General features: G+C 42.4%; 2 protein-coding genes across 3 annotated transcripts in view; both read right to left on the bottom strand.

The window, feature by feature from the left end:
• Positions 1-6,112: 6,112 nt before the first annotated feature.
• On the bottom strand, positions 6,113-74,300 carry gpc1b (glypican 1b). Its single transcript, XM_073491737.1, has 10 exons — positions 74,141-74,300; positions 34,944-35,102; positions 19,734-19,961; positions 18,817-18,980; positions 11,964-12,129; positions 11,665-11,795; positions 8,371-8,499; positions 7,901-8,034; positions 6,773-6,948; positions 6,113-6,349 (listed from the first exon to the last, which is right to left on the bottom strand). Exons 1-10 carry the CDS (start codon positions 74,298-74,300, stop codon positions 6,144-6,146), a joined length of 1,653 nt encoding a protein of 550 aa, XP_073347838.1. The 3' UTR covers positions 6,113-6,143.
• Positions 74,301-92,438: 18,138 nt separating this feature from the next.
• gpc5c (glypican 5c) overlaps positions 92,439-126,999 on the bottom strand; it is a 105,716-nt gene continuing 71,155 nt past the window's right edge. For both annotated transcript variants that reach the window (XM_073490549.1, XM_073490548.1), the window contains exons 6-8: positions 125,965-126,085; positions 111,379-111,520; positions 92,439-94,557 (exon numbers count right to left, since the gene is read on the bottom strand). In XM_073490549.1, the coding sequence (XP_073346650.1) occupies positions 94,370-94,557; positions 111,379-111,520; positions 125,965-126,085 (451 nt within the window). In that variant the 3' untranslated portion in view covers positions 92,439-94,369. The remainder of the gene's footprint in view (positions 94,558-111,378; positions 111,521-125,964; positions 126,086-126,999) is intronic.

Genomic DNA, 126,999 nt, shown 5'->3' with positions numbered 1-126,999 from the left:
TGAAACAGAGAGGGAGTGGGAGGCTTCGGCTCAATTACAAAGCAGATCAAAGGGGGGAGAAAAAAAAAGGTGAGAGAATGTGTCTAATAAGCCAAAAGGCAAAAGAGCAGAGCAGCATTTGAAGCCATGTAAGGTGATTTAGATGGTGAACAGGCTGAGCTCTGAGTGCTTTTGGCTGAGTTTCCAAGACATGACACTTATTTTAAAAGAACAAGGGATCTTTCTCTTTGAATCTTTGGCATTTTGATGTGAAAACCTGCGTGCATTCTTTGTGTGAGCCACAATCAAATAGACGGGATAAAGCAGCTAAGACAACAGGATAACTGCTCCAAATACAGTTTTTATTTTGATCAAACATTCCCTTGTTCAAACATAGAGTTAGAAGATTTGGTAGGTGTACAATGGCACCTGCTGCTGAAGAGAGAATATGACTAATTTCTTAGTGAGGATTTGATGTCTTTTAACTAATTCAGCTTCCCAATCGTCTCATACTGAACTGGAAAGGTGCTCAAAATACTTTTCAATCATTTGCTTGTAGATTTTAATATATTCCTTGAGATACTAATAGCACAATCCTGGAAGCATCTTGCCATATGTTGGAGCCTGAAGGCAAAGGCAGTTCATGGTGTATCGAGCAGAGAAGACTTTTACTGACAAGTGCCCTGGTGAGGCGATATTTCTAATACATAGGCTATCTAAGGTTGCAGGCAGTCACTCATAAAGTGCTGTGCACCAAAGGGCAAGCTAAAAGCCAAAAGCCTGAGAATAACTCATGGGCATTTTATATTGTGAGCGAGAGAAAAGGTGAAAGGCATCAGATACAATCAATAGCTGAGAATGTGAATGTGTTTCGCTGTATGTGAACAGATGCAGAGGGCTGCAGAAAAGGATGGCTAATGACTCTAGTGAAATTAAATTACATAATTGTCTCGCTGTAGGGAGACAAATGCACCCTATCGCTGATGATAATATATTAAGTATGAGATTGATTTGAAAAACAATTTGAGAGCTGGGATTGTTAAATTTATTTGGACACAGTTTGAGTTTGTCTACAGATCCTAATGTTATGAAATCAAATGGATGCTGATGTGAACAAGGTTGACCCACAAGGACAGGAGGGTGGCACTTGGATTTAACGTGACATGCCTTAAATATTGTCATAAAAAGTACCTGAATGTCATGCTCCAGTAAAAGTAAAGATAATGTTCCAAAATATAACTTTGGGAAAGTGAAAGTCACCCATTTATAGTAATTGACTAAAAGACTACAATCATGTCCGCCCACAGTGCCTCTCCTCGAGCACTGAATCAGCCAATAGCAGACATGTCAGGGCTGCATCAGTCGTCACAGCACCCAACATGACTTGTGTCTAACATTATATATGCTTCAATGTATTGTAGAATGCGAGAGAAAAGTTCATTACCAGTGTGAATTATAAAAGCTGATATATTTTACTTATTTTCATGTGGACTGTTTAATAAAACCTAAAATTAGTTGAAGGTTATAGTAAGCATATGACCTGATACCTGTGGAGCTCCTATATGATGTTTGTATGTTCTAATAATTGATGGTGATTTGATTCTGTTTGCCCGAAACCAAGAAATAAGTGAAACAAACCTAACAACACCAAATCATTCAAACAACCGGACTGTCGGCAGTAGTAGATAAACAAAAAGTGCCTATTATGGAAGTATAAAGAAGCAGAAAATGAAAATAAAAACAAAAAATACAAGTACCTCAAACTGTACAGTACTTGAGTGAATGTGCATTCTATCACTGATACTAATCTTGGTTTAATATTGCTGACCTGACCAAACTGCATGTTGCTTTTTCTGCTGGCGCTTTTCACTCCTATAAGAGAGTGACAGAGGTGGAAACACTGCAGCCCTGCACTACAACCACAAGCATCTATTCAGATATATGAAGCACTTTGTGTGCATCAGAGCAGTTTGCAAAGCGTTGCATCTCAATCTCCCATAGGATCGTGGTCAAGTACACCTTGTTAAAACCATCCTGAGGGGGACGATCATCCCATTGTCTACACGCAGAACAAGACAAAGCACTTAGTGTGCTCTGAACGTGTGGCAACAGCCGACAGCAGCTGTCACCTCTGACATCATCACTGGAGCGGAGTTGGCTCTTCTTTTAGGTGGCAGCGTGCCCCAGTGCGCTCTGGGAAACAACTTGGGCAGATGGGATGGAGAATTTGAAGAAGAGCAGACGTTTTCCCTTTTCTGAGAAACCCAGATAGGATGGATCTGCATGTTGTTTTCGTGTGAGTTAAGTGGTTTGTGAATACAAAACCATTTATAGATCTACCAGATGTTAGTATGAAACTTTTTACTGCCCATCATATAAGCATAAAGACACCCACCGTTAAAGACACAGGACACATAGACATTGCCACAATATGTGAGTGATAGATATGATGATATATATGATATATGAGGATGATGTTTGCACAATAAGGTTTTACCAATATATATAAAGGATGCTTATGTAAAGGGTAGCTGCAATTTGATATTTGCAGGGGCGCCCCCAGAAATTTTCTGTACGGGGGGCCAGAAGGGGCCACTGAAAATCTTGGGGTGGCCATCCAAAAATCAACAATTGTACCAGCGGAGGTGTGGTCCCCCCTGTGCCCCCTTCCTTTCTTTCTGTTGTTTTGCTGGTTTTGTTGTTGTTCTATTTCCTGTTCCTGATGCTGCGTCTTCCTAAAAGCAATACAACGTGAATAACAAAGAGACAGGACACAGGCATGTTGAAAATCTTACAATGTATATAATTGACACAAGATTTCAGGTACAACAGCAAATGAGACATTTGTATTTTTCATCCTCTTTCTGGCATCTATCTTCACCATAAGCACAAACTCTCCATAGATTTTCTGATAACAACAAATCCAAGTAAATAAAAACAAGAAAAATTAAAAGTACTTTTTATTTCCTCATAAATTGGCACCTTTAAGAGATTCCTCTCATATTCAACTCAGTGTAGAATAAAGCCGTCTTGTAACGGCAGGATAATCAGCTTTGCATTTTTGCCACCTAATGAATGAGGGCAGGATCGAGGCGCTCAAACTGATCTGAGATCAGCGCTCCGGACAAAACCTTTCTCCCGCCGCCTCTCTCTCACACACACACACACACAGGGGCTTTGTGTTTACACTGTTTCCCCATAGTTGAACAGGAGACGTCTTGCTGGGCCATGTCTATCTGCATACACACATCCCCAATCAATAGTCGCTTCTGGAAGGTGTTGACTCACGTATCGATCGACCATCTTGTGATGTCTTTGTGCAGACGACGCCATTTATTGGCCTCATAAAAGTGCAGGTTTTATAAAAGGGAGGGGTACTTTGAGCAACAAATTAATGAGATCAAAAGGTGAAGGAGGAGAGAAGGGGTGAGGGGTTGTGCAAATTTCAGCCGATGACATTGTGAGGCAGTCATTGAAACTGAAGTCATGAGTTACAAGTCGTCTTTGAATTGGAATGTCACCATCACAGTTGGAGTCATTTCTCTTTTGCTTTTTTCGCGGGGGCTTAATGTGCACTTTCACATTCATGTTCAGATTTTTCCAAGAGGGCCACAATAAGGAGAACCATGTGGCGCTCTTGCTAATTGTTCTTGGTTCAAAGTGTGTATTTAATTGGTTCAAAATGTGTATCGAATACTTTTTTTTTTTTTTAAATCTCACAATCGACCCCCATCACGAGACAAAGTGTCAAAGGCAGTCACAGGCAGATTTCTTAACCAGGGACTAACAGAAAAACACGGACGCACAGCAAACATTCGTACATTAATAAAGCATGTCAAAAAAAGTAGAGAAAGTACCATTAAAATAACCGGTCAGGTGACACCTATGACAAGCATTTTGAGAGCAGTAATTAAGTATCTAACAGATGTGCTTCTCAAACTTTGAAGGAGCCCCCCAACTACTTAATGGGATCTGCACTATTATCAACTGTCATGAAATGAAATTATAACAGATTGTCCCAGTGTGCAACTGTCCATTTCTGTCCTCCACATTAAGTTTCTCTGTCATATACAAGTTCAATACTGACAAGCACAGACACCATCAGTACAGACGGGGAGTTATTACAGCTGTAGGTTGAAATTCCGTTTCTTTTCTTCTTTTTTTTTTGAAAAACGAGCTATATTAATCTCCCATTGCTGTCAGTTGAGTAGCACTCCGTCATGCAATTACTTCCAATACATTTCAATACATATTTCATTGCGGTGCCATCCAAACAAGATTTATAAAGGCTCTGTCGTCCATCCCTCATTTGCTCTACCGACGAAAGACAAGTAAACACATTCACACGCATACACACACACACACACACACGCAAGCGTCGTCCCATCATCCTGCACGCAGCGTTCTTAAATGAGAGCTTTGACGTTTCTTTGAAATAATAAAAAAAAAAAATGCGGTTTGTGTTTCCTCCCCGGCAAGCTTCTCATCAGGTAAAAGCCTTTTTGCCGTGTTCCCACAACATTCCCAGTAAGGTTGACACGTAATGAAGCACTGTGTCATTGTCATATTGCCTTGCCATCATGTAGAAGCATGACGAACGCTTTAAAGGTCATTATAACTGATGAGCGAGGAGAAGGGTAGGGGTGGGGGTGGGGGGGTGGGAAGAAAAGAGGCACTGATATAGAAAAAGTTGCAGAAAAATGGAAGGCAGATATGGATACACTATGACAGACGAGTTAAAGCATACAATTATCAGGCCGTTCTAAAATTTTGATACCTAATTGGCTATTTTTTTTTTGTTTTAGAAAACAACAAAGAAGCAATCAAAAATATGTACACTGCTGTGTCTGCCATACAAATAGTAGTACAATTCAAAAGACGTGCACGGTGTGGCTTTTACTGTGATCATTGCTGCAATTAGACAAAATCGTATGACATTGGTAGTTGCAATTATGATGCTAATCACAGGAGCACTGATCCTTTGCAGGGAGCACACAAAATTATGCATATTACGCTTCCGCTGTGAGCATAAAAAAGAATACTGAGAAGAAAAAAAAAAAGCGCTACATGACAGCAGTGTTTCTGCCTCTGTGTACATTTCTGTTCTGCTACACGTTTCAAAAGTCATGAACTGTCAATCCTTTGCTGTGAGAGCGATCTTTAAAACCGACACCCCCGGTTCCACATACAGTGCTCTATAGTGGGAAGCTGCTGTCATCTGAGACCTGGACCCGGCCTAGCATGTGTTTTGCTTACACCAGACCTCTCGAGTTGATCCTACACAGCCAGCGGGGTCTGGAGAGAGAGGGAGATCTGCCTCAGCAGGGGGTGGGTGGGGGTTGTAGGGATGAGAGGATGGAGTGGCGGACGGGTCACGTTACTCCCACATTAGACGATCATGTCAGTGCGAATGTGATCTCGGTTATTATTACAGCTTACATGATGAAATGGCAAAAAAGTGCTGACGCGGAGCGCTCTCATCCTCGCTGTGTGTAGCGATATTGTGAGGCTTAATGTATTAAAGAGGCCCAGTGGGTCGTGGTGTCCAGATTATCCTCCTTTTTTAAAATCATCAATATTTTATGTCATTTAGGTTTGTGGTTCTATTTCTATAAATATCGGAGAGTTATTAAAACCACTCTGGGGTCTTTTTGTTTGAGTTATTAATAAATAAATAATTCTACTGAACACAAGTGCTTTTTTTTTTTTTTTTTTTTTTAAAGGAGTGGAATATCAAATATATGTATCTGAGCACCTCTTCAAAGCCCCACTCTCCCTCTCCCCGTGGTGTCAACACCAACATACTGTTAACAATATAGTCATACACATGTCTTAGGTACAGATATAATCTCAGAGAACCCAAACACCAGAAACAAAACATTAGAAGATGCGAAAAGACCAGCTCTAATGGTGTCATAATATAGCGAGAAACAAAAGAAAAGAGCAGAACTGAAACATTTATGAATACTCGAAATTCCATTTATGTTCTAATCCAAAACCAAAAGGAAGTCCATCCAAGTGAATCTTTTTTTTTGTTGTTTCCTTATACTTGTTAAGTTTTGGCAAAGTAACTAACCCCCAGCTTCTCCTTTCTCCCCCTTTTTCAGACTCTCCCCAACCCCTGTGTCCCAAACTCAGTCCCAGTTGGTGGATTCCCCCGTCAATTATCGCCGCAGCAGCAAAGTGAGCAGTGAAAGCATGTAAATGCTGATGCCTGGGAGGTTCTGGTTGGCCGAGGCTTTCACCTTCTCGTTTTCTGCAGGGTATTGGTAGAGTATGGGTGGCTGAGTGGCTGGGACAACGAGGCGCGGGCCCCGGGAACACATTTCGTCGGCGCAACTGCCACTCCCTGAACCGCTGACATCATCACCTATGGACAGAGAGGCAGGTTTTGAGCTTATTGGTATGACACACATAACATTTACAAAATGGTGTTGGCTATGTATTTTTAGAATTAACATATGAAGACCGCTGCCGCATACTCATACATATTAAACATACTGTGCACATGCAGTATTTGCTTGACTACCAGCAAGAAAAATGAGGTCGGCTGTCCAGGTGCAGGCTTCAGAAAAAAGGATGAAAATTTTACTTTTATTATGCCGTACAAAATATGACCTCAATTATTCAAAATGATAGTGTGCTGCCTCCACAGATGGAGAGAAATAGTCAGAGTTGTTTATTTCCCTTAATCTAGAACTTAAAAGCTTAAATCATCTGTTAGTCATCCGAAAGGGAGTTTCTTCTGAATGTTCTTTGGAAACTTGTGGGCTGCGATGGCGAAACTACTCACTGGTGTCCTGAAAGTCCACATCCTGGCCGTTGAGAGCGTTCTTCAAGCGGTGCGTCATGATCTTCAGCTGCATTATCTGTTGGCGTATTGTCATATCTGGCTTGGTGATGTCGATTTCCACCTCAGGGTTGTTGATCTGACTGGCTAGGCCGTCACCCATCACTTCTGGAAGGTACCTGCCACACATGAACACTCGTTTAACATGTGAAACACAGGCTGGACATTTTCAACAATTCAACACAGTTAATTAGAGATTATGTGACTTTTGATGAACAGTGGCCTGTTAAAGAAGAAGACCAGGAAGGAAGGAAACCAGACAGAGTGAATGGGATGGGACCACAAACGGGAAACAATTGATATGTGTGTTATATGTGACAAGCTAAAATGGTGTGTAGCCATAGCATACACTGTGAGTCATAGAGTCAGCAAACTACCTCAGTACTACAGAACAATATCTATTTAAAGTTTGCTAATGTTAGCTAACATAAGCCACCTGACGCCACTGGTCATGTCAGACCAAATAGGGCTAAAAAAAGTATATTGTATGTACTTAGTATAGTATGTAACAGCCAATAGCACTACCGAGAAAGAAATCTAAACTTGGATCAGTTTAGATTTGGGCCAATGTGTTGCTTTCATTCAGCTAGCATCATTTTAGCTTACCATCATCCTATCATGACTTACTTCATTTTTGTAATATAGCGTAGCTTTACCTCTGTCGGGTGCTTATCTTGACAAAGCCATTCGTCTTTTGCGTGTACTTTATACATTTGTGATGACGAACAACTGACAGATGACAAATGAGTGGTGACAGTAGCAATGACAGCTAGTATGTATCACCCCAGGATGCTCAGTAACTCCAATTCCCTATTATTGAAAGAATGTCGATGGCTGGAAACACCTGTGCAATAGTTTGTGATTACAATTGAGTATATTCTAAAAACAGAAAAAAAAAAAAAAAATAGTGAAAAATTAGATTTTGAGATGTCTGGTCACCTCAGCAGCAACTCACAGTTTGCAGTGTACTGTGCTTTAAAAAACATAATTTCCCAAGGTACCAGGTCAACTTTTTAGTACTTTGATATGTTATCTTGAAATTCATTTCTCTCCTGGTTTTTTATGCCCCACCTGGCTCGGCTCATGCCGTTCCAACACTTGTCCTCGGCTCCTGTTCCAGTGGCCACTCTGTCGCTGCACAGAACACTTGGGAGAGAAACCCAGTACGGCTGCAGCTCCCTCAGTTTCATGGTTACATCTGACACCTGAGGCAGAGTCGACAAGAGCAGATTCATGAGCTTTCACACTTTACCCAAAATCACTGCATGATGCTTGACTCAGGCAGGAGAGTAAGAAAAACACTTTCTCCCTCAATAACCAACCGCAGTGCTCAGTCATCTGACTCATTCATCCATTCAAGAATTCATTCTCATATAATCACCCCATAGTCGACTGTATAAAGGTTAAATGAACAGCAGAAGGGGTTTAATTGCCCGTGATGATCAATGGCTGCAGCATCATAAACCATCCATTTGAAAAGGCTGAACTAGGCCATCAGGGAGCAATAACAAGGGCACAGATCCAGTCGGGTAAATACTAACCAGTTTGTCCATTTTGCTGGAGCTGGATGCCAACTTGTCCTCCACTACAACCTTCCCTCTCTTCATGGAGTCATCGACCCCTGTGCTGCTGGTTTCTTTCTCTCTGAGGGAGCCACACGACTGGAACAACTGGGGCGAAGAGAAAGCGGAAAAGAAAAAGTTAAAATTTTCAGACACTGTACGGACCAAAACAGGTCAAACTGCCTTGTCGTCAAATTCATCTTCATTTTCAAGTGGTGACTAACTGCAGGCTCGCTCTATAAAGGTTATTTTCCTACCATATGTAGTTCGTACGGATCTTTATTGGTGTTGGTGTTAACAAGACTGACATCTAACACTTGAACTTGCTCTCTGAATAGAATCCCATAAACCCATACTGCATCAGCAAAGCGTTTCACATTTGTCGCACCATCTGCAAGGGCACAAAGAACATGAGCGTATTCGTACACACAAAGCTCCTCCTTTGAAAAGCAACAGTGAGGAGCGGTTACTGGTTATTTGCATGACCCCAAGAGTCAATCACACCATCGCTCCGGCAGAATGATTCGCAGCTCAGAAAGTACGTCTTGTCCCTACGGGGCTTACATTTCATAAACGGAGCCCAGGGAATAAAGTAAGACTGCAGTCAATCTGTCATCCAATCTGGCCTGCTTAGAGGAGCCCGGAGCCTTTGAACCTTCACACATAACTATAAAATAATCCTGTCGTAAGCTTCTAGTCGTGTCGTTCGGCATAACTTGCCGCCGTTGTGCGGCTCGCAGATGGAATAATGGACATTTAAAAATGTGGCTGTTGTCTGAGCGGTGGCAGATTCCTCAAGCACATTTACTCCCTGCACTCATTTATATCAGTATTTGGTGTTCTGATGGGAAAAGTACATAACACAGCATATGGTTTTTGATGTCAACAGATTATGTAAATAGGAGATAATCTGTCCTACACTGTGTCTACCGTAATACTAGAGCACAGTCACGAATCGACTGCTATGGGATCAACACAGCGCTTTCCTCCAGAGATGGAGATCAGAGGCTGAAGCTGTGTGTGATTACCATTCTGAACCAGGTCAGAGGCAGTCTGCCAGGCCGTGGCTCACCTCTAGCCAGCCAGGCTGTTTAACAGCACAACCAGCACAGTGGAAGCTTTGTCTTTCGTCTACCTTCACCAAACAACTCAGTCAGATTTCCATCGCTGCCCGTGCCTTTTAAGGGCTCGTATAAAAACTGTTGCTCAAACACCATTAAACAGTGAAGTAAACGCTTGGCCCGCAGGCTCTGTCATGACTCACATCCTTTTATTTTAAAATCAGGTACTTGGAGCTTTTCAACAGCATTAATTTAGTGGTAGGATAGGTGTTAATTGTACAAACAAATGAATGTCAGGGAAATGAGGCAGCAGGGTCACTGACTTGACGGTAATAGCTTGCCCAGTGGCATTTGCTGAGAAAGTTAAGATATTTTATTTCCTTACTACTATTTCTACTGCTTTAACAGGTGATATGAATATTTAAAAGCCCCTGAAAACTTGGTTCATATCTCAAGTATTTCTCCGCAACATTAAATATTCATTTAAAAAAAAAAGAGAGAGAAGCTAATCAGCTAATCTGCTTTAACGGGACTGTGTGGGTGTTCTTTCAACGGATTTGATTGACAGCCGCCTGGCTACAACTGTCATCTCATTTTAATTCCTACATTGCTAAATCTCTTTTGTTATATATAATAATATAGGACCCCCTCATTCAAAGCAAGAACCTGATTAAGACAGTAAGCTTTCAGGGCTTTTGAAAAAATAATGCAGTCAGTTTTATACATATATATTCGATATATGTTCACCAATTTGACTTTGACTTCCCTTGAGCGGGAAAAAACAATCTACATATATTTAACTCTAACTAGAGTTAAGGTGTCATTAAATGGTGGCTGATGGATGTTGTCATCTGCAACACTTTCTATGATTTGCAACAAACATCTGTTTAAAATACATTCTTAATATAATTGAACCTTTTTGTAGATTGCATAATCATTCTGTCTGTGTTTTCTGGGCAGGGAGGAAGAGGAACAAGGGAACAGAAAGTGAAAAGATGAATTGTTAACTTAATGGTAACGCTCTGACCAAAAGCAGACACCTATTTCATTGGATTATTAAGATTGCAAATTGGTATTTTGTATCCTTACTGACGTCAAAGGGTAAATATGCCCGGTGTTCTCAGACTGTGACAATGAATAAATACTAAATGAACCTACATATTTAATGAGTTTTTTACTCACAAAGACAAAACAACATCAAGGTACAATATGTAACAGTTAACAGCTAACTTCAGTAGATATGTCTTTGACATAATCCTTCTTATACCAACATTCTGTTAATAATTCTAGTTCATTTTTGAATGTTATTCTTACATATTGCACCTTTAAATATATGATTTTTTTCTAGAAACATCTGTTGGGCTGAGTTGAACTGCCCCACTTTGGGCAGTCCTGGTCTACATGTTCACAAAGACTTATTTTATTCATGATAATATACTGTATCTACTTACATAAGGTGATTTTAGGACCAGGGGGAAAGAACTGTTTACAGAAAACCAATTTAAGTAATGCTGTCAAAGTATTTATGGGGTTACTTACTAGCTGTTACAATACATTTGGCAATGATAGCATTGGTGTTGAACTTAGCGATGTATAATGTTTGGCAAGGGCATATTTTGAGTTCTTCATCGGGCTGCTTTTGTTACAGAGACCTACACTGCAGCATCCCAGCATGCTGCTATGACTAGAGCAACATGCAGACATATTCTTACCTACCTTACCTAACATTTTATACATTCTGAACAGCATACACCGGTACATTAGTTTCCTCTCAGAAGAAGCTTCTGCGATGGAACGAGAGTGTTCTGCTCCATTAATAATCGTCACAGTTGTGGCACAGAGTTACCTGCTCTAATAATCAAGGGAAATAGGTGATTATATGGTCACAACTGAAGTATGACCATCACACCTACTAATGCTGCGTATTCCGATGATATCGAGGGTCTGTTGTATGTTACAAGTCTGCAAAGCTCTCTACTTTGCGAGCCAAAATACAAACTCAATAGTGAGCTGCCATTTGCAGAAATCAGTGAGTATGGTGTGAATTTAGTTTGGGATCAGTACTTTTAAAAAAATTTGGGGTATTAAGTGGCTTTGGTGGTGAGTGCAACATTGTGTGTCATCTCACAATAAATTGCTGTCTGTGTATTCTCTGTTCATATGGTGTGGTCAGCTGTTTGCAGCTGTATGTGTGTACCGTGTGTGCTCTGACCTTGCTGTTGATGGTCTCTATATTATCCATCATGGTTAGCATGGCCTCTGATATGCGATATGGGAGTGAGGGGACCGCGCTGTCCACACCAGATGGTCCATCAAAGCGATCGGCCACCTGTATCATTGTTTCTGCAAAGACAGGAGACACAGTTAGCTTGAAGTATGCGTGAAACGTTTCATGTGTGGAACGTTGACCGAGCGATTCTGCTGCAAAGTAACATCATGTGTCGGGTGAACCTTTGAGCAAACATATGGCTGAATCGGATGCACGTGTCAGCGTGTGTGTGTGCTCCACACCTGCCAGATGCCTCCACTCGGTGTTGAGGTCAGCCTGGTTGGCCAGACAGCCCTTCATGACGTTGCTGCAGTAGTTGGCACAGGGTCTGGCAGAGGCCATGCCGCGGCAGTGGGGACAGTAAGTCAGCCTCATCATGGCCCTCGTGCACTCCTGGCTCAGCTGCACCTGAGGTAGGACACAGACAAAAATACACACACACCACCTGGATGAAAAATTACTGTTTAGTCAAGCATGTATGATCTAATAGCCTGAAGGATAAAAATGAAAGCGGCAGTTGGTCAAAGCGTGAATCCGACCACTTTAACTGTTGCTACTGTACAGGAGAGTTAAACAAGTGTTCAGATTTAACAGATGAAAAGATGGAAATTTCTGTGGCCAGACAATGACAGTCACAGAACCGTGGGAGGTCACCTCCTGTGGTGACCTTTTTTTAGTTTGCACCAGACTTTCATTCAGCACAGTTTCCTTGGAAACCACTTTGGGAGAATTCACTTTTTGTTTCACATGCGATGAAAAGGCCCTGACATTCATACAAGTATTCTCAGTCCCTCACTCCATCCTTCCTGCCTCTTCCATTTCTCTCTCTATCCCACGAGGCTGTTCCCCCAGGAAAGGGCCTTGGTGCGTGAAAAGTGAAACTGGGTTAATACCAGTAAGCTCTGTTCACAAGAGAGTACAGCTATGCATACAAAACCTCAGGAAGTGTGTGTGTGTGTGAGAGAGAGAGAGATGGGGGGGAGAGGGGGAGAGGGGGAGAAGGGGAGAGAGAGAGAGGTGGAACGAGCCCAGCTACGCATACAAAGCTCCTCTAAGCTGACATCTGGGCCAGCCTGATGCTTTTCCTGGAAACTGTTCCTCCAACAGCAAAGTCACAGTAAAACCAGCTTTTAAGCAAATATACAGTGGGAATAGGACAACAATAGGAATCAGGTGGGAAAACAAATCATAGACACTCAGGACCTGTCAGTAGTTTGGTTTGGTTGGTAGTCTGCTCAACGTTATTGGACATGAAAACAGACCACGGACAGTAGAACTGTCCCCTGCTGACAATACTCAGCATTAACAAAGCCAGTTCATCTGCAGCACTCGTCCTCCATGGTGTACTTATTGTGTGCGTCTTAGAATTGGCTGCACTCTTTTCATATTTTCTTCTGCATTATTTGCAGTGCTTTCCTTCATCAGCTCTAGTGTCAAACATGTTGGCTGTAAAGTTTCCAACGTCCTTCACTGTGCTCTGTTTTTAGTCTTGGCTGTATTCGGTGACTATTTATGGGTGCATCAGCTCAATTTCCCCACATGGATCATTAAAACTTAATCTAATCATATTTGATCCACATAAAGCAAAAGCTATTTATTTTGACACGGTTTCATCCCTATATTAAATCTAAAACTAAAAACATAATAAGCCTAAATTAAGCCTTAATGTATCTGTGATGTATTAAAGCGACCAACAGAATTTTGCTAATTATTGCCAGAAGAGGACAGAATAAAGTGAAGTAAGTGACACAGAAAAGCAATAACCACATTCCCAGGCTTAATCTCAAGTCATATGAGACATGAGTCAGATCCTCACTCCTGCCCTCCTTTTCTTCCCTCCTCCCGTCCTTACCCTACCACTCATTAGCCGGGGATGAGTCAGATGAATGCTTTTTTGGTGAGGCAGAAGAGGGAGTGTGCAGGGATGAGTGGAGAAAAAGAGTCAAAATGAAGGAGAAAGGGGAGTGTTAAAAAAGCAACGAGGTTCGCCGAGGAGCGGTGGCAGGGGAGTTAAAAAAAAAAACCCAAAAAAACCCAGGGTGATGTTAATGAAGTACTTATTAAGGACAGACAGTCATTAATCTAGTTTCTGTTACATCATCCATACAGTATTAATGCTGGGAATCCCAGGCCACACACAACAGACATGAAACAGCGTGTAACACCTCCATGGTGTTAATTGGACGTTGATGTTGACAACTTCCTCTGCAACCTTGGAGCTGTGGAGCACCAGGCACTGTGAAAGACGGGCTGTCACGGTAATGACTCATAGACCTAGGGCTGAAAACTCAGGATTATCTTTGTTGTGATAATTGTGATTTTCAGAAAACATTAAAGCAGCAACAAATAATCAATTAATAAATTAATTGTCTATTATTAACTATTACATTTTTTTGCCAATTATTTTGATAATCACTAAATAGGTTTGAGTAATCTTTTAGAAAATACAGTTAAGAAAATAGTGTTTTGTTTCTTTCTGATTCCACCTTCTTAAATGTGAATATTTTCTGGTTTCTTTTCTCCTTTGTGGCAGTAACAAGACATTGAAGACGCCATCTTGGGATTTTGGAAACATATTTCACCATTTTCTTTCATTGAATATGAAAAAAAAAATCCTATCTCGATAAGAGCCCGACTACAAACACTTTTTGCAGTGATGCGTCAGATGTGTTTGCCAGCGGAGGCAGGTTATTATTATTCTTTTACAGTTTAACAATAACCTTTATTGTATCAAATGGAATTAGCACTGAAACAACAAACTTATCATCTTAAAGGTACAATGTGTAGTTTATTAGTTTAAACCCTTCACAAATTAACTAAAATTATAAAAAAAAATGAAGAAATACCAGATTTTATATTATGTAAAAGACATCTATGTATTGTGTTGCGGGAATATCTATTACATTTAGCATGCTAACCAGCTAGCCCCGCCCAGTGATCTGGGCAGAGTCAGCTTAAACACCTGCTAGCAGCTAACAGCAGTTAGTGGTTACTCTAGTTACATGCTGCCCCCTGTTTGTTTGGAGTATGAATACAACAGGTGGCCAATTCTTACATATTGCACCTTTAAATAAATAACAAATGGTTTATTGCCAATCAAAACAGTTACTGATACATTTTCTGACAGTGAACTAAGAAACTGATCGTATATACTATACTCGCCTTTCAGGAGATGTCAAGAGATTGTTTTAGGTTTTAGGGTTATGAGATGACTGTGCTGCATTTTAACCCCCACAGCCTTACTTGTCCTTGCCTCACCTTCACAACATGCTCCCCATACCTGTCAGTACTTTCTATATTGCCCAGAGCAGTCGAGCCCGAGACTCTTCTGCCTGTCTCCCTCTCTCTGCTTGTCTTTCCTCTGTAATTAGTAACGATATATGAGCGACCTCTCCCCCCCCTTGTGTTATAGAGCGAGCTGATCCAGACTCCTTGCCTCCAGAGTGAGCTATGTGGCGCGTGGCCTACTTCCTCCACTCCCCTGCCCGAGGGAATAAAAGCAGTCCGTAAAAAGTTGAGGACACAGCAACTGGTGCAGCCCCGGAGCGAAAGCAGGGGAGGAATTAATTCTTAACCAGAAAGACAGAGTGCATCTGACTGCTCTCTTCTCTCTTTTTTTCCTCTTACAAAAAACATCCCTCAAATTATTCATTTTTTTCCCTTCTTCCACGCATCTCGATCTCTCTCTGCTCTGCTTTGCTGTGTTCTCTGCCTCCTTTTTTCACGAAACTCTTTCATCACCTTTCACTGCAGCTCTGATTTCTCATGACTAATCCACCTAAAAACATTGCACGGATTCATGTCGTGTTTCATGCTAGTTTCAAGTTGGTAGCGAACACAAAGGCGTTCAGAGCGCACACATGGAGACATTTTTCATTTTATTTCCTCCAGCTTTACTCTCTCAAGCAGTGTAATACTTCCCTGAGCAGCGTGTGGTAAACATCTTCAGTCACTGGGCCCTTTAAGTGGCAATACATAGCTATAAATAGAGCGGTTGTCTCATTAAGGCCCAATCAATTGAAGATAGAATTACAGGGGAAAAGGAGGGGAAAGCAAGGATCCAAATAAGCACACCGAGCTATTGACACTTAAAGGAGACAGAGGACAGCGCAGGGCACAGCTCTGGGAAATATCAGTACAGTTTACTGGGGGAAGAAGGATTGTGTAAGTAATAAAGGGACATGAAAGCAGTAGCTGGAGTTTGTCACTTTTTCTTCCTCTCACTTTCTCTCACTGTCTCATTTGTTCCCATCACAGTGCTCTTCCAATCTGCATTTAGTACAGCACAGTGCCGATTCTGCGCTGGGGAAGAACGACAGTAACGTACAGATTATGAATACGAAATTGAGCAGTTGGTTGAAGTCTACTCCTTTTTCAGTCAAATTGTACCGAGCTGGCCTCAACTCGGATGATTCAGGGAAAAAATTACACATTCCGTCTTCTCGCACAGTTCAGTGGACCGAGCTTGGTAATTCCCTTTTTACAGAGATCGTCCAAGTGTGTCCATAGTGACTATCCTTGCAATACAGACTTTTGATGAGTGTGTGTAAATAGGGCAGAAGGCACTCAGTGACCTCATTCAGAGTGGCAGCGGCTCCAGTGCCCTGGCATTAGCGCCGGGATGACATTTGGTAATTTCATAAAAGCCGTGCTAATTATTTACGCATTTTCCCTAGCCAGCTTAATGAACACATCGCTCACTGTCCTTCAGGACCGGCGAAATGGCATCAGACGGGAAAGGTGCATTATGAAGAAGCCGCATGGTGGAAATTAGCATCACTTGTTGGAGGGGAAAGATAGAATGCTGAGGTGTGCATGTGTTTCTTATGCACTAAGAGAGCGATTGGTAGTTTAGCATCTTGCAGGCAGACCTCTGAAGGGTAAACCCATGTGACGCAAATCATAAATAGCATTTTCACTGTATTGCCCATGCTAATTCTGATCCTTACACCCCTGTTTGCTTGCTTGAGTCTAACCCTCATTTCACACCTGGCGTTACCATGTCTCTCGACGTGCATCAGGACAGGATGATTTTACACAAAGAAAGAAAGAACTTAATGAATAGCGTTTGCCTAATTTATTAGTCATAGACTAATCAAAAAAAAGACCAACTTAAAAACACACAAAATGGAGCATTTTTTAAGGGAGTCCTGCAACTTTCTTCATGGGCAAAAAAGTTTCCTATATTGGTTAATGTTTGCTGCATTTCTAAAATTTGACATGCTTACCATCAATGAAATGTCTTTTTTCATACATTTAGTGTAAATGGTGAAATAAGTTGAAACGGTGTGTTCAAACAGCTGCTAAGAAGCATTTGACACAGAGGCAGACAGGCTGGTACAGCTCTGCTGCAACAAACTGACAAGACAATTTACAAGAGAATTCATATGAATTTGAATTTGTTGAAGCCATTTCGCAAAGCTTTTTAAGTTTCTCTTCATTCAACAAATCTCACAATTGTGTGATTTGTTTAGGGATTCAGGGGATGCTGCTGTTACTAGGTCGATAGTTAGATCGGTTGAAGCAGACAGTGTGCTCATAAACATCTGCTGCAACATTGGCAGGATAGGAGAGCCCAAACATGTAGGCTAGACAGCATGTCATCTACTCTGCCTGTCGTCGTGGCTTCTTCTTCTCGTTTCACGGAGGATGTCAGTTGAGTAGGTGGTCCATTAATGTGTCTGAAGACACATGTGCGTACACACGGCCCAGACCAGCTCCAAATGTGGTCTTAGTTGGGCAGGATCCAGGCATAGGCATTATTGACACATGCCTAGGCCTTAAGCTATATTTTTCTGTTGCTTATGAATACCAACATATGAATAGATAACCTAAAATATATACCTAACTAAATTAATGGGTATAATCAATGCGTCTTGGGGGCATTTACACTTGTACGAGCTGTCCACTTGTGTAACTGTCATGTCTCTAGCTCCGTTAGACGGGTTGCATGATTACCTGAGCCCCAGTTTCAGTTGTCACTGTCTGTGCCCTGTTATTCACCAGCTTCCTGCTACGCTAGAGTAGCTGTTTTCGTTGTTATTCCTGATTTTAGTCCCCTGTGGATGTGCATGTGCAATGCTTTGCTGCATCCAGGTCCCTAATTGAGACATCCTCAGGTCCCTCTGTGTGGGTGTGCAACGTGGCACCTACTTTCTGGGCCAAAGTGAGGCAGAGAGAGATGCTGCTTGGCTGTCTAGCTCTGATGCTAGCGCACAGTACAGTGTGTGCCGCCCACAGTGCCTCGCGGAACACATACATCAGACCGAAAGGGAAAAGGATCATATAGATTATTTTTTTGACACGCATCCAAATGTGTGGCCTTGCAGTCACGTACCAGCAACACAACCAATTTCGTCATGCCACTGTTTTTTTCCTCTTTTCATGCTTACACACACACACCCTGACCTTGTAATATTTCACCATAGGAAAAAAAAAATTGTAATATTCATCTCTGGTGCGGCATCGGTTTTCTTAAAGGATGTGTATATTTCTCACAGGGCCCCTGCTCTCCACACTCTCCTTGCCCAGCGTCTGACGGGAGATATTTTTCACTGGTGCGTCAATACCGGCCACCTCCCTCTCAGGAGCTGAAATGATTTCCTAGTCTTGCTCTGATCTTAACCTTACTCTTGTCTTATACACCGAGGGGACCATTTCTCTCGGGAGATATTAACCCTCCCCGCGGCCCAGGGAGACATTTTTCAGCGTGGAGCTGACATTAACTGTTGTTGCAGGGGCTGATTGTCTGAGCCGCAGGCCATACTTTATGGAGCCTTTCGTTTCCACCAACATTGATCTGCCACTGCTTTATACTATGCGCATGGACTGGTAAAAACAGGCCTGTGTGTATGTGTGTGTGTGTGTGTGTGTGTGTTAAGGTGTTCACATCAAGGAGAGATGAATACCAACCCTTTAACACATGAATACAGATGAGCATGTAGTGGGAGCAGAGAACATTAGCACATTAGACACCAGTGAAAAAGCAGGCAAATGGGACTATAACATTAAGGGGAAAGAGACTAATCAGTGATGAGATGCATGCAAAAGAAATAGACAGGAGAGGAAACAAATGAGGGGGAAGAGAGGTTTTACCTGGGACACCTTGCGCACCACCTCCCCGCTGACAACCAGCCCCTGGACAAAGGAACGTGCCGCAACAAACGTGCGTGTGACCATCATTTTCATCGTACGGGGTGTCTCTCCGAAGGGCCGTAGTGTCTCTATCTGCTTAGACACGCAATCCAAGTAGTCCTCACCTGTAACCGACACACACATCATTAAAATCTTCATCGAAAGAATAATAAAGAATCTGAAAAGCTTCAGCTGCAGTGCTTTTTATCAATCCAGATGGTTTTGGTGTGGTGTCCAGTTTTGGAGACATCAGCTGCAGAGATGTCTGCCTTCTCTGAAATATAATGGCACTCTCCTGCAGCCACTCAAAATAATCCACAGACCTTGCTGTGAGCAATTTCATGTAGGAACTATTTTCTTTCTGTTGAACTATAGCCTCCGGCCGTATCGCCCAGCAGAAGGAAGCGTGCATGTACTCAAAGACAAGAGGCTGGCAAACTAGGGTAGATAGCATTACAGCCTCTTGCAGCTTGCTTCTGTGCATTGATACGGTTGGCGGGAAATGGTCCCAACATGATACAGCTCACAACAAGGTCTGTGGATTATCTTGAGTAACTAGGTCATGATTTCTGGAAAGAGACTTTGCTTTTGAGTTTTTAAAATGTGTTTTTTTTTTTTTTTGGCAGCAGAAGGCAGATGGCCAATACCTCCAAAACTCTGCAGCTCAAATCAAAACAACCTAGATGGATAAATAACGCTATAGTAAGAGGAAACATATCATTCTTTAATTTTGGGGTGAACTGAAAATCACCTTTTTTGTATTTTGTTTTTTTATCTCATGCATTCCCTTCTCAGTTAATAAACCTGTGTTCGTAACGCAACATTAACCTCTTGGTTGTCATTTGGTGTTGTATAAAAAAAAAACGAGCTAGATGTACCTATGAAATATTGCTTGTTCGCCTGTTGGAAGAGCTTCTCCAGCAGCCTGGACCAGAAGTCGTTGAGCACCTCTTCCAGGTTGACATTGGAGCCTCGGTAGTAGTGCCTCAAATCCGTGTAAAGGTCAGAGAAGACCTGCCAGTTCTGGGAGTAGAGTAAGCCATACGTTTGAGTGAAAGTCTCCTGTAGACTGATCTCTGAGCGGTTGAGCAGCTCCAGGAAGTAACCTGCAAACAAAGAAAATAAATGGTTTTAAAAAGAGAAGAAGGAAGTGCCTCTGAGTCATACTTACAGTGTCACAGCAAGTACAAATATAAACTCAAATGCGGAGAAAGTGGATTATTTTTACAATTCCAAAAATTTTCCTCTCTTCTTCTCACAGCTTTGTGCTGCATACTAACACTGCCTCACCGTCGCTGAACCTTAAGTAGGAGTATGCAAGAGTGTCCCGAGGGAATGTCAGACAACTGACAGCGCTTCAGGGTGAAGTATATACTGCTCCAAGTGAGGATTTACAGATATAGGGTACAGGCAGAGGCAGTCAGGCTGTCAATCTTGGAGAAATAAAGTAGGAGACCGTTAAAGTTTGACTGAGACGAGCACAAACAAAAACAAGAGAAGCACACTGGAAAATCCAAGCCCTAAAATAATGCTCTAATGTTTCCTACTCTACATTTACATACATGATTGGGACATGATATTGCACAGACGGAATATCTAATACAACCCAATGCCACTCAACTTAAAGCTGCAACACCTTTTTCGTGTTTAGAAATGTTATTTAGTTTAAGGCTATGGCATTGGATTGTATTTGATTAGACTGGTGTAGCCTAAACTCCATATCGACCATAGTTTTTTGGGTCAGGGTTGAGTTTTGATCGAGGGGCATACATTCACACATGGAGTTTGTTTTTGTGGATTCCAGCTGGTAGCACAATGATTTTTACATCAATTTTGTGCTTAGACAACATTTATCAATCAGGCTCTGTTCTGGCAGCAGAAAATTCAGCAGCAACAACAACATAGCCAGACCATCCATCCATTCAGGCCAAGGTTTTCCCGGCATCTTCCCCTACACAATAGGTTCAAACCGGGTGTATGTGTGTGGCAGGGAGATGTGTTTACTTTGCTGGCGTCTTATCTCTGCCTGCCACCAGCCCAGATCGGGAGGAGACGAGAGAATGGAAGGTTGTGGCCTCCACAGGGGACACGGTGCCTGGAGCTAGCTCATCCCCCTAACGAAGCTGTTTTTAAAAACATCATAACACACGCAAAAAAAAAAATAAATCCACCGCACACCACGCTCCTGCATATTTAAACCAAAATTCAAACACACCCTGTCACCGTACAGTTTCCCTGACAACAATATATGGAAAAACCAAGGCAAAGTTATACAGTAGCAAAACTCCAACGCCCACATGCGCACGGCCTGAAGACAATCACAGCACTTGGAGTTACATAACTTGTTAATATGCTAAGCTCATCCTGACCCATCTGCGTGGCATTATCTAAGCGCTGGCCTTGTTGGATGGATACTGTATCTCTGTTCTGCTTTCCCACTCATTAATAAACACCAGCCGGCCCGCTTCACCGCTGCTGTTATTTGCTGCTTTCCTCTGGCATTTTTTGCAGACTCACAGCTAAAAGGTCTACTCTCATCGGAGCTGGGTGATTTGAAGAGATGTATTTAGCACTGAATGTGCTCCTGTGAAGAATCAATCTAAAATCCACTCTCAGACGACCACTCTGAGACATTCATCATTTCATATTCCTGCTTTTGCTACATTAAACGGCCATCCTGTGCTTGGTACTTTAAGAGCACCTTAAAAATGTACTACCTTTGTTTTGGTGATGAGAACTCCATACCCCGGTACATCAGCTGCACATTTCCCCCCCTTACAACATCAGCCTTGTTTGGTGCGTTGACATTTCCCTGAAGTGGCTTTCACTGTAGACTATTAAGTTATGTAATGTTGTCAGTCAGTCTCTGGTTTTTGATGCACACTTGTCTCTAGGCAGAAATATTTGCTTCTAATTGGGTTCACAAACACAGTAGGGGACTGACATCTATAAGAATCTAATTAAAAACGGCTTTATTTTAAAGCAGCCTCAAGGAGCTTTCATTTCTTGTTGACACTGGCGGCCCCTGTGGACAAAAGTGGTATGAGCATCACTGCCTCGTGTCCTCAGGTCTTGAGCTGTCTAACACGTGCATTTGTTTTGAAGACGAGTGAAAAGAAGATGATAGGATTAAGATATAGCAAGAAGTTCGCCGGAAAAGAAAAGAAGTGACTGAAAAAGAAGCAAAACCAGAGTTAACATTAGTGTTTCACTCTTAGATGAAGTTTGATGCTAAACTTATGGGTAACATTTATTCTAGACTGGTAGGTAAACAAAGGTTAATGCTAACATTGGGTATGTAGCGGTAGCTTAGCCAATTGAATAATATGTTAGCTAAGTTAGCTGTTAGATGAAAGAGGGAAAGAAAGATGTATGGGAATTTGATGGTGGCACATTCTTACATATTGCACCTTTAATTTTATGATTTTTCCAATCCAAATAAGGGTTAGGGTTAGAATCCAACCCCGTCCTTACAAATAGCCAATCTTTTTGCTTGTTTGCTCATGCAGGTCATAAAGAGGCATGAGTATTAAACTGAGACTGTTTCATAACCAGTTAAAAACTCCCTGTGGAATATTTAAATGTTGCCATATTCTGGTCTTTTGCTGTACTGTGCTCCTCCTCACTGGTGTTATATAATCAAATAATTTTTTTTTTAATTTTTCAACCTTAAAATAGGCAGGCTTATTGTTTTACTAAATGTGTACATTTTATTTAAATTAACTAAGCACCTAACTATTTGGTTTTAAGCCCTACTGTAAGATGACAAGAACTGGATGGACCATGTTCAATTTGTTTGATACATCCTTTATGAATAAATGAGGGTAAAGGAAATGAGTCCATTACGCAACGACAGAAAATGTTCTCAACAAGACGGAGAAACCTTTCTAGTCAGCTCCTCATTATAGCTGCAAACCTCAGCGCACAGAGCAAAATGGCAACATAATGAATGGTGTTGAGCCTTGTCTTCGGTGTGACGCAAGTCATTTCTTAGATTATAACCGTCTTTGAGATAACTGCTTCTGACATGCTGTGGCCGTACGTCCGGCACTTGCGAAGCAGCGAGAGTTCCTGGCTGGATGACACGTCATTCCCCTGTTCCTTGACCTCCTGTCACTCAAACTCTCTGGAAGCGAGGCTCTGGGCCAGCCTCAAAGCACCAGGAGAGCTGCATCTATGTCATTCACACAAGCACACGCATCCACAAAAAAATAATACTTCCAGGAGTCAGCAGAAAAACACGCGCACAGAGACACAAACTTCAAAGCAGCACCACATCCACACATAGAAACAAGAGCATCACTGGCCATCGCACAAACAAACACAAACACACACACTATCCAGAGTACACAGTGGCAGCCAGACAGACAGACAGGGAGCAGCTGTGACAGGTGCAGCTTTGCTTATAATCCCCATTAGGATTCACTCCTGCTGTGTACTGTCAGCCATACTGTAAAAATGCCATAACTCCGGCTAAACGAAGAGGATTTCAGCAGAAATAGTTTCATTTAGGTGCTGGAGTGAAGTTGTTGCCCCGGTAAATGAATTACCCACATTTCTGTTTACAGTCCTAATGTGTGTTTTTAAGTGCTCTGGGATCACCACATGTGGAGGGCAGATCTTGGTAAATGGTATCACGCTGTCCAGTTCTCCTCTGCCCTTCAGCTCAAGTGAATAATGATGATCATTAGTATTACTCATAGCCCCTGTGCATGTGTGTGCGCATGTGCTTTTTGTGTGTTTCAGATGACCTTTCTCATTCTTCATCTGTTTGTGTCTCCATGATATGTGGAGCCACAGGCTCATCCCTTTCTTCACCCCCTCTTGCCTTTAACTCTCTCTCTTTCTCTCCCTCAATCCTCCATCATCCCTCAAAGCCTAACCTCCACCCCCCTCACCCGTCCCCAATCCCCAGTGTCTGCTCTCCAAGGAAGGAGTGATGGGAGAGGGCTCTTAATTGCTTTATCCCAGCACATTGGGTGTGGGAGGGACAATGAGTGGACAAACAATAGTTGGGGTAGTTTTATTCATTTTTAGAGAAGTAGTCATGTGGGGGACTGTCTGTCACCATCATGAACTTTAAGTTGATGAATAATTGTTATTGTGTTAATTGCTTTTTCTCTTGATCTTATGCCACTAGCAAAAAAAATATGGTCTCATTTGAGCTGAAACAAAAGACTCGACAGCAGTACGGTCTGGACAGCCGATTTCTTTTTCCCCATTATTGTTTTTTTCTTTTTTCTTGAACTTTATGCTATTTGCCTCAACCAATTGCTGGAACCTTCACTTGATATCAGGTCATAATAAGTATGAATTGTGACAGGCCTACATTGTAAAATCTGACAAAGTGACTTTACTTAAAAAAAAACTGAGGAAACCAATTATCTCCAAATTACCAAGTAAAGTAGACTAATCATTTCCAGTTGTTAAAGCTTTTTAGGTGTACCAAGTTAAATTTAATAGTCTACTTCATTTGGTAATTCTGAGATAATCAGTTTCCTGACGGTTTTAAAAGTAAAGCCAACTTTTAAAGTGTACCGTGTAGACATGAGGAAGCTGTATCACCGAAAATTGCTGTTTTTCTACAGTTACTGTATGTAGCCCTGGAAATCTCAGTCATTTAGGATTGCATCAGGTTAAAATAAGTGTCAGCAGATCCAAATATTTGCTCAAATCATTCAAAAATAACTCTCTTGTGTCTGCTATACTGTAATTCACCGACAACTCATGTAAAGTTAGAGTTATTTCCAGTGTTCTGATTATATCTGAGACAAAAAGCGCAAATTAATAAAGACACCAGCAGTCAGCATAACAGTGAGCAAGGATTTTGTATCATTTTTGTTTTATAGTATAGCCCAGAACACTAATTTGCCTCCAAGGTCTTTACAATCTGTACAGCATATGGCACCCTTCATAACCATACCAGACTCATTATACCATATATTTCACAGAGTAGGACTGGGCTTTGATTCAACGGTTAATCATATTGTGCTCTATGATCTTATTATAACTTGAAATTACTGTCCAGATTTCAAGCAAATAAACAGGCAAATGAGCTACTGAGCATCGTTCATCAGTTTGACTGCCGTGTATGTGATTTGGCAAATATGGTGCAATATCGTCTTATCTCCACTGTTAGTCGAGCTGTGGTACAGAGACCAACCCCGCTGACTTCATACTGTCATTAACAGCAACAGTTTTTTTCTTTCCAAGGAAATCTCTGTCACCACACTCTATTCTGCCTTTCATTCTGCCACTCCCATCCGACTTATGCACACACACTTATTGCAAGTCAAGTCAAGCATGTGTGTCTTAATGACTTTCTTCCTGCAGTGAAAGGGGAGTTAATGATTTCATTTGTAATCACTCCGAGCTTCACATCCAGGCCACCTTGACATGTTAGAGGCTTATTTTAACTCTCTTCCCACCTTCTCTCATCCCACTGCTTAACCATAAACCTGATTAGACACACGCACACACCTTCAAGTGCACACAGATAACCCTCATATACCGTAAAACTATGTATTAAGTATTTCACCGTCTTCTACAGTTCACTCTCTTGGTCTTTTCTAAATCAATATAGTGCTTTAAAAGCAGACGAGTAGCCTCTACCTCCACATGCCCTCCTTCCCCTATCTGTCTCTCTGGTGTGTCTCTATCTTCAGTCCTCCTCCTCCGCACTGTCTCTTGTGTCAAGTTCTGTTATTGACCAGATATGCTGTGTAACACAGGGGTACCATTAATGTTCCTCCATGCTGCTGCCAATCACTCTCGCTGAGGGCATGGATTGATCCCGAGTTACTTTCTCACACAGAGGTATTAACTGACCGAGGCTTGCGCTGCTCATTCCACAGTAATCCAAGAATCAGTTTCCTCATACAGAGAGCTTAGCGGTAGTCTGGCAACGTGTGCCACTGTCTAATAAAGTGGTAACTCGCGGCAGTTGATTGCACGATCTGATCCAAAAGTGGCTGGTGATTAAGCAATCACAGGCCGACAAGAAATCACTGAATCTTTAATGACGTGTCTGTTCTCACCTAACTTCTCCCATCTCCTGCAAAAACTCACTTTGTTTCCTCCGACTGGCTTTTTACATTGTCTTGCATGTGCAGGAAATGTTTCAAGGCACTCGGGACCATGTTGGAGGACTAAAAAAATACAAAATTAAAAAATTAAAAAAACTTGTAAAATATACAATCCAAGTTCTGGAAAGGCTTGATTTTTTCGAATGAATAAGTTTCCCACTCAGTGAAATGGAATAGATGTTGACATAAATGCTTAAGAATACAATAGGTTCATAGGGTCCATAAATAGAAAACTAGCTGAGAAACATAACAGATCAACTGATTTTTGGCAGTGCACCCGATACTGACATGGGAGAATTAAATAGAAAATGAGGATCAGTGAAAGAATGAAAGAGAGTAAGAGGGAAAAAAGGGCTGCAAAAGCAGTAATTGTATATCTCTTTTCAAATCTGACAGCCTTAATTCAATTTGTCCATTTGACAAGTGCTGAATGATCATATTAGCTGGATGGTTCTTTGGCAAGGCAGGGAGAGGCAGGGAGACACAGAGCCAAGGATGAGGCTCATTCCAAGAGGAGAGGAGGAGAAAATCAGGTGGCACTGGTGCATTAAAAAGTTAAACTAGAGGGATCAGAGAGAGCACAGGCCATACCCCCGCCAGGGCTGCTCTAAATTTGTTTTTACAACAGCAGAACATTTTAAGCTGCATCTGGTTCTGATCTGCATCAAAATAAACAATCAGGCTGATTGGCTGACGGCTGCCATGAATTTTGGAAAAATATTCAAATCCTGTCTGGGAATACGAGGCGTCTGTGTGAGAACCAACTGTGCAACATTCATGTGACTCAAACTCAGGGATACTCAGTTATGGCAGTTAGACTATATCATGTTGGTGTAGCGCCGCCTGTGAGCTTAATGCCATTGCATTTTTCAGAATTGCTCACCTTGTCACCTGTTTCTGGTTTAAAGTGCATGATGCATTCAATGGATGTTTGGCCATGCATGAAATTTGGTACAACTGGCCTATGCAAACATCCTTAGAGTTACTACAACAAACTTCTAACTGGTCTCAACCTAACAGATGCCGCTATGTGACCTAATATGACCAATCAGCAAAAGGCTATTTCTGAATAGTTATAATAGTTATTGTTTATGCCTGTCACATTGTCGGAGTCCAACTTATCTTTGTTGGGTAAGTGATTACATTTTTTTCTTTTTCATACTGCCCAGAACTAACAAAAAAGTTTCTTGTATCAGTTTTAAGCAAGGTATCCTTCTATAGTATCCCTCCTGGTTTAAAAAACTATCTTTCAAAATGTAAAAAGGTTTCATAAATGGCAATATAATTAATTTACCTGTGTAAGTGTATTTGTTGCCTAAACCTATCCAAGTAGTATATAAAGACACAGAAAATAATAAGTGAATAATATATTCCAAGCACATTTCAATCCGCGATCACTCGATCAAGTGTCCGATAAATAGCCCACTCAACCACAGCAGCTTACTCCAGTTGAGGTCTCCATCGATATTTCACTTAGCAACATTAACTATGGTATTTCAGGGCCAACACCAACACGAGTTGCAAAGCTATGACATCACAACAGCGTGATTGGTCAATGTCAGTGTTGGCCAGGAACAACATTAATTATTCTAGGAACAGCACCAACCCTGCTTACTACTTTCCTCCTTATTTTACTGAAATATGTTAAATAGGTTCTGAGATATCCTGTGAAGGCTACTTGAGAGATCTTGAAGAAATGGACAGAAAGGACAGGGAAGTCAGACTGAGACATACTGACAGCCTCTTTAGCAGGCACCAGATGGTTGTGAGCTCTCTACTTTTTTCTACCTCTGCAGTACCCATGATCCTCGGCCTTCGTTATGTCCCCACCTGTGCAAGGACAATGAAAAAATAAGCACAACGGGCCATAAACAAACACGGCTGTCCTGGGCGCACCGAATGCGCGAATGATGATCTGGGAGCCATTAGACTGTTTATGTGTCAGTCTGACTTTCCATCAATAACAACACTTATCACACACATACTGTGCCCCGGGAGCACTGCAAGCCCCTTAGCCAGCATTTAGATGCTATTAAAAGGTCTCTTATATTAAACAAGCCGACACATCACATAATGCATGTCATTTATCAACAGGCTCTCTGTGGAAGTCTGTATTCCACTTCCTCTCTTCCTCTCTTGTGACTTTGCCTGGCTAGCATTATGCACAATTTACCCATGCCTGTTTCTCTCCTATCCATCTGGTTCTCTTTTTCAGCTTTTTCCCTCGCTTGCTTCCTCCCAAACTCCATACCATTCCTTACCCTCACTATCATTTTGTCCTCTTTCTCCCCCCCGTCTAATCTTACTTTCCACTGCTTGCCCCAATAGCATCCTTTCTAACACTGCATTCCTCTTTCTTCTCCTCTCTGTCTTGCTCTCTCCCTCTACTTCATCCTTCCAAGGCGCCACGGCTCCAAGTGAGTAATGTGTTTGGCATAATTAGGCCAGTGTACTCCTGGTCCCCACAGACGTGATTTGCATGCAGATAAATTGAGCCAATCAAGCACCACAATGGGAGCAGATGTCCTTGTCTTTCATGACATCATCAGAGGTGACCCTGAAAGCAGGAAATTAGAAGGTGGGCGGCAGGAGCGAATCAAATCATGTTGTCTAATTGTGGGAATCTTGCATCTCAGATGTAGAAAGTGTCACCAGTGAATAACCTCAGTGAGTGTGAGTTTAGTAATTTGGTGAAAGGTAAAGAAGACTGGGCTGAATCTGGTTGAAAAAATATGTTGGTACAGCTGCGAGCGAGCAGATTTCAGTCATGTTGGGTTAAATAATTACAATAATTTAGTGCCATTTATAGATTGATTAATTTTCCTACAATTTTCATTCAAAAGATTCAATGAATATGATGTTTTTGTACTACAAACAAGTTGTCCTCATTATAGTCTGTTTCCAACTACTTCTAACTTGTTTTTTCTTTTATTTCTGCTGTAAATTTGTGTGTTGGGGTGTGTTCCATTTTCATTTTGCTTTGTACTTTCCCTTTTTTAAAGTTTGTGTTTATGTATGTTCGTAAATATGCAGAGTATTGATAAGAAAGGTCTGTTTCTCATCAACTCTTTTCCTCAGTGACAAAAAAAAAATCAGATAAAATCATTTCTAAAGTGAAATCAGTTGCCAGATTTTAAGGCACACCCAGCTAAAACTAATGAGGTAACATACAAAAGCCCTTCCAGTGTCCTTTCTGTGTGCTGGTGCCCGTCAAACATCCTGAATCCGCCACTGGTCTTAATTAAACTTTAAGCAGTAGTTTGTGGCGCTGTTACGTTATATTAAAGTTCTTTTAGGCAGGTCACGCCACTCAGCAGCCATCTTGGCAACGACCCTGGGCGGTTATTTTGGGCTAACAAGACAAGGCCCCTATCTAAATGAATGAGGAGAGAGGTATAACTTCAATTTCAATGGCCAATGTGACATAAAAACTGCATGTATAGAATCACCAGTCAAATCTGATGAAATCCGCTAAAAACTGTGGTTACTTTGCCCCAAAATAAGCTTAAAACACTTTTCCCCCCACAGGTTGGACTTCTACTAGGCATGCACACGGTCTCACGGTTAATATCTTCCTCTTCCATGCTTATTCGAGGCTTTAATAAAGCAGCTTTTCGGGGAGAAGGGGTGGGACATGTGTCATATGTCATTTGTATAAGAGCAAGCTCTACAGACTTGTCTATTGAAATGCCTAGAGTGTTTTTTCTGCTCTATTACAAGATCTTATGCAGAGAAGTTTTTCTACCGTTTTGTGTAGACTTCGACGTACAGCAGTTAAACCTCCCACTGAAATACTGCCATATCCTCAGATCTTCAGTTTTAACCTCGAAAACCCATATCTTTTCACCTGAAAATCCACTCGAAGATCCGACACAGCCGCTCTTATCGTGATCACAGCACAGTGTTTTCACAGTATCAGAACTCCCAATGAGCCGCCACACTGTTTTCGCTGAAAAGAAATACAGCAGGGTGCCGCTTCCTATCAGCTGATGGCGATACAGACTTGTCCTTTGATTCAAGTTTATTGCCTGTTTCCTAAATCTGATAGTGTGCTTGATGTGATTCTCGAGTATCACTCTCCATGGAAGGAGGTGGCGTTACTTAACAGGCCAGCTGGGGCCAGCTGGGAGATGTTCAGAGTTCTACTTAAATGAATAAATAAGCGAGTCCTTGCTTGGTCATCTTGAAAAGAGTGTACCCATATAAGCCAGCCAGCCAGCCAGGCCTCTTCATCATCATATTAAGCTCTATGACCACTGATCTGCCTTGAACTGAAATGGGCTGGAACACACTGGCCGATGCACATTTGGCTGCTCATAAATACAGTGTGTCGGTGCGTGAATGTGTGTGTACTCTCTGATGATTCAAGACCTGGGTCTCTCCAACCCAAAACTCTCCTTATCTACTATATATAAACGACTCTGAAATAGGCCCGATAAATCATTTGAGCTCTTAGAGTCTTCTTGTTTTGTTCGACGATGTTCCAAAACCTGAAGAGATTCAATTTACTGTCACGTAAGAAAAAAGAAGCAACAAATCATCATATTTGAGAAGCTGGAACAAGAGAATGTCTGGCTTTTTTGCACTAAAAATGACTGAAACAAAGAATTAATGTCGGATAGTTTAAGTCATCTCATGAATCATTTCAGCCATACCTGAAGTCACGCGGTCAAAGCCAGATAACGCAATCAAAACAATATCAAACCTTCATAAACACGGCGCATACACACAAGCATGAGGTGTGAGAGGCAGCACAGTTGCCAGAATAAAAGGCAGGCACATTTTTAAGTGTGAAACCATTTTTAAAGGTTCATAATTGTATTTAAGATTGGCCCCTCCTCCTAAATACCCACTCTCTTCTGATTGATCAGCTTACACATGCCTGACCCTGCACCACTATTAACAACAGAGCAGCTGTGCTAAATCACTAGGCTTAGATACAAATGTGTGACTCTGTGTTGTAGTGTGATGTCACAAAGTCACAGAATTAAAGGTGGGACTGTTGATAAGTCTCCTGTTGATGAGGCATTTCAATAGCAGTGTTTTCTGTGGGCGAGAGGAGCTTATGTTGTTGTGGATCTATATAAAATACTGGAGGAAAGGGAAAAAAAACAACAAAAAAAAGCATAATAGGTTTCCTTTAATGAGACATGGGGATATTCAGCTGTGTTTGTGGCAGCAAAAGCTGGATATTTTTTATGAGATGTTGGGGCAATTTTCCGGTCTTTTTGCAACAACAGAACCGAGTAAGCTTAAACGTAATCTTCTCCTAACCAGAGTGGTTTTTGGGCCTAAACCTAAGCAGACTGTGAGCACAGCATTGTCACAACATTAGATTGGAAACTGAACCTCAGGAAATGGAAATTCTTTTTAATTTGACTCTCAAAAGTAGCAGGTATGAATTTTGGTTATATGGTCCATGCTTTTGAACGTTTTATTAGATAAACTATATAAAAAAAAGTCTAAACAAGAATCTTTTTTCCACAAGGTAAAAAGTCTGCTTTTGCTCCAAGCTATATGTGGTGGCAGTGCGAGTGAACACAACCCTGACACATACACACAGTGAATCCAGATGCCAGTGATGGCACCATTAGGCCACACACCACCTGCCAGGTTTAAGGCTTCCGTCTGTCTAACACACCTGGTAGCCATCTAACACACAGCTCCCTTTGGTGCCATCACTCTCTGTGTCCTTTCTGACCTTTTCCCTCTCACTTTCATATGTAACACCATCTCTCTTTCTCTTTCACACTCTCTGTTGCTACCACTCTCCATTCCCACCTGTTTATATCTCTTGCCCTCGTCCTTGCTCTGACTGTTCATCCCCTCTTTTCACACTATCTTATTATTCCATCTGTCTCATTCTCACTTGTCCTCTCCTTCAACCTCCTCAGCATTATATTCTGCATCTTTGTTTAACCTAATGTATTATTTAGTTTGTACCTCTGTACACAGTATGAATGACAGCAAAGAGATTGGGAGGACCAAGTGCAACCCGCCTGCAAACATAATGTATGCAACGAGCATTTTCGCTCACACACTCGCACAGTGAAACACACACTAAATTGCAAACTTACAAACACATGCATATAAACATCCATCTGCATGCTCACATACAGTGTACGCACTCGCAAGACCCAGAGCCAGCTGTATGTGAGCATGCCGGTCCTCTAATCTGTGGCTTGGTTGGGGCTTCTTTCAAAGTCCAAAAAGGCCTAGCCAGGCTGGGCTGGAACAGTAAAACCCTACACTTAGCCACATGGCGCTAGCTAGCCCACACCCTGCTAAACACAGCCAGATGTGCAGGGACTGGCAGCGTGGTACAATGTCACTGCACTCTCCTGCAACTGCATGAACACAAAAACTCTGGACGTGGTTAGGAATCAGAGAATCCTCGCCTACTTAAATTATTAATATCAACGTAATTAATATTTGCTGTCTAACCCGAAATACTCTTCCCGAATAGTAAACACGTTAGCTGTTTACCGAAGCCCGAAACAGGAGTAACTCGTCTTGCTTTGCACTTTTCAACAGCTAAGGATGACAACATGATGTCTTTAGTAAGAACGGCTGGATCCTGCCAAAGTGCCGTTATCATGTGGCAGCAAATGTAACGTGTTATGGTCCAATTAACCTCAGTATATCTGTCAGCGCTCATCTTCAGAGGACACAGTCAACAACAGATGGTCTTTAGACCTCAAGGTCCCAACGCACATATATTCCTCCCCTCCCTCTATCAGCGCTACTGTCCCCATTTGATGCTCAAAAGGGGTGAGATAAGGCGACATGAGACACATAGACGGCAGTTTAAAAAGGAGAGAACAGCATGTACAGGTGTGGCTAAACTTGGCATAACAGTCTGATTTTCTGTTTCAAAGCAAAAACAGCAGCTTTCTGAAATTTGTACGTGTAACACATCTGGCGAGCACACAGGGAAAAAAAAAAACACAAGCTCCAAATGACTTAATTGTGAGGCAACACAAGTTGCCACGTTCATGACGTGCGGCTCTGTGTGTATTTATCCACGATGTTTTTGGATGCACATCATTAGAATGTTTAGAGTTCGGAGCTGAGTGCTGCTTGAATGTGAGTGCCTGTAGTCCGTGTTGTTTACTGGCACACTGTGCTAAATGAGGTGTTTTCCTGAAGAATGGGAAAGTTCAAGAACTGCAGGATGACATAAACTAACTTACTAAGTAGGAGAATGTGTGTGTCTTGAACAAGTTTGTGTATTTATGTGTGTGTGTGTGTGTGTGTGAGCGTGTGTGTACACTTGGCAGGATGACCGTATTCCTTTGGCACGGCAACAACCTCCTGAGTGAAAAGGAGGTGGGACCGTGAGACAGAAGAACACAGAGCGATAGAAGAAGAGTAAAGAAATGTCAGTCAGCCACTAATCACTGTGATCTGAAAAGGTCAAGCTAACTAGCCAAGCTCAGAGCCCCAGCTGACAGATCCATTGTCACCGACTGGCCAAGGGGAACAAGTGGAGCACAGAGACACCCTTCTATTAACTGGAGCAGGTCATTAGACACAAATAATTGCCTCGGTGCGCCAGTGTTCTAAGATTGAAAATCCCTCTCTCTTTCTCTCTCTGTCTCTCTTACTTCTTCTCTCACACTCGCACTGCAATTAAGTCCTGACTTTATTTCTTATTTATATACAGATTATTATATCAAGAACAATATTTTTCTGCTGTCATGGAGCAGATTTCATGATTCAGACCCTATAATATATATACACTGATCAGGCATAACATTATGACCACCTGCCTAATATTGTGAAGGTTCCCTTTGTGCAGCCAAAACAGCTCTGACCTGTCGAGACATGGACTTAAGACCTCTGAGGGTGTCCTGTGGTGTCTGGCACCAGGGCGTTTTATAGCGGATCCTCTGGGTCCTGTATGTTGGGGGGCTCCATGGATCAGACCTGCTCCAGCACGTCTTACAGATGCTCGATCAGATTGGGATCTGGGGAACTTGGAGGCCCGGTCAATACCTTGGGCACTGTATTGTGTTCCTCGAGCTGTTCCTGAGCAGTGTTTGCGGTGTGTCAGGGCACACTGTCCTGCTGGGGGGCCACTGCCATCGGGTAGTGTTGTTATGATGAGGGGGTGTACTTGGTCCACAACAGTGTTTGGATGGGTGGTGCGTGTCAAGTGGCATTCACATGAATGCCAGCACCAAAGGTTTCCCAGCAGAACATCGCATTGTGATGAGATGATCAATCAGTCACCTGTCATTGGTTTTAATGTTGTGGCTGATCATGTATATAGTACAGTAAATATATATATATATATATATGGTTGTAACATGGCTAAAGAGCAGCTTTAAACAAAAAGTTTTCATGACAATCAACAGTCATACAGTCAAGGAACTATTTCACATTGATTTCCTAATTATAGTTCTTTTGTATAGGTACTATAGAGCAGACAGAGAGAGATGACGTGCAGGAAAGGTCCCTGACTTGAGACGTCGTCAATTAATATATATATGTGTATATATATATATATGTATATATATATATATATATATATATATATATATATACACACACATATGTGGATTTAGTAATGTTATTGTTTCATATTTTCTTTGGCCCTGACTTAGCAGACTTGGCACCAAAGTTCAAAAATTAAAAAAGAAAAAAAAAAAAACTGGCATTCTGACAACACCCCTGGAAGGCATTACACCCTTTCTGTTGAAGCATGACAGCAGATCAATGCTCTCCATCAATCCGCAGACTGTATGATAGAAAGGCCTTTAACATATCTCCTTCACTTATTGTCAGTTTGTGTGTGTCTGTGGGTGTGTGTTTGTGTGGAGGCAAAGCGCCACGACTGTCAAGACAATGTCCTATCAAAACTGAAACAAGAAACACTCAAAAACTCAAAAATGTTAGGACAGAGCTGATGACTGTTGAAGAACCGCAGTTCACACCGACAGATCTATTCATGGTTTTCTCTTCTCTCTCCTCTCACTCACTCATACACTTAAAACTCACCATCGAAAGCCTTGTACTGTCCAGTGAGGGAGATCTGTAAGGACCGGCCAGCATCTTTGAGTAGCCCCTCCATCTCCCTGCGGCTCAGCGTGGCCAGGTCGTCCTCCATGCCACTGGTGCAGCAGGTGTAACCCTGGGGACAGATGCGCAGGTGCTCCCCTAGCAGGAGAAAAGGTGGAGACGGAGGAGGAGAAAGGATGGGAGGCGGTGGAGGTAAAGGGCAGGGATAGAAAAGGAAAAGGGAACAAATGGGAGAGAAGGAGAAGATGGAGAAAAGCAGTTAATAATAAGGACAATGAATATGAATATCAGCATTAACAGGTTCCATCAATTCAGTCGGTGTTCGACAAAACTGAGATTAATAGTTCCTGTGTTGCTGCTGTAAAAAAATACTCAACAGTGAACATGAATGTGACAGGATGAATGAGCTGCTGCGGCTGTTTTTACGACCTCAGACCCAGCTTGTTGGCAGCGGCGGAGGCAGCACTGCTGTGTTCGCTCGCCTGATTACCTGGCAAGATGTGGAGAACTGTGTGGAAACGGGAGCAGTGGAGCAGGAGTACAGCATCAGCTCCCATACAATTTTAATGAGCGCTCCTGACACGCATGCCTGTGCATCGTTTGCAAATATGTGCGTGCGCACACACACATGCGGATACACAAACTTAGAAAAACCAGGGGAAGTGGGAAAGGATCTGTAATCTCGGGGTTTTATGTGCGACTAAACATACAAACAACCAAGTAACATGTGAGGATTTAAACCGGGGCTGTCAAAGTCGATTAAACCTGCCGTCAGACCTGGAGCTGAAATCATAACAAACTGTGTAAGATGGGAATAACATCACCCACATCGACGGAAGCCTAAGGCGAACAAAATTCATGTGGGCGATGCTCATTTGCACGTTTAGGGAGTAGATCATGTATGATGCAACGCTCTGACTGGCAATGAAAATGTTTTACTTTTGAAGATTCCTCCCCACTATTCATATTTCCAGACACAAGCCTACACAAACACACACACACACACACAAGCACACTATGTTTGAAACACAAAAAAACAAAAACAAGGATGCACCGGCAATGTGGAGCGGGGAACAACAAATCACATTGAGACATTTCTGCGAGGATAAAGAAAGAATGAAGGTTTTTAGATTAATCTGTCAGTTTTCTAAAGACAATAAAGACAAAGGGAGCTTTCTCCTTTCTTATCAAACATGAAAATATTTATTAAAGCTTCTGGTGCGCCCACGTAGACGACAGCAGAGAAATATCTAAAAGGACGAGGCAAGTATGCAGATAAGATGGCAATCCTTTCTGAGCTCAGTGCTCAAAGGTCTCGTCTTTTTTGCTGGGGGTAAAGGTTTTAATAAATATTTTCCTTTTTCGCAAACAAGGAGCTTCCAGGTATCTAAACCCCAGGTTGGCGGAAGGGTGCTTCTTCTTAATCTATGCCTGCGTATTCAATCAGGCTCAACTGGTAGTGCCAGATTTATAGGTTAAAATAAGTCTGTATTACAGCATCTCCATTATTATTCAATGTCAGTGTGCAGCGGGTTGCACTAGATAGACTGCAGGTTGTAGCATTTCCATTCTGATTGTATTACTTTCCCCATGGTGGAGACACCTAACTGAATCCCACCCCTCTCACCCAAAGGCCCTGCAGTGACAAGCATTCTGACTGCCTCTCTGTAACCTCACCTGACATTTCTTTCCCTTTCTTCTGTTTTCCTGCTTGATCAGCCTGTCACTTTACATTGGTTCACCTGAATTTACACAAAGGCATTCAGATGGACACACACACACAGGCACACACACACACACACCCTAAATGTAGCAGTTATGACTGTTTTTCTCTGTTGTAATTCAAATTAAATCAATAGCTACTGACTGTGTTTGATCAGCATCTAGCTGAGACTTTTCAATTATTCTTGGATGATAAATCTGATGCGTACACTCGTGTGGTTTCTGATATTGATTATTAGTAATCATGGTGACTGATGACCAGTATTTGGAAGTGATATAAATTTGCAGTAACAATAACAATCTCAAACAGTGATGGAGTGTAACTAACTCCAGTTTACAAATACTGTACTTAAGTATAGGAGTGTTTAACTGGTTATGAAACAGTCTCAATGTGATACTGATGCCTCAATATGACTTACATAAGCAAACAAGACCATCAGCAAGAAGATTGAATATTTCTATCTAGTTTTTCTTAAAGCCTGCCACCAGGCCCGTGTGCAGACTGGAAGCCTGAGTTGACATTTTCCCCAGCGAAGCTACAGTGAGTAGGTTGTTAGATTTTTCTTTAGATAATTGTATTTTTTACATTATATTGTGTGGTCTTGACAGTGGGAACACTGCCACTTTTGTCCACAGGGGCCTCCAAAATCAACAAAATATCAAAGTTCCTTTTAGTAGCTTTAAGATACTTGTGAGCGGGACATTGAGTGAGATAATGAAAGGATGCTGCATCAGAGCCACAGTAGTGCATTTTTAATGAATGTATGTTCTTTATCTGCAATCGGACACAAGGAACACAATACCAGTAATCAGAAAAATGCTGAATATCAGACCCCGATAGTCGACCAGACCGATGATCGGTCTATCCCCCAATACCTACTATATCTGCAACAGAAATATGCTTTTTGATGTACATTAAATATCCATCAAAGGAGCTTAATTCCTGATCCTTCTGGTCTATCCTTGCTAATAGACTTAAGTATATTAATAAGTCTGATACTAAGTCTTAGAATAGGTCTAAGCCTCAGTCTGATCATCCAAACTTTGTAGCTTACTTGTTTAATTACTGGAATACATCTACATCATCATCACATCACTGAGCTTACAGCCTCTGCACAAAGGCGTACACAAATGCAATAAACACACATAAGTACAGGATTAATGATCGGATGTCCCTCAGGCCGTCATTAGCATGCACATGGCGGCATTTCAGCCGTGGGCAAGTCTATAGGCACAGTGCCGCCATCGATAAGATTGATCCTGCCATCCTTCTCATCATTAAAGCCAGTGATTTCTGGCAACGATTACAAGCAGTCATTTCACCTTCATTTACTGTAGCCGCAGCCCAAGTTAATCACTGTGTATCCCCCGTCCCGTCGGTGATCCCAGCTATATTTTACAATCAGTGTGTGTAAGGCAAGATACCACTCGCTTCACTGATTATGTGTCAACCAAGTTTCTGTAACTGTCCTTTAAGTGCCTCATCCAGGCCAACTTTAAAGTGGAGCAATTAAAGGCAATTTCCCTCTTCGAACCTGAAAGTGGAGGACGGATCGGAGGAGGAGGTGACATTGAGCATCTCTCAGCATCCTCTCGCCAGTCATGGTGTGACTCAGGATCCACACACACAGCAAGAGGAAGGGAGTTTGGGCCTGGAGAAATGGCGCATGTACGCAAATCCGATGGATTTGTGCGTGTCAGTGAGGCGGGAAAAGAAATTGAAAGAGAAAGTAAAGAAATGGCGAAGTAAAAAAAGGAGTGAGGATGGGAAGAGTGATGGAGAGGCTTGATGACGGGATGGAATACAGTGCGATCAGGGGTCAGCTGCAATCTGTCAGCCCCTGGGACGGCCGTTTAAATGCCTGGGCTGGTGTTGGTGTGTATGTGTATGTGTATAACGGGCCTGTGGCCATTTCCTCCAATGCAATCTGCTTGCTGCTTGCCATTTGAAGGACATCTGTGCAAAGAACAAGAACACACACTTGGATAGTGGGAGGTGTGAGGCTTCCAGATGCAGCCAGCCAGAAACAACATCTTCAGCGGGGTCCATTTGCAGAATACGCTCACAACATCTGCACACTCGCATGCAGTTTTTAAACACACGCGCACGGTCCTGGACACACACCAGCAGGGAAAAGGTCACCTGTAAGGGAGCATTACATTTCCAGTTGGGTAACCTAACAGTCGGCTAATGTTACAAACAGAGCAGCCTCAGTAAGCCTCTGTGTGTGTGTGTGTGTGTGTGTGTGTGTGTGCATGTGTGTGTGCATCTATTTAGGTGGGAGACAGTAAGCCACTCTCGATCAAAGTGTAGAGGAAATGTATTCTTAACAACCAGACGTGACCCTCCTGCTTTTACACTTACACCCTCACTATCACGCTCTCTTGTGCACACACACACACTTTCAATCTCATAGCCGGGGGATACTAGAGTAATCAGCAGAGGAGGACAGCTCAATCTGGTGAGGAGCAGTGTTAGTGGGAGGCTTCAACAGAAGCATCTCAAAGGCTGCAACAGAGAGGGCAGCTAATGCTAATGCTCGAGACATCCAATTTTCTCTACTTATAATACAAGACACATCCCATTTTCTGCACTTAGAGATAGCGGGGGAAAAAAAACATGTTTTCATTACATATCAAAAGACCACTCCTCGTGCATTAGAGATTTGCTCTTGCATTAAGCAAATTCCAGCCTGTCCTCATCATTTCCTGCCTCTATTGTTCCCCAATTGTTGCCACAGTCTGAGTAAATTTCAAGGAATGTGTGATAAACTTGAAAAATACGGTTATTATAAGAACAATAATAATAGGGTTCCAAGTGACGATGAATACAGAGTTCAAGTTGATTGCACGCCAAGATGAAACAAACCACACATCAGCAAGTCCCACTCAAAATTAAATCATCTATTCAAATATATTTAAATTGACAGAGTAGGTGTTCTGCATTAATCAGCCCCCTTCTGCGAGGCCAATCAGCACAAGCCAATTATCTGGCCTCTCCTAAAAATCACACGCATGCATGCAGCAACCCACCCATCCACCTCAACATTAATCCATGCACAAGGGCAAAATTAGGGAGACTAAAACGAAAACTAAAAACCCCCGTCAGAGTCCTCCATCACCTTTTTCCCTTTTTCCTCTGACATACACAGCTCTTAAATGGTGAGCAATTCCTCAACTCACCATTAGCTTATCACTGTTCACCAGGGAGGAAGGCTCCTATTAAACAGCAATCTGGGAAGGCAGAATAAGGTCGTGCACGCTGTGATAAAGCATGGGAGAGACCGGCAGGCAGCTTTTAGAGACGGTGGGAAAACGCAGAGAGAGGAGAGGGCAACAGGAAATTAAGAATGAGTCAAAGCCCAAGTGTCTCCGTCATTTGTCTGGGAGTCTGTGAGCAACACAGGAGAAGTCAAAATGCCGGCCTTGTCCGGTTATGTCACCATTACTGTGTCACTTAATAGTGTGGGTTTGTTTGTTTCTGGTCTATGGGTTCTGAAAAGATAATCAAAAAATAAACACTGGTGTCACACAACATAATGCACAGCCAACGCAGCAGTTTATTTCACATATGCGGCAAGTCTCAGCATTATTTCCATCAGTTCAGAATGTGTTAACCTGCACAGATGTTACGCTGATAGAGACAGAGATAGCTATATTGACCCGGACAATTCCGACTTTGACTCTGCAGTGTGTTCAAAACCTCGGTTTCTTCATCCGTCATGGTGGTATTGTAGAAAATTGAGCCATAAAATTTTGTTTCTTTCATTGTTGTCTGCTGAGGCTTGTTTTGGCCTTTAGACACCATGTATATTTGATTCATTCTGACTATAGCAACTACCACCACAACAGCACAGAGGTTAAGGCAACAGGAGAAAAAAAAGGTGTTAAATGCTTCCTCCCAGCATTTCAAAAAACTGTGTATACAGCTCAGACAGACCGGAGACTGAGAAAAATGCCCATTGGTGAAGCTGTCTAGACATAAATATTGTCACTGTTGAAGTAAAATGGAGCAGTGGGTGCTGCTTGAGCTCAAGAGCGCAATAATCAACCACCATCTGTTACATTCAAATAATTTCACACCACCTTTCACATGCCCTTTTAGCACCTTCTCATTTTATGATTTTTTTAGCATGAACTCACTTTGAACCTCATTTTAGTTGTAGTGGTGTTGGATGTCTTTGTTGTAAACTTCGTATTTTTATGCTTTAACAATCTGCATTTGATTTGTTATTGACTTGTTATAAATATTCTTATTTCTTGTCTGTAATTATGTCAGAATCAGATTTGGTTGCCATCATGTGAAGGTGGCCATGCCCAGGTTAGAGGATAAATTCACCAAAAAAATTCATTTCAGTCATTATCTACTCAGCCCCATGCTGATGGAAAGTCAGGTAAAGATTCATAGTCCAAAAAAACATTTTTGGAGCTCCACTTCACAGCTTCACATACAAGTATTTATGAAAGAGATGTGAATCTTTGCCAAGCTCAAGCTCTGGTTTTATTTTTTCAGTCTGACACTGCTGGCACTAAAGCTTTGGAGAAGTATGCAAATAGGAATTTAGGATGCATCACATGTGAGCAGCTGCTACATCTCCACACTTTTCTTCCGGAGCACATTTGACAAAATGGCATGACTGCGACCACACTGATATGCTGACACACATAACTGATGGCTCCTGGTAATGACTGCCATTGCATAACTGACACCGTTTCAAACCCCAATGCTCAGAATGAGTGTATATGTGTGTGTAAGTTCGCAGGCAGGCATGTGTGTGCACACATGCTGTGGCATCAGAGAGATTAGCAGCCTAATCCAGTCATCGGTGAGAGTGTGTGTGTGTGAGCATGTCCACAGCTTGGTTGGTTATTGCCAGTTTAACAGAAACACCCATGGAGCACCAGGAATTATACGCACATGCCAATACACACACACACACACATAGTTGAATGGTGGATTAGGGTTAAACTGATGAAAAATAACATGGCTATTTGGAAAACAGGGGTTTACATGTCTGATCCGCCAACTGTGCACACTGAAAATTCACATACCGACCAGACAAATGCTTAATACAGACGACACTATGGTCTCTGTCCAACTGCTACCACCCTGCATTCCTGTTCCGCTCTCACTCCGTCTGTCTTTCTGTCCGTCTGTCTTTGTGCTCCACAGATCGACCTATAGCTGACACAGGCTTTAACCTAGACCCTCGACGCTCACCAGTCTGGTAATGTGAGCCAAGTCGCATAAATAGCTCTTTCAAGGCAGATGAGGTGGCAGCCACACAACACATTAATAACACATTACTACTGAGGCCGGCTGAACTCCAAGACTTTCCTTCAAGCCTCTGCTGGCTATACCATTTGTACAATGAGAGGGTGTTCCAGTTACATACGTATCACTGCAGCAGCAACAACCTCATAATATACCTGTAAATAATACTAATAATTTTGACTACAGTAGGGAGGAATAATGTGATAATGTAGTGATGAGGGCTGTGGGGAGGAGATTACTTTGTCAGAGTTAAATAGCCAGAGAGAAACGTAGTGAAGGGAAGTGGAAAATATCGAGGGACAAGACAGGATAAGACAAGATGCTGTATCTTGCCCCTACATACGCAGTGATGGAATATACCTAAGTACTCAAGTACTGTACTTAAGTATAATTTTGGGGGAACATGTACTTTACTTGAGTATTTCCATTTTCTGCTATTTTATACTTCCATTACATTTTGGAGACACTTTTTACACACTACTCTTATTTAACAACTTTAGTTACTACTTACTCTGCAGATTACATGCTGCATCAGAGCCAAACTAGCACATTTTTAAATGAATTTCTTTAATCGACAGTCGAATAAAAAAACACACAGACTGAAAACTGATAATCAGAAAAATGACGAATTTCGGATCCAATAATCAGCCAGGCCAATAATCCATAATAACCCACAGTATAACAGTAAAACATCCTTTGGTTTTTGACCATTACTGTGTGCTCATGCTGCTGTACAATCCTTCACAAACTGACTGCTTCCCGTGTGTCTTATCATAAAGGAAAAAGTACAACACTCATATTTCTGTATTTAAAAATTGTAAATACAATTCCTCAGCTCTGATGTAGGGATAGATGTCCCCGTTTGTACTCCACGTATTCTTCTTCCCTTTCAAAACCTGGTTTTCATTACCCACAATGCAACTTAGCTTGTGAGAGACATCACTAGAGGCAATTTGTCAGGTTGCATGCAGCTTGCTCTGGAGCCACAAAAAGCTTTATATAACTTTTATCACATATGCAGTAGTACTCTTCAATACTTTTTAATACTTTAAGGTAAAAAATTGGTGGATGTACCCTTTAATAAGCCACATTTTAGAAGATGTGAACTGAAAATAGGCTTTATCTCATGTCTTTAAAGGTTCAACATCTTCGGTGTGAGGCAGTGGGACCTAAAGGTGGATACAATTATTATGAATTGTGTCCATGACAGTTTATATTATCTCCCATAGCAACAGATGTGCACCAGATGCTAGAACATCAGACCAGAGAACAAAGGTGACGGTGTCATTGTTTATGGATCAACATGGATTAGGGATGGCAAGTTCTACCGTTATGAGACAGAGAGAGGGAGAATGTGAGGTGAACTCTGAAAAACTTGTGGCTCATTTGGAGTTACGTGGAACCGACCTTACATGAGTGCAAAACGCGCGGCGCGTCCGACAGAACCTGCAGGATCCCGGTCCTGTTGCAAGCCCTCTAATGCGGAGCTGTGATTTATAAGGAACATGATGGATTACAACAGGTTTTGTAATTAAGTTGCTGCAGCACTGAGAAACATGCTTGACTGCCCGCTCTGATAAGACAGGCACAGAGTGACACGCACACAAATAAGCACAAACACATTCGCTCTTTGTCCCGTTCCTTCTGTCTGCTTTTTCCCACACACACACACATACACACACACACACAGACAGACAGACAAACAAACCAAAGAGCGTGAGTGCCAACTCCTTCAGGTGGTGGCAGCAGCCTGTCCCATTCACTTTGCAGGTACAGTCACAGTGCTGATGTGGTGTTCCCACCAGCCTGCCAACATGCCCGGCCATATCCTGCCTTCTTAAGCGTCATCTTGGCTCCTTATCCATTCCCACCAATGCTGTTTTTCTTTTCACCTTGTGTGTTAACGGTTATTAAATTGGAATGACCTGGGATGCGGTGGAGCTTAATTTTCTCAGACTTAACAGGAATAACACATCCGACGTTGTACTTTACAAGCAGTACAGACACATTACCCCAGTTACACCCTATAACCCACCCTTCTCCTGCCTCTTACAGACAAGCCTTAACATGAGCTTGACAGAGTGTTGACTTTCTCACCAATTCTCAATGTGCGTGTGAAAAAAATACAAGACACAGTGGGGTGGGAAAAAGTTTGCTCTTCCAAAGAAGATTCCTGTTGATGTGTATCTGAAACATATCTGAGACGTGCCGTTTCGTAGGCCATCTCAAAATAAAAGCAGTAGAGACAGGCTGCAGAGAGCTGACCCTGTTTCTGTGTCTGGAGGAATGTGTGTGGGTGGGTTTTTTAACTGATGATCTAGCAATGATCCTTGAAAGGTAGTGTCAACAGTTAACACACGTCAGGCGCAGAGCATCCCGTCACATGATGCAGTCAACAGATGACTGACGCTCCTGCATGTGTGACTGAAGTCTCTATAGCTTGACAGAAATCTCTTCAAGATGAGGGAGCAGGAGGAAGGAATGACAGAAGCCCCTTTTTGCAAACATGTACCATTCAAATATCCATAAGAATTTTTGTCATTTGTTAGATGTGTGTTTTCATAGACGGCAAGGCTGTGCTGGAAATATTCAGTTACAGCACGGTAGCAGGAAGAACTTGAAAAAGAATGACATCAAAGAACAACAGCATTGTCACTTCTTAATTATTTTATGTACAAGTTAATCTCTCCAGCTCGCTTGCCAACCATTACAAGGCTCCCCAACATTTGGTTGAGGACCTAATGCATTTTATCATCACTGACACTGACTATGTATGACATTGAATTGTCTCCCATTTTACAAAATTATACAAGACTCAAGCCGCTAATTGAGAATTTGAACATCTTTGCCATTGGCAGAAAATTAGGGTGCCTTGACTGATCTTTAAAGCCGCACTAATTAATATTTTTATATTAAGACTGGATCTAATGACGATGTGTAATGGAAAAGGGGTCGATCATAATGATGAACAGATAAACACGCTACCCTACCCACTGTTTCCCACAGAATGGCCGCCTGTGGCGCGGGGGCGTTTGTAATACCAGAGAACGCCTCTCTCTCTCTGCAGAGCATGTGTGATTGACAGTAGCAGGAGGGGAAGAGCGAGGGCTTGTCATCTTGTTAATTGATTGCTGATGGCGTCGTTCTCGCGGACAGATTAAAAAATGAAAGTAGCCTATAAAATGCTTGAATGGGTCACCAAATATACTTGGCCGGCTGTTAATATACCTGGGCCCCTGACTTGGGCCGCCCAAGTAAACTGTATGTGCGGGAAACACTAGCTAATGAACATAGAGGAGCATTTAGCAGCCAAAGGGCCTGATGTTTTCCTCCGGTTTTGGTTGAAACAAAAACAGAGCTGAAGAGAAGGTAACTATTCATCTTACATTCAACAGATGGTCAGGAACACGCCACAGTTAAAGCAGTTGAGGTTAGCATGCTAACCAGCTAGCCCTGGGCCTGAAAACCTTTGTCCCAGCAGTTTAAAGTTCCTGTGCCAGCGGTGTTAACACCAACACTCCTCTGGTAGTCCAGCTAGATGCACTGAGCTAGTATTCTGCTAACAGGAGCTGAGCAGTTACTCTGGGATTATGCTGCCTCTATTTGTTGGGAGTATGAAGTCAATAAGTGGCCAATTCTTACATATTGCACCAGTAAAATGTATAAATAGGCAACTGTTTGTCATAACAAAGTGATGATATGTCAGTATTGTGTTTACAGCTTGTTGTGCCGCCCCCCAGTGGCCAAAAATACATTAAAGCAGCTTTAAGATACAAGTCTTGATTACCTAGTTTTTCCATTAGCTTAACTACTTTAATTTCCTTTTACATGAGAAATATTTAACTGTTCACCCTCTATCCATGTATGTGGCTGCTTTATGGTACAGAGTAACACCTTAACACAGTGTGTTCCTTCTCAAGAATGATGGTGACATGAAAAGTTGCCACTGCATTTAATTACATGCCTGTAAGGCAGACAAACAAAGAAAGGGAGAGCTATTGCAGCATAGCATACTATATGTGCAGGTGCCGTTGTGCAGGTATTTGTGTTTGTGTGTGTGTGTGTGAGAGAGAGAGAGAGAGAGAGGGGGGGGGGGGGGGAGAGAGAGAGAGAGAGAGAGAGAGAGAGAGCTCACGGCTTGACTCCTATAAACTTGCAAGCTTCCCTTTGTGGCAGGGTCTCCTCCTGATGGTGAAAGAACAAACAAAGCAGCCAGTTCCCCTCTGCTCTGTGCTGCTCAGAGGTGGAGAGGCTGACAGATAAAAGCTGACCTGCAGTTGTCAGGGCCTGTCAAAGCAACAAGAGCTAGAACACATTCAGCCAGGACTGAGTCAGAGACATAGACACAGAGGGTGGTAGGTGATGCAGCTGGGAGAGATGTGCGCAGGAGAAAAATGGGAAGGTGAGCACATAAAAGAGGTGCAGAGATGAGAGGGGGGGAAAAAGTAGAGAGGATGAAGAGCTTTTACTGAGAAACCAAAGATACACGACAAAAGATGGAGAGCAAACAAAAGCTGAGGAAAGCAAGGCAAGAAAAAGGTTGAGGAGCGGAGTGATTTTGTGACCTTCCAATAACAACAGTTTTCACGGTAAATCAAAGTGGCTTTAACCCATATTTTTAAAAAGTAAATCATCAAAGGTGATAATATGTCAACGTCGCGTTTACAGCTTGTTTCTGCTGCCCCCAAGTGTCCAAAAAAATATGTTATTGCAGGTTTAATTAAAGCTGTTTTCTTAATTAATTACTTACTATATTAAATTATGACGAATCCCAAACTACCCACCGAGCCCAGTGATGTCTTTAGACAGCCGCAAAACTGTTCGATATGAAACAAGACAGAGAAAAGCATGCGATTCTTTTTGAAGCCTTTCACATCAAATGTACAAAAAATTCTTTCAGATGACCGAATAACTGGTTATAAAAGTTGCATTTTAACAGTTTTCTGCCAGTCGATACATGATTTATTAGCTGATCTTCTCAGCAGTATACTGCAAAGGGAGTTTGAGGCACAGCTGTGGCCTTTGACTCACCTCTTTGTTCTCAGCCTTTTTTCTCACACTGTGAAAGTGCACACTAAAGAATATACTTGTCTATATACTGTGTACATTTTCATGATTTTTGACAAAAACATATTCGTGTCCATGAATCTCACGCTGTACATTCAATGAAATGTTAGAGCAGCAATTACCTCTGTATAAAGAGGTTATACGGATTACCTAATAATGATAATAATAATAATAATAAAACCAATTAAACCTCCTGCAATTACTTGCTGTCAGCTCCGACTGACACTTCTGGCTTGCACTTCACAGAAAGAATGAACAGGCTGTTCTCTCGCTCTCACTCTTTGGACAGACTTGAACATAAATTCATGTTAAACAGAGCACAAATGGCACATAAGATGGGAGTCTTGAATGTGATTCTTCTATTTAATCCGTCTCTTTTCTCCGCGCTGCCACAGTACAAAGGCCCTCGCAAAATGCCATCAATCATCAGCTTTTAACCCACAAGCACACACCCCTGCCACTCCCATCCAACCGTTTTCAAGAGCCACACAGAAAGGTTGTCGAATCCTCAATCACATCTGCTTTAATCCTCAATAATGGAGTCAGATGAGTATTAAATGTCGGGTGATCTGGTTATGGATCACAGCTCGGGGAAAATACAACCAACGCGCTCTGCATCAGACATCAGATCAAAGCACAGACGAGTCTCTCAGTCCTTCCCCTGGTTCACTCATCTCTCTCCCCTCCCCAACACACACCCCCCTCTCCCCCCTTTCTTCCTTCGCCTCTGGCTGGGAATCTGGCCAGGGAATCTGCGCTTCCAAAGAGCAAATCCACACTTGCCCAGATCCTCAAACACTGGCATGTTTTATTTATGGCTGGGGCTAGACAATAATCTTTACCTTGAGGGGGGTTTCTGTATTCTTTAATGTCAATGGTCTATTTCATATAAATCAAAATAAAGAGTATCATCATCTGTCATTCGGTGGCATTATTGGTTTGATGGGGAGTGAAGCTGCTCGGATGCTTCTGCGCACTCTCACTTTCAGCATTTTCATAAAATAAACAATCTTGCTGCGGATTGATTAATCAACAAGGCACCAGCAGCAGCACTTTAATGAGTGAATCAAAAGACAGAGCTGTGTACCCCAGTGTGTGTGTGTGTTCCTGTGACTGACAATCAGACGCGTTATGACAATGCCTGTGGGCATCAATGATTGTTCTCACTCATATGTCTCATAACCAGTGAGTCATATCAAAAGCCTGATCCGAACGAGGGCCTGACATGATGGGAACCAACGCTGTACAAGGAAAGCCCTGTCTTGGCGGTGTTGTGCGTGCATGGTGTGCGTGCCAAGCTGTCTATTTTGAAGTCAGGTCAGGACAGGCTAACACTTCAGGCCTCTCTTAGTCACTGGGAGCCAGTGGAAGGTCTTGACAACAGACAGACAGACGTGGCTAACTGACAGCCAGGCCGAGAGACTGAAAAGCAAACAAACAGAAACATGAAAGTCACAAATGGCGAGCGATACAGCAGAGCAAGAAGACGTTTGCTAGATGGGCGCGCAGGTAGGCAAAGTCAATACACATACACAAACCGCTGGAAAGCAACAGCACCGTCAGAGCGTCAGAACTACTCAGTGTGCCGTCTTCGTTTTCCTCCTCGCTTTTAGTGTTCTCTCAGAAAAACCACACACTGCATGAAACATCACAGAGCACCATTCGCCACAGTAGTTCAATTCAGAAACCAGGCCACCGAGTCATTGTTCTATGTAGGCCACCATCTCTGATGTCACACATGATGCAAAGCAGCAGCATGGGCCTTGACCATTTACACAGAATGACTGAAGAGCCACAAAAGCCCAGCTGTGCCTGCGCTTGTTTGGGAAACGAAGACTATTTAGGGACGCTGAGTCACCTGACCTTCAGGATGTTAGTGGTGCAGCAAATAATCAAGTATTAGAAGATTGAAGATCTGCATCTAGTTTACTTTGGTTGAGTTTAAAGTGGCCTTGTAGCAATTTACATGCATTAATTAATCTTTTATTGCCCATATGCAGTGGTGGACTCAGGATGTTTGAGGGGCAGGGGCGAATAAAATAAAAAGGGCACTTCACATTTTGTCTACTGGAAGGGCACCCTAGAGGGCCCGTTATCATGTTTCATATACCAAAGGGGCATTCACAAGGGACATATGTGAGCGGATTTTAACATTACGTGAAAATTGAAAAAAAGAGACTTTTCCCTTCTCTCTTGGTGGCCTATAAAAGTCTGTGGGCGATTTGTTTAAGTTGCTTAATGCTGCTGGACTTTCCTTGTGAAGGAGTCGTCTAAAGAATGTGAATGAGTGCCTCCTCTCAGTGCCTCTCTCTGCTCCGCTAACAGAGAACAACAGTAGCTAACGATGCTAACATAAAGTTCCATGGAGCCCCTTTTAAATACGAAACAAAGTAATACATCGTGATACAATAAAGACAGATTTGTTTGGCAACACATAATGCAATTATACAACAAATTGCAAATCCTTGAGGCAACCCTTTAACTGAATGTTACCGCACATTACATTACACAGTACATAAGTGCATAAAGTACATTATCATCACCCCATTACCATATCAAATCACCGTTCCTTGTGGTTTAGCTTGAGGGTGCATTGGCGTGATACAGAAAAAGTTTGTTCCAAACGTGGATTCCACACATTGACTTTTAATCAGTTCTAGGTCTAAAAGGGGTTGGTGCTGGTCTTTCTCCTCCTACATCTGAGTGGTTGTGTTAAGACAAATAGCTTTTCCAAAGCATGATATATAATTGATGCATTATTTATGCTTTTAGCCGTGCACTTCAAATTAAATGCACAAGTGCAAAACATTTGACTGCCCCTTATTGCTTCCCGTATGACTGCAGGGCAGACTTAATTATAGCCTGCTGTTGTAATTGTGTGTTTTTGAGCGTGCGCATGCAAAAATCTAACCCTGCTGACCATCTCAAAATAAAAGGGCAATCAGTGAATCATGCATTGACGTGAACAAATGAGAGAAATCACCATCAGAAATGACTCATGGTATCCTGTTCTGTGTTAACCATGTGCAATGCATAATTACAGGCAACTTTAAATGACCTTTTGTTATCACCTCAGGGAAAGAGATCTGTACTGTGGCTTTTATACTATTTGCAGGTTACATTAAACATGAAATTAAATATAAATGTTACAACTGTGGTCTTCTGTATATAACCATGCATAAAATATACATGTTAAATATTAATCAATTTAAGAAGATGTCCTACAACTTAAAATAAAGAAAAATCCAGAACAAAGTGAGATGTTGACCATACTAGCTGCAGTGTTTTCAGAGAACTTCAGGTTTAGTCGAGTCTCCAGTAGCTATGCTGCCTGGCCCTGATGACCTCCTTGCAAATGCTTTCATGCTGGTGTAATAATCTTTGACTGGAACCAACAATAAAGGCCTTTCCTGGAAGAAGGTCCATTTAGTCTAGGCCAGACTGAACCACTTGACCTCTGTCAAACTAGGAGATAAAGACAAAACAACATAAAAAAAAAAAGACTTTCACACATTCCACTCTTGATCGCCAAAACCTCAAATACTTCTGTATTAGTGTGACAGTGCAAGGCTGGCTGGTCACACAATGACCCCTCAAGCGGTGGAACAAGCTTAATGACGTAAAAAATCATTAGTTCTCTCTCCACTGGACAGATTATGTGCAGTTTGAGAATTTATGTTCTGCCGAACACAATCCGAGCATTCTTCACAGATAGATCAGGGAGAAGAACCACAGCAAATTACTCTTCACCACGGCTGTATGGGAAATTACATCCAGAAGGAGCTCGGAACTGATGTGCGACTGTGATGCTAAAAGGTCAGAGCAGAATGTAACTCTCAAAGATGTATTAAGCTCCCAAGACTGTGTTAATTTTAATGGGACATGTAGTAGATCAGAGGTGTATACACATGACAGAAATATTAGCGTTGTTTGGCTTTCGTCTGAAAGTATTTCCCCTAACAAAGAGCCACTCTGGTGTGAAGGTTTTCAGACAGCCCTTTAGGCCTTTAGAATTCAAAATCTTGGCTTATTGCCCATGTGGGAGCCGCTTTATTGCAGCGCTCTGACAGGTAAATGCACAAGATGTGTAAAGGAGTGTTTGTGTCTTTCACTCGCTGTGCCTCCGTCTAATCCCACCTTTCAGTCCAGGCATGAAAGAGGGCTTTTCATAGGTTTTCTTCTCTGGAAAAAAAAAGAAAAAGAAAACTAAATGCTTGTCAAATCTGCACTCCTGAACTTCGAAGTGCAGCAGTGCTTTGCTTCTTGCCTTCCTCTTGTCCTCCTTTCTGTCTTCCTCTGTCACCCTCTCCTGCCTTCACTCGCTCGCCCTGGGATACACTCTATTAATGTTTCCTCCTCTCACTGCTCATGTGCTCGTCGACTTTAGAGTTTTCAGACGTTTTCCCGTGCCCTGTCAACGATTTCTTGGTTTTATGCCGAGCCGTACTTGTTTCTCTCTCGGTTTCTTTTATCCACACATTTTGTTCGTCTTTCATCAGTTTTACAAACATCAGATTTTTCTCAGACATGCCTTATTTAGTTTCTCTTTTTGTAAAGACCTTCAACATTCTCTCGTTGCCAAATTTAATTCGCTGTTTCCCATCTGCGGTGTGACATTTGAGAGACTGTGTTGAGTCTACAGATGAAATGTTTGCTCTGGCGTTTCATCATGTGCTGAAAAATAAATATAATGAGGGATATGTTATAAGTTATCTTTATGTGAGGGTTTAAATCGTGGTAGATTTTGATTCTTGAACTTGACCTGCTGCCCCTTCAATAAAGCTCCCCATCTCTATTCAGCAGTGTTGTAAAAAGTATTTTCTATTTCTTTAAAATATTACCTTGGTAAAAGTGAAAGTCATCCAGACGAAAAATACTTAAAGTAAAGAGTTAAAGTATCTGAAATGACACTTTCTTAATCATTAAAAGTAATTTTCTGGCAATAAATGTATTTAAGTATCAAAAGTACAACATAACATTACAACATAAATTAAAAATATATTAACATGTATGTATAAACTGTATACTTAGTGTTGATTTGGCGTTGACATTATCGGCCTAGCCCAGTATCGGTTCTGATAGTTAGCATTTTAATGATTATCAGAATTTTTTTTTTTTTCTGATTGCAGAATTAATTAATTAAAAAAATGTACTGCTTTAGCTCTGATGCTGCATGCAATCTGCAAAGTAACTAGGAACTACAGTTATCAGATAAATGTAGTGGAGTAAAAAAGTACAATAATTGCCTCCAAATGTAGCAGGGTGGAAGGATAAAGTGGCAGAAAATTGAAATACTCAAGTAAAGTACGTCAAAGTTGTATGTGAGAACAGTACTTGAGTAAATGTACTCAGTTACATTCCATCAAAGCTACTCAAATTAGCTAACACAGTCAGCCATTAGCACTGGTGTCATAACAGCTGACATAGTTTCAGCAAGCAAGTCCAGTTTAAAGGATTGGGAGTCTTATCTCATCTTTCCGTCACATTAAATTAAGTGTCCTTCTGTGGTGCTGTCCAAATATTAAAACATGTTACCGACTTCCCCCTTTCCCCCTGAGCTTCTGAAATACACCACAGACTGAGAGGGACAAAGCTCCTCCACTGTCCTCCCCTCACTGGAAACAGTCATCAGAAAGCGCTGGCCTGCGCTGAAAGGCTAGATGGTTATCCTCCCAGAGCGAGAGAGAGAGCTGAGAGGGAGGCCGGAGGGAGACAGATAGGGCACTGCCTTTTGCTGAAAGGGTAGATGGTTATCCCTCTGACCAAGGAGGGACAGGAGAAGTTGACAGTCGAAAAAGATATTGAGAATTTACAGATGGGGGCAGGAAGAGAGAGAGAGAGAGAGAGAGAGAGAGCAAGCGATGAGAAGGACTGGAGGGCTATCGATGACGCTACTCTGGGGCTTATCTGCAGTCCCAGTGCCAGTCAAAAACCGGCACAGGATGGCACGGAGTCAGCACCACTGCATAACCACAAGTAATGGAACAAGCAGAAGTGGGAGACGACTGTTTACGATATCATTCCTTTAGAGTAAAAATGAAGTCTGATCGTTTTGTGTTGTACAACACACGAGTTCTCCAGGACACAGATCAGCACGTTTTTTTTTCCCCTTCGATAATGTGCCCGTAAACACAATGATTACTTTTTATGAGCAGATTATTTCACAGTTTTGCTCCATAATAAAAAACAGACTGCCTGTCCATACAGCTTATTTTCAACTGTTTTTTCATTTAAAGGAATAGTTCAACATTTTGGAAAATACACTCATTCGCTCTCCTGCCAGAGAGCAGCGTGGTATAAAGTACAGAGAAGTCATATTTGAGTAAAAGTAAAGATATCATGTTCAAATATTACTCTTTGAACATGATATCTCTAGTAAAAATCTTTGTTAAAGTAAAAGTTAAGTATCTGATATCAAAGGTACTTCAGTCTGAAAAGCAATTTTCTGGAAATAAATGTGCGTAAGTATCAAAAGTGCAAGCAAAAGTAAATTATACATATACATTTTCTTGTACATATACTGTATGGGTAGACCGACATACCTGGCTGATTATCTGATTCAGTGCAATTAGCTTTAGATTAATTTAAAATGCACTACTTGGCTCTAATGCAGCACATAATCTGGCAAGTAACTATTAACTATAATGATCAAATAGATGTATAGTAAATGAGTAAAAAGTAACACACTTGCCTCCAAAATAGTGGAGTGGAAATATAAAGTATAAAATGGAAATAGTCAAGTATTATAAGATTTTTAAGTCAGTTCTAAAACAGAGAGTAAGCACAGAGATGCTAAAATGAGTGCTGCTCTCTTGTTTTGGCTAAAACTGTATGAGCTGAAGTCTTTGTACTGATTTCTTAGTCTACTTAATCTACACTGCAGCTGCACAGTGTTTGAGTACCTTTGACATATAACTCGCATTGAAGTCCTTAATAAAATATGTCTTACTCTCCAAATTATTCTGCACCCTATCATTCCCAAGGAATGCAGTCCATTGTACTGCAGGATAGATTTCCACCACCTGCTCGTCCCTCTCTTCCTCCTCCTCCTCCTCATCCAGCTGTGTGAAGGTGTTACAAATGCTCTGAGGAGGACTGCTGGACTTGAATATGTGGACTGAAGCCAGCACTTGCCTGACATCATGTAGCCTTTCCCCCTGCATCACAGCCACCTACAAAGCTCGCCTTTGTGCGGCCCGGGTCCGTGCTCTCCACCCACGTCCCTCGCACCACCCCAGATCCCGCTGCACTGGTATCAGTCAACGGACAAAAGAGCACTTTTAATTAACTTCAAATCTGTCAGCTACCACTGCGCCATGCCAAAGCAGACATGTCAGATCATGCCCTATTTGATCTTTATGGGGATTTTTTCTCCCGAAAATTAAAAGAGAAAAAAGGCCAAACGCAACTTTTACACACATATTTGCACACACGGACGTCATTATGATACAGCAGCAGTTCGCTTTTATGTCTTACGTGCACACCTTGGTGCAGTTATACAACAGGTGTTGTGTCAGTGTGTGTGTGTATGTGAGTGTGCATTGATGCATGTTCCTGAGGTTTTGTGTACAGTAAGCTTCAGAGCGACATGTCCTAACTCGAGAGGAATGGGTCTGACAGCTCTGTTGTCTCAAACTCATGAAATCAAAAGGAAGAAAAGACCAAATTTTTACACTGTGACTAACCTTACATGATTTTCCTGACACGTCATACACAGGTCTGCACATTTAATGGCAAGTAGGTGGTAATTACCAAGCAACTATTTGATTTTTCTTTGAAATAACCCCTCAATTACCACAATAATTACCTCACAATCTATTGAAAATTACCCCCAACATGATTTAATAATAATATTCTGCTATTTTCGTGCTTATTGTCGATCATTCCATGTTAATTTCCAGTTAGTTTCTGTCTAATTACCCCTCAGCAGGCCGCTAAAGTGAAGTGAGTTGTTTAGCTTAATTTCCAACTAAAAATGTATTTCACAGAAACCATTTGGAAATTAAGCTGCATCGGTTCACTTCAGTTCTGTGGCTTGCTGAGGGGAAGTTAAACAGAAACTAGCTGGGAAATGAAATTAAGAAGGAACCAGTTGGAAGTCTCCTGGAAATGTATTAATTGGCGGCGATTTATCAACTGTTTGTCGGAAAACAGCAGAGTATAACTACTTAATAGTTAAAAGTTAAAAGTTTTGATGTTACTTTGTAATTACCCACTAATTACCTACTTACCATGAAATTTCCAGATTGTAAAATTAAGTGGGTTTTTTTTATGTATGTAAAAAAGAAAACTGGTAAATGTTTATGAACACAATACCGTGATCTACGGTGAAAGCAGATATACAGGCTTCAGTTCTGCTTCTGGGGGGTGGAAACAAGCTTTGACACATGCAAAAGGAAGTATAATCTTGAATAACTACAGTAACTTGGTTAAATGTCTGGACTTGCGCTCCTATTATTAACCTTCATGTATGAAGGTATTTTTATAAGCCCTGTCAATGGAGGTGAAAAAGTGATAAAGCGAGCTTGCAAATGACCTTTTCTTGTAATTAACACGTCTCCGTGGCTTTTGCGAGTCAGGCTGAGACTTAAGCCACGGGCAGAAAACGAGGACAAAAGGAGAGCTTCACCTTAACTCAGAGAGAGATGTAACAGCTAACAGCTGGCTGAATATTGTCATCACACAAGAAAAATCTGGGGTATGAAGAGCAGGTTTCTTCTCACCTGCAGTCTTTAAAAAAAAAAAAATAAAGATATGGGGTGTTTCAGAGAGCAGAGACACTGAACATCAAAGGCTGCTTCGGGCTAGATGTGAAGGAAAGGAGGGAGGAGGGTGGAGAGGCAGCACCAGCTTACAGCCAGTGGTCCCTACCAAAGAGAAAAAGACTGGGTGAAAGGGAAAGGTAAAAAGAGGGAAAGAAAGAGAAGGCTCTTTTACTTCCGAGAAAGGAACATGAACTTGACAGAGTCTTATTAAGGCGGCTGTCTCCAGACGGCATGATAGGCTCCCTTTACAGACTACAATAATAACTACAGAGGTAGTCGCCAGTTAACTGCCAGGGCAGATGTCTGTATCACCAGATACTGCTGCAGTGCACGGCCGACTGCTACAGGCTGCTTTAACTACAAGGACAGACCTGCTCATAAAAGCAGATATCTCCTCCGTGTTATTCCACACACACACTTACAGTAACTACATGCAGACCGCAGAAACACCTAGAGGTACAATAAACGCCCTAAACCACGACAGATTCTGTTTACTAAACAAGGCAGAGACAATATAATTCTGACAAGAAGACAGACGGCCCTCATCTCCACAAGGACGAGCGGAGGCGCAACGCCGGGGCCTTGAAGTGCTTTCATCCATTTCCTCTTTCCCAACATAAAAAAAAAAAATTCATTAAACTACAGAGTGAAAAACATAGTTTCACTTTGGATGGACTGTGTATTAGTGAAGGGGAGACTTCTAACAACTGCTGCTGTGAGCGCGTCTCACTGGGCTGCAGGGAGGGGTGCATGGGGACGCCGGGGAGACCAGAGCTGTGTTTGTGGACGGACTGTGACCGTGCCAATCCCAGGGAAGTCAATTAGAAAAGATAGGGATCTAATCCGTGAGTAAACAGTGGATGGCCAGAGTAGAGCTTCAGTTGCCTTGACTTTCTTTCTTTTTTCCCTGCTTTGTTATGTGACGTTTGCCACTTCAGCTACAGAGGGTGGGAAATGTTGAAGAGGATAACTCCACTTCCTGTGAATCAACAGAATGAAACACCAGACTTTTATCTTTATCTAGCACTATGTAGTTTTGGGGAAGAAGTTTTAATCAGAAGAGAAACATCTTCATTAGTTGATTTTCATGCTTAAACAAACAAACAAACTGTTCTTCTGTTTGACTTTGTTTATATATGGCGGACCCTGCCACCTTTCTAGCTTCAACCAGTGTTCTGGTGACCTTATTTTCCTCTGAGGAAGGCTTGTTTATTCAGTTATGAAAATTATAAATATGTCTGAGTTTGTATTATTGTGAATATTCCTTTTCTGATATATTCTTTGTCTGAATTTCTTTTCCAAAACTACATAGTGCACCTTTAACGTCACTACTTAATTGTGCAAATCCTTTCCAGAGTTAATGTTATCAGGACTCGTGCTGGACCTAAAACAAAAACTGGGATTGAAATGTTTTTTAGAAAATCTGGCTATAACAGCAAAAGAAGGCAGAAAGAAAGTGACACATTAAAAGAAATAATTATTAAATGCAAGAAAATATGTGCGCTTTCGAGGTGAAAACTAATTACAGGGAGACATCTCTTCAGGTCACAACCCCTGCCATTATTTCAGGGAATAAAAAATACACAAAGAAAGGACCAAGTGATCACCCTGTTTTTGTTTTTCGGATGAGAGAAGATATGTTCTCCATGTCTGCAAGTTGACAGAAAAACAGCAACACCAGAGACAGAAGTGCTCGCTCCTGTTTTTCTCTAAGCATTAAAAATTACTCAGTGCTTTCTCTTTGAACCACCCAAACTCATAAAGAGGTCTGTTGCGTACGTTTCTGCTGAGCATTGATCAAAAACAGCTTCTGCTCTGGGGGCAATTAGTGAAACACAATCGGGCAATAAACACTGACTGCTTAGGGATGCTGTATCTAAATGTTAAACTGTAAACAATACACACACTGAGCAGCATTATAGCTGTCAACAATCATTTGAAACAGCAGGACTCTGCTCTTACGCTCCTTTTTCCTTCAAATAACAATGGACATTAATACACTAAAGGCCCATGACAGTAGGTGGAAATAAAATAATAATCACATAACAATGGAAGTGTGAATATGCTCCATGGAAGAGAGTATTTATAGCAGTGTAATGGTGCATTAGGCGCTATGTTCCCAAGAGAGATGGGGGACCTCGCTACGATTTGCAAAATGGGTGATGTGGGAGGTTGGGAGTTCGAGCTGAGTTAAAGCTGCCTCCTCTAACAACCGCTGCATGTCATTTAGCTCCAGAAGAGCTGGTAGGCCGCCACATAGAATAACTTTCCATGCCTGTTGGAGGGAGGCAAACAGAGAGTACTAGAGTAAAGTGCTTTTAGGAAAGGTAACTGTATGTGAAAAGTGGAGGGGGGGATGAAGCAGCTTGTCAGTGAATGCGGCTCATCAGAAGGGGCTGAAGTGCTTTCCCATCACAATGGAGCCATGTCCTTGGAGAGATGTCTGAGATACATTTAGCATCCATTCAAGTCCTCCAGCCCATCCTTGGTGCTTTGTAAAGCGCAGGATGAATATAACATACATCGAAGTGTTACTCAGGCAAGATATGGGTCAAGCATGCACGCAATTCTCTTTATAGCGTCGTACAGGTGTGTGCTCACTCATCTTGTGACGACGAGAATGCAAAAAGTATTGAGCTGGAACAATAAGTTGGCTTATTGATTAGTTGATTGTCAGAAAATTACAGTTATCTTTAAATCTAAATTTAAACTTCAATTTCCTTATGATACATTGTACTCTATGATTTAAAGTATCATGGATATGTATGCATTCTGTATTCACTCTTTGTCTGCAGTGCTGTAGATGGAATAGACAATTTTTGTGCTCTCACATCTGTTGCATTATTATCTTTAATAACTGGAATTTTTTGTTGTTGTATTTTTTAATGATTTAAAACATCTAACGTCCCCATCTACTGCAGTCGTTAGGGCAATGCTGCAATGCTGTTTTATTGTGAAACATTTGTGGACTGCGAAACTTCACCCGCACGAGGGTGAGAAGGTAATGACTGAATTTTCGTTTTTTCAGTGTACTTATCCTGTAAGTGCTGTGCTTGCACAAGTCTCCTTGCAAAACCTAGCATTTACATGGCTTTTGAAAATGCCTTGACAGACGCTCCAGGTATAAAACCAGCATTTTCTGACATGTGCTAAGACCTAAGATGGCGACGTATGTTTCACAATGCGGCTCTGCAAATATGCAAAACTGCAATGCATGGCTATTAGGGCTCTGCAGTGCATAATTCCTACAAGCAGTGTGACCCGCAAACAAATTAACACCCATGAAGTTGTTGTAAACTAGACAAAATGAAAAACAAAATGGCACAGTGCCAGTGGACAATACTCAATTAACAATGAAATGAAATACTTGGAAGAAGAAGTTCAAGTTGGAAAAACTGTAATCAGCAATTGTTTTTATTTGTTTTTATTTTTTTTTTTTTACATGTGTCTGATTTGTAAAACTCATTCAAGCCCCGAGCAAAATGCCTCAAAGACATCGCATTCTGCATACCACACCACAAAATGAAATATTTTATGGAATCAATATTGGCTGCACAATGTTACCACATAACCGTCCCAGAGAGCAGCAAAGACATACAACTAACCACTCATTAAACTTCATCTTGGTAACATGTTTTTCTGGAAATCTATTTTATGAGTCCATCAGGCCCGGAGTGGTTAAAACATATGGCGTGCTCGGTGAGTACACAGAGTGGAAAACTGTGGGCCAACGTGCAAACGTGTGTGTAAATGAGTGTATTTTGAGTGTGTGTGCCACAGCGTACTGTCCGTCTCCAGAGGTCATCTCACCCTTCAGCTCTACTCCTGCCCAGCTTGCAGCAGATAAACAGACAATGGCGAATGATTTAAGTCCCCGTCACCTCAATGTCACAGCCTAGTCTGCCACAGTGCCCTGCAGGTACACATCTCTGCCTCCGCTGAGTGGCTCAGAGGAGCTAAGCAGTGCTCCAGTGCCAGTCACATCCCGCAAACGCTACCATTAATAAGAATTTGAACTCATTGGGCTGCATGAAAGATAATAATCAAGTCAGTTATAAGTAATTGAGGGGAGGGAACATGTTTGGAGAAGCAATTTGTGATTGATTTTAATTTAACGAGCACGCCTCACTGGTGCACACTCGAATAAACATGCACACACACACAAACAGAAAGACACATTTATGTATTGGTTGAATGACCTGCGTCAAAGCGGTCAGAGGAGACAGCGGATTCAGCTCCGTGTCCAAGGCATAAACAACAGTTATTGACGTCACCCAAAATCAACAGGGCCAGGGGCCTGAGAAAGACAGCATGCCAATTTATATAACAATGTGGAAAAAGAGGGGCTTTGCGATGAGTGCGACAGCTGTGCTTAATCAAGGGAACTAAGCCAAGAGAGATGTGAAGGGACACAGAAGGACTGAGAGAAGGTGAAGAAAGCTGGAGAAAAGCGAGGGAGAGCTTGAGGGGGAATAGGAAGACGGGATATAAGACTGGAGAGAGGGAACAAAGTCTCAACTCCAAAACTCATATCTCAAACACTGAGAGCCTGGAAAAAAGGGATGGGAGATTTAAGAAGAGCCGGGCTGTTTCTCTGAGAGTTCATCTCAGAGAGTGCAAAACTCTTCTGACAAAACACCCCAATATGAAACATCAAAGCTTTGATGCTTGGCTTTTTTGCATCACCACCATATTGCAAAGAGGGGTAAATTTACCAGAACCAAGACAGGGAAAGTAGGTTCCCTGTAGGAAGAGCATACTTTACTTTTCTCTCTCCATCATCAAGTAAATGCTGCAGGGGGAGAGACTTTAAAAGGCATGTTTAAATATTGTCAGAGATCCTTTTATTTTTTTTATATTCTAGCATCAAATTTCTGTGAGGAGACCAACACCAGACCCACTTTCCTTTGGTTCAGTCCATCCTGTCCTCAAGGCCCTTTGCCATTCATCAGCAGACATCACATGACAGAGCTGAGCCATTCATCCTGAGCCTCACAGTCTCCTCTCTGCCCAACAGGATTTGTGAGTCAATTTTGACTGAGCGATGCCCGGGGCCCCAGGGCTGAAGCTGAGGCTGCTCAAGTTTTAGCTGGGAAAGTAGGGTGCAGGGGTACAGGGACACACGGGAGACGAATAGTGTGACATGGACACGGGGCTCCTATCTGCTTCACACCTTGGAGAAGTGATTTAGTCACACACTGTAGACGTGTGTAGTAAGTTCAGTAGAGGACGCGAGCATGGAGACGGAAATTGAGTTTGAAAAGGTGTGATGAAAGAAGACATGAAGAGTTAGCTGAAGACTAAATGTGTTTCCCACACTTACAGTTTACTTGGGCTAAATAAACTGTATGTGTGGGAAACATCAGGTACACAGCCCTCCTATGGGAAACACTGGTGTTATGAGTAGTTATGCTGTGGTGAAATAAACATAAACCAAGACGCAAGAAGGCAAAGAACGATGAAGGATGAAACAGAGAGCGGGTGAAAGTTGACATTGCATTATAAGCCCCACGCATCATCTGTCTCCATTTTATCTCAGCAGGAAGTTTGCAAGAGCATGAAAGATTTACAGAGAGGGCTTTCAGTTGAAACCAGAGCACACTCGCACACAAAATAGAGAACAGACACACTAGACTGTCTTTGACGAAGATAACTGTTACAATCACCAGCAGAGACACTGGATAAAAATCATCCAAACAGATATTTGTGCATGCGAGCGAGCACCTAGCGTTCCTCAGTTTCCCCACAAAAAAATCCCTCTAATATGTTGAAACAAAGAGCTACAGCACGCTGCACTTACCGCTTCACCTTGCACACCTGCAGCTCAGACACATTTAAAAATGAATACGAGGTAAAGAGCACTGCCGTAGAACAATATGATCATCGCTGTGTTTCTGCAGGCAATAGCTGAGAGTCAGATGTGGAGAATGTTCATAATAAAAGCTTTCGTCTCTGCTCAATAACTACTGTCAATCTGACCTTGAATGAGCCAATGCTCTCAATGATTGGCATAGCGCTCAGCAGCTCCCAGTATATGCATACAGTATGTACATTATGTACCACATGTAATCCTGCACAAGAGCCAACAGGTCGTCGATGGAAATAACGTGTTTGTAGTCACCTTGTCTGGTGGAATAACCGCTGAATAAAAAATGAAAACATTGTGTAAGACACGTTGTGTGTGCGCTCAGGCATTTGAATAATGTAGCAAGACACCTAAACAGTCAAACAACATTTTTACATATATGAGATATATTTAAATACAGGATGTATTTATATACAAGTACACAGCCTCAAACACAAACACATTATACGCATTAGAAACACACAAGGCAGCCAGCCATGCGCTAAGCCTGGGTTGACAGAGTTCATTTGGAAGATGTAAAATATTTATGAGGGAAGACTCTGCAGGGGAGGAAGAAGAGATGAAAATAGTGAGGGTGCAATGAAGGGATAGCAAACAACGAGGTGATGAAACGATGACGAGTGGGCCCGACTGAAATGCCCTCTGCTACGGCTGAGCGGGGGAAATGCAAGCTAAATAAGTCATTGTCATTTCAAGTTCATTAGCTCACCGCCGGCCTTCCCCTCCTGGGAGGAAGGGGAGAGGGGTGTATAAAGGTGTGTTTGTACAGTAGCACAACCCCCCCAGGCTCCTTGTGCAAAACAGTTTAAACTCATATAGAAAATTGCTTTATGTGTTTTGAATTTGTACTTTAATGCTCCCTTTCTTACACAGGAAAACTCGAGCGATAATGCCTTTTTATGAGAAATCCTTCAGTGTAGCCTTTCCTGTTCCAAAGAATGTGATTCAGTCAATTTTCACTATTCTTCCATCCTTTCAGGTAGATAATGAGCGTACAAGGTGTAGGCAGAAAAACATGATGCTCTACAGGATGTACAGAGTTGATATCTACATCCACTTCCTTCCATTACTAATTATAGTTTTTAACCTGATGTCATTATGCACTGTCTTTGTCAATATAAATGCTTTTGCACATTGCACATAATGTATATAGAGATATATATGTAGATACTGAATATAATCAAACACTCCATGTACGCATGTTATTTCAGTATTTATTTGCACTGTTTCTATTGCTCACTACTGAGAGTACTCGACATACACACACAGTTATTTTGTTCACACAGTTACCACGAACAAACATGCTACATCCTGTTACATTTTCAACATAAAGGAACAAAAACTTCTTGGTTGGGTTTTTGAAAAGATCACGGTTCCGCTTCCAATAACTGCTTCTTCAAAGCAGTCACCACTGGCTGTGTGCCTGGCACGCAACTCAATCTCTGGTGGCCTGGGTGAAAGTCCAAAACCGCAGGACCAATTCCCGACCTCCTCCTGATGCAGACTTGTTTTTAATCTCTTTGAATTGTATTCATCCATCTCACACGCTGATCTCTAGTGGATCTGCGGGTCTCTGACACGGTTTGGCCTGAGACTTGGCTGGTGCATCACAATTCTGACCGATTCTTCTGCCTTCCTTTATATTTTTTGTTTTTCTTGTTCCTAGCTGTTTTCCAGTGTAAGTATTGGATTTTGAGAGCAATGAAAAAACAAATTTCCTTGTTTGTGGGCAACATACTTGGCCAATTCTGATTCTGTTCAGAAGACAGTTTCCAGAAACGTTCTCTGAAAAAGGGTCACACATTATAAAACTGACTAGAAATGGACTGCATGAGGGAGGAGGGACGGATGGAATAACAGAAACAGACAGACAAGGAGACAGTACAGAGAAAGTCGGAATAGTGGAAAAATATAATAAGGATTTGGGTAATAAAAAGCTAATCCTGTACCAGCAAACAGGATGACAATTGACAGTAATTACACATTCTCCCCTGTAATTAGGAGCTTTTTTTATGCGCCCCTCTTCTCATCAGGCCTTAGTAATCCTCTGGTCATTCCCGCTCCTCCATCTTCAGTCACTCTTACCTACCTTGGGATCGAAATAGCCGAGCTTGGTCAAGCCAAATAAGCAAACCACCATGAACTACATGGGGCTTTCCTTTGCCACAAATAACGCTTGAGAAATGATGTCACATAAAACCAGATCTCACTATCTAATTACAGAAAAATGTGCTTAGAGAGCACAAAATCCAACAGGATGAACATCAGAGTGGACTCGGAGGGAAAGGAGGAGAGCTGCTTCACCACAAACAGGGAGAGGGAGATATAAAGAGTCTGTAGTGCACGGCTAGAACAACTCATCTGGGTATTCTGGTTTCTAGAGGAGCCAATGTTATGGGGGGACGAAGGATCTTTGCAGTTGAAGCCAATTATACAGTGGAGATCCCAAAAATGTACCGGATGCAGAGGGAGACATGCAGTAGGATCACAGAGCAGTAAAGTCTGGAAAAACTGTGCTTGCTAGGCCTCCAGGAAGCCAATAAAACAACACACAGATTTCACTGTAATTACATTCAAACTGAGAGCAAAGGAAGTTGGCGGAAGGTTGAAGTGGGTGTGAGAAAATGGTTTCCCACAGGACAGAGGAATCGTGGGGTGCCAGGGAGATTTTTTAAAATCGTATTCTTGAATCATATGCATTAATGTTTAGACTATAAAACGTGTGGTAAAATTAGAACACAACAATGTGGAGTCATAAAAAATAACAGGCACGCACCAGAAACAAACTAGCAATATTTTTTTGTCGAGCATCTGTGAGCATGCAGTAAATTTCACATGAAAAATAAATGAATTCACAACTTCCTCTGCAGGAGCAGATAGGGGGAAGGATGGGAGAGATAACGCCTCAGAGGCACCAACGACTTAAGGGAGAGAGAAAGAGAAAGAGGAGAAAATAATTACGATAATGGAAACTAGTGTGAAACGCTTTATCTCGATTAGAGGAAGCCTTCAGGAAATTATGAACAAGTAACAATAAAGTGAAAATAACGCTATTGTGTGGCGCCACTTGCCTCGGGCAGCTTAAAAAACAAAATCCTCCAAAATGACCAATTTAAAAAAGGCAAAGAGGGAAACTGCCGGAGCGGCAGAAGATCTGATGGAGATGAGGAGGAAGTGGCAACCGTTCTGCATCCCAAGTATGTGGAAACATGCTCCTAGTTTTGGAAGAGATTATGGAGAATAATGTTTACACCTCAGGGGAGAGGAGGGGAAACTGGAGACAAAGAAGATATTCACAAGTCTGGAAACACCTGGGACATCGGCTTCACACACACAGAAGCAGAAACACACACTCAGACTCGATGAGTCCGGGTTTCTACGCGGCTCCTCCTGCACTGTTTTATTCCGCGGATGTGAGCTGTGGTGTTTTTTAATAACAACCTAGACAGGGCCACTGTTGAACAGGGCAGAGCAGAAGTGATTGCTTATCAAAGGGAAGTGTGTAGTCGAGGGCCGATGTGTGTACTATTGAGCCTATGTGTCCTATCTTTATTAAATCTGTATTGTGTGCACCAGCCGTCGGAGCAGTGAGGTGCCAGACATATTTCAGGCATTCAACAGTTAGACGACAACCTCACTGATCTTATCATCTATTCCTATCTTTTTATATACAGGGCCAATCTCTCATCTCCTCAATTCCTATTTCCTCCTTTTTTTTTTATCTTTCAGAGATAGGAGCCTGAAGGCTGTCTCCATCAGAGAATAGCCATCTATTTTGGCAATTATGCTGAGAACTGGATCAGAAAATGGGAGAAGCGCTCAAAAGTGTGGCCCGGGCTTCAAAAAAGACAGTCGTGAGCAAAATGTAGCTGCTGCCACACAAATCATTTCAAACAACAGAGGACATGACAAAGTAATTTCTCGTCAGAATGCCTCTAGTTGATTAATCGATTAGACCAGTGTTCTTTAATCCTCGTCCTCGAGCCGGCTGTCCTGCATGTTTTAGATGTTTCCCTGCCCCGACACACCGGATACACATGAATGGGTCGCCATCAGGCTTTAGCAGGGCTCGATGACGAGCTAAAACTCTTACATTTTGCACCTTTAAAAGATATCACATTATTTATGAGGCTGGCAGCCTTAATCTGCTGAAAATCCCCTTAATCAAATATTTATAAGATGGATTCAACAAGAAACCCTCAATAATCAGAATCAATGTGTTTGTGTGTGCATTTGTCTGTCCGCGCAGATGTCATCGCCGCAGGATTCCCCCTCTAAGATACGTTTTTTTTTCACCCAAAAGAACGAAAGTCTCCCAGCAAACACTCCAGCCCACAGCTGAAAACAGCACATATGTGTGTGTTGGCGTTGGGCGTGTCACCCCGTTAAATTCGTACTGCGTGCCCTTACTTTATATGGTAGTGGGCGTCCTGGTTTGGCTCCGTACCATCTGTCAAGCAGCGGGAGAGCGAGAGGAGAGGTAGCTTGAGCAGAAGCGGAGCCACGCTGAGAGCTAGAGCCAGTTCCTTGTCACTTCAAATACTCACCTAGTCTACAGAAAGCACTGCTGGAGGGGACGTGAGCCACAACAGCTCGGGGTGGAACACATGCACATTTACATAACTGATGAAAAAACGCCAGCAGACACACACACACACACACACACACACACACACACACACACACACACACACGATGACCACAAATGGATAGGAATGTGCCTCGTGTTATCTTTAATAAGATTCTCACAACGGCTTTAGAAGTCATCACACATCTGCGGCACACACACACATATGAACACTTTGTCATTCGCTTACAGACACATCGGGCACATGCCCACACATCTGCAGCCAACATCCGCCCCGCACACACACACACACACACACACACACACACAAGAGACAGTGAAGGGGCTTGCTGTGGCGAGGGAATAATTCTCCTTTTGACACAGCCAATTCCTCTGAAGACAAAAGAGGAGTCACACACCAACACACTGCAGCCCTCAGAGGAACACATGCCCCCCACCCCCCACCCCCGCACCACACACACATACGCCTGTTGTAATGACACTGCAACCCCCTGTGGTGACAAGAAAAAAAAAAAAAAAGACTGGCCTATGCTGTCATCTGTGTCTCTCTGTCTCTCATTCTTTCTGTGAGTTTGCCAAGGGAGGGCTGTACGTGTGAACTCCCACTCTCACATTAGACAAGTGACAGGGAACAAAAGACATGAGGAGCTCATGAGGAGAGAAAAGAGCAGAAGAGAGGTGTGGCACCAGCTGAAGCACACGCTGGTCAGAGAAGAGGCGGCTCGTACTTGTCAAGGTAGTGCATTATATTCTGAAAAGCAATCACCAGCCTCTCTTGGACCTCAATTTCCTTCTTTTTATACAATTTCCTAAATTAATCATAGGAAATAGGAAGGAAAATAGTGACAGCTCTTGTCAGATCTTACGTCCAAAAAGATGAGTCATATTAGATTGCAATTCTTTTGTCAGTCCTTAAAGGAGTCCTATTATGCTTTTTTTTCGTTTTTTTCCTTTCCTTTAGTGTGTTATATAGGTTCCTGTGCGTGTAAAGGGTCTTGAAAGTTAAAAAGGCTCAAGTCTGCACCAACAGAAGCTCCCCTCTCCCACAGAAAACACTGCTCCTGAAACGCCTCATTAGTAGTTTCACCTTTAATTACATGACTTTGTGACATCATTCTACCTCACCATGTCACATATTTGCATAATTTCTATATCCGTAAGAATTTACAGCTGCACTGTTGTTGCAGTTGTAGCGATGCTGGTTCAGGCGTGTGTGAGCTGACCAATCAGAGCAGACCAGGCCTTAAAGAGACGGGAGCTAAAACAGAGCGTTTCAGACAGAGGGAGAATACAGCGCTGCAGCACTGGACAGTATGAGAAAACTGATTAGTTTTTTGAGCACTGAAGCATGAAATCCTATTCTAGTAATAACCCAAAATAAAATGATGAACCTGAAAATGAGTTCCAATTGTCTGCCCAAAAGTGAGTCAGTTCGAGATAACTACTTCATGGTCTGCCCTTTACTTGAAAAACAGGTAACTGTGCAATCTGTGAAAAGGTTCCCACACTACGCAAAGTTCAGACCAACTAAACATGTTTAGACAGACTGTCCTCCAGGTTACCATGTTTGTAAGAGGCCTGGGAACAAAATTGATTACATAAGCACGTTTTTTAAAAAGAGCATTTTTGCTTTTAACCATTTTAACTCCACCGTTTCTTCTCTTCTCCTGTTTTACGTCGTTTTTCCTACATTTAGCCTGTCACAGGGCGGAGCAGGGGAATAGCAAAACCAAGCAGACCAGGGCCAGTCACAGTCAGCAGTCCATCGGCCCTCTCTCTCTCTCCCTCTCTCTATGGTGAACATCAAACACACTGTGGTCTGTTTCATGCTCCCTGCAGCCCATTATGGCTTAATGCTTCAAGAGGCTTCTTACTGACTTCAGCATTTTAACAACTCCGGCATATTCAGTTGGCAAGCAAACACACATACACACAGAGAGACGTGCACGCTCACAAACACACGCGCAGACAGACACACACGGACAGGCACAGACAGGAGCCCAGATGCAGGGACTCGCACACTTCGAACTGCAGCAGAGTTATGAGCCTGCACACTGTGATACAGGAACAACTGTTGCCGTTGCTTTAATCCGTCTGTAAGAGGAAGAACAACAGATGCACGGGGCTTCGGGCCGAAATTAACCTTCAAATAAGCCTCGGCCCTCTTATCTCCGAGTCAGTTAATGAGTTCCATTCACAAGGCGGCAATATGTAATTCAGTGCGATCAATTAGTTATCCGCTATATGGAGAATAAGAACAGCACATCAGCGGGGATATTAATGGGATGGAGATAAGGCTACTGTCCAGAACGGCCGCAATGACAAAACTGCAAGCTTATCTCAACACACACACACACACACACACACACACACACACACACACACACACACACACACACAGTATTTACTATTTATAGTTAAAGTTCGGTCCCCTCCCAGTCATCTATGTAGCTGGCATGAATGAACATGTAAATACAGTAGAGTGCTCAGGGTGGTGTTTTTATCTTGTTTTGTTTCTTTTTCTCTGAGCACGGTTAAGGGAAGAATCTCCTTAACAAAACTAACTGAAGGAACCAAAATCATAAATACATATTTGTCCTCTTACCTGAAGTGCTATTTATTCATCTAGATCGCTTTGGTGTGAGTTGCAGAGGTTTGGAGATATGGACAGTAGAGATGTCTGACTTCTCTTGAATGTAATGGAATGAGATGGCACTCAGCTTGTGATGGTGAAAGGTACATTTGAAAAACTCAACAGCAATGTCTCTTTCCAGCAACCATGACCCGGTTACTCAACAAAGACCTTGTTGTGAGCAGTTTCATGTAGCAACTATTTTCTTTCTTCTGAACTCGAGATTCTGATCACAGAAATACTGAGTTTTCCAAATGTTTATCTTGGAACTTGAAACACTAGAAGCAAATTATATTTGAGACTGGCCGTCATCTCTACAGCCAAAATCTCCAAAACTCATAACGAAACAATCTAGACGGTTTAAAATCACCACAGGTAAGAGGGAATATACATTTATTTTTTATACAATCTTTTTAAATCATTTTTCATTTTCTTTGAGCATAAAAGATGATTAAGTGAATCATTTATTACAGTACTCTTCATACAGATGAAAAGACCACATTTGTTTTCTTTCTGTTCCTATTTAACCTTGCTGTTGTAGCCCATATTGCTCATTAAGATAATGCCATTCAGCCCAGACTTATGCCGCATTAGAAGTGTTATGAAAATATTATGACGTCCGACCTAGTGAGATTATAGCTTCTACATAAAAAAGGACCCAGGCGGGGTTATCCTTGTGCATATGGGGCTTTTAAGTTGCTCACCATGTAATTGCAATTTCCCAGATCCCAGGACTTTATTGCACGTCCTTCCCCCTCCTTCTCTCCGCTTGTTTGCTGCCCGTCTCGACTGTATCCTATCAATGGGATAAAGCGCCCCCAAAAGTACTTTAAATGAGGAACTTGGACATTGACACAAAAAGTACAAGTGCCATCAAAGTTATGTGACAAGATGTTCGTCTAAAAGTAGCTTATGTTGAGAGGTTGACTGTCTAATTTAATGACATATCCATCTGCAAACAGAGCACTGCTAGACGCACATTTCCCAGGTGTCCATCACAGTTTGTGTCTTCATGCCCTGTACTTTGGAGTGAGGGTTAATTTTGAGACGGCACAGGCTAAGACACAATTTAGCTCAGCGTCACTTTTAACAGTGCGATGTTAGTAGTACTAAAGGCCTGCTAAATAATAGATAACACTGTGAACATATGTTTCATAATCCTAACTGGCATCAGAGTGCATTGCTGAGGAGACAAGAATTAAGCGCACACTGCAGGTGAAGCAGCATCACAGGAGGGGGGGGGGGGCGGACGCAGGAGCTGGAGGTTCTTACGCTAACAACAACTGGTGGTTAGGGTTACAGATACTGTATGAGTATGTCCACAGAGATTAAGAGCTTAGATACATACAGCATTGTACATGGTGTGCATTTTGCTTTGGAGCGTGAACAGTCAAGTGGATGGGCCGTTAGGGGAGGGTTGGATGTTGGGTCAGTTGTTTTCTCATATAACATATTTTTGACCATGACTTTGTATTTTTGCTGCTGTTGCTTCTGCAGCTTCTCTCTGGCTCGCCAGCTATCTCCATTTAACCTCTGGCTGCAAAGTGGTGAAGAGGGAAGCTAACACACTGGCAGCCATTACCTTATCATCAGCCTCAGTCTAAGAGGTGAGGGAGTCGCCCGGGGAGATTTTTCCACCCGGTGTGCGAAAAACGTCCTGCTCTGCTTTAGCTTTTTACAGCTATTGCACATTTCGAGACTTACAGTGCATCCAGACTCACAGTGAAGCTGCTGAGTTCAAAACATTCCCATACTTTTCGCTGTGGGCTGCCACACCGATCGGCCCATATTTCCAGCCGCAAATCAGTCTCGAGTCTACAACAGTTCCTAGCAGGCCTGGTGAGCAGCAATCCCACTGTATCATTAGCCAAACGCTGGTTAGGGATGACACTTGAGCGACTCACAGTCAGCCTCTAGCAACCAGCAATCAACAACAACACAAATACAGCATGGGAAAGCCAATGCCACACCGAAATGCTACTAGCCTTCCTACAGATGTCTCATGCAGCTTGTCTCTTTGTGTAGGCCTCCGTGACATTGAGCATCTAGCACTCATTGGCTGCCAGCTGCTTTCAAAGAGCGTCTGGCGCCTCTCTCCTTAAGAGGCGATGAGAGAGAGAGAAACAGAGAGATGAAGAATGTCATCCCCTGAAAGACAAAAAGATAAGTCATCACGACTGTAATGATGGGGTGGGACAGGGAGGGGGCAGTGCAGGGAGGAGACAGATGAGCCTCATAAAAATCAATCATCCATTTTCGGTAAACGCCAACGAAAAAAATCTGTTTCCAAAACTGATTACACTCGACGGAGTTAAACTAGCATCATCATTTCAGGAGCATCAATCAGCTCACCTGATTACTCGGAGCCATCGCTTCTCATTTTTCGGCTCAACTGATGCTGTCGCCGCGGTCCAGCGAACAGCGCTTCAACACAACGATAACAAACAGCTCAACCTTAGCTCAATAGCTTTCTTCCGCGTGGCTTTTCCTCCAGAGCTGATTACTTAAGAACAGGGGGGACCGACCGACTTGTTACATGAGGCGTACCGATGCGAGAGCAATATCTGGGAATCTTCTTTCACCGCTGACTGAGCGTGATCAAACTGCGACTGCGATGTGGGATGAGGGTGTCGAGCTGGCTCTTTCATTTTTACCTCACATGTTGAGAAAAGTATGTAAAGAACAGATGAGTGAAGGTAAAAAGTAGCTGAGAGCACTTTTTCCCAATGCATATTACTTTTAGACCTTGTTGATACATTTGCATAATAAGTACATTCGCCGAGGAATTTCATATATTGTGCAGCGGCGCTGAAGAGGATTCAAAAGTGCTGCGACTGTAGACATAATTTTTTAGAGTTTGCAGTTGTCCTCCCGGCCTGAGCCGAGGTGATGTACTCAGCGTGTGACCTTGAGTCGGGCCCTGCCGATACATTAGGTTTATCGGGCCCTGGTGTCACCGCAGGAAATATCCTTCTGCAAATGTCAGGGATCATCCACAACATTCAGGTGGCTCATAATTTGGAGGCATAAATTAAAGCTTTCATATTTTACTGAGGTGTTTAATATGCCAGACTGGAGCGGGATGAGCTGTTATTTATGCTTGAGAGCCAAGAGATGGGGACACGGGGGAGAAATATTGTCAAAGCCAAATCCACCCCCTCCTCTCCACCCTTTCCTCCATCTCTCTTTCTCTCTCTCAGCTCTCTATCTGGTCTGCCTCACTCCCTTATTTTCCCTCTTACTCCGAAAGCATTGACCCTGGACTTGAGTAAGCTCCACATCATTGATTGAAACAAGAGGAATAGGTGGTGTCATGACAAGACAGATTTGCTCCTTAACGCATTATGGATTGCAGACATTTGGAAGAAAAGGGGATTTCTAAGGGACCGGGGGCTGGCGTTAATGCTGTCAGATGATTTATTCAGTATGGTCAATCAATTAAATTAGAAGTGTCCAGTTGTGACTTCACCCTCACTACCTTGTGATATATGGCGCGAAGACATGAGCTAATAGTTTCATCACATTAACGCCCCACCCTCAAATCTTGTAATCTCTCCTCCTGTCTTATCAGTGCAATCACTAGGGAAGGATCAGGATAACTTTGCTCGGGATTTCATGTTCCTCTTAATGTTCCAGCATCTTTGTTGCAGGTGTAGATCGTCAGAAACTGAAGGGAAATCCCCCAAAATCTGTAAAAACACCCCCACGCACTATGTCTGTCAAGACACAATGCTCTTATGCTGTCAGAAAATAGAGCAGTTTCTACTTTAGGATCATCTCCAGTGTGTGACCTTTGTGTGAATGCTGCGGAAAGTCACCCTTGTGTGTCTCAGTGCCATCCGGCATGCACTAATGGACAAACATCACTGTCGTCACAGGAGTTTATCTGCTGTCACAGTGGTGCAGCGCTGTGTGGAGAATGGATCGGACAACATAGAGGAGGTGACTGACGCAGAGTCTGGAGGGGATGTTTGAGGAGAGGGTTATCAGATTGTAGCAGTGTGACAGAGAGAGAGCCACCGGAGCGAGATTCCGATGTACATTGCGCACATCTCTGCTCAGATTACTTCAAATATTTGTGTTGTACTCGCAGAGAATGGTTCTTCGCGTTCCCTCATTTTCCAGCTTTGAGGCAAGGAAATAAAAAAAGTTCAAAATTGACTTATTTCCATTGAATCCGTGCACTGGAAAGTGGTTGTGTAAGCACTCACAGTCACAGTCTCCTGTCTTGTCCATGCATGTACGATACTGTAACTGTAGAACCTGAAATTGCAGTAAACCTTGTGTGTGTGTGTGTGTGTGTGTGTGTGTGTTCAGTGTGTGTGAAAGCGTTGCACTGAATTCCAGGAGAGGCACACATGTAATCATCTGAACTGCACACACAGGGGCTTGTGACTGTCTAACATCAGACCGTGAATGACACAGTGAGCAGCATCGTGTTTGCTTGGTCTCCACAGCACATGGTCAAGTGACTTGGCTGACAGTCTATAAGGGAGAATTCCCCACATGAAGACGACTTATAGGGAAGATGAAAGATCAGGGTGTGTTTGGGAGCGATGGGGAAGCTGACAAGCGAGAACAGGAGGAGAGGTGCTGATCCTGCATCTGTGTTCCCAAAAAATGTCAAGCGTGAGAGATTTTAAAGGGACTTTCTCACATTTTTTGATCAGGGATCAAACAGGCGGATCGTCTGTGACATGTCTGTACTCAGTTAATATCTTTTTCAAAGCTGTGTTTCATCTCAAGGAATAACTCCTCTGCTTTGCCGTGTGACATGAAATGAGTGTGAGCAGGTTCAAAAGGCATAAAGATAGAAACTGGGTTTCTATCAAGCGACAAAAATACTTCATTTCAAGCTTAACAAGACACATCTTTAAGTTACAGTGTGTGCAAACTGCATCGAGCACACACACACCCCACAATCAGTCATTTCTACAGGATTATGTCAGATCACACCAACACTTACTGTGGATACAATAAATGGTGCTGCTGCAGGTGCGACTTTGGCCCCAAAATAGACTAACATTCCTAGGGGGGACTTGCAGAGGGATTATGCTTCTCAGTGTCATTGAGTTTATAGCAACTGTATGGTGCTCCACAGCGTGTTGAACACATTAAGCGGATCATTCAAACAGTTAATAGAGTTAGAGGATCCTGGACGTGTGTTTGGGTTCAGGGGTAAAGATCAGATTTGGAGTGCGCGCAACATGACCGCAACAGAGTGAATTTAAAACAAAAAAAAAAAAAAAAAAGGAGCTCACCTGATATCTCAGCCTGGGGGACGCCATCCAGAGAGAATCCTTTCCCGGTATAAAACTGCCGGATATCCGAACAACTCCGGGCTTTGCTGGTCCCTTTGTCCCCATAGGCTGGTGCCGTCAGAGAGCACACAGCCAGAGCCGCTATGATGAAGGAATCCATCCCAGCCGACTGTTGTATGTGGACTTGTGGTCAAGTGCAAAATCCGACTGTGTTGAGTCCTAAAGGGAGCAGTAGACTCCCAGTGAGTGGCCGCGTGTCAAACAGAGCTACTGAGTGCTGCTGTGCGTAAAATATCCTCCACCTTCCTTTATCTCCTCCTGCCCCTTCAGTGCGCTGCTGCACGGCACAGGAGCGACTCTTCACAGCGCAGAGGTCCCGAGCCGATGTGGACCGGACAGGAGCTTCAGTATTTCTCCCCAGATATCTTCTCACTCCGTGCGCAGGATGAGCGCAGATCTCCTGGCTCATAAATCCACTGTTTTGGGAGTGTTTTTCGGTTCACCTAGAAAAAAGAGAGAGGGGGAGAAGCAGGAGGTGAGAGAATTGGGTTAAGCAGTTACCAGCTGAAATAATTGGAGTCAGAAAATAGCAGCGTGTTGCGCTGACGCTGAGCAGCCAGGTTCTGTCGCCCGGCACACCTACCGGCTATGACGGCCCCGGGGGGATCTGAGGGAAAAGGTGCGCACAGGCAGGCAGGCAGGCAGGCAGGCAGCCACCGCAGCTCGTTTCCAGCTCAGGGTTTTCTGAACGATGCTATGCCAGCGCTGCCACTCTGTGGAATGAGGAGGAGGCGGGGGAGAGAGAGGAAGGGAGAGACAGCGAGAGAGAGAGAGAGGAAGGGAGAGAGAGAGGGAGAAAGAGTAGACGAGGTTTCGCGTTCCTCCTGCCATTTCCGTTACATTCTGTCTCATCTAAATATTATTTTTAGACACCTTTCAGAATAATATTACTGTGGGTTTTATTTTTAAAAGCATCTGTCATTTACAGTTTGCGTCAGCCCGGAGTGTGTACGTGGGTGTTTGGTGCACGTAAACTGGTGCGCTTCACGGTGAAAGAATGCGCGCCTGACAGCAGCCAGGTGTCACAGGTGAACTGTGGGCGTGCCCTCGACCCCCTTCCAGGTACCCACCCGCCAATACGGGTCAGCGCTGAGTGCCTCTCGTGCGCTCTGCAGACAGTATCTGCGCACATGCATGCGCCATGTCGCTCCTCAAGGTGCAATTAAACGACAAGTCGCTACCTGCCCGGTGCTGTTGAGTTTACCTGTCACCTGCTGAATGCCTTCATTATCTCAGTTTCTCTACGTGTGTGTTGTGTTGTTACTAACATGTGATGTTCCTGAAGCAGTTCAGAGAACTGTGCTCCCCTTCAGTAAGAAATAAAACCTACAATAATTCCCCTTTTGTGCGTTCTGCTTTTTCCCATCCAACAGTCTCTTAGCTTCTCCTGTGGGAAGCCTGTTTGTCTAAGTGGTTTTGTTTGGTGAATTATAAAGGAAGTGCTTTGTTTATAAAACAGGCTACATTTCATACATGCTTGGCATTTTTCAGTTTATTCATTACTTCTAATAGGATCAGTGACTGCTGGTTCCCAGATAGAGCGGGTTAGTGCCTTGTCATGACCAGTGGCAGCAAAATGTTTAGAACTAATGCTTATTTTTCTTTACTTTTACAGAAATAACACAGATGTTTACCATTCGAACACTCTTTTCAAAGGAGATAGTTTGAAGACAGTTTTAATATAACACAGGCCTCTTTAAGATTAAAGGGTAAGTTTACCCAAAAATGAAAATTCAGTCATTATCTTCCATAACTCATTGCTGATGTAAAGTGGGGTGAAGTTTACAGTCCACAAAATATTTCCGGAGGTTCTCAGCAAAAGAATGTTGCTGAATTCTCCATAACAACTGCAGGAGATGGGGACTTAAAACTTTAAAAATAAACATAAAATGGCTCTATACAGCTCATCCGGCGTAATCCAAGTCTCTGGAAGCCCTCAGATCCAAGGTTTAATTGAAGAGATGCTGTTTACACCCTCAACGCAGGGTCAAGCTCATGCACCCACTTCACTTCAAGGTGCATGCTAACACTTAGCAGCTACAGTTGAGACTTCAGCTGACAAAAGGGTGTAAATAACATCTTTTCGAATCAATTTGGGATCTTTGAGCTTCAGGAGACTTGAATTGTACCAGATGAGCTGTATGGAACCATTTTATGTTTTTTCTCTGCTGTTTTTTTTTTTTTTTGGTATGTGTTTTAAAACAAGTCCCCATCTACTTCAGTTGTTTGTGAGAATGCTGCAACGCTGTTCTGCTGCGAAGCTCCAGAAATGTTTTGTGGACTACGACACTGAACTCGGCTTCACATCGGCACGGGGATGAGTAGATAGTGACCACATTTTCATTTTTGAGTGAACTTTTCCTTTAACTAATCTTTGAGCTTCTTCACATTGAAAATCTGTATGTTTAAAAAGTAACCCGGAGTGCCCGGGCAGGAGCTGCTATTCTCTTCATGCACATACATTCAGTGGCTCTATGGTTGTCCAATTAAAGCTTTGATTTGACTTGAACAAAGGGAGAGGCTGGGCCTAAAAGCATCTTAATGTTAGAGGAATTCATTTATCCTTCATCTTCAAACTGAAATTCTTCTTCTGTAATGTATGCGAGAGATACAAGTTCACTTAGTTCAGGTTGGTTAGAAACCCACTGCCCTCTTCCTCTGAAGCAACAGTCGAGTTTAAGAGCTCTTACGCTGCAATGACACACACCAACTTTGCGCTGGTCTGCATCCTCTGTGAATGTGCATCGTCTTAAGTTCAGGTAAAAACAGGAAGTCGCCACAAAGTGTTGTGACATTACTGTCCTACAAACAGTTCAGCTGACGTGAAGTGACTCTGCGGTGCAGACCTTACATCCAGGACAGCTGTGTTGTAGCAACAAAGAGTCGTGCAGATCTCTCACTTAAAATAATGCCTCCCTCCCTCCTTAGTCATCGCAGTGTGTGAAAATTGAATCAGACGGCGTTTGATGGTGTCACTCCTGTGGGAGATGCTTTTTAAGGATTGTTTGTGGGAGAAGATGCCACGGCACATTATCGCAGTGACACATGGAAAAACTCCGGCCTGAAATAACCAGCCGTCACGCGACAGAAAGACAAACGAAAGCGAGGAGCTAGGAGAGAGAAGACAGAGAGAAGAGCCACATGGGATGAGCGGTCATTTCCTGCCTCCCAATCATTCTATTTATGAAGGCGGACATTGTTTATGAATACATTAGGAAATGTTACTCTATAATTAGTCTGTTCCTCATGACTGGATGAGTCCAAACAAAGAGGACAGCGCTTCGAATATCGCTAACAGACAAATGGCTGCACTTGCTTCCCGTTATTACAGCTCTGAAATGAGTAGGCATGAATTACACCTCCGTTCTGCAGTGTGAAGTGTTGTTCTCATTTACAGCCTGCGCATGTGTACTCGGCAAATCTGGTACTATTGCTCTGCTAAAGTCGGAAATTGTGTGATTGTGCCCTTTCTAATCGTGTGTATTTTACTTTTCTCGTGTCTGCTGGGGGAACACGGGGCAGAGTTAAGCACATGTGGCCAGAGGTTAATAAGTCTAGTGGCCTCAAAGTGTGTGTGTGTGATGATATGTCTGTCGGTATTATATACGGCTTTGTGTATGTATGACCTTTTATGTGTGTCCGTGCACGTTTTCTTCTGTGTGTCAGAGGCAGTTATATGAGTTTATGTGTCTGACTGTGGCCCACATGTGGCCAGAGGTCTGCAGTCCTGTTGGAGGAGCTGATTGGCCCCTCCACTGTCTGGCGTACGGGGATCAAGCAATTAACGCTCAGTAAAGCCGCAAAACAGCCATGTTTTCTTCAGGCTGCCACCCATTGATGTTTTATTGGTTCTGACCATGAAAGGGCTTCTAATGAGGAGCAGGATGCTGGGCGGGGGAGGGGGGGGATTTTGGGAGAGCAAAAGAGGGGAGGCTGAGTGGTAGCAAAGAGAGAGGAGGGCAAAGGGGTGAGAAAGCGTATAGGACTGAGCAACTGTCAGATTAGTGTACACATGCGGTGATTATGTGGCGAGCGTTTTCAGGGTGTGATGCGGCTTTCTAGTGAAAATTACATTGCTTCTATAGAGAAATGCTGCAGATGTTTTACCACTCCTTTCAGGCAAAACTTACTTACTTTCAAAGGAAAACAAAATATTATAACACAGGCCCCTGTAAACTTTACAACTGTTTGCTTAATATGTACTCTGTGCAGTGCCTGGACAGTAGCTACTCCACTCCCATACTACACATTTAGTTACAGTGGCCAAGTATAGCCCTGTCAGGAAGACTCCTCTCAGTGCTGCTCTTTCAGCTCCGGCTCGCTCACTACAGTGGACCTTCACATGCAGTGACTCATGTTCCCGTGGTGCTGACTACAGCAATGACAGCCTCCGCTGCTGGTTAAAGAAGCACTATGGAGTTCTGGCAAAGAAATTCTAATGAGAAGAGAAAGATCTTCATAGACTGAATAAACAAACTGGCCTTAAAGGACAACACAGTTTCATACTGTTTTACTTTGTTTATATGTGGCGGACCCTGCCACCTTTCTAGCTTCACAGTGTTCTGGGGACCTTATTTTCCTCTGAGAACAGCTTGTTTATTCAGTTAGGGAAAAGAGTTTGTATTATTACCTCATTATTAAAATTCTGAGTATGAATTTCTCCTCCAAATCTACACAGTGGCCTGTAAGCCTAATTTCTAGAAAGCTGTATTAAACTAAGGGAACTTCAAGATCTTTAACCTGGAGCTTCATATAACCTGAACTTCAAAGAGTTATAAGGCATGTTTTATTAATCCCCATGTTTTCACTCTGCAGTTATTATTATTTTATTTTACACACAGTCCTGTAATACACACACAAATGCTCAGACATGACATATACACACACATTAAAGGGGCAAATTTTAGCAGAAAACATTCAGCTACTGCTGCCCCAAGTAATACAAGCTGGGCCTGACTCCAGACCCCTTGAACACTGGAAAGTCGTGCTCTTCGATCCTGATCTTCAGACCCCTGGTCTGCATGTTTTAGATGTTTCCCTGCTCCAACAAACCTGAATCAAATGATCAGCTCGTCATCAAGCTCTGCTGAAGTCTGATAACGACCCATTCATTTGTATCAGGTGTGTTGGGGCAGGAAAACATTGTATGATTGGGGGTTATAGCTCATGGCTTGATGGATCTTAAATGTCTTAACACGTGGGAAATTCTGGGTCCAAAAGCATCTTAAAGTTAATGAATGTCTCTTTTTCTTCAATTTGACTCATTTACTTTGGCTTATCTAACAAATCCTGTACAAGAGGGACAATAAGGCGTAATGATTTTTTTGTTTCTGTCCTATGAGGGCATCAGGAGGCTGCACAATATTATACAGGTGAAAATGTTAATAATCAGGATTTGCACAGCTAAATGTAGCACTGGCTGATTAATTGCTGATTGCAACAGTTCACTGCTGTCAAACTCGAGTCCCGGTGTTTCTTATCTTCTCTCTTTTTCTCTGCAACCAGAACAGATTTGAAATCTGCTGCTGTGTGAAACATCTGTTAGCGGCAACTGAACAGCTCCTGCAAGTCACTTGAACGTCTTTATTGTGAAGCAGCTAGAGGGAAATGTCTGTTGCAACAATGCAGGTGCACTTACATTCCCGTATCAGTTTTAAATATTGCTTGGGAGGAATGGAAGGAGCAGATGCTAACACAAAAAGGGGAAGGGAAAAGCTTTTACAATGTAAATCCTGTCATGGGTTTCACTTGTGCAGGCATCCCATTTGGAAGCTTGACATCAGAGCATTTGAAGAGCTGTGTGTATCTCAATCTAAATCTCCTGTTCGAAGTTAGCTTAGGTAACCATATGAAAATGGTGCATTTTTTAAAATCATTCTCATACTGTGTCACTGATATGCACGAGTACAGAGTGCTCTCACCCATCACACCCTAGAGTGCATTTTCATGAAGACATTAATGACAAAAAGAGCAGAGAACATCCAGATCTGATAAAAGACAGACACACACACATGCACACACAAAGTTGATGCAGTGAGGGAGCAGCAGGGTTGGCCGGTGCCGGGTCTCAGCTGGGCTTCTACGCAAATATCAGCGTGCTGTTTCCACAGATGTAATCGGCCTTCAGAGGGAGATCATTGCGTCCTCTCCCTTAAACCAGTCTCATCCTCGGCTCTCGCAGATAGCATCGATTCTGCCTCTTTTCTGGGTTTTTATGTCAACCATTAGCCTGAGTTCAGCACATTCGCCAGACTGCTTGAGTGCGTACACATTACTCACCGGGTCTATCTCTTCCCCTCCTCGTTTCTCGTTCATTGTCTCTTTTCTTCAGTCCGTCTCGTTACCGCTCTCTCTTGTAAACACTGTCTTCCTGCTCATATCTACCTCTCATGAGAACACATGATCCTCACTATCCCAGCCTGTTAAAACGCAGTCATGCATAAAACTTAAATTCAGATTTGTTGTAATGCCTGCCTTCTCCTCCTGCCTGTCCCTTTGCCATTTTGCTGTGCTACATCATCCCTTGATCACATTTACCCAGTAGCTGTCTGTCTGTGCAAACACAGGCTCCACAAACAGTAGATCTGCATATCTCCGCGCACATGGAGCCCTCCCCAGCTGCCAGAGACAGATGATGACAGAAAAAGGAGAAATTTTGATGGTAAGTGCGAAGGGTTGACAGATAGCATTGTAGAGAAAAATGAGAAATAGCGAGGGAAACTGGCAGGAGGGGGGGTGAGCCTATGAGGAAAGATAAAGAGGGAAAGAATATGATGATGGATGACACGGGGAGAATGACAGAAATGTGAGTTGGGAAAAAAAACTAGCAGGGAGGGATTATACATTCAAAGTGGTGAGGATGAAGTACTGCAGATAAAATAAATAGATTTTCAAAGGAGAGGAGTGAAAGGAAAAGGGTTAGAATTACGTGAAAACAAGCGACGGCCAGCGTGGTCGGATCCTGGAATTCTTGGGGTTGTTCTTGTCGCGGATGAGAAATGCTTCCCGTGGTGTGTTGCGATGTGTTATTGTATGTCTCTGTGGGTATCCTGGCATCTCTGTTCGGTAATCTGAGCACACTCTGGTTTTCTCCGAGTATGAACACGGGAGGAGAAAAAAAGTACATATATGAAAAAACACCACAAACTACAGAAATTCAGTGGTGGAATGTAAATACATTTACCCAAGTATGGTACTCAAGTATGCACTCTTTTCCTCCGCTACATTCATCTGACAGCTGAAGTTATTATTTACTTTTCAGATGACATTTTTCAATACCTTCCTTTCCAGTGAAAACCACAAACCTCCAAATGTTGTGATTCTGAATGGGAATGTTTGTGATAAACTGAAGGACGCGGTGTTCCTTTATTTTGTTGAGAAAACTCTCTTCTCTACCTCTCAAGCCAAATAAACGATTTAAAAACTCCCCTCGGATTAGCTGGAAGATGCATCATCACAAAGCTAAACAAAGGCTGTTTTTCTCAGCTCGACTTTTCAGAGAAAGCATCGTTCTCACAGGACAGCGATGCAACAAACTGAAGTAGATGGGGACTTGTTTTAAAAGGTAACAGCCCTGAGATCCCAGGTTGATTTGAAAAGGCAATCTTTTTTAAGCTAAAATTGGTAGCATGGACCTTATCTGAAGTGGGTGCACGAGCTTGACCCTGCGTTGAGGGTCTAAATAAAGTAATTTCAAATCAATTTGGGATCTCGGGGCTTTTGGAGACTTTGATTACGCCAGCTGATATGTATGGAGCGATTTTTTTTACATTTTTAAAACAAGTCCCCATCTACTTCAGCTGTTCAGGAGAATGCTGCAACACTGATTTGCTGCAAAGCTCCAGAAATGTTTTGTGGACTATGAAACGTCACCTGACTTTCCATCGGCACGGGGGTGAGTAGATAACAACTGACTTGTCATTTTTTGGGTGAACTTTAATACTCTCTCCACCACTACAGAACTGACTCAGGACAGAGTGCATTAAATCTAATAGAGACACTACTTAAATCTGAATAATTGCCACTGGATGCAGTGTTTTAATACTCATCCTTTATTGTAGCTTATGCAATCACTGAGACAATAAAGAAAGCACTCATATTATTTATGCAGACTTATTGAATAAGAGAATCAAACCCTGGCCTTTTTCTTATCTCGCCCTCTCATGCACAGTGGCAGACTCTCCCCATCTGGCAGTGGCGTCTCCTCCGTCCTGCACCAACTTCATCCAATTATTCTCTTCATTTGCCTGCATGCTGTTCTCATATAAATATTCCACCTCCTCTATTTGTCATGTGTCTTAAAGGATAAATGAACTACTCTCCTCATCTGCCTCCTGCTGTGAAAACTCATAAACTCATGGGAAGCGATGACAAAACTGCAAGATTCAGATGACCCCTTTGTGACCAACTCTCGCGCCAGAAACTGTTTTCTTGACATCAATACATATTTCTATATAATTATTCAATTCATGGTGGTAACCTCCATGTCCATTTGCGACGAAAATAACAAGGCTGGATAATATTTTCCTAAGGGTGACCTTGACAGTAACCTTGGTATCATAACACAAGAAACAGGCCACACGTCTTCTTTGAATTCGATGCTCGCGAATGGTCCAGAGTCAACTAACCTCAACTTTCCTCAGGTTTTCTGCGGTAGATCTTCAGTCGGATTGGCAGCATCTCCCTCCACATGGACCTCGGAAACAGTGGGAGGCCACATCTCTGTGTGGTTCTCAGCCCCCTGTGAGGAGTCCTTCATTATTTTCCCATTGCCACTTCAGAATATCCACACATTCCTTCGACATTCCTCTTAGGCCTCCCCTGTACAGAAGCATTTCATCACACTGCTCCTCTTCACATTTTCTCCAATTTGCTTTTAATGAGAGAAACTGCATAAGAAGCGTAAAGCACCAGTGCTGACTCAGTTTGATCACCAGACAGTAAGTGACTGTGTAAGGACTAATCTTGATATAAACTGCCAGCTTTCACAGTTATTTTTTTTTTTCTAACTTAAGAAACCCACTTTTGAAAGCCGCCCAGCTTTGGTACTGGTTTTGTCTCCGTCTTTCTTTCTCCCTCGTCCTGTCTGATCAGAGTGAAGCTGCTAATGGGGAATGCCGTTTAAAAGGACGTTTTTTTTCCTCAGCACTCACTTCACATGGCGCTGTAAACTGGATTGTAAAACAAATCTAGCCTGTAAATCTGTCTGCTGAGGAACAGTCTGTCTTTTGTTGGAGTTCAAATGAAGACGTAATGCTGCATCTACATTCCCTGCAGCCTGAAGTGAGCAAACGCTTTGTGCCTCATAATTTAAATGAGCCTCTTGACAGCAGCAACTATAATAAGGGTGTGTATAGCATGTAACGTTGTCATAATCAGTACATGCTTGTGTAACACGGGGACCTACTGTGAGAGGATTTCTTCAGAAAGGAAAGGAACTGTAACTGAACTTCATTTGACAAGAGGAGCATCTACAGGACAAGGTCTCCGACACACAAATGTATTCAAATAAATTCTTGTTAGATCTTTATCAGGTCAAATTCGTTCCATCTTAGTATTTGAATACATTTGTAGATTGGAGTCAGTGAGCAGTAGTTTATTTCCCTAATAGGGATATCTAAATTCAGGTCAAGTAAAATCAGTTTTATCTGAAATTGACTCGGCCATGATATCATCTCTGCATTAATGCTACTGCCATTTTTGCAAAAACCTTCACCAGTCGTATTCTGCTGCCTGAAGATTCAACGGTTTTGAGTAATGGACATTTTGACTGGGAACAAAAGGCCACCACAGGTGTAATTTGCTGTCATTAACAAATGGGACTCAGGGTTGGCCAAGCAATCAGAGACTGGTGTGGCCACATCTTTACAGAGGCCTGTCTCCACCACAGCATCCCCGACCAAGCTGCACTCGATTGGGCGGACCGAGCTCTGAGCTGACAGAGCGCAGGATGAGGAGAGGTGGACTCTGTGTTTACGCCATCGATGCTTGGTGCTCAACGCAGCTGCTGTTTACAGTCATCTTAACATCTGACGCAAATGCAATGTGTTTATGTTTAACCATGTATATAGATAACTGTACATATGATCTATGCTTGCGTAGCATGAATGAGCTCCAAACTTTCATTTCATTATGCAACCCTGTGTTGTATAAAACAAATAACAACAAATTACCTGGAGCTGGACCTTGAACAATGCCTCCACTGCAGTTTTCATGTACCAAACAAGCGAAAAACAAATTCCTATTGACAAATAGTTTTAAATTAGGATTATGGACTTAAAATCAGGAAAATCTGTGAGCCATTTCCCTGTAACCGCTGTTGCATCATAAAGCATAACTCAATCAATTCCAGTAAATTGTTGGAACACATCGGCTGTTGTCTGACGACGATTTAGCCATGAAATTGTTGCCAGACAATAGCCGATGGGTTCCAAGATAAGTTTTTGTTTTGCCAATGCGCTCTGACTCTTTTGCTCTCAACATGAACTGCTTACCTGCATTAAACCAAAGCCCACTCAGATGTAATTGGTCAGTACTACTTAGACTACAAATGGAAGCCAGAACACTTTTGATATCAAAATCTTGACCCTTGCCTACAGACTCTGCATTCCTATGCAGACATCTGTTTATAGAGATTCATCTAAAACTCTGTTACTTTGAGAATTTAGGGGGTCTGCATGTTTACTGTCTTACCAGAAGTTTCTGCTTTGTGGGGGGAGGGGGCTATAGTCTGAGCAAAACAGAGGAGAAATTGGTTCTGAGTTCTTACACCTATATTTTACGTCTTCTTTGCAGGTATGCTAAAATGAGCAAATGGTAAGGTATGTGTGAGCCTCCCACCTGTGAGGACGAGGCTTTGGTGAGGTCACCGGAGCTAATGTTAAGCTACCTGTTGGTTTCCAGCTTTGTAAATCTCAATGCCTTGTTTTCTATGTCTATGTGTTGTTTTGACGGCAGCCCCTTCAATATCACCTCGCTTCCAAATGTTGAACTTCACGGGAAGCCAAGATGTGAATTTGCTCCACCAGCGGATGTGAATGTTTTATTTGCCCCTTCACTCGCACAGAATTTAAGAGAATGAGAGGCGAATATCTGCCTGCTGATTTTGTGTTTGTGCGACTGTGCGACTACCTGAGAATATGCACTGGACTGTTGTTGGCCCAACAGTCATCAAAACAACCAGCAATGAGTGTCATTACTGTAATCCAAATCCTGTCTGGTATGAGGAGGGGAGGATATGTGTTATCCATGTAAGTATGAGGATGTATGAGGGTGAGGGCCCGGAGGCCCTGAAACATTGATTTCTCCTCTCTCATGATCTGCAGAATCGGACAGCAGCAGGCGTCCCTGAATCCCTAATCAGAGCCAATCAATGATGCTCCTGACTGCCAGCATGCTCATTCATCCTGGGTCTCCACACATGTGTGTACACAACAAACATGTGTATACAATACAACAACAAATTAGCGCTCCAAATGTAACATTCATGCCAAGAAAACACACTGATGTCAGGTAATCGGATGACAAATGCATGGGAAACACCCTGACGAGACAAACAGAGTATTAGATTAAAAAAACAGAGATCAGCAAACACAATAGTTGTACAGGGGAATGTCTGAATCCAGTCCCAACCTGATAGAGATGGAAAAAGAAGGAGAGCGAGGAAGAGAGAGTTGGAAAGGTGGAATGGCACCCAGGGGAGCCGTGGAACATTCACACCAGTGCTCATCCATCTCCGGGACATAAGGAAGCAGGCTGCCTGTAGCATGCCAAACAGAGCGAGCCTGACAGAGAATTCAACATGAGATGCTGGCCAGCCTTGAACATGTGACAGACACACACACACACACACACACACAAACTCCTTAAACTCCTCAATCACGCCTCACACCACACACACACAGAGACATGCAGACCCCACAGGTCTAATTGGAATGGGGGCTTGTGCTAGCGGGGCCACATTTCTCCCCAGCCGGCCATTGTCATGTGGCGACATAGTTAATCTGTTTTCCTAACAGCCAGACTTTCATGGTGACTAATGTTCGGCCCCTCTGCATGGCCTTATTAAGACACAATACATTTTAATGACAACTTGTTCTTATCCACTTCTTCTGTTTCTTTCACAGGCCAGGGAACTACACTGAGTCTTTGTGGGCATTTGCATCACTGTACATGTGCACTCCTATTGTGTACGATAATTTGTATCTGTTGGTCAAATATACAGACTAATCTGGATCTTTTGCAATGGCACCATTACTGCAGTAGCACTGTAGAACACAGTACAAAAGACTGATAGTTCACATCAGCAATCTCCCCTCCAATAGACCGTATTCGCACAGTGGCCTTTTTTCTCTTATATAATGCTCAAATGTCATACTGATGGTTCCAGGTTGCAAGTCCTATAAACGTCCAGAATCTGAAAAGTTGTTATCATTTCACTGCTTTCGGATTGATCCAGCGTGGACCCTCACCAGGATGCATTCAGAGCTGACAGATCCACAGAAGATGCTCTATCCACTGCCCCCCACTCAGTCTTCACACACCCTTACAATAAGAACAGTTACATCAGAATGCTCTTTGACTTCAGCTGAGCGTTCAATACAATCTCACCCATGAAGCTGACTGGAAAACATAACACTCTGGGCCTGGGTTTGTTTTGTCTTGTTTGTCTTTTATCTAGCACAAAAGGATATAAAGTCAGTTTCATTTTCGAACAACCCTGATGTTGTTACATGACAAATAAATGAACACATAACCCTTTTTTTAACCTTTAAAAGATGATTGATAGTGAAAATCCAGAGGGACATCATGCCATATTTCAAGGTAAAACACATATTTTACAACCCGTTAGCTTCCGTTGCACAACAGCTAACGTTAGCTAACAAAACCACTCGATAGTGTTACAAGATACGACAGGAAAGGCGGAAATTAATTCAAAATTTTTCAACGCGTATAATTTATTTAAGCCTGGAAGTGAAAGGCATGGATCATACAGTAATTTTAGCTAGGAAGTGGTTGAATGCTAACTTTAGCTAATGGGGTATCGAATATGTTGCTTTACGCTGAAAAACGACCTGATGTCCACTCGCGATTTTCACTATCATATCTTATCTGATCAATCGGTAAGCAGGGAAATGAGAACAATTTGTCCGATTTCCTACATTTACACGTCTTCTAGCCTGGAACACAGCAGCATAACATAATCCCAGCATCAGAGCTTCCTAGCCCGAGCACAATGTCAGGGGAAAATGGCCACCGTGTGAACATCGTCCATGGATAAAGCCTATCATCATGTGAATGTGGAAGGTATTAAGCCTATAATGCATTAATGTAGTAATAAAGCCCTATCCAAGTAGTTTATGATTATAAATCAACAAACTTGCAATCCGTGTTTTATTTCTTTGTAATTAGATGAAATACATCATTTAGGAAATCTGAAACATATGAGACTGTAAAAGTGGAATTCTCCTCTTGGCAGGAAACTATGCAGAGAGAATGATTTCAGACAGAGCAACTACAATTTATTATTGCTGCAGCTGACATAGCAGAACCCAGTAAGCTTTTTTTTTGGCTTATTTGCAGGTGAAAAGACATCTAGGTGTCTGTCAAAGCTTCACTTACACTGCAGAAGGTAAATTTATTCTTTTCTAGTCAATATATCTCATATTACATTCAATACAAGACACAATCACCAAGCAAGTTACATTTCAGTGAAATAGGGACGACCATTTTCTGTTGTTACATTTGCAGACACCCTTTTATTCCTTATTTTTGTTGAGGTATTCCTTTTTCAGTGTTTGAAGACATTTTTAGACAGCTGGATTACATATAACCCCTATCCCAACTGAATATTGATGACTGTTTTCTCAACACATCATAGGTTCTATGAGCTCTCCTGCTCATATATCTTGGCAAGCGCTGAAAGAAATGCAGTGAAATTCTTGGCATTAAATTAAGTGCTATTATACAGGTTTACAAGTGAGATGCCACCGCAGTAACGGAGGCTTGTTTACTCTGGCTTTGAACCTGCTTTAGTCTGCGTAGCATAAAGAGAAGAAACGCTGGCGAGTGAGCGCACGCTGACGCTCTGTAAGCTATGTCCATATGTTGTCTCGCCAGAGCTACTTCTTAAGAAAAAAGTTTCAGTGCCGCTCTGACCGAGATGATTTCTCATTTCCCTCTCATTTGTTTGACACACAGTCAGCGGTGGCCGGAGAAGTCCAGAAAACCTCCTCACCCGTGGGTGTCCTCGGAGTGGTTGGAAAGGGGTCCGTGCCAGACGCCCAGTGCTCTGGCTTGTGGTGCGGAGGTTCACGTTGGCCTCTATTTGTCTTTCATAGCAGGCTGAATAAATTGGGATTCTTGTGGGATCTGCGATTATTGCACAGCTGAATGGCTGTTCTGCATTACTGCGTTCATATTCGGCGCTGTTCGTACACATCCACAATGACTTGCCAGAGGGAAGCTGTCTGCTGGGTGCAGGGCAACTTCTGCAATCTTACACTTTTACAAATGTTGGTTTGTGCATGCATACTTGTTTCTATAACATTTCTTCAGTCAGCAACAAATTGCTGAGCATTGTCCCACAACCGTTTCTCCCACACTCAGACAGGAAATGACAGAAACACCACGGTAGCTGCCAGGAGGATAACACCTCCGAACACTGTTTACCTGCCCTCTGCCAACAGCACAGTGCATGATGGGAAACAGGAGTGACAAGTGAGGCCAATCAGTGAATAGGAAGAATCAAGCAAAAGTTCCTGTGTCCCTGTTGCAGATTTGATCTCTGTCAGAGCTGCTGAGGCTCCTCTTGATGGTCTGTCATGTCGAAAATTTGTCTAATTGGACTCAATTAGTTAACTCAAGAGCTCATTGAGCATAATGCTAATTGGTGACAGAGGGAGAATTGGCAGTGACAGCTTGTGTTAGCCTGTTGAGAGGGCATAGGGAGCTCTGCGCAGAGGGGGAATGGATACAGCTGATGACTGAAACCCAAGAAGGAGAGCTGTGGTTAATCGGAGCCGCAGGTCCCCCCTTCGTTTCCCCTCTACCTCACCCAATTGTTCGTCTTTGAAAAGCTATTTCCAGTGCCTCCCTCCTTCCTTTCCTCCCTCCTTTTAGTTCAAGCTTGTCACTCTGATCCTCGGGCTGAAAAGGTAAGACAATCTCGGGAGGGGGGGCGTTCGCTCCGCCGCTGTCACAGCACTCCCGCACAATCAGGTTGACTTCAGGGAGCATCTGTTAGAAAACGCAGTTATGCATCTTAAGGCTCTTTTTTCACGGCGTGTGATGCGACTGCAGTTCATCTCTGAGTGTGTGAGTTACTGTTAGATGTACTTTTTACGAAGGCAAGTACAATTTCAGTGCGTGTGTGTGTGTGTGAGGACGTTTAGGTGTGGACTCGGCCAAGCCAGTGGGACAGAAGCGCTGATGTGTGCTACTGTTTAAAATAGCCCAGACAGACAGCTGAGCAGCTGTGACCTCAGGTCCCCCGAATTCTCAGTTACACTCACTGACCACACTGCTCCTTGCAATGTGTGTGTGTCTTTACCTACACTATTATACACTGAATCATCCCTACCCATTTTAAAGAAACAAAGGTCTTTATAAAGTTAACTTAAGAAAAAAAAAAAAGCCAGTTGAAAGTAATTTTCAGACTAACTCACTCTGTGTCTGAGTTTGCTCCTATTATTGTCCATATTTTAAAGTAATCCATGGCTTTCTGCGTCAGTCAGCGGAGGTTATTAAAGGACGACAGACGGCTTTGGTTTTGTCAGGCAGGGACAATGCAGTCCAATTACAGCTCAGGCAGAGAGGAGGCACGATATCCTTGGACTGGGCACCGTCTCTGCTCTCGTCTGCAGCCAGCCAGACACTCAGTTTCACAGCAACAAGCATGAAATAGACTCCAAGGATCAAATACAGACTGCGTGCAATTGGAAGTGTGGGACAGGGTGTGTGAATGAGATCATCGGTGTGTGTTTGTGATGATTTTTGTGTTGGTGAAAATGTACGCGTGCGAGGGAGAGTCAAAAAAGACAAAAAAGAACTCGTGGACGTCGTGTGATTCAGCCAGGAAAGTGCTCTTAGTAATGTGCTCCCAGGCTGATGGCTAAAACAGTGGGAGGTGTGGTGAGACTCGAAGGGCCACTGTCGCCTGATACGTTGCCATTAAATGCTTTTATAATCACTGTGGAGGGAAAAAGGACCAGTGTTACCCTGAAGACCAATTATAAACACTGCCTCGAAATATTTATGCTTCACTTCTATTGTATGTCTCTATCTGGCGCTGCTAAAATAATGCACGAAGCAGCGATACCACATGTCATACACCTGATTTAGCTCATAACCTCACCCTGGGCGTTCTAGCAGATTGTGCGTCACCCTGGAAACATGTGTCTGTTTTGGCCCTTCGTGCTTGCCTTGTGTTTATATGTGTCCTACAGTAGCTAAGCTATGCTAACGGTGATGCAAACATTGCAACTGACAGCACGGACTAATTCGGGGCAAATTACAGCCCATGAATAGGCAAAGTTTCCCCTGCATGAGCAGCCAGCGGGTCAGCCGCACATCAGCTGAGCGAGCAAACTGTCACTGTCGACGCCGCTGTCATCGCGGCCGACTGTCTGCCACGGTTCTTTCCAGCGCTGAACCTTTACATGTCTTCTGCTCCCTCGCCCCCCTGCCTCTATTCCTGGTGCAGACACGGACTGATATGTTTAGCGAGAGGCTTCCTGGATGCAAATAGAGAAGGTCAGACTTAGACGGCTTGCCCTGCCCACGCCCTCATAACTCAGTCCTCCTCCACTGCTCACCAGTAGCAGAAGTATGCTCAATGATGTGTTTGCAGGGACAGGAAGCAAGCCACTGCTATGTAGACAGAGTTATGAAGTCTTCTTGCTTTGAAGAAATGGTTTGTAAAAAAATAGCTCGTTCACTTTCTTGCCAAGAGTTAGATGAGAAGATCAGCAGCACTCTCACGTTCTGTGTGCTGACCATGAAGCTTGAGCCAGGAGGCGATTAGCATTAGCTTTGCATACAGACTGGAAGCTGAGAAGAACCGCTAGCCCGGCTCTCTCGCCTTAAAAAAAATACGCCTTTCACCACCTCCAAAGCCCACCCACTTGTTCATCTTGTTTCTTTAATCCATACGCAAATTAAAATGCAAAACTGAAGGGTTGTGGATTACGGGAAGTTACATGCTGTAACTATTTCTTGGCGACCAGTGGCTGGGCGCAGTGGGTTCCTGGAGGTGCTAGCAGACACCACTGCCAAGAAAGCAGATTAAGTGTACTTCTCAAAATGCCAAATCGTTCCATGAAAAAGGCTCAAAAAGTATCACTGGACGTGCATAATGTTGCCACCCCAGTTTAACATTCGAGGACAGGTGAAATGTGAATGGTGTCAACATGAAATAAATCAGAGCCTGCAGACTTCCAGAGGTGTTTTCACTTAATGTGGCTGATTAGTCTTATTATCTTAGTTGTGTGGGGCTTTGCCGCGAATTACATAATGTCAATTGACTCACCGTACCAATAAAACACACAGGGATGTTGTCCTAACAGGTGCAATAGGAGAATGAGGAGGAGAATGTCAAACAAGCCCACACAGGCCAAAAGAGAGGATTAATCAGGCAAAATCAGTAGAAACACCTGTAAGGGTGTGCCACAGGTGTTTAGAGCCTTTTATGAACACCCTTTCCGAGTAAATCTCCAGCCCAGTCACCAGGATAAAATGGTGCCAGGTAACATTTCCGCGAAACCACTGATACGTCCCACAACCATAAAATTTCTACAATAACTGATATTTTTGGTGAGGAGTTGGGACGCCTCCAGCCGTATTTGTGGTGACCAAAACATATTTCTTGTTTTAATCAGAAACATGATTTTTTCCTAAACCTAACCAGATCATAGGCACAGTGTTGTCACAATGTAAAAAAGGGAAATTAAACCTGAAGAAAAGTAAAGTTGTAACATAAAGAAATGTAAAGCTTCAGCATATCAGTGGTTTGCAGAAACTGGGTGATTGGGTTGACATCTCTGTTGTTTACCATCGTCTATCGTGACCGATATTCTTTGAGGAGAGGTTATCGAGACGAGCACAAAAAAGCAGAGCGCCTTTAATAGAGCTCAGCTGCACTGTATCATACTGACACGTAAAAGAGGAAATGAGACACAAAACAAATGACACGTGACTTAAAATATGTACATTTATACACATGCAAAGGTAAAGGCTGTAAGTGATTCGTGGGGGCGATGATCGACAGTGAGGAGCGAACAAAACTCACATGGAGGAAATTATATGAACTAAACAAAGATGGTTACAGAACACAAAATGTGACAGATCTGAAGTGTTAAAACCTCACGTAGCTTTAGTCTTCTCCATTAACCACAGGTTGGTGTCATGTATATAGGCAGAGTCAATAAAGGTAATGAAGAGGTATTTCACTGCACATAGACCCATGTAAGTGTAAAGACCTTTTTAGCTTATGTGTGTAACCTTTAGGCATTATCAGGTTTAATACTGTAGCTGCATAGCATTGACCATACATTCATCCTCAGTCACACAGGTACTCCACTGTACCTCGTCTACATTAGAGAGAGAGAGAGAGAGAGGTATACAGAGGAAGCCATTATAGAAGATAATAATAAGTCAAACAGAAAGTGATTTTATTCTGTGTAAATTCCAAGGAATGGTCTGCTTAAGAGTGGCTGGAGAGACATTAGAGCTTATTTGGCAAAATGTACGATAAATTCATGTAGTGGAGCTTACACAATGGCTACCACTGTACGGGATCAAACAAAAGATGCAGCCAACTTTGTAAAAAATATTCTACATGTTTTGTTTGTTTGTGTTTGAATCTACATGTGTATTTTATATCTGACTGTGTCAGATCTGCAGCCGGACCTCCCTCCTTGTTTTCAAGTTGCAAACTGTCATTTGAGAGAGGAAGACAACACCTGATGCAATGGAAAAGGCAATATATGAGTTTTCCGGAAGACGGGGCCTGATCCTTTCATAACAATTTTGATAACTTGGTAGGTTATACATGCATTAATGTGCAATTCATCGAGCAAACACACAAAACGGTACGCACAATAAACATTAGTAAAATCAACAATGTACAACTTTGTTCAAACGTCCAAAATCTGTCCATTTATGTCATGGGATTGGAAAATTATGTGCATTCCTGCATTATTTGTTACAGAAATTAAATCTCTATATGTGTTTTTTTTTTTTTGGCATTGTTTTCTATGTAGTATTGAGCAGACGAGCACAGTCCATTCATAGCAAAGGGAAGAGAAAAGAAAACCCCATTCAGCTCGATCAGTTAAGAGCTTTTTGTTGAATCAGAACCTTGTACACTCAATCAAATCTTTCCACCTATATACAGTTACATACTATACACACCTAGTTTGTCTGCACATTGTGTTCAGCCTTGCAAGTGTGCCCGTGCTCTACCTGTGAACTCATTACATTCTAATCCCTGCCAAGGTACACAGTCATTAGAGTATATCAAATCTGCTGTTCTGGGCCAGGCACCTGGGATTGATCTATCAATCTATCATGCATTCCTTAATCCTCGAAAAGAAAATTGAGTTGAGTTTTCAAATGAGCTGAATTCCTCTGCATAGCTGGTGCAGTCGACGTGATGAGTTTTTTTTTTTTTTTTTTCAGCCTGAAAGGATAAGTAAAAATCAGCAGCAGAAAAAAAGAACAGCTGTAGTTGTACTGTATATGAGTCTGTATATGTGTAAGCGTTTTTAAGTAAAATCAGACTGACGCAGTCCCATTCTGAACCACCAAAGGCAGGGCTGTGTCGGTGTCTGTATACACAAACTTCTAGCTCCAGAACAGACAAGAAGAAGCCTAATCTTTGTAGATGAGCGTGCATGGGATTAGCTTGTGCAAACACCCACATTGGTGATGCTGCAGGACAAGGTGCTCCAGCAAGAGCCCCCCCCCTTAAGTCTACAGTCTCCTACAACGGCGTCCTCTTCTCTTCCACGCCCCGTCTTGTTTTCCATTTTTTTATTTTTCCATCCATCCATGCACGTTGAGGACAGGAGTAGGGATATTATGAGTGATATGTATATGATATGGGTGTCTGTGTGCGTGTATGTGGTTTTCTAGAGGGGCAGGGTTGCGGATTCACAGAGGGTGCTGGCATCAGAACAGGGTCCACTGCAAGCACAGTGCAGCAAAGAGCAGTGCAAGGCTCCAGGGTCGTGCCCAGCTGGCAGACGGCGAGCCCCCTATCACCTTCACAGAGGGGGGCCTGGAAGGGTTCTCGCGTGCGCTGTCACCTCCAGGCTTACTAGCAATGGGCTTCCCTTCGCTGGGGGCTTCTGTGTGTGCTGGGAGAGACAGAAACAGATAGAAAGACGGGGAGAAGGAAAGAGAGAAACAGACAGATAAGTGGTTTGGCTCATAACCTCATTCAAAGGGTTTTCAAAAACAATCCACATTAAAAAGTTTTTTATAATTATGTCTGTTACACTTGAAGGGAGTTCATATGGACATCAGAAGAAGCACAGATGTGGCTCTTTAAGTTGAAAGCACCACTGATTTATTTTGAAGAGTACTTTATGAACATTTTACACACGCATATACAGTGCCACTGTATTACTATTCAGCAACTTTTCAGTCTTTTTGTTACACAGACAAAAAACCTGTGCTGCCATATCCTGAGTTTTTCTGCCCCATGGGACACGGTAAAATACAAAATGAACCCCCACGGCCATTTCCACACGTCACAACGGAGGACTGACTTGGTGTCTAATCTCCAGTAGCAGATGATGGACAGCCCTCGCTGTGTCAGTACGTACGATCGAGATAAATCAGTGTGATGAGGGTAGGAAAGCCTTTGAATCACAGTCCACACAAACACACATATATAAAGTTACACACACAAACACTTTACAGCTGACACTGGTGAAATCCTAGCCTTCCTTGAGGAGGACTTCAGTCATGTCTCTGCCCCTCGCTGTCCCTCCGGTCTCCTTTTAACTTGATCACTTCTATCCTCGTACAGAATCATCGCCCTGGCTCTGAGCGACTCTTTCTCTCGCTTCCCTCTGGGACGCGACAGTGTGTTGGTGTCTCTAGAACGGAAAGGAAATTGATTCCTTTTTCCTGATCACCCACTCTGCTTTCTGCTTATCTCAGCCCGGATATGTGTATCTATGGGTTAGAGACAGATTACCACTCTCAGCACAGCGAAGTGCTCTACACACTCTCACGTACCAATTAAATGCCACTTAACTTGCGTAACTTAAGTTGCTCTTCCCACTACATGGTGCCGCTAGGCTCAACTCCACTCGCTCTTTTTTCTTCTTCCATTGTGGATAGAATCTGGTATTATTTTGGTATCACCTTGGTCGAGGTAAAAGCTGAGCCAGTACTAAAAGGTGACATGAAAACACTGCAGACCACTGATCGGTTCGAGAATCATCACGAGAATTGTCACTCGTGCGACATGGGAAATCCTGTGCAAACCAGGCATCTTTAAAATCGCCAAACTACCATAAATTTAAGAAGAAATAACGTTATTAGCTCTTTCTGAAGGAGAATGTCGAGTGTGGAGCCAGACCTAAACACCGGTAGTCACGTCAGATTCTGCTTTGATCTGGAACCATTTATCGAAGGAAGAGCTCAGAGATTACTTCACTTCATGGAGACAATATAGAGAGGAGAAGGCAAAGGCAGAGAGAGAACCAGAGTCTCTGGCTTTTACAGGTGAATAAACACTTATGTGAGTAACACAAATAAACACAAATCATTCGGGTCGTCAGACTTGTTTCGCTGGTGGTGAAATCAGCATTAAAAAAACACCATTGCTGATGAAAAACTATCTGATGCACAAATGTTCACAGATGAGGTAATGGTTTTTATATGTTTTTGTATTCAGGGTTAGGGCTAACCCCTCTCTTTCTCAGAAGTAACAACAGTCAACCAAATTAAAACCATCATTCCCTTTAGTAAACTTTCTCTGGGTTTGAACATTGTTGAACCATTTGGGAAAATAAGTACACAACTCAACAAAATATGTGTCAAAGGTCTAGTCGTTTTTTTTTTCTAATTTTAACATTATATCTACAAGACCTGGCAAGTGTCATACATTAAGTTTTACCCATGTAGGGGGTTAGGGTCTATGCAATCCTTGTGTTAGTAGTGGCTACAGAGGTATATGGGTGAAATGTGTGTGTTCTAATAGGCAGGGAGCTAAGTATCAGACTACTGACAGTGCCAAAGCTCTTGAGCTGTCACTGTCAGGAAAACAGGCCAAGTTTGCAATGATTCCCACCAGTGTGTGTTAAACTGATCTGTCTCGAATTCAGTTGTCTAATTAAGTGCAGTTACAGCAACTAGACAGCCAGGTGTGTGATGCGTTATCAGATTTTATTACATCCATAAAAAGGTGAAAAGTCATGGCATCCCACGCAAAAAGCTTGGGATACATAACTGAAATGACTTCCACACTGTCATAAAAGAACAAAACGCATCGCTCTTTTTATGCTGTCACCCAATAACAAGTTTTACTTTCACACCTGGCATGGCCGTTTGTGTAAATCTAAAGAATACATTGTTTTGTAGAGCTGAGAGAGCATATCAAACCCATCCCTACAGTGCACTTGGGTTTGTATGCGTGCATGTGTATGCATGTGTGAATAGGGCTAGGCAGGGCTCTAGAGAGCGTTTCCCGTGCCAATGGTTTTTGTTGTTCCAGTATACAATAGACAAAGACATCATTTATCCCAAATCAGATTGCTGTTTTGTTTCAATGGAAATGGGCTGAATCTCATCAGGGAGATGTCAGAAAACAGCACTTGAATGGGCCAACACAATGCTAATACTACCCCACTACAGGCTAACCAACTAGATAATTAGCGCGGCAGTTCCATGCCAGAACAACCAATTACAGTATAGACAACAATACTGCCAAAAAGTTAAACTGTCTTTCTTACATAAGGTAGATATTTTGGAATGCATGGTATTAGAAAGCTTTGCGAACTTTGAAACAAAATAAAATAAGATGCAATTAAATAAAGTGACAAGGCAGAGAGTCAGTACCCATCAAACTAATCATCTATCCAGATCTGTTTTGAGGCAAAACCAAACTAGGGGATTGTCTAGAGTGCCACCAGCTGGGAGGGGAATAAAAGAAAAGAAATGAAAGACATGTTTTTCTAATTAATTTCTCATTTCCTTTCAAATGCAATCAAAATTGCATCTGACGTGGCAGATTCATTTATAAATATACCATAGCTCAAAGTACCCGACACATGCCCTAAAGGAGTATATTGAGACCCTGGAAAAGACCCAGAAAACGTACAATAGATTATGTATCCCAACCAGAGTGTGTTCCAGTATCCTTTACAGTGAGATAGAGGACATGGCCTGGGAAAAGTACTCCTTCTCATGTGCTGCTGTTATGACCTGGACCCAAACAAGTGTCTAAAATTTGATGGAGGGATCACTTGAAATAGTACTTTGGTCCATCTGTTTGAAATACTTTGCACCGGGAATACTTTTTATAAATAGATTAAAACAATTTTTAAACAAAAAAAAGATGTAATTGTTGTGGTCTGGGAAGTCTTGAGAACAGATGAACGTGTGTTGTGAAATAGGGATGGTGCAGCGCTCTGAAAACACAGCTTGACATTGACAGATGCAGTAAAATTTTGCAGCACAGTTATCATTTAATACTGAGCTATAATAATATACTGTGTCATATTTATCTCGAAGAGAGAAATGACTTTTAAACAATGCAAAATCTTTAAAAAAAAAAACTCTCAACATTTATTGTTTTTGGCAGATTTACCACTGAAAGGTTCTTGACAAGTGGGAAGACCCTCAGACTTTTTCAGGTCATGGAAAAAACCTTAACATTTGGCCAACAAGCTCTACACAAAGCTCTCAATCACATAGTTTGGATTTGTTACGTGATGATAATATTTATATATTATTTGATGTCAATGTTTATCACATAATATGGATATGTTTTTCAGCCACATCACCCGGCAAAAGTTAAAAAAGAACTAAATTATAAAAGTAATAAAGAGATACAGTGGAAGCTTGAGGAAAAAAGAGCTGTATTACAAAAAGTTAAGTCCCTGTAAGCAACCAACAACCTGAGGTACAAAGAGAAGGAAAAACAGGAGAGCAGGAGCATAATGGAATGTGATGTTGTTGTCATAATGAGACAATGTTAGCAGATAAGCCCTGCTTCATAAGCTGGCTCTTGTGTAAATCCCCTAAATATGGTGAGGAGAAAAAAAAGGGAGAACAAGCGAAACAGAAAAACAGAGGGAGGAAGGGAGTGAGATATTACGTAGTGGGTTAAGAGAGGAAAACAGTTTGTTTGGCTTTTCGGCATAAGGATGAAGATCCATCGTCACATGTATCAAGTCAGATGGAATCAATCACCTCGGTGACTTCAAGGCAATGCAATAGCACGTCAACATGCTTCTCCTTTTACAGCAACAGTCAATGACACATGTTTCCCAGCAGTAAAAGAGCATGTGATTTGAGTGGTACAATGCTTCATAATGGGCACTGAACAGTGACAGAGTGTGAAGGAAACCAAAGAGACGCACAGAACTTGAGTGCTAAGAGGGCTTTACAAAACCACATATAAATTCAATGAAGTAAATATGCATACGTATGTAAATGTTGACCCTATACGAGTGTAAAAAATGGGTTGTAGTAGCTTTCATTTGTCATTAAACCCTGCAGTTTAACCCTGCGGTCATGAAGAGAGAGATCGCCTGATTTGGTCTGAATGAGGTGCTAATTGCACAACCCTGAGATTACTGCAGGGTTGTGTGGTGGTGTGGGAGGACAGAACTGGGAGAGTATCATTGTTTGGCCCGTGAACTCCGCCTGGAACTCCGCCTCTGCCCGCTTCCCAGCTCCCAGCATGGGAGCAACAACTCTTCCAGAGTGACTTTCTCCATCTGCAACAAGTTTGCAGAGTATTTCAGAGTATTTCTTGGTTTGAACGAGGCCAATAATGATCATATCACTTTGTACATCTGAACATTCAACACTCTGTACTGCGATGTGTTGCCTTCATTTCTACACATTCAGTTCAAGAAGGCATTGCAGCTCAACCCGAGGCTGTAGCTTGTTAAGGAGGGATGTTCAGTCCTCTCCCACCTTGTTGACCTCTGTGTTGGCTTAGCGTGTGAGAAATGGTTCAGTGTCCTTTGCCACTAATGCCTCTCCAGATGGGCAGCTTGCGAGTTTGGAGTAGCCTCCATTTTTCCCACTGGTCGAGGGAGCAACAACAGCTGCCTCCAACGAGCCTGGCCACAGCACCGAAGAGGAGGTGGACCTCGGGCTCTCGCCAAGACGAAGGAGGGAGGGGAGGGGAGGAGAGAGGAAAGGAGGAATAAGGGTTGGAAGGTGAGTGGGAGGAATAACAAACGCCTCGGCCATCATTTCTTGTCTTCTTGTCTGTTTTCTACTGCTACTCTCCACCTCTTGCTCTCTCTCTTTCCTTCTCTCTTCTCCTCCATGTTTCTTTTGCTTTGCCAGCACATAGATTAAATCCTCAAACCAATGCAAAGAGAAGAAGCGAACTGTTCTAAAAAATTCCTCCCTCTGTCTTCAACTGATAAGATTTAGTCTCTCCTTTCCTCAGCACGTCATACATACTGTAGACAAGAATACACAGCCAGCATGAATGTACACTATACGCCTAAAAAACAAACTCATACACTCAACAGCGCAAAGAGTTCATTAAGGGACAAATCTAATGAGTTGACCCAGGAAACTAAGATGGAAATGTGTTCATGGTTGTGTGTGTTTGTGTGGGTTGTGTCTGCACGTGGACTTGGCTGAACACAAGCTGCAGAGCTGTAATCCAGTGAGGAATGGTGCTACTGTATACTGGGGCTTAGCAAGTTGACACAGTATAGTCTACCAAGATGACAAGGCAGCTATTCAAGACTCAAGACTCAACACTGACTTGTAGCCACTGCAAACATAGCTATGCCATTCTTTTTTATTAATTTTGTATAAATACAATACTTTGACCTGTTTACCATTTAAGGCATCTGTGGCTGTTTTCACTCCTCTGCTTGCTGTGTACGATCACAAGGAAAGTCAGAACGTGGAGGTTTGATTTATGACGCGATGGAGGGAGAGTGGTGGAGGTGTTTGGAGGTCAGTAACTTCCTCCTCCTCCCATATTCTCAGCATCTTCCTCTCTCTAAACTCACACCCCTGCCATAACCTTGAAGGTCTTCTCCCTGCTAAGCGGCTGATAGGAGACGGATGCGGAGGGGGGGCGTGGGGGCGTTGTAAAGCAGCTCAGGAGCCCGGGTTTTGACAAGGCCACTGGACCTGCCTCACGGCGATGTTTCATTAAGAGGTGACCTCTGACACATTTTTTTACCACTTACCGAGGCAGACACATAAATGTAAGCATGTATACGGACGCAAAGATTTACACACGCTCATGGTGCAGCCGGACACGGTGTTTGAAATTAGCAGTGAGACGATATGTGATTAGCTAGTCACCCGTTTCCACATGTGTGCTTGGTTCCAGCATAACTTCAAGACTTAGAGGGAACAGTACGGCTTATCCAGCTTTTTCCTGTGACATCTCTCCCCAGCAGCTGAATAATGACACAGTTGATTTGCTAGATCAATCCTTATTTGCTGTAAAACAAGATCTTTACGCAATAGCCAATATGTCTTTGAAGTGTGGGCGCCAGCTCACCATTTTTCAAATGCAGTGAAGTCAGTAAAAATGATTTGTACCATTACTCCCTGTCATTAACAGGGACAAGGCGCTCTCCTCTGATCCAACCTGATGTGTGACCTTTGCCAGATATTTGCTACCTGCCATCTCTCCCTGTGAGAGCAAGAGGCTCTCTGTTTCCCAAGTGAAGCGAGGGAAGAGACACAGATGTGGAACAATGTTCCACTTCTCTGGTTTAGCACTGGCACATGTAATGCAATTGATTATAAATTTCACCACAGTGATTGTTTAAACCTATGTCATGTTGTGTCGTTAAGCTGTGTGATAGCTCTCATGTATACACACGTCCATTGTTACTACTTGGTTGCACCATTCTCATCATTTTCACACACCACAAAAGTTGATAGCATGTGGAGTCCCATCACACCAAGTGGTATGCACAAGCCTCTTTTTATTCCTGGATGAAGCGAGCATTACTGAGATGCAGAGCTATCATTCTGCTTCCGATCAGACACCAATAAAAGACTGATGTAGCTCTTGGTGGCTATGGATCATGGGTGTCCTGACATTGTTTGGTGCAGCTGGAGAATGCTAAAACTCTCTGGGTCACTATGTTTTTAAGGCCTCTCTTTCACTGTCTCACCCACAGACATTTACCTTCCAAAGCACTTGCACAGTGTCTTCTTATCTCTTTTCACACACACTTTCTTACAAAGAAGGCTAAGGTTAGAGGGTGGAGAGAAGGGGAGGAAGCATTCACACAGTTCATTACTGGCCATCCATCTCTGTGCTGTTTTTGTCCACGACTCACTCTTTATGTGGTGCCATGTCAGCCAGGGGCTCCTCGCCCGTCAAACTAATCTCCCTATTCCGTATTCTGGGTAACACACACAAACTCACTTCTCTGGGAACTGGCTTTCTGGTTCACAGGCAACCTATGTAGGGAATCCAGGACTGGTACAGGGTCTCTGGCAGGCCACTCGTGGGGCTAAAGGGGCAAGAATACAGGGGCACCAGTGGGGTACAGATCTTAGCCTACAGCTAACCTAGCAACGGGCATAGCAGCATGGCAACTCGGGAGCAGGGATCAGTGCAATGGAATCTGCCCAGTGCGATTCTTGGCTGTACTAGACGATTAAGCTCCTTGGCAAGATTAAGATTTACTCCCACACAAACACATACACACAGAAACAAATAGGCAAAGGGGGCCCTGGGAGGACAGTGACCTCCACCAGTCAATGTGACAGATTCTCAAGATGGAGGGGAGTCCTGAGAAGAAAGCAGCCTCTAAGCAAGACAGAAGTTAAAGGCCCAGAACAACTCCTCAATCTAACAGACAGATGCGAACACACCATCTTCCCAACACTGATTTCAGCTGATACAAGTGTTCAGTCACACACAAACACCTGTGTGCACTCAAACACCAGATGCCTCATTGCATTGGCAGGTGTCAGGTTGTCCTTGTAGACAGACGAGCGTGAAGGAGGCAGGGATAAACTTGCATTCATATTATTCTGCTCTCTTGCACACATGCACGCAGACACCTCATTGCCATCCATTACAGTCGAGAGGAAGTGTGCGTCGGGAAGCACCTCGAGAGACACTGTCACCGTGCGTCTTCTGACATAACATTTCACACATGCCCACTGGAATCAGCCAAGCAGTGCAGAAATCTACAGTTGCACGCTTTCACCTGTTCTGATTGTCCCTTTTCTCTCTCTGTGACTTTGAGTGTAGTAGAGAATCCAATGACACGTTCAACCTTTCAGAGCCTGCTGTTGATGTTCAAGTGACACTACGGAGTGAAGTACAGAAAGGAGCCTTTAGTGTAAGCTGTCATTAGGGTGCTACCTGCTCAGCGACACCAAGAAGCAGCAGCAGCAGCAGCAGCAGCAGCAGCACCCACACAAAGTAAGACAGAGAGAGGAGAATGCAGCCTTGTGTTGCTCCATGTGACCAGCCGCCTCTGAATTAAACTGATCTAAGTGATACTTGCCTTTTCAACTTCAAAGTGTTTTCAGAAATCTGTGTGGGTTAGGGGGGAAAAAAAAAACTTGTGCTGTGATGTTATAAATGTTTGATTTTGTGGGGGTGAGTCAAATACTTTGATGTAAACTCCTGGTTGCATAACTGACTGCAGTTTTAGAATGAAATTACTTAGTACTCTGTCAGGGGCTGTTCCTATCTGATCTGTAATCAGCTGAAGCAGTGAGAGGTCAGCCCCCTCCCGGCCCTCAGGCCTGACAGTGTGTTCTAGGTTCAGCTCTAATTGCCACATCAATTATGGATAAGGGAGAAGGGCTTTGTCACTCTCACTGCTGGTCAATAGGATAGGCCTTTAATGAAGTGTCTTGCGTCCCTTTGATGCGCACACATATACAAAGCTGCACACAGACTCGCACTACAGGTAGTCGATACAAAAATTGGCTCATTGCAACCAACCTCCATTATCTGACCTCTCATGCAATGCTAATGCACCTCTGCTATCTAAAGCGGATACTCTGATTTTGTTGAGTTTGAGATAGAAGTACCCACCCCAAGTCCTTCCATTCCATCTCTCCTTCTTCCCTCACCTAGTCTGTATTTCCCCTTCATACCAGGCTGAGCTGAGACAAAGAGGATCAGACTCATCCCTGCTTATCCTTCTACTGTATTTTTCAATATCAATGGAATGTTGGCCTTTATTTGCTCAGTGCCGTGTTACAGCAGGAATGCCAGTTTCTGTGTTCAGCCAGGGCTGGGCTTCAGGCGAGTCAAGAAAGTCAAGGGGGTCATTAACGCAGCCCCCCCTTCTACCTTTCCATCCAATCCCGACCCCAACCCCCAGCAGAGAAGCCCGGTATGGGCATTAATAAAGCAGCCAAATAAACGAGGGCCATCACTAAGTCGCCTCAGCTGTAGGTCTGTCTGTTAGTGTGTGTAGCCAGCAACAAAATATATCCACAAATTCATTGAGAACTGATTAAATCTGGTCCCAATGAACACCCAAAAGTGTATTCTGAGCTTGACTAGGTGCCACGGCAGACGGTGGTGTGCAAGTGTGTTTTGCACACAATAAAATTCAAGTCATATCCATTGCCTTCGCAGGTTTCAATAAAGCACACTTTATGAGTCTGGAAACCATCTTTAAAAAACCATTTACTGCTTGGAAACCTGCAAATGTTGTAAGGATTTCTTGTTATATTGGTGAATAACAGTTCCTTCTGTGGTACTGTAGTTAAGACTTTTATGTGGCTATGGTATCAGAGCACTGAGTCACTAACATTCCTTGTTGCTCTGCTTTAAAGCTCATAGCAACCATACAAAATGCTAAATTGTACGTATCATGTTCACTAACTCTTCACCGAGGTAGTAACCACCTTTAGTTTGAAAGCTGTTGTCACACCAGACATTCTTGGTGTTTCCCAACTAGGGTCCCAAAGGTGTCCTGGAGAAGCTCAGTCATAAAAGCCTCACTGATACTGCTTAGAAAGGAAATGATGATGCCGGCTAATGAGAACCATTCTCCTCTGATGACCGCATGCCTAGGGAGCCCTTTAAGCTAATATGCTCTCAAAGTGCCATAAAAACCACAGGGCAGAATATTCCAAGCTAGGATGGAAAAGGAGACCAATGAAAGAGAAGGTGGACGCTGATATAAAAAGGGATGGATGGGGGTAGCAGGAATTGGGAGAGAGTTGATCACAAATGCTGATGTGTACGATAAAAAAATGTGTGATAGGGTTATTATAATAAGACAGAATATCTGTGAGGAAGTTAGAGTTGTAACAAATGGTTTGAATACATGTTAGTCCAAAGGATTATCCCTGTAATTGTTCTGTTAGAAAGTTCTTTCTCCATATACATTACATAGGGAATGATGTGGCTATTTCTCATCATCGTTTATAGATTTTGTCAAGGCAAGTATTGACAAAATTATATTAATCACAAAGTCAGATAGAACAAACAGATGACTCTGCATATCTGAGCATGAGTGTGACTCACTCCTCCCACATTCATCCGCAAACCAGACCATCTTCCTGCCCAGCCAAAGCCATCTCTGATCCCCTTGTTCCTTCTTCCCCAACCCTACTCTGCCCCGCGGAGCTCACTCTCAGCCCCTTGAGCTCCAGATGAAAGGCTAAGGGGAAATGGCAGTCCCACTGGTAATATCCGCACAGGGACACAGCCACTACATCTGCTGGCCAGCCGGCCTCTACGCACGCCAGTCCCCAGGACCTAGGATGGGAAGATCAAGGGGTGGATTGGTTCTACCCGGCCTGGAAGAGAATACAAGCACCAAATCCCTCACCCACCCTCCTAACCCCCCTCTCTCACGGTAGATTGCATCATAGGTTTTCAATGTTGCAATCGTCTTCTCTGAACTTCAGGTCTGAACATTTTATCCCAATGTTAGCTGTACTTCTACGCCTTCGTTACCTCTTGTCCTGTTAGATCACATCATATGGCTCTATGGCATTACAACTCCATTGTTTTAACTTTTAACCTCTGACCGTGTGTCCTCTCTCAGATCCTAGCTTGCAGCATTGCACCCTTAATCACCGCTCTTTTCTCCATCTTGCAAGTTTTCCAACATGAAAGGCAGGTGTGTGCTGGGTCCAGGGCAACAGCAGGCTCTAGTGGGCTTCGGGCCGATTCAGTGTAATCCTGCTAACACTGGTGTAGGTTGGCCATATCCTGGCCGAGCAGCCGTTCATTTTAGGAATGTGCTTTTCCTGCCAGGGCGAACAGCTGCCGCACACCTTTATGGCCTTATAGGCTTTGGAGAGAAGTTGTTTCAATGCCTTTGACATTCAGGTACAAACACACCGGCAACTGACGAGCTTTATGAGACCGTTACGTCAGAGTTGAATCACTGTATCAAGGCCAGGTTCAAGGTCATTACCTATATAATACTGTGCAGTTTTCTGAACATTCAAGAGGTAAAATTAGATCCCTGTGTTTTATAGAGCTGTGGATAGCAAAATATAAACTGCATATTACACTGGACATTGATAGATGGGGAGCGCAGGTTTTGCTCTGGTGTCCTTCAGCCTTAACTTCAAAATCTGCTGATTGGAGCCTTCTCATGCCACACAGAGCCACCCTCCGTGTCTTTGAATGGGTGTGTGTCTGTGTGTGTGTTACTAACTAAAACTTTACTTCATTTTTTTGGTAAATGAAATGTCCACAAAAATACAGCAGCTGTGGATGTGAAATAGTGGTCAGAGTTTACTTCCCTAGGGGTCAGGTTTACAGTCACACACACACACACACACTCTCTCTCTCTCTCTCTCTCTCTCTCTCTCTCTCTCTCTCTCACACACACACACACACACAGCTGTTTCCTTCTGTATGAGCAATACGCAATGAGAGGAAAGCAAAGTTAATATAATTTTCCTTCTGTTCAGGAATGACAGCACCACACTGATCCACTCTTAAATCTTTCCATCTTGTCATAGTTGGATAATTATGTTCTTTGACAGAATGGCAAAAGAAAACAATCATTGCCAGTGGCTTCACGCTAATAGACAGGTATAGCCACTGAAGTGCAGGGTATATGAGCAATGCCGGGGGTGTCTTCCTCGCTTTCTTGATGAGCTCACCAGCGTTCCAGACAGATGGTGTTTGTAACCAAAAGAGAATTGTACTTTCATGGCTGCACGATTCACACTTTTGCGCTACACATCCCCCTGGCTCAATCATTGGAAGTGTTTATTCCTGCATTCTCCTCCCCCTCTAAGAAGGATAACTTGCTTTCTCCTTTTGTTTTTATGACTTCCCACACCTTTGCCAGGCAGATTGTCTCCCACATTCTATCCTAAACTCCTCTAAGATTTCATAAAAATAAAAAATAAATTAAAAAAACAAAAAACAAACTACAGTATATTCTCCTGCACTTCCAATATAAGAAGAAATAACATATCTTCTGCTCGGTTTGCCTGTCTGTTTTTCCAGATCTGCACAAAAGGCCAGGACAGAAAAGGCTGCGCCTACTCTGCCAGAGACTCAGGCAAGCCTGCTCGACTCACGGAAGCAGACAGACAAATAAAGTACTGTTCTACCTTTTGATGCACAGACATTTGGAGTCTCCTTTCTCTTCCTAATGGAGAGATAGTCGTCTAATGTGCCACCGTGGGTCTTTTAGAGATTAATACGTTAATGAGCTAGCTACAAATGAATAGCTCCTTTGGAAGGAGCAGCCATAAGTGTTCCCGGGCTAATACAGTTAATAAGCCATAGTCACGCCACAAAATGTACCACAGAAGAGGCTCTCATAGCTGCAGGGGAGAGGAATGATATGGTTCATTAAAGATTTACTGATTTATTCTCCTGTTCATGGCTGTGGTCATGGCAGCTCGTACATGACCAGGCCTTGTTTAGCTGGCACACAGACTGCACTAGCATGTCTTCAGGCGAGGAGGATCTGAACCGAGATCAAACAGGCATGACATCATGCACTCAGACTGCACTTTCTTAAGTGGTGGAAAGCTAATTGGAGTATGTGAAAAGAATGTGACTTTTCCAAGTCTTGTCTGAAGTTTTAAACCTTTGTTTAGCAGGAAACCGTTGCATTTTTAGCTCACTTTTCACATGGTTTCCTATAACCCTTCACTTTTGATCTCAGATGTGTATGCATGAGGCATCACATATGCATTCTTAAACATAGTTTCAGTGTGTACGAGGCTGTATGCATGCATCCTATCTCCTCAGCAAGACTTGCAGCAGTTCCATCACATCTGAGTGATGATAGAGACAGTGAGTCTGTTTTCTGCAGATTAGTGCTGTTCATTAGCTTGGTGATGAAGTCTCTCTTAGCAGAACAGTGGGCGGTCATGCTCCCTTTTAACATGGACCTTGGGAGCTGTGCCACAGTTACACAGAGGCAAACAAATGCACAGACAGATGGAAGTTCAAATGTGCCTCCTACTCCAATAATGCATAACAACCTCACCCAAGCGAGGAATTCATTTCACACTTGCCAAAGGTGATGTTTGGATAATTAACAAAAAGTTCAGGTACTATTTGTGAAGAGAATTAGAAATATGTAAATCCAAGTCAATATTGCACGGAAATGACAATTATCAAACATAACTTGGTGATCACAGAGTCAGACATCATCAAAAAACATCAAGAGGCCAAGAATTATAATGTAAAACTAATAATGAAAAGGTCTTTAAAATGCTAATCATTAGAAAAATCCCTGAACTCCAAACTGGTCACTTCAAAGAGCTTGACAGGGGAGTGTGAGGTATTATTAGCTGTTATCCACCTGAAAGCTTCGGAAATTGCCAAATAGCTGAACATGCCCACAGCCGAGATCAAAGCCGGGCTTGGCTGGTGAATGATGTCCCAAAAATGGACTGTCCATGCGTCACTGGACAAGTGTTGCCCACCTCTTGGCATCAGTCTTTGGAGGAGCAAATGGTGTCTTATTGTCAGAGATGTCTTATAATAGGGCCAATGCTGTAATTTGTTTTTTATAGACACCAATAAACCAATCACCTTTCCAGCATAATTTTGTTACCAGATGATAAATATTCTTTTGAACCCTAAACGACAGTTGTACAGGCAACAGGGCTTACCAGGATATGGATTTATACTTTGAGCACAGACTAATGGGTTTTGTTCTGTAACTCTCAGACAGTGGTTTTGATTGATTATCCCCTGCTGGTGGAATACTACTGCTGCTGTCACAGCTCGAAGAAAGGCTGGCAACTTTTATCCACATCACAACAAGGAGCAGGGCAGAAAAGACCTGTCCAGAGCTGCGTGTAACAGGGAATGTAATGGCTATTGATTGGCTATCGATTGGTTTATTAGCAGTGTTGTGGTGTGGAAAGTCTTCTTCACACTCTTTGGTGAAACTAGGCCAGTAGGTGTAAGGTGTGCTGATTGCATAGCCCGATCCCAGTTCACCCCTTGCCCCATACCACTTAGCCCTATCCCTCTGTTTTGTGTGTTCATGCCAAGGAGTTGGGATTAAGTAGTTGGGCCAAGTGTTATAGTTGCATGGACCTCCAAACTGAGGTTTTTTAAGAGGCACAATTCAAACCAAGGGTTATGAGAACTCTCCGTCATTTCAATGTATTATGGTCCTTTTCTTTGTAATAAGCATAAAACAATCACTGCAAGTTTGCTGATGTCTAGCTAGCTTGCTGATTTGTGCATGACAGTCCCACACTTTGACATATTTCAAACTTTAACTTAAGTCTAGCAGCAAAGTTGCTGCACTTGGTGCTGTTCCTTTAAATCAGTGCAGACTGGGAGGGTAGGAGCACCGGTTGCTATGTTATTGCCACAGTAATGCAAGAGAAATCACCACAGCTGAAGACGGCATAAGGAAATGTCTGGTTACATCTGTTTAGATAAATGCCATCAATGACAACTGATGACGTATGAGGGTCTTTGAAGATTGTTCTCATTTCATATGGGGAGATTTCAACAGATACCCCTTGTAGCTCTGTTCTGAGGGGCAAGGGAGTACAAAATGAGGGGTAGATGATTGTAAATGCGATTGGACATAATGAAACTGGTTATGTGATTGGGGTTTAGTTGCCAAAGATAATCTAATTTAAGATAAAATGCATTATAAGTGATCAGATTGCTTAAAAGTGGACATCCTCTAACATACCGAAAAGTGATATGAAGCTGGAGAGGGCTGTTGCTGACACCTCTTACTGAAGTTGTTAGAACAGGAGGATAAAAAGATGATGTCAGTGTTTGCTTGGTGGCCATAGGGTGGCTGATTTGCATTTATTTAATGTCTTTTGTGTCTAATGGGCAATACTCACAATGGGGCAAATTTAGAATATATTTAAACTTGTTGTTCGTTAAAATGCCATTTAAATTATTTGGAAAAGTTTTTCAAATGCTGTGACTCAAGCAACTCAAAACAGATAAAAGGTTTGCTGGTATGTGAAAAGAATATTGAATGTCTTCTGAATATTTCCGAAAGATATTCCGGGGCTTTTTTTGCCTTTGTTTTGATGGCAGGGAGTATGGCAAGGTGACAGGCTATGAAGACAAAACAGAGTGAGGATGACACGCAACAAAGGTCCTCAGCCAAAGTCGAAATGGGGACGCTGTGGCTATGTGGTCAGAATCTTAAACACCCACAAGGCAATCCCCAATGTCTGTTGTATTTAATTGGGTACACGTAATAAGGCACCTGTGGGTACGTGGTTAGCCCGCCGTGCAAAATGTGCATTTGTGTTGGTCTGAGTTAACATGGTATGAAGAGACTGCTGAATCAGCATCTGCATTTCTGCAGTCTTGCAGAAGATCTGGGAAAGTCAAAGAGGCTCAGCCTACTCCAGCGAGGATCTTATCACTGGGCCTGTCTTCATTGTGTTTGCTTGTCTGCTTGTCACAGCATACAGTTTCTCCTGATGACCTTTACAAGCCACAGGTAACCTGGTCTCTGCTGCTGTTATGTGCATATACGAGTGTATATTTGCTCCTCCATATTCCTCCCTGCTACCTCCATGCTAGTAAGACAATACTTCATACCAGACTCCTTTGTTTAACTGTGGAGGTGGAAAAACCCAACATGATAATTAGGGATGATTAACAAGAAGCTTCTGCAGAAGATCAAATGATTCTCATCAAAGCCGACACAAGCCCTAACATCTCCTCACTGCCTCGTGTGTGTGTCTATGTGTGCCCACGGAGGTAACCTGGCTCTTTGTCTCATAATCTGAAGAACCTTCTGTGCTTCCACCTTTGCGCTAGCCTCAAGGAGACACAGCAGGTGAGAATGGCAGAAGGTGACAGAAGTGTTTTCAAGTGAATTCCCTTTGCCATATAACCACTGAATGAAAGAGTGACTTTGTGGCAATCCTCAGAAAAATAAAAAAAATAAAGTCTCACTGAATAAGAAAAAAGAAAGAAAGGACAGAAGCAGGTCTATCCTTGATTATATAATGCACACAATAAGTTGAGTAAAGGTAGAGCACAATTAAAAATATTACAGTGATACAATAATGTGTCATAGTGTGTATTAGGGCTGTCAAAATATCAAATCAAACTCGAAAAACCATTGAAATCAAACACTTGTAACAACACTGGAAAATAAGTAGGTTTTGCAGGTGAGGAAAGATCACCGTTCAACAATTACTCTTCACTGGTTTCCGTGTTCATTAGTTTGTTTCCAATTGACTGGTGAAATATTGTTATTACATTTAATAATAATAAATTATTCAAATTTGGCCTTATGGCCTTAGTGTGGTAGGCCCACATTCCCCTCAAAAATATGGCAGTTATATCAGACTTGGTACCATGTAGCCTAAAAATGTAGCCTTTATTTTTAGTGAATTTTAAAATGTAAATGACAGAGCATAAAACGTATGATTTGTCAAAAAATGGCATAGCCATCAGTGGTAATATGTCAATCAAGAACTGAATTGAATGGTGACCTTAGAATCGAAAGTCAAATCGAATCATGACACAGTGTTTATGTGGAGGATGAGGATGTATTACTTACAGGTCTGGCTTTGACTGTCTCCTGAAGCTTGACATCCATCTTCATCATCACAGTCTGTGCTGCTGCCCTCCTCTGTTTCCCCACTGCCGAGCTCTTCCCAGGCCTCCATCTGGCCCAGTTTTGGAAACCTCTCCTGGGTCTCCTGAACCACAAACACAGTAATACAGACATTTGTTACATACAGGTTTACGTATAACGCTGCCTACCCTTACCTTGTAGGCCATTCCTTATAGGAAGTAACTGAGTAATGTAATGGAAAGCAAACCTGATTATTGCTTCAAGTCTTCTTCAGTTACCATATAAAGTATAAGCTAAGCTTCTACTCTCTAGGTCTGTTTGTGAAACACAGAGGCAATTAAAATGCTCATGGGAAACACTTTCAAATACATGGCAAGTTATATATCTCTTCCACCTGAGTGTTTATGAGTGGAATACTGTGGTGCCTTGTGTCTCCTGTGTTCCTTCTCTTGCTCTGACATATTAATCCCTCTAAATGTCAGCAAATGCTCAATAGATGATACATAGCATCCTGGGGAAACAGTGGAGCAGTGTGGGTGGTGTAAAGCGAGGGCCCTGGGTGGTAAGATGACGTGTCGCATTTAATTACAACCACATTTTAAGAGCAGCATTGATTACAAGGTTGAGAAAGAGCCCCCTAAACAAAAGTGAGTTTTATAAATATGTGCTATTTCCATCAGGCAAAAGAGGTTTATTTTCCATTTACTCTTCCATTGGCAAAGCTAACAAGAAATCAGATAAATCCAATACTTGGTTTTATTTTACATGATTTATTTGTATGGAAATTAGAATGTCAGTCATCTGCAAATATCTATAGGCATCTGTTTATTTCCCCACAGTGCGGCATCCTTCATACGCCATAAGCTTTTCATGGTCCGCACCCTTTTATTGGATTATGAATCTTTCTGTCACAACTGATTAAACATTGCTTCATTGATCGATAGAACAGATCATCTTTATTTCCCTTCACTCTTGCATCTAAATCATACCACACTGCACTATGACCACTGCTCTGACTCAAGAATTTCTCAGCCTGGATTGTGAAATCCTATTCTTTATGATGTTCCCCCGTCTCAGCATGGGGCAAACTAATTGGACCACCTGCTGGCCCTTCCTGCTGTCCACCATCATCAAGGTGGTCTTTGTTCCATCGCACCATGTCTGACAAGAGGCTCTCCTGACACAACAACAAATGATCCTTTGGAGTGCGAGGCTAAGAAAGTGGCATGAATACCAGATTTGTAGAACATAGGCTATTGAGACACGCACACTTTGCTCATTGTGACCATCCTTTAGGTTGTGTATGCTTGCATGTGTGCACCCACTATTAAACATTCATGAGAAAGCTGTCAAGATCAATCGTGGTACACAGCTGACCTTCATATGGAGGGAACAACCACTAAAGACATGTTGAGAGGTGGTTGGGAGGAACAGAGGTGGGGCTGGGGTGCTGTGGGATGACTAATATCCTCGCCATTGACACCAGACTCTGACTCTGTCACTCAACACACCTGACAGCAAAGGTGACCTTTATCCAGTTGTCTCCTGAGCACCTCAACACCCCAAAAGCAACATTTCATGAAAGCAGACAGGCTTGTATATACTGCTTACAATGCAGAGCTAAATGCAATCCTGAAACACAACTAAGAGTTCACAGCCATCTGGGCAGCTCTGTGGGGCAGTACTTAGGCACAGCAGTGCTTTGAGCCGAATGTTAAAGGGTAACTCCAATTTTAGACATTGCAGTGTGTTTACAGGTCTTGGTGAGTACCACAGCATATGTGGAAAAAAAGGGTTTTTTTTTTCTTTAAAGTAGTATAAAGCCTTTTGTGGCTCCAGAGGAAGCTGCATGTATGTCACTCAGCGGCTATGTTGCATTGTGGGTGATGTAGGCACCAGGATTTGAAAAGGAATGTGTATTTGTGTATGTAGAATTTTTGTTTTCAAACTGTCAGCAATGAGTCACAATGCCACTTAGCTACTGGAAGCAATTTATCAGATTACATGCAGCTTTCAAAGTCAATAGGACACATCGTCTGGGGGCCTCAAATATCTGTACCAAATGTCATGCCATGTCATTACTTTTATATGAAATACAACTTTGGTAAATTTAAATGTAATATGACTTTCAATTTAAAACTGTTAGTCGTCAATTTAATGTATTCTGTTCAAAATGTGGCATTGGTAAACATCAGTGATAACAAATGCACATTTTTCCTTGTATGACATTTTCTAGTTAATTTACTAACCACATTGTTATTGCGACAGTAAGCATGTTTTATCAAACGTAATCAACGCGTATGATGCCTGCATAAGTTCATGGCAATTCATTCATTGATGACAAGATATTTCAGTCTAGTCATTTCTAACTTTAAGGCAAAATTATACAAAAGAGTGGATGCCCAGACAGTCAAGGCCTTAAACTAACACTGAGAAATAAAGAGGTGACTAATAATGAGGAACCTACACAAGCTTAGCTGATGTTGAAGGATAAATGTTTGATTGTCAGCAGTTATTCTGCAGCAGCTCAACAGATGCCAAAGTCATCAGGAGAGCGGATATGAACATATTGGTATTCGTTCTTGCCTGTCTTTCTTATCAATGTAATGACTGCTGCAAAGGAGAGTGTAAGGGGAGACTGAGAACGTTCTTGACACAAGCAAGTACTTTCAATATCGTAACTCATTACATCTGTCATGTATCCCATATTTATGCCCCCTCACTTGTAGGTCTGTGTGAGTGAAATGAGTGCTTGAGTGAAATGAGACATCTACAAACGTATCACCAGGCCAGGCTTCATGAAACTTGAGTTGGGCCCTTTAGTGGAAGCAGGTAAAATATCTTACAACACTTATGTTCCCTGCAAAAGTGACAGTACTGTAGCTTGGAAGCTCAGTTTTCATAGTTGGACGGATAGGTACAAGAGGATTACTTTGAAAAAAATGAGAACAATATTACACACTGGTTACAAATGTGTTTTACGGTTATGGGTTAGCTCACATTACAACCTGTTGACAGGCTCTTTGAATATCCTGCACTTGTTCTGCCTGTTTTGGGGCAGCAATGTGATATGCTGTATTATAAGAAGGAGAAACTTTGGTTAGGGGACTCATATATCATGTACTGTCTAATACTGATAATTCTCATTACACCTTGAGGAAACTATTCTGTTGCCGTAAAATACATAAAGAACGATTTGTGTGCAATAAAGCCAGCTTGCATTTAAGCATCGACCCAACGCATCAATCAAAAATATTTCAGCAGAAGCCTGCAAGGGAAAGATAATAGAAGATAGACAGAGAGAGAGGAAACATCCTCCATGGTTCTGGACAGCAACCGTGATAAAGCAATTAACCTTTTTTTATGTAAAGCAACTGAAATAATTCAATGCACGTTGCATGAGTTTAAGAGGAAATGCACTGTTGAACAGCGGAGTATTGTGTACCAACACCATCCAGATAACCGTTTGGGTATTAAGCTAATAACCGTGATGTTCAGGGGACGTTTAACACAAAGCTGCTTGGCCCAGCTGTCCTTAAAGCATGTTAATTAGGGAAGGAATCAATTAAGGCGCCGTCGCTGTGGAAACCACAGTTGGGCTGTTGTAGAATTGTTGGTTGGCTGCTGTCCAATGCAGTTTGTTGGTTTGTTTTGACGATGTCAAGACCGCAAAACTGTTATTTCTTTCTGTTGAAACTTCAACTCTACTGTGGTAATTTCAAAAGCAACACTCAGGGAACTTAATTGTGGTTTTCCAGCAACATAGGGAAAAAGCCAATTTCTAATTTGTCCTTGGAGCGAACGAACGAGAGATATACAATATTCCAATATGCGTTCTTAAGGGATGTTGAATGCATACAGTAATATGCAGTGAATAGTCTCTCTCTCTATCTTTCTGATAGAAAAATACTGTTGCCGCACTGAGGACCAGCTTTGGGTTTCAATGAGTGTCTTGAGCAGTTTTTTAAATTGCCTTTTTCAGTGTTCCGTCTTTTTGAGAATAGAAGCAGTACTCACATCAGGGGAGAGTTAGCACATATTACACAGTGCTGCATGCTAATCTGTCTCAGTTAATTTCAAAAACGAATAGTAATTCAACTATGAAAAACAACATTTTCCAGCATCAAATGACTCAGGACCGACAGATGACCACACAGCCAAGGATGATCTATTTATGTTTTCAAAAACAACAACAATCTCTCAAAGGCTCTTTCTCCTGATCAGTCACGCAGTACCATATGGAAAATGTGAACAAGTGGGCAGACTATTTAAATAGCAGCAGCCTTTATGTAATGTAAAAAAGCAGAAATTTAACCCTACAGGGACAGATGTCTTTGTTCTCACATGACTCGGCCTTCTCTCCCCCGACATGTAAAACTGTGCTGAATATCACATTGTGGTTAGATTTGAGGAAGCTTTGCTGTTTCAGAACAGCCTATTAAAAGAGAGTGCAGGGTAAGGGTACTAAGTGATTCTGAATTTGAGTTTTTGTGTGCCCTCAGGGCTACTGTAAGGCAGTGGAGTTGCTCACCACTGTAGTCATCACTGTCGCTCTGACCCACTGATCTCCTATAGCCGTCACCACTGACATACATCCCCTTGTCAGGTCTAAGAGGCTCTTCTCCACACCGTGTGTATGAAACATAGCCCTGTGGGGCCTTAGAATCTTAAAACAAAGTTAGCAAGCTAGCTGTATTGATAGCTAGCTGATGATTCTCTCCCACATGTCACAAGTGCCAACAACTCCTGCCTTATAGCAACTCTGAGGGGACACACTAATTATTGTGCATTCCCTGCAGGGGGGCCTTTTTAATCTGTTGTTACGATGGTACAGGGCTCAGATGCCAATGATTGTCAGCCACCGGCCATTGACGATAGCATCATCTATTAGCCCAAGTCTACCTTCCATCATAACAATGAAAACAAAAGACATAGTTGGATGAAGTCATGAAGTAGTAGTGTTGAAAATCTACCTTTTACCTACATTTTGATGTGGAAATGTTAAATATTATATCTATAAAGTAAAGGCATTTCTGGATTGTTTTTAGAGTTAGACAAAAATATCTGACATTTTAAATCATTTCATAATTTTCTCACTTCATATAAGACATAATTACATAACACTTGATTTTAGATGTTTTTTCACATTGGCATATATTTTTTACTTTTTACAAGGAAGAAACACCTTGTTTTCACATATTTTTGATGTGCCACTTTTTGCAGTGTAGACTATGTACTGCTGTACAATCAACATAGGCTTCATACATTTTCCTTTAAAATCCACTAACAGTATAAAGACTTGATCAAGACAAATGAGAGGGATGACAACCTGGAACAATCAGTTGAAGTGTTGCAACTCAAGATCAACGTCTAAGATTTTGGAACTGCACGCGCCAAGTAAAACAAGCAGATGGTGACAGATTTACAAGTTAGAAAGAAACAAAGACAGATATAAGAGGAATAGTTTGAGAGAAAGAAACAAATGAGTATTAATTTGCACAGACAGGAACACTGAACTTTAGTTGTGCAAGCAGTTGAGGGGGTTGAGGGTGGAGTGGTTGGGGGAAAAAAAGAAAACAACAAGATGCCAGCCTCAATACTTGAGGCTTGCCTTGAAATTACCCTGGCATCCGAAGACAAATCGGGTATTCCCATAGGGCTTTGAATAAAATCCCGAATCATGAAATATTTTCTAGTTCTCCTCTCACCCTGCCAACTCATTCTCCTCTCTCTTACTTTTCAAAAGCATTCCTCAGTCAGAGGATGATGGGGCATGTTTGAGAGCATCAAGGGCTGAATTCCTGCATGTATTTGACTGCATCCCAGTCACAATGAAATCTGTACTGCCAGGAGTAACCAATCACCTGCTGAAGGAGTTTGGAAGACTGAAAGAGTGTGTGTGTGTGTGTGTGTGTGTGTGTGTGTGTGTGTGTGTGTGTGTGTGTGTGTGTGTGTGTGTGTGTGTGTGTGTGTGTGCGCGCAGCTCAAGCAGGAAGTTACTGTGGGTACACGTTCCAGTTTGGTGCTGAAATACAAAATCTGATTATGGAATGTAAAAATGTAAAATGTGGTCACCGTGGATGGGATATGAATACTGCAACTGTCGCAGTAGTCGTATAAGCGTGTGTGTGTGTGTGTGCGTGTGTGTGTGTGTGTCTGTGCACACATCTGTGCATGTGTGGGATATTGCTGTCAAACTAGTGAGCTCGGAACATAAGTCATAACCTTTGTATGCCTGCATCGAGGCATGTGCTCTTTTTCTTCTTTGACGATTTGAAACAGAATCACCTCATTAAGGGCAGTCGTGGTAAAACTGCTTATGTGGACAGAGAAAAGGAGAAGGGAAGGAAAACCTGGAAACGACTGAAGGGAAAAAGTGACAGTGGTAATATCTAATAGCCGGCCGAAGTCCTTCCAACTTTTAAATTTAAATTCTCTCCATTCTCTCACATACTTTACAGGCTCATGCTTTTGTGTAAAAGAAAAACATCAGCCGAGTGAAAAAATAAGTGGTACTGCACTGTATCTATTTGTACGTCCCTAGCGTAAGGAAATGACTGCAATTCTCTCAATTTCACATCGCCCGACCAAGAAAATGCAGCTGAATGCGTAAAAAAATAAGTATATTTCCCAAGTATGAGCATGGCAGGGAGTGTGAAAGAAAATAACAGACGACAGAGCCTTCTAGGAAGAGTGACAGGCTGCAAACAAATGTTACTATAGATGCACTGCTCAGCCATCCATAGCTGCTAATTCTGAAAGAGATATGATGCATTGTTTGTGTGGATTAATGGCGCCTGTTATTGCGAACCAGACAAACAGTTCTTAATTAACGGAGAGCTTTTGACTGACTGAGTAAAAAAGCTCTCGACTGGACAGGAATGGTAGCTGTCAGAGTTTGGACAGGCAAAAGCCTGCGTTGCCATCTAAAACATGGAACATGAAGCCGATTCAAAACTGAATTTAAAATCAAAGGCGTAGCAACATAGCGAGCCAAGTATTTTTCTGCTGTTGTCCTTTCCATGGATAAAGATGAGGCCAATAAAAACCCTTAAACCAAAGCTGACTGCCAGAACTTTTGCCTTGTTGACTTTTAGATGTGAAATCTATATTGCACTGAAGACGACTGTTGACCACCAGAATGCTGAAAAAAAAAAAATCTATCTGCTATCATATGCGTGGACACGCTCACTGGCCACATTCACCTTTGCCAAGGCCACACAAACCTCCAATGTTTTATATTTCTGTGTCTGGATCTGAAGCAATGTACAAATAGCGGCAATTATGCATATTGGCTGATGTCGGCCATTTTTTCCTGTCATCAAAAAATGAGTCAGACTCATGATTTCTGAGTTATTGCCAATCATTTCATAAATCAAATGTCTGTAGCAACATCAAACTTTGCCAAATTGCTTGAAGTAAAGTTACACAACAATCGTGTTTGGTTGTAATCGCAAAATGCAGGTTGGACATCATTTACAGGAGTGGTGGAGAAAAAGTGCATAAAAAAAGTGCAAAGCTGCTGACTATTCATGTAGGCAGACATCTTCCTGGAAAAACACAGAAAGACTTGTTTTGAACCGAGGAATGCAGAAACAAGTTGCTTCTACTCCTCAAAGTCACCAGACAGTTGTAACTTTCCACCAAATTTCATGAAATCTGTCTTAACTCAGAATTTGTTTATCTTTTTCAAAATAATCAAGTACATTTCCCAAGAGGTCTGAGTAATACTGAACATGTTTTAAAACAAAGGCAGACACACACACACACACACACACACACACACCCCTGCAGTGCAAGCTAGTACAAGCAGATTCTCTTGCTAACCGTAAGTGACATTTTATTGGCCATGACCTCATGTAACCCTCATGAGTCAATCACAACAACAGGCTGTGGCGTTGGGCCGTCACACCCTGCTCCTGTCAGGCACTGGCTCAGGCAGATTGTGTGTGTGTGTGTGTGTGTGTGTGTGTGTGTGTGTGTGTGTGTGTGTGTGTGTAACGTATGTACGAGTGAATAAACTTTGGCTTCTGTCAAGCGAGTGATGGGGATGTTGTTAAAAAATGTATGACAGTTTGAGTGACATCAGCGATTTTCTGAGGACAAGCTCCAACAGCTACCTAGCTGAAGAGAAGTCTGTTGTGTGAGATGTGAGGGTCAACAGACAGTGAAAGCTTCTGAAACAAACTGGGCTACAGAAGTCCTTATAAGGCAGCAGCACAAAAGGTTGATATACTGGATGGTATAACTCCAAGTTATCCATACAGAATTAATCAATGCATGTATAACTGTACATACAACTTTAATACAGTGCATGTAAGAAAGGGAACAGGAAAAAAAAGATACTTTCTCTTTCTGACTATTTATCTATCCAGAATTGAACATGATTTTTAGATTAAGTAGGATTTTTCATTGAGTGGTACAGTACATTAATTATCTTTGCTAATGACTGTATTTACTTGTTATAAAGGGTTTGTACAGCCCTGATTGCAAAAAAGCTGGGATGCTGTGTAAAGCAATAAAATGTGATCATTTGCTAATCCTTTTTGACATATACTCAATTGAAAACAGTACGAAGACGATATATTTGCTGTACCACATAAACTTAATTGTATTTGGTGAATATTTGCTTATTCTAAATTTGATGATTGCAACATGCCTCCAACAAGGGCAACAGAAAGACTGGGAAAGTTGTAAAAATGCTCAAAAAAACACCTTATTGGAACATTCCAGAGGTTAACAGGTTCATTGTTAATAATATCATGATTTGGTATGAAAGGGGCATCCTCGAAAGGATCAGTCATTCATGAGCAAGGATGGGGCGAGGTCCTCCACTTTGTGAAATACATGATTGTAGAAAGGATAAGGATTTTTGATTTCGTCAAAAAGTGATGTATATGATAGCTGATAGCTTGTTCAAGAATCAAATCAAACTTGATTTGACTTTAATCTGTGCCTTTAAGAATAAAAATGGAATCAAATCAGGAAATCAGTGCCAATATTCAAACCTAATTGAGGACATCATCATCCCAAATGGATCCCCCCCCTTCCCTCAATAATGTTTCCTAAACATGAGAAGCCAAGCCTGTAATCCCAGTTGCAGATAACCTCCGGAACATTTTGTTTTGACTTGGTTTTAACAAATGCACACCGTATCACATCGAAAAAGAGGGATTTTCATATCTGTCATAAACACAAACAGGTCACATCTTTCACCATGCGACAAAATCACTGTCCACATGGAGCTGAAACCCACAAGTAAACATGACCCGATGTGGAAAAACAGTCACAGTTCACTGGATTTTTATGAGCTTTGCATCTAATTACGATGGTAAAAAAATGTCATGGCTGAATTAGAGTCTGGGTTCATGAAGTTTTGTTGCCAAGCTAAAAGAGAGGAGCCCTGGGCAGCGAGACTTGTTGCTGTGTCGTTTCCACAGCAGCAGCAGCAAAGAGCAGCAGAGCTCCTGTGAAGGCCAGCTCCATCATCTTCTTCAAGTGGAAAGAATCTGTCCCCTCCCTGTGACGCCCTGCCAGCTCAGCCCTTTCTTCATCCCTGGACTCCACTTACTCTTTAAAGCTCAAACCCTTAAAGCCCCACGCTACAGGCACTGCTAGAACAGAAAAGAGACATATGCTGTGAAATCGAAGTCAGGAAACCAACTGTTGGTGTCTCATACGACTAAACCTATATGCTTTTTAGGAGTTAAGGTAACACATTTAATTTGTTTATTTTTACTTCTTTTAAATAGCAGGCACAGGGTTTTCCCTGTAGTCCTTAAAGAAGTTCTTGCAGTAGCTGATAGATCTGAGGATCGACTGGATCCACAGAGAACGGTGTGCTGAGTGTGTGTTAAACCCAAGTAAGGCTTCTCTGATGTGGAACCTGGCTGGGCCATTGGCCAAACCAGACAGCCAAGCAGTAGTCAATCTCATCAATCACACACAACTAGCCCTCTCTATACTGGGTTTTTATGCAGGAGACTTTCCAACTCTCCATCCACCACAGCTTTCCCCCAGTTCTAAAGATGATGTCTGTGTTTGCGTGTATGAATGTGTGTGCACCTAAATGTAAAATTAATACGAAATTTATCCGTGAGAATGAGCGTCTGGGTGTTTTTCCCCCGCACTGCGTGTTGCCACTAACTTTGCATTTACCATAGTGCAAATTGACAAACTGACAAATGATCTGGCCTCAATACTCACAAGGAAACAGATAGACCATTGTAAAAAGGATCCCCACCCAAAAACAGCTGGATGGATGGCTGGGAATCAAAACTCCACTTTGAAACATTTATTGTCCACATTAGCAATATGTACAGGCAGAAGGAAAGAGAGCGAGAAAGAGGCGAGTCAGTGGAGATACGCGGAGGAGGACCATAACTTGGCCTACTCACTTAATGGACCATTTTATAGGAGGTCAAGAGATTTAGGCTTTTCCTGAGTCTGTTTGTGAGTTATTTGCAGCTTTTTTATGTATTGGATTCTGCATGGAAATTCATGCAAATCTGCAACTGTGCTTGATTCCTCTGTCCTCTTCTACCTTCCAAACTTGTCCACCACCAGTTGTGTGTCTGTGTGTGTGATGTATGTGCAAGCTTTTGTGCATACCGCACACGCACACTCATTTTGAATGCGGCTCTGAGGGCTTTAAGAGGAGAATGCCATGGGTAGATGAGGGGTCAGAGTCTATGATACATCAGCAACGGTTTCCCAATCCTCTTAGTGCCACAGTGCTCTGGGTCTAACTACTCTCCAGTAGGTAAAAATATACACGTCTTAACCCCACTAATCCCGGAAATGGAGGTTATTCAAATTTGGAAAAGCTCAGATTAGGGATTCATTGAAATACCTGCAATACCTTTTAAACAGAAAAGGAGAATATCCATGCAGTTTAAAATCAGTACACAGTTTTTTTTTTTATTTCCCTGAAAATAACAACCCAAACTAACTGCAAGGGTGAATAAGACACACACACAGACGCACCTAATTGTACTTCTTACAGCGACACAAAATTCAAATCTAACCTTAAATAGATCATCTCTAATAGTCTTCATTACTTCAAAGCACTAAGTTTCTCAAAAATGTCCTCGCTGTGAACGTCTGAAACTCAAAGTGGGTCTCGCAAAGATAAAAGTACTAGAGCACACACACAAAGAACCCAAATTAAATAACCGCACAGACATTAGTTTGATTATATCTAGTCCATGGGAGACATCTCAGCAAATGCATTATTTAACAATGTTTCTATCTGGTAAGCTTTTCTTCCTGTCAAGGTCAGGTTTTGTAGACTCAGTGTGGGGTTGCCAGACTTTGAAATCCTCCTGCTGTTTAATAACAACAGATCAGATGTTTAAAGGAATATATTTATTTAAAGATGTAATCAGTAATACTTTACTGGCCCTTTCCACCAACTAGCCATAACACATCAGCAGGGGCTCGCAGGCATTGCTGATCAATGCCAACTCCTTTACCTCAGTGGCTGGTTAGATTTTAATTGTTTAATAGACAGTCAGGTCAGCTTTGTGTATTTGTGTGCAGTCCACTAGGTTTCATCAGAGAGAACAGTAGAGTAGTGTTGTAGCGGAGTTAGTGGGATACATGGGTACAATCGGACATCCTGACACCTGGTGACATGATAATTTTCTTCTTCCTTCAGGCACGATGCTGTAATGCGCGTTAAAAGATGTTTGCATGTACGTTCCCATCCATCTCCATTCAAGCAGCACTGGAACATCGTTAAGTCAGCTTTGAGTTTGAAAGAGAGACTTAAGTAAGAGATATAAAATGGTAACCATCGCCACAGGCCTCCAATGCCGCTTCATACTGTTCCGTGTTTTTCAGCAGATTTGTGACGTTGAACGTCTACTAGCAATGGAAGGAGTCAATCGAATATTTTTAGGGGGGGTTGGCCGTGTTTAAAAACCCACATACACAAAGTAGTTTCGGTGGGAAAATGGTTTTATTTCTATGACTGAAGGGGTTGGGGGTGGGGGTTCTGATTCTGACAAAGCCAAAAACTATTCCTCACACTTATACTCGCAGGACCCACACAGCAATTGCTAATCGCTGCTCTGTCATCCACTTATCTGGAATTGTAGTGCCCTGCTTCTAGCTCCGGGCATTGAAAACAACATGCAGTTACCGCTAGCATCAGGACTCCATCTAAAATCCAGGTTGTGATATTCATGTTGTTATAATACTGGTTAATTATGGAGCTCATAACCAGAGTCATTGAGCTGAGTCAATGCCTAACTATGAAGTCTGCACATACAAATTGAAACTGTTTGGATCAACAAAGCTTTATCTCTATAAACTACTCCCTCCAGATTGATATGCAATTAACTGAACAGCCTAAAAGGCACTGAGGGTGCCTGGTAAAGTTTGCAATTTGGAGAGGCATCCAGATGGGCTTGCCAAAATCAATCTGAAAGGGAACTTATTTTGTGAACTGACTCGCCCACCTGGAAGATTCTTTTATAATGGCCCTGTCTCCAAACATCTGTTGAGGGCTCTGCAGCGAGGATAAAGAGAGCCAGGGACAAGTGTTTGCTCGAAAAGTAGACAGTGAGACAGGTGACATCATTATGCTGATATTTCAGCCATCTATAACAGGGATGTAACTTCCTCCTGTTTTAACTATGTTTAAACAGACAAGGACAGAGAGAAAGGATCAAGTAAATATTAAGCAAGAAATCCGAATCGGTAAGACCACTTAAGGATACACTTACTGATTTTAAGAGCAAATACAAATTTCCTTTCATAGCTGAAAGTTGACTCTTAAGTACTTGAACTGAACAGTGAGTGCATGGGAAGAAATTTGGGGGTGCTGTAATAAAATTAGGGAGCGTGCCTTTAAGCCTGTCATAGCCCTTTTGAGCATGAAATGGTATTAGTCTTTTATGGCAGTTGGCAGAGGATCTAATTCTGAAGAAAGCCACTTTGATCTATATGAATCAGTTTGGATAATAACCAGGGTTATTAGTTGTCACAAGCGAGTGTCAAACCACCCAAAGAATATCATAATCTATTAAGTAGCATTCACAATCACAAAGACTATACTCAGACTTAAAGTAGCCTACGGATTTCTCCATTTGCACCATTTAAAGACAATATTGCAATAAAGATAGTTTTTTTGTGTCGAACAAACAACATTTTAAGAAAGCGCTTTGCAATGTGTGATGCTTTTTCAACAGTTCCAGTCTAGGCATACTGCAACTATGTAAGGCTGTCTGTTTGCAGGCGTGAGCAGACACGTGATAGAATATATTTCTGCACTTCTGCACTGGGTGTTTAACTGTACCTTGGGAAGCCTGACACATTATGCAGCTTGACACTCTGTGATCCTTTGCTCTTATCTGGCACAAACACAAAGCTCAGGCAAGCGCCGCCACCTGGTCTAGATTCAAGGTAGGCTTTTCAACCCTGTAAATGTCAACAGGACAACCGCTCAACTCTGCATAGTTACCATGACGACAGGACACTTGACAGGCACCGTGCACAATGGGATGTTGTGGTCTGACAGAAATGAGCTTGAGCTGTCAATGGCAGACAGGTGGACAGGCTGGCTGGGAGATATGTGTGCGATGCAAGATACACGTGAAGAGAGACAGAAAATAAATGTATGGAGGAGAGAGAAAAGACAGATAAGGATAAGAGGACGTCTGCAATGGTTACAATATAGAGTGTAAACAGAAATGCATTAACAAAGAGATGAAAAATAACAACTTTTTCAGGTTTATTAGAGGAAAGCCTCAACAATCAAAAAGTATTGAAAGTGGAAATCAGGGGAAAGAAAGAGGAATATAGAGACAGAATAGTGCGAGATGGCTGGTGTACTATCTGTGGGCATTATTTTCAGGGTGACAAAAGGGCAGGCAGGCAGAGGGGAACCGAATCCTGGTCCGTTTGTCTCCTCAAATGGCCTCTAGGGACTGTGTGAAATGGCCCTTTTCTTCTTGGTCCTTTTCAGCACTAAACCCCATCTACATGACAAACAGTGTCACTTTGAAGCTGCTTGTGTCATCTCTCCCTATCTGTCACTCATTCCTGACCTTTTGCTCCCGCCTCTCATCTTTCTTTTTATTTTTTTTTCTTTCCACAGTAATTCACTTTTTTTTTGTCAGCGCCTCCCTTTCACCCTCTATCCTTTCCATTTATCTTTGATATCTGCCTCCGTGCAAAAAACAGGTCTTTGGATCGGAGGAAAATGGCAAGGACATTTCAGCTGCTCTGACTAAGTGTTATATTATTTGAGGCATACTGATTAGACAAAGGCCCGATCAGTTAAGACTTTAATGTTGTTGGTTACATAACACTTCAGTTGACTAAAAACTTTTGGCATTTTTAATACTGAAATTTGTATTCACTCGTACTAATTAAACAGTGAGCAGTCCGGTAAAGAACGTTGTTTGGACATGTTTGGTATTTGTAGCGAGCCCCTTGGAATTCAGAGACATGTGTACAAACACACAGATGATTCAGTGGCACCCTTAGGCCAATCACCATGTTATCTACAACCTGAAAAATATGTGCATATCTTTGTGCATCAGCAATGTGTCATCCTACCTGGTTGAAGCGCTCCAACCTCTCCTTGACCTCAGTCAGTGTAGGGTTCGGGCTGCGAACTTTGACCTCTGGGTTTCGTCTCTGGGCATGCAGACCATTTCCCACAACTCTGCCGGAATAGCTGTAAGAAAAAGAAAAGGGGCGTCAGACTTAGAGAAAAAACTGGGAAATATTTGTATCAGATATCCAGTTGGTTAAGACTGACAAACCAGCAGCAATGTTCTGATGTTTTTTTGATTTATTCCAATTGTTAACATGCAGCACTGTATGTGTTTGTTATTGTGGGGTTCTTTACTGTTGATCTTTCATTATTGTTTGTACATGTAATGATGTATAATTACACTACCTGTATATCAAGGACCACAGTGTAAATAAGTCTGCACTTTACTGAGTTGTGCTTGAAAAATGAGCAATCAAATTTTGTTCTACTCTCAAATAAACTAAACTAAAAACCAAAGGGAAACATCATCATTATGTAGTCCATCAATGTCTGTATTTAGAAGTCTGCCAACTGTACCACAGCACTTCTTCAACATAATCTAAAAACCATTAGGGCCTCATTTGTCAAAGGCAAAAACACAGAGCATGTTGCACGGAAAACATTATAAAATCCATTATGCACATAGTTTTGCATCAACATTCAATCAAATGTGTTCAAAAATCACTTAATGCTGCTTTTATGTTCCTCTGTGATTGGGAATATTTTTTAATGAAAATATGACTGAGCACAGCCTTGTAAAAATGAAATTGAGAGACATGGCGAGCTGGACCCTTTAATCCTTGGCATGCTCTGTGGGTCTGCAGCTCGGCAGGGATTATAGCTGTTGATTTTGTCGGAGCTGTTGTTGAGCTGATGTCAGGGAGGCTAACATTTCAAGCTGCCTGATGTGGGAGGGTGGAGTGTTTTAATAGAGTATAATAGACACAAAAGTTGTTTTGGCAGAAATAAACATCGAAAGTATCATGACGCATTTAACCACAGTTAAGGCTCTAGAATGAATTGATTTATCACTTTATAGTTTTAACGATCTAAAT

Source organism: Pagrus major, chromosome 21 (genome assembly GCF_040436345.1).
Source record: "Pagrus major chromosome 21, Pma_NU_1.0".
Classification (NCBI taxonomy): domain Eukaryota; kingdom Metazoa; phylum Chordata; class Actinopteri; order Spariformes; family Sparidae; genus Pagrus; species Pagrus major.
This window is presented reverse-complemented; position numbering and strand designations above follow the sequence as displayed.

Bases quoted from the DNA above. Each gene is read 5' to 3' on its own strand.
- gpc1b (XM_073491737.1), bottom strand. From the start codon at position 74,300: ATGGATTCCTTCATCATAGCGGCTCTGGCTGTGTGCTCTCTGACGGCA. The intron at 19,962-34,943 runs GTGAGTTTTAAG...CTTTGTTTGCAG, and splicing joins ACAGTACAAGGCTTTCGATG to GTTACTTCCTGGAGCTGCTC. The intron at 6,949-7,900 runs GTGGGGCATAAA...CATGTGTGGCAG, and splicing joins AACGGCATGAGCCGAGCCAG to GTACCTTCCAGAAGTGATGG.